We start from the raw sequence: 121097 nt of genomic DNA on the forward strand, positions 1-121097 counted from the left end.
TATGCATACCATTACTTTCACCCCAAATAAGCCTTTACTGATAGGAGAAAAACAGCTGCCCCCTTTAGACACTGTTCAGTGCTAGATTTGCTGCCTGCAGTTGTTTGCAGGAAGAACTTTAGGCTTGTAATCTGATAAATATATTCAGAAAAATCTTGGAACTGCTTCAGAATTTGAGGTAAAACAACAAAATCGTGTGTTAAGTGTGAATACTCCCTGAATACTAATCTCCTGCAGAATCATACTTGCAAGAATTAAAAGGTATCAGATGCCTACCTTGTAACAAATTACTCCTATTTCTCTGTCTCCAGAAATCTCTTCCTGAAAGTTTTGGGTGTTGATACAGATTTCAGAAGCCTGTCTTTCTTACATGCATAATCCCCAGGACACGCAGTCCACATGCTCTGCACCTTTTGTTTTTTTGGCTTCATCAACAGGAAGGACAATAACATATTTCACAGTCAATTACTCATTCAAAGCTTCTGGTTTTCATCAGTATTTATGCACCCCTTCTACCACTTCTTAAACTGAAGAAGCAATTATATGCTTCTATCTCCATTGTTGTTTCCTGCTTTGCTTCTCTGAATTACTGCTTGCCCTTTTCCAGTATCTTGATTCTCTGGCTGCAAAAACCTGTTCTTTCATGTTACAAGTCCAGACAGAGTACACACAATTCTCATGGAATTACAGTTGCAGGCTGTGTATCCATACTGGGCAAAATTAACTCACACTTGTTCTTCCCACTAAGCATTCTCTATTGGAAGTCTATTCTCTCTCTCTGGTAAGAAAAAATATCTAGTCCAAGGCGCAGCTCATACAAGGTCTGACTGCTGTACCAGGGGTATCACTTGAATTCTATGTGCCAAAGTAAGAAACTCACTTTCAAATACATACTGGTTTTCAACAAAAGGTTATGTTTTTGCATCAGTTTCTTAGGCTACGAAAGGAAGAAAATACCTTAGGACAGGCCTCCCCCACCTTGTGTGTTTGTCTATTAAAGGTTCTTCTAAGATCACCTTGTGGAAAAGCACTCTACAGGCAACAACAAGTAGAATATTGGCCAGGAAAACCTCAAACTATTGTAATTTTAGTATTGGCATATTGCTAACATGATTTGGCAAGGGCTAAAAAAAGGTAAACAATTCCTCCCGCCTGGTAGTTAAAATTTAACATAATGCTAAAATACCTGCTTTTTATACTGTAAAAACTGATTCCATCAAAACTCCACACTTTCCTTATTATTACCAACACATACTGTGATTACATAGTAATAACCTAACCACTAATCCTTCTTTGATATTCTGTTTTATTAATAGAAAATGGAGTGAGGAATGATTCTACAAATACCAGCACGTTATGTGTACAGATTTCAGTGTATACGCTGGAACTAGGTGTCCATGACCTACAGATAACCAAAACAGACTGATCTTGTACTTTAACATTTACTAAAAGGAATCAATATGAACATATGTTGTCTTCTTTTTATGACATCAACATTGACAAGTCCTGAAACCTGAAGACAATCACAAAAATCCCTTATAAGTGGTTCCTATCCTGTTTTCCTGTGCTATTTTTGTAAATGCCGTCGGTGTCACTCACATTCTTGAAAACAATTAAATTTTCTAATGATTTTTTTTTGTTTGTAAAAGCAAAAATAGGGGGAAATAAAGCAGTAATCCAGTTGTCTAACCTTTAATTATGGATGGGATGCTTTAGTTATTGGAGTCAGGGGACCAAGGATCCTGTTCCCAGTTCTCTTGTGTTGCACAAGAACTCTGTACTTCACTGTATGTATCTGCAAATGGTGAAAAATCATATTTATGTACATTTTAATACTCTTTGTAGATAATTTAAAGAAATATTATATACAATTAATTATATTTTATTTACTGTGCTTTTGCATACCATTTCCATGAGCTCAGACTAAAATAAAAGATATTCTAAGAACATCAACCCTCTGCAAAACTTCTGGACCAATCATACCTGGAATGATGAATTATCCTGGTTTCCAAGTTTATGACAGATACCCAGGTATTGATCAGCAAATTCAGTATACTGAGAAAAGAAGACATGTTTATCGAGATCTTAAAGTATGTACTGTAGTTTAAAGGAAAATATTTTTAAAGGAAGGTAATCTGTGTCACATTTGCAGAAGTGGCCTCTTCAACAACTCAAACATTTTTATTCATGTGCCAATGTGTATAAAATGATCATGCACTCAATATAGACTTAAGCTTGTATCCTATGGGCAGAAATGAGAGCTAAAAAGCCCCACCATTACAACTGTTTGTCCTTCTATATTTTCAAGAGAGCTAAAACAAACAACAGAGAGAAGAGTACCAAACTTGTACCAGTTTCAGTAATCTGGTTTAAAGACGAAGGGACAAGGGCTAATGGGTGTGAGCTGGAGCATAGAAGGCTCCATTTGAACACAAGGAAAAACTTTCGCACTGTGAGGGTGACAAAACACTGGAACAGGCTGCCCAGAGAGGTTGTGGAGTCTCTTTCTCTGGAGATATTCCAAATCCACCTGGACATGTTCCTGTGTGACCTGCACTAAGTGATTCTGCTGTGCCCGTGGGGTTGGACTCAATGATCTTTTGAGACCCTTTCCAACCCCTAATGTTCTTGTGATTCTGTGATTCTTTACAGCCATGCTACTTGGAAAGGCTTAAAGGATGAACTGGATGTGATACTGCTGGGTATTTGGTTTACAGTTGATATTTCTACCAAAAAAAAGTTAGCGCAAGACAAAATAATGCTCAGGAAACCCACCCTAAAAACTAAAATAATTGAGAAAAATCATCCTCACGCTGGTGAATTGATTTGTAATACTTCTAGAACATGCACTACTCCGATCCCACATCTCAAGGCAATAATAAAACTGAAAAAAAGTACACATAGCAATGACAGTAACTGATTACTTCCATATTAGAAATAATCGGTATTGGCTGTGTCTTTGTTCCTGAAAAGAGACAACCAATATGGCCACATAGAAAAGTTAATGAAGTGCAAAGGCTTATTGTATCTTACAATATAATTATTATTTGCATCAAATAAAACTAGCAGATGCCAGGTTCAGAAACAGATAGATTTATTTATACATCGTGAAAAAACTCATCACCACAGATTGCTGTCAATGGTAACAGTGTACATGTGGTCAAGAAGAATTCTAGATAATAGTAGTGGATTTCATCAATACACTGAGGACTATTAAGTTGGGGAAAAAAGAATTCCAGCTGTCTGAGGAAGATTATGGCTCACAGACTAGTGGATAGCAAAAGACTATTCACACCTGTCATTATGCTCTTATTAGACTGCTACTGTTGACTACTCCAAGAGACATAATGCTAGGACAGATGGACCTCTAGTCTGATACATTACTAAAGTTGATTCAGTAAACTCACTTCAGGTGCAGCTTACAGGAAACAGGTTAACTGAACTTAAGTCTTTTGTGAGCACCTTCTGCTGTTCTTTTTAAACAGACTCATCATAAGACACATGCACAGTTTAATAAAAACATTAATTTACTTCAGTCTCAGTTTGGCCTACTAAAATTCTGCACTATCACAAAACATAAGGGAAACCACTTATGAAGCAAACTCTGTGATAAGGCTACAGACTCCTGTCAGATGTCCACTTTAGCAATTTTCTGACCTACTCAGATGAAACAAATTTCTATTCATTTTTGTTTCACTTTTCACATTGTACTTTTTTCTGTATCACACAGTGAAACTAGAGTGGGTTTTAATGACTTGACAGTAGCACACAGTAACGCACTTGGTTTGTACAGGTACTTCCACAACTAACACTTGTGAAAATGTGCAAGATTTTTAGTTCCATCCAGGCCACTTGCGAAAACAGAAACTAGTCTTAAGCTTTACAAACAATGTAGATATTCACTCTACAACAAACAAAAAAGGAAAACCAGCCATTGTGTAAGAGGTGAAAAATCCAAGAAAGTCAGACCCAAGATCCCACCAATGAAATGGAAATAAATGTGTTGTTGGTATATGTGCCTTTGGAGTGCCTGGAGAAACTGCCATTCCCTGCCATCATCCTCTGTTGGAAAAGTTACCTGCAGTGTTCAGCTGCAGAATGCACTCAAATCTGTAAAGCTTTAATACTGTAAACTCTGGCAGGTAGACACCACTTACCACTAGGTGTCTTCAAAACCTACTACATAACACATTTAAGGAAAAGTAGGAAAAGTGTACCAGGTAGCTTTTCCTAAAAAAAGAAACAAACCAAATCTTACCCTAAAATGGACAGCTTCCATCTTTCCTGGCCCTGAGTTAAGACAATGATTGCTGATCCAGAAAGTGGCATTTCCTGATTCAGATTATTTAGTCAGTTCAGGAAGGGGGAGCACTGAGCCTTTCTATGCCCCTAGCTTTCTGAGAAATCTGGTTAGCTAGTTACCAAATTACTTTTCAAAACAATGTGAAGGGCAGCCAACACAGATAAATAAAGGTATGTAAGATTTTATCCCTCTTTGAAGCCATAGCCATTAAAAAGGCAACTAACATTCATGAGTTGTTCTGAAATCTTACCTTCTAGTTTCCCCCTCAAAACAACCAACCCACAAAAAAACCCCAAAATTCCCAAACAAGATGTTCAGCTTAAGAATAGATTTTCCAACTAACTGAGACTATCACTTCACAGACACAAAGAAGAGCAGAAAAGGTTGAAGTAATTTCATACTGTTATATTCCAAAACCTGAGATGCATCTGCATTAAGTAGGAATATATATATGTATATATATATATGTATATATATATACACACACATATATATATATATATATTCTGCCATGGTGTTACAGATAGAGGGTTGTAAACTATAGCCAACACAAAGCAGTACAGTAACTTGGTTTATTATATACAGATTCTTCTGCATTGCTGCTGAACAGTACACTGGTCCAAAGTTACTAAAATACTTAAAAAACTATACATTATGTAATCAAAACATAAATAAGACAGCATAGTTCTTTGTACATACAGTTTAGTATAGATTGTTAGGAATCCATGAATATGTACAATTCTATAGCAAAGTCTGCATTTTTGCAATGCGTAAGTTGTTTTTTTTTTCAGAAACAAATAAAAAATAAGTCTGACAAATAAAAAAGAGATATATACTGTCATAAACACACTGGAAAACAGTCCAGATGGAACATATGCAAGAGACGATTTCTCCAAACTAAAATGTTCAGTGAACTCATTGGTCATTTTTGACCTTTTTACTGAAGAAATCTCTGAAATTTTTTGATGAATATCTTTTTCTTCCTCATGAGCCCCCAAAAAAGAAATGCAACTTTAAGTGACTTATAGTAAGTCAACTATTTGAAACAATGTAATAAATTATTCAATAGTAAAAGCTTCCAAAATCAGAAGAATGCCCCAGAATTTCAAAGTGGCTCTATTGCAGTAAATTTAGGATGCAGTTTTGTCAGTCTTATCAAGGCGAGATGACTGAGATGCAGAGAAGACAGTGGTAGAATTTCTGCTTGTGGACACGACAGGAGGCAGCAATGAAGACAGAGAAGAAACTTTTGACGGAGTATTTATAGCATTCAAAATGGCTCCCTCTGGACTGACCAACAGTTTTTTGATTGAAGTGTCTAAGCAAACCATTGAAGTGTTGCTTGGTAAATGAGAGTTTGGAGGATGAATAGTAGAAACTACAGAAGATGTAGCTACATTAACAGGAGACTTTATCACTGAAGACACAGATGGTGTTGCTGCAGACTGTGGAGTACAAGAGCTAGCTGGAGTACTAAATATATGAGGTGTTGCATGCATGATGGGGAAAGCATCTGCAGTACCAAAAGAGTTCACAATCTTTGTAGAGCTTTTTAAAGGATGTTTTGGTATATGCCAACTTAATGAACTACTTGGTGCTAGCATGATTTTTGAGGTTATTGGGTTAACAATTGGTACACCTGGAACCTCTTGACTATGGTTAACTGTTAAAGGAGGAATCTGTCTTGTATTGCTAGAGAGAAGAACGTGGCTGCCAGATTCAAGGCCTTGTGGTGGAACAACAAAACGAGTGCCATTAATCATTATCTGAGTTCCAGGTGCCAAAGGCATACAGGTGTTAATGACTATTTTCTGCTGAATGCAAGGTTCATTCAATTGACCTCCTGCCATGCTTGTTAGAGTTGGTGAAGCTTCAGTCATCTGAATGGTAGAAGCACAAGAATAAACATGACTTTGATTCTCTGCATTGGGAAGTACCTGCTGGCATGGTAGGGAATTAAAATTGGGAAAACTACTGATTGTACCTTTATTTGGTGATGGAGGGGACCACACACTCTGAGGTCTATGAATGTCTGGATTAGTTGGCTTAGCAGCTGAAATTACTGATGACTGAAACTGAAGCAATGTGGGCAACTGGCTTTTTGGTACTGGAGGAGGAGCTGGTACTGCTGCCAACTGAGTAACATTATGTAGCACTTTGTGAGGTGTGGCTACAGATACAGGCAAGCTAATGACTGGAAACTGCAAAGCAGGTGATAAATTTTGAGATGCTGTTGGTTGTGTTGTTGAAATCAGCACAGATGAAGCAAGATGTCCTGTTTTCACAGTTGATATACCCATAGTATTGCCAATATTTGATGTAGAAAGTCGATTACCCAGAATTTGCCTTATTCTTGAGGGATCATTTCCACCAATCAAGACAGCAGGCCATGTCCCAGAAGTCCCGCTTGATGCCACTGAAACAGATTCTACACATGTGTTTGCTGTTGTTACTGTAAAGGAATTTTCATCTTTTGATGCAACACATACAGATTCATTAACAGATGCATCACTGTGACTTCCAAAACTTGGAACAGGAACCAAAGCAGTAGTACTTGTCAGAGATAAAGCCAAGCCCGTAGCCTTTTTGTCTTTTCCCTTAGAAATGAGAGAGTGCATTTTATTAACTGGCAGAGCCTGATGTGCATTGCCTTTACCATTTACAATGGTTTGACCTATATTTAGTCCAATTTTTACATCTTTCACTTGAGCAACAGCTGGGGATGTATTTATTCTTACTGGTGCTACCACTGAAGATGGGATCAGAACCAACTGTGGTTGGTCTGTGGTACTAACGAAAGTTTTGCTTAAGGAAGAAGGAAGGTTACATTTTAGTGACTCTGCAACTAGCCTGGTGGTTGATAGGTCACTGGCGATTTGTGTATTAATGAAAACCAATCTCTGAGCATCAAGACCAGTGGATACTGGACAGGGTATAACACTGACTCCTGATGCACCACAGGGTGATAAAATAGGTGGATTCGTCACTAGTGTGAGTTTCTGGACTGGTGTACCACTGATTACACCTCCATCAGTTACTGAATGAGACTCGGATGGTATAAGCGGACATGTTTGAATTTTACTATCACCTTGTTGCTGCACGGAGGAATTTGGAGTTGTGACAGTGCTATTTTGTTCAGCGCTAGTCACACTAACAGGACTGTCTGAAGTTGTGGATATCAGATTGCCAGCTAATGAAATGGAGGATAATGAACCAGACGACACACAGCAAGAGTTCTCTATTACTTGACCCAAAGTGACCCCAACAGCAGAGTGCTGTAATGTGAATTTTGTATTTTTCCCCATCGCCTGGGTAAAATCAGCTGGCAAGGCTGGAATGTTAACAGAAGAAGCTGTGGAGAGGGAAAATCCAGAAAGAGATGATTGTTCAGTATTTGGGTGATCAGACTTGCCTGTTGCGACAGAGGGAAGAGCAGAGCATGACAATGCTGTGGCATTTGGCACAAGAAAGGCCTGAAGCTGAGGTGTGTAAGTGAAAACCGAACTAGTAGGTAAACTACTAGGTGAAAACTGGTCTGAGTTTGTTCGCACTTTAACAATTCCTGTGTTGCCACCTCGTGTTGTGACCAAAATAGACTGTGATTCTCTGACACACACAGTCTTCAGCTCCTGCCTAGTTTCAAAGGAGTCAGTTTGCTGTGATGCAAGACTATGACAGGTAGCAGCAGTGTGTGTAGATCCACTTAATGCTGTTGCTGATATCAAAGACTGGCTAGCTGTGGAAAGAGTAGGTGAAGTCAAAGATGTGGGGAATGTGGCAGTTGAAAGTGTAGTCTTGATTTTGTTAGTTTCAGTTTGGCTCACCTTAATTGTTGATGATGGTATGGTAGCTGCTGAAGTTACAGTAGGCAATTGTTGTGTAGTGTTTGTGGGACCAATCACTTGTGACGAGTGAGTAATATTCTTGTTAAAAATTTTGCTAGGTGACTGACTGGTGGTATTTGCACAGCTTGTTATCAAAATGGGTGTTAAGGAAACACTGGCATTTGGCATTTCTGGTAAAGTTGTACAGTGCAGCTCAGATGAATTTTGTTGTAATGACTGAACATCCTTGGACACAATTTTACTTTCTTTCTGCTGAGTAAGAAAACTCTTAGGTAAAATAAGAACTTGTTGCATTACTTTTTCTCCAGTTTTAGGGTCAGTCACAGGTTGCACATGAATCTGCACAGGGTTGTTGTGAAGGTCTATTGGTATACAGTGGCCATTTGGCATTTTGTATACCATTTGTAAAGGAGTCTTAGATCTGTTCTGGCAGGGCAAAGCTGGTTTTACAAGTGATGATTCTGAAGCTGATGTAACTGGCTTTTCAGAAGTAGGTACATTAATGCCATGGGGAGGCGACAGTTGATTTGTTAAGGTCACTTTGTTCCCAGTATTCTTGGCAAGCAAGGCCTGGATGGGTTTGGTCCCTTTCAGAAAGTTTGATGCTGATGTTGCAGGATCTGTCAAGGAAAATGATTCAAGAGTTGACCCTTCATATTGTTTTAGCTCCATCAAACACCTATCTGGCTGCAGGCTACTTTCTGAACTAAGGACCACAGCCTCATTAGTGCTCAGTTTAGCTTTCTTCCTTGGTGAGAGGTCATCAGTACTTTGATCCAGACAACTATTTTGCTTGAACTGTCGTTTAACACATTTGGACAGTGTCTTCTGTATTTCTTTAGATGTTGATTCTTTTTTCAGAATTCTGTTCCTTCCTGCAGGTAAAGTCATCTCTAGTAGTTTCATTTCATCTGTAATGATATTAAAACAAAAATTGTTTTACATGTTTGCAACTGATACCTCTACATAGCAACTTTATAGTGTCTAGCTAAAGGCAAAAGGATAGTTTGGAAGTGTAAGGACATGTGGAAAGACAATTTCTGCTTCTTTAAGGGCTCTGGTCAAAGAGCTCTCAATGCAAAAAGGAGGTAATAAGGAAGGGAGGAAGTCATAAACAAGAATATACAGTGACAAAAACCTGACAAGTATGTGAGACAGTGAGGAAAACCATACCTGGTCATTCATGCTAATTGGCAAAGGCATGTGAGAGTGTGAATGTTTATTCCAAAAAACCAAAAAAGGATGGGGGGGGGTGTGGCAAAGCCAGAAAGTAACAGACACAGGGTCCTGGACACTGGGCTGGAAGGGGTGAAGGAATCAGTAGAGCTACACAACATTAAGAAGCAATGTGCAGAGGGAGAGAGAGCTGCAAGGACAGAGCAGGTGGTCACAGCCTGTGTGCCTGGTGCCAGCTGCAGGGTGACTGTAACCTCCCCACATCCATGCTGCATGGGGGCAGTGTGTCTGTATTCATCAGGAAACTTCAAGCCAGAGTAGCTGGTGAGCTGGGCAGCTTGTTTGTGCTGGTGTACTAGGCAGACTTGTGAGTGTGGAGTGCCTGTGCGATGAGGGTACAAGTGCGGCACATTTCACATTGAGCATCAAGCTGGACCAGCCAGCAAGCAGGGAGTGAGTACATGATGTGAATATGAAGAGCCCAAAAGCAAGTAGGGGTGGTGGGTGGACAGAGGGGCCATGCACTGAGGTTTTGGCAAGGTTTTGGCAGTGTGAGGATACAGTGGGGGGAGCTCTGTGAGTAGAGACCAGGAACTGCCCTGTGCCAGACACGTCTGGCTCCAAAACAGATCCACTGCAGGACATGGCTGAGCCCATCAGCCAGGCTGCCTGATGGAAAATGCTGCACAGAAAAGCATGGTAGAGTGGAGTGAGTTAAAAATGTAAGAGAAAAGCCTTCAGACACCAAGGTCAGTGAAAGAGGATGGGAAAGGGGTGCTTCAAGCACTAGAATCAATTCCCCTGCAACCCACAAAGACTATGGTGAAGCAGGTTGATTCTCTTCCATGGAGGACAATGCTGGAGCTCCTATCTACATTGCAGCCTGTTGAGGAACCTACTACACAGGAGGTGAGGGAGTCCACACTGGAGAGGGTCAAAAGTGTGAGCAGGGACAAAGTTTTATGAACTAAACCCAAAGCCCTATCCCCACTATTGTAAGGGGAAAGTTAACTGCAGTTTGATTAGAAGTACGCAGCTGTCTGGGGCTGACTGAGAATAATTGGTGTTTGTACCCAGCTGCCTGGGTGCCTGGGAGTGCTTGGTGTTTGATCAGAAGCTCCCAGGTGTACAATAAGCATAACGACTAACATGTATCTGTAGGTTCCTCTGCTTATAAAACTAAGCAGGGATGGGAATGTATTGAATGTGTTGACATCCTGAGCTGACCACAAAAGTCCTTCAAACCCTTGTTTGACTGCTAATGGACAGGAGGAAAATGAAGGTGAGGAAGGCTATTACTGGGCAAGGGGCAGGCAACTCCCTGAATGGGCTGTGAGGAGTTACATAACACAGTGCAAAATCTGGGTGGGGCTTTGGCTCCAAGACCCAGCCTCCTGTGATGTCCTGGCCCAACATCACAGAATGCAGGACCCTTAAAAAAACCTTAAGATTGCTACTGGTGAGGTTCTGATCTGACAAGATTTGGTCTCGCAGGGACACCTGCCAGGTGGGAGACGGACAGCCCTGCTATTTCGGTACCGCCGTGTTTCTTATAGGGTGTTCAGGGTAAGTTAGCTGTGCTCTGCTTGGGATTGGGCTCTGCTCTTGGGTTTCATGGGTAGCTTGCAGGGTAGCTTGTTTTTGGGTTTCATGCTTTACAGAGCTCCAGAGCAGCCTCATCACCTTTATAATAAATAAAGATATACCTATCAGCACCTGTGGTGTGTGTAATTAATTAATTCTCCATCAAAAAGAGCTCACTAATACAACTATGCCACTTGGCAGGGGATGAGATAGAAGAATTGGGAATGAAGTTGAGTCTAGGAAAAAGGTGCAGATGGGACAGGGAAGGGAAGATGGTTTAGTTCTTGTCTTCGTTTCTCATCATCCTGCTCTATTTTTAATTTGCAATAAATCAAATTAATTTTCCCTGAGTTAGTCTGTTTTGCCTGTGACTGTAACTGGTAAGGTATTTCCTTATCTGTATACTGGCTCACGAGCTTTCCTATCTTGTTTTCTCTCCCTCTCCAAAACTTGTATTAATCAGAATTTTCATCCCAGTCATGTATGCCCTCTTCCAGTCTACATCTCTCAGACATGCACCACAAGCTATTTCAATCTTATCACTATATTAGTTAAGGTATAAAGTATGACAGTGTGATGGTTTGAAACTTTTTAATTTTTCTTTGCAAAGTTCAAGCAGAGAAAGCAAAAGAGTGTAAATAAGTCACTACTGGGTGTAAGAAAGCAAAATAATGATTGTTCTAAACACTTCCATTGGATAGATAGAAATGTTTAAGACCTACTACTCAAAAAAAAGTGGGGCAGTCTGCAGTCAGGGCACCTTGCTGGGCTGTCTGGCTGCTGCTTCTTCTTCTCTTCTGGCTGAAGATAACACACTGACCTTGGCGAGCTAAGTTAACAGCCTCTTTTGCTTTTAGCTAACTTTACTTTCTGCCAGGGGAGTCTGGGGGGAGGAGGCCCCTGGGAGAGAGGCCCTCTGGGAAAGGTCCCCTTTGGGGGGGAGCAAAGGGAGCTTGGTTGTGGTTTTCTGTTGATTGTATATATTTATAAATGTTGTGAATTTTGTATATTTGTACATATTCATTGCATTTCATCACAGATTGTAGATCTGCTTGTAAATACATCTTTCATTCGCTTCCAGACTGGGCTAGCCTGGTTATTGTTGGTGGGGGGGGGAATTACAGCTCACACTGACACATTTTTTATTTTTGTCGCCCAACGTGGGGCGATTGCTTGTACAATTTATTTCTGCTCAGATTAGGAAGCAAAATGAAGCTGTTTTGGACTCTGAGTCATTGTATTTCCTCTGTTAACAGTGCGATTAGCCACAGATGGGCCATTTCCTCCATGATAGAAAAGATTGTGAGATATGTGGCATATAAGTTGTTTCTTTGGGTTAAGAACAAGTTACTAAATGTTGCTGATTTCTGTTGTGGCCTTATCGGGCTAGGGAGATATGGTAACTCAACTATAAATCTGCCAACAAAAGCATTTGAGTTTGCTATTCCTCTTGCAGAGGATTATGTGAACAAATGGAACCGTAAATCGATTTTTATGCTAATCTTGATTCTGGTGCTTGTTGTAGTAAACATGTGGCTACTGGTAGCACTGTATCAAGAAAGCCATAGGGCTACTTGCTCTTGCAACCTGCGTAGACGTAAGAGGAAGCATAGAAAAGCTCAGAGAGATTCAGAATTAGGTTCTGATTCTCACTACAGTGTCCAGGAGATCACAGTTAAGTGCGGGGAAGAAAAGGCTTGTGAGAAAGCTACCGATAGCCTTGACTCAGAGACAGCAGCAGCAGCTGCAGGACCACTGCCAGAAGGTCCGGGAACTATGCCAGAATCTGAGATAACAGCCGTGACTGCTCAGGCAGGCGCCATTAACAAGGCACAGGCAGACATGGCTGCGCAGGCAGGCGCCATTAACGAGGCACAGTCTCCTTCTCCGTCTGCTGCTGAGATGGACGCAGCAGCAGCTGCAGGGTCTCAAAGTGTACCTGCTGACTCTGCACAGGATCCTTCTATTCCTGCGGATTCTGTACAGAATCTGCACCTGCTAACCCTGCACAGAATTCCTCTGCTCCTGCTAAATCTACTGTGAATGTGAAAGCTAACCCAGTAAATTTGGTTGCTACTATCACCAGAAAGCGCAAAGGAGCTGCAGGAGATGGTGCAGAAGGAGGTGAGGGTCCTTCTACTTAGGGTCCCTCTGTTAAGAAAGATCCTTCTGGTGAGGAAGAGAAGGTTAGCCTTAAAACTCTGGCAGACCTCTTGAGACCCCACATGGATGATGGAGGTGTAGGTCAGGATGTAGACCCTGGTAAATTAGCAACTGCTGGAAGTGCTTCTGAACTCCAGGAAACTGCACGGAGGATTACAGTAGGAATATGGGGACAGCAAGCTCAAGATGATGATGATGATGAGGATGACATACAGTCAGCTAATGCACCCAGACAGGAATTTAGACATGTGAGGAAGGATTACATCAGAGGAGATAATGAGCCAGTCCTGTCTTGGCTAGCCAGGTGTTTTGATATGGGAGCCCCAGCATTGGTGGTAGGCAACAAGTCGGCATCCCAGTTGGGGACGCTCTCAAAAGATACAGGCATAGACAGGCATCCAGGCAAGTGCATTGGTAAAGCTTCTCTGTGGGCACACCTCCTACTGGCAGTCCTTCTGAGGTACCCTAGCAGAGATGATTTACATGGAACCCTAAGCCTTGGACCACAATAGATGAGGGAATCAAGCGTCTGAGAGAGTTTGCTGTGAGAGAAGTAATGTATGGAGATCATAAGACGCTGAATCCTGATGAAATTCCTGTTGGAACAGGCCTTGCCAAAAAGCTCATTAAGCTTGCTCCTCCTAATTATGCTACTATTCTGGCAAGCAGAATCGTGGCAAGAAAATTATGGTGAAGTGCCTCCTACTGTTGGCCATTTCACTGACCAAATGAGGCAATTGGAGGATAGTCTTGTGTGCACTTCTTTGGTTTCAGCCATTGAAACTCTGTCTGGAGAGATAAAGAACTGCATGAAAGAGGTGAAGGAGGAACTTAAAACCTCCACATCCAACTTGATGAAGTGGGATGATTCTGATTCCTCTTCCTCCAGGTGGATACAAATTTCAGCTGTCAGGAACAGACACCCTTCAAGAGACAGAAGCTCATGTGGAAAAACCAAGCTCCTGAATCATGTTCAAGCTATTAAATTCCATTGTCTTACCATTGTCTGAGTGATCTTTCTGGGGAACTTCCACATGTTCTGCAGACTCTGAAGATTTACCACATGCTACTGTAAAAGAATCTTTGCCAGAATCAACTTCACTTTCATCATTGTTCCACAAGTCTCTGGTAAATTTATCATGGTCTGGATGTCTTTTAAAGTCATCGTAGTCCTTCTTCAATCTAGACCTTAAAAATAACAAAACTAACTTTACAAAGGAATGACAGGTTTTCATCTATTTTAAAATTTGTATTTGCTGCCACAAAAAAGTTGATGTATAACTTTCTGTGCCCTTCAGGGTAGCTAGTTCTGTCTGCAAGTCACTAAAACCCCAAAAATACAAAGTGACAGTAATGTCTCTTCCTGCAACAACAATGAATTCTATGTCCTTAAGTCATCTAGCTATAAGCAAAAAACTCAGTCAAATATGACCATCACTGTTTCCATCTTCCCTTTCCTCCTTCATCTGACATTGTAACAAATGTACCTGTGTGGACTTGAGTATTATCTGTATCAAGTCTACCCTTTCCTTTAAAGGCAAACCCAATTAGTGAATTAAGTACATCTTGCTTCTCTTAAATGCCTCCTTTTTTTGGCCTAGTTATGGGACCATAATGTAACTTTCTTTACTAAGAAAACATCCTGGGCCATTAGAGCATCTGTCACTGTCAATTCCATAGGCTCACAGTCCCACAGGATGCAAACACGTATCTACTTTACTTATTTGCACACCAGTCAGAAACAGAATCGCAGAATCAGAGAAACATTCAGATTGGAAAAGACCCTCAGGAACACCAAGTCCAACCGATAACCCTACTCTACAAGACTCACTCCCAAGCCATATCCCCAAGCAGCACATCCAAGTAACCTTTAAACACATTCACTTACTTCTAAACTGTTATGTATTTCCATTCTCCCTTCTTCCAGACCATTATTTAGGATGATATCTAGGAACTACAGGATTCAAAGGGTGATAACTAACACAGTATCCAGGAGGATTATTTGGCAATTACAGCAATTAGCACCTTGTGTGGAATAGCATCTACACTGTGTGGTGGAAAAGGACCTGGGGACAGACAGGAGAAAGAACATGAGCCAGCAGTGTGCCCAGGTGGCCAAGAGGACCAACGACATCCTGGCCTGTATTAGAAATAGTGCAGCCAGCATGACTAGGGAGGTGATTGTCCCTCTGTACTCAGCATTGGTGAGGCCACACCTTGAGTACTGTGTCCAGTTTTGAGCACTGCAGTACAGTAAGGACATCAAGATACTGGTATGGGTACAGAGAAGGGCTACTAAGCTGGTGAAGGGCCTGGAGAACAAGTCCTCTGAGGAGCAGCTGAGGTAGCTGGGGCTGTTGAGTCTACCAAAAAAGGAGGCTGAGGGGAGACCTTACTGCTCTCTACAATTACCTGAAAGAAGGTTGTGGAGAGGTAGGCACTGGTCTCTTCTCACAAGTAACTAATAGAACAAGAGGGAATGGCCTCAAGCTGTGCCAGGGCAGCTTTATACAGGGTATTAGGAAAGAGTTTTCATGGAAAGGGTTGTCAGGCACTGGAACAGGCTACCCAGGGTGGTTCAGTCGCCATCCCTGGATGTGCTTGAAAACCTGGTGCTTGGGGGCATGGTGTAGTGACAGGCTTGGTGGATTGGGGGAAAAGGCTGGATTTGATCTCAGAGGTCCTTACCGTCCTGGATGATTACATGATTTTATGAAATGTTATAGCTGACTGAGACGCTCTATAGACACTGCAATCACAGCTAGACTGCTGTTTATGCTAGCATAAGCAATTTCTACTCAGCTATGTTTTGTGATTGGTGCCTAGCAGCTGCACAATGAACCAGATGCAGACATTGATCTAGCCTCCTTCCACTCCTCTTTTCTCCTCCATGACTTGTAAAGATTGTTTATCAGCTGGAGCTGTTCCCCAGTATACTGCGTATCTGTCCAAACAGCTCTCTTAAGGGGTAGCAGTGGCAGGGGGCACCCAGCCTAAACTGCCACAGGAACTAAGATAGCACTGCTGAATAAACTAGGATTGCAGCCTAAAACACATATCCTGAGAAATACAAGTTATGCTCATCTCAGAAATCATTATCCACTCCTAAGTGCGTGCTTGTCTAGCTACCAGCACACATACATACAAGACCTCAGCCACTCAGTTTCAAGAAACCTCATATATAGTACTTCTACCCGCTTTACATGACAGTGCTACTTCTGTATGTTATAGCCACACTTAACAAACAAGAATACTGGACACCAAACCATCCCACAGCAGCACTGGAAACCCCATATATGGAAAGCTCAAATTCTTTCTAATAGTATCACTATCTGCCACATTCCCACAAGGAATCTGAACTTCTACAGACAGGAAGAAATGAACAGCTAATAAAAATGGACAGAAACTTGAAAAGATAAAAGAAAAGCAAAACTTGTACTTTAATCCATTATTTAAAGCAAAAGGTTAAATATTATTCTAAATTTCAAAATAGGATTTTAATTTATGCATGGTATTCATAAAATGAGCTACTAACAAACCAACTCTTAGTAGTTCTGTTTGCTCTCTTCAGTGCTGTATTGTTGGGATTTTAAAAACATAATACCTTTCACACTTTTCAAAAGTAGTTCTGCAGCACATACTAAGTTGCTTCCTTCACACACAACACATTTAAGCAGTTGCCTAATTTTATGTATGATTTGTGACAAGAGTTCAAGCTTCTAATCATTACTTGCTTTTTCAATATCTGTGTGGCAAAATAAAGGTATGATTGTAGGAACAGCTGTACGGGCTACAGACAACAACGGAAACAACCTTCAAGACACAATGATGACACCAAGCCAACACCCAGTCTCTCCAGAATTTATAATCTGGGTAATCATCTTCACTGCTACTTGTACTTGCTCTTAAAAGATTTAAATCAGTCATGATTTCACTGACACTTATGCAACACACCCTATCCCAGATGCATCTCAAATTTACGAGGTTCAAATTTACAAGACCTCAAAACAATGTTTTAGAAGTTACTTTGTGGAACAACAAATTTAGGCAGCTTTAGACAGCAAGTAGTATGACAAGCTATTTTAGGAAATCCTGGTCTAATCTTCTTTACATAAAGGACTTCAGAACTTCTTAATCAAATAGATACCAGTACATATTCTATCAGAATTGTGACACAACTATTAAGCACTTAAGATGTGCTTAAGGATTCTAGAGCATTTTAGAGGGGAAACACCAGTAGTGGTTTAAACTCAGCTTTATTTAGAGACAGAAGTCTGGAACAGAACTCTCACAAATAAAGCACTTCCAGTTCCTTATTCCTCACTTTGAGGTGTTTTAATTTATTTGAGAAGCTAACTTATTTAGTTTTTAAAAGGTGAATTTTGTCTATTTTTAAACATGCACTACTGTTTAAAAAAGGGAAGCTAATTACCTGTTTCTTTGAAATGCTTTCATTAATTTTGGTTCCCATGGTAACAGTTCATTAAGCAATCGTGTCAGCGTACCATGCAATTCCTTTACCGCTTGCTTCCGGTGGTACCATCTTCCCTGCAAGCAAAGAAGCCATTTATTTATCATTGCATTAGACCTGGCTCTTGTAATATAATACCAGTACTACAATAATCTTGGTTCTCTAGGGCAGCATACATGGAAAAATAACTAAAAGAATGTATTAGTAAAGTTTCCCATGTTGTAACACAATACTTCTACTGTTTTTTAATACTAAGTAGAGATAATATCCTACTTAAAAAAAGCAATACTGCAACAATACTCACTTTTTACAGGAAAAACTTAAAACTGAAGCAGAATTCTATGAAGGAACACACCATGTGTTTAAAATTACTTTAATGGCTAACATAGACCTTTGAAGGAAATGAACTATGTATGCACACTTTTAATAGTTAGAGATACATTTTTATGGAAAATTTTAATGTGATTTAATTTGTATTATTCCCAAAACAAATTCACTACTATCCCAGTGTTCATGGGAAAAAACAGATAGATTTTGCAATACATTTTTGTGTTTTAGTCAAAGTTCTAGATAAGTATTTTTTTAAAAGAAAAGTTTTTCAAATTGGTCTTTTATGAAATAAGACTCTGTAGTAGAGACCAGTTTTCCAACATAAAAGCTTTTTATACCTTTAACTCATATCTGTAATTAAAAATAATTTATTTTCCCAAACTGATATATGTAATCTTATGTTTGTGTTTTAATAGATCTGAAAAGGCTGAATGAGGAAAAAAGACACTGAGAAATGACAACTAGAGTGTATATACATATATACAGCACAACCAGTGGCCATAATGGAGCAGAACACATCTCTCAACACTCTTTGATATCCCTTTTAAGTATTTCTTCCCCAAACTTTATTCTCTAGTTTATTACATAAAAGACTGAATAAGGTAATATATATGTAACAGCTACAAAAAGAGATCATAGACTCATAGAATCAACCAGGTTGGAAGAGACCTCCAAGATCATCCAGTCCAACCTATCACCCAGCCCTATCCAATTAACCAGACCATGGCACCAAGTGCCTCATCCAGTCTTCTCTTGAACATCTCCAGGGTCAGCGACTCCACCACCTCCCTGGGCAGCCCATTCCAATGGGCATTCACTCTCTCTGTGAAGAACTTCCTCCTAATATCCTCCCCTGGCACAACTGGAGACTGTGTCCCCTCATTCTGCTGCTGGTTGCCTGGGAGAAGAGACAAACTCCCACCTGGCTACAACCTCCCCTCAGGTAGTTGTAGACAGCAATGAGGTCTCCCCTGAGCCTCCTCTTCTCCAGGCTAAACAACCCCAGCTCCCTCAGCCTCTCCTCACAGGGCTTGTGTTCCAGGCCCCTCACCAGCTTTGCTGCCCTTTTCTGGACACGTTCCAGTACCTCAACATCTCTCTTGAACTGAGGAGCCCAGAACCAGACACAGTTGTAGTACACCCATACACAGATGCAGTATAACCCCCCGTTACTTCTGCCACTTCACTATTTCTGTGTATTTTATGTAAATGAAGATTTTATCTCTTGACTTGTCAGAGAGGGTATATGACAGTAAAGAGACTCAGGAACTTACTTACTTCATATACATATCTAGCTTTGGATAGAGCTCATATCCTTCACAGCATCCTGTGGCCTAGCACACCCAGAAATGTAGGATAGGATGAGATCGTTAAAGCTTGAAACAGCTGCCTTTCAGCAGTCTACAATAATGTTTTTCCTATGGACTTTGGAATATTTCCTTTGTACACATTTCAGCAGATGTCTCCAATGTACAATATACAGAAGTCAGGTTGAATGCTTGTTTGAAAACCAAGTTACCTTTCATTTACATTTTACATGACAGAAGTAATAGCTATGCCTTCATTCCTCAATTAATATTACAAAAGCAAAGATTTTAGGGATGAAATTATGCTACATTACCATATAATGGCTAGTGGTAAGCACACAGACAGGTTAGTGAACTGAATTCTCATTTCTTTCATTTGTGGCCAGTGGCATTTGCACATGCAGTGCACTGCAGCATAAAACCTGCCACTGACACGCTGCAACAGAACTTGTGTATACTATAGCCTACCAAGGCGTTAGCATCACCTCCCAATGTTAACATATGAAAGAATATTATGTGCACAGATGTATCTTCTTTGGCAAGACATAAAAAGCATTTCAGACAGTTTAAAACTATGGATTTATATACTACGCAGCATTAGTGGATTATAACAAAAATTTAAATGGCAAAATCCACAATGCCACTACTACCAGGACACAGAAATGCTGTACATGCATTTGGTACAGAAAAGAACAGGATGTGCAAAAACGTAGTACTAGAAAAAATACAAAAAACAGAGTAAAAGCATCAAGAAATAACTAATTTCTGAGACATATCTTTAAATAAGGCTAAGTTACTGTATTAAGAAGAAAAAAGGAATATTTATTTACTAGATAAAGATCAGTCAACCAGCAAACTCTGAAATGATACGGGTATCACACATTGAATCACCAGACCTAAGTAGAAAGCTTTGTAGAAGGAGACTTCAAGCCTTTACTGCTTCTATTAACACATTGAAGAAGAACAAATACAAGTCACTTTGCTCCTTGCTCAGAATAATTAGCAGAAAAATAATCAATGCCATGCCCCCTGATTTTTTTTTTTTTTAAACAGCATCCTCTGGATATAGGATCTGAAAAACTCCACATTTGCTGCAAAATCATTTTAACGCAAATACTATAGCAACTTCTTTTTTTTTAAATATAAAGTAATTATTTCCCCGTATCCGAATTACTAATTTTTCTTACTGGGTTTTAAGAATTGGCAATAAACATGTTAGTGTGATCATACATAAATTTAAATTATGAGAAGAATTTTGTTTTCTCAGAAACAGGACAGAACAAATCTGGGCCAAAAAAGACTGGGGGGGGGGGAGGGGAAATCATTATCTTTTACATAATTTTGGTTCATTTGTTGTTTGTTTTTTTTTTTAATTGTGCAAACACATAAGGTTTTTGCAAAGCACAGATGGCAGACAAATGAGCTATTATTCCTTAAATATTAAAATAGTAAAAAGCAAGGGACATTTAAAAAAATGTTTATAACCTTAAGACACAAGACTACAAAATCTAACATTATCTTCCCTAAGCAGTTTCATTCTCTGAGTCTTGCGTTTTTGACAGAAAAAAAAAAGAGTTGCTGATAAAGCTACAACTTTATCTAACATCATTACAACACTGCCTGCTAATTTCTACATATAACAAATTTGCCTTGACAAATGTCTGTGCTGCAAACTCTTCTCAGTAATACCAAATGATACAATGCAAGAGAACATCTAGAAAGTGAAAATTAGGTGGTCAGGCTGGACCTTAAGATGCTGTATTTTCACCAGAAACACATGGCATTGGGAAAGGTTGTACACAGAAGCTGTTGAATCAACACTCTCTCTTGTATTCAGAACTCTGCTAGTTGGGTCATGCAGCACTGACAACAGTGCTTCAAGGTGAGGAGACCTCCAAATGCCCCTTTCATGCACTGACTGCAGGGTTCCTTACGCTGAAAGACAAAAGCTTCTATGACCTGATGTGTTCTGAGATTCACAAATAAATGGAATGGAACAATCTGGCACTGAAGGAACTGACCACAGCAGAGAAGCCATGAGTGTTCCACTCAAAGTAATCAAAATATAGATGTCCAGGAAATTCCATGAGGAGTGGTTTAGTGGAAAGACAATGTTAGTACAAAGGAATAGCAATTGCAGGCCTGTATTTCAGTCCTCTTGTCAATAATAGGTCTGTAGAAAAGGAGATCTGGATGTGTTTATGCCTTATGGTGTTTATAAAATCCAGCAGAATTTTAGTAGTAGATATGTACTAGAATTATCCAACTATATCAACCCAAGACAGTACCTCAGAGGCAAAACCATTCTCTGTCACTGAAGAGCTTGCTTGTAATAAATGTGTGAAAAATACATTTGTTCCCCTCTGCTTTTATTGAGCTAATTCTAAGTTTGATTAGAGCCTGCATTCCTAACTCATTATTTAAACACAAATGTCCAGTACCTTGCTGTGGTTGGGGTTGGAAGTTATGTTCTTATGTGGTCTGTAATTCACATTCCCAGTACTACTGCTTCTGTACCTCTGACTTCTAGAGCTGCAGAATCATTTAGGTTGGAAAAGTCTCTTAGTATCATAAGGTCTAACCATTAACCTAACACTGCCAAGTCCATCACTAAATCATGTTCTTAAGCACTATGACTACATGTCTGTTAAATACCTCTAGGGATGATGATGCAACCACTTCCCTGGGCAGCCTGTTCCAATGCTTGAGAATCATTTTGGAGAAAAAGTGTTTCCTAGTGTCCAAACTGTGCCTTCTCTGGTACAACTTGAGGCCATGTCTATAACTTGCTACATGGCAAGAAACTGACATTTCACTACAACATTCTTTCAGGGAATTGGAGAGAGTGATGACATCCTCTCTCAGCCTACTCTTCTCCAGGGTAAACAGTGACAGTCCACTCTCCCACTCCTCCCAAGACTTATACTCTAGATCCTTTGCTAGCTTTGCTGTCCTTTGGATGTGCTCTGGCACCTCAGTGTCTTTGTTGCAGTGAGAGACCCAAAACTGACACAGTACTCAAGGTGCAGCCTCACCTGCTCTGAGTACAGGGGGATAATCTCTTCCCTAGTCTTCCTGGCCACACTATTCCTGATCCAGGCCAGGATGCTGTTGGCCTTCTTGGCAACTAGGCACACACATTCACATTCAAGCAGCTATTGGCCAATCCCCTAGATCACATTCTTCTGTGCAGCTTTCCATCCACTTTTCTCCAAGCTTGTAGCATTGCATGGGGTTGAGATCAAAGTGAAGGACCTGGCACGTAGGCTTGCTGAACCTAAAACAAATGGCCTTGGCCCATCTATCCAGCCTGTCCAGATCTCTCTGTAGGGCCTTCCTGCCCTCAAGCAGATGAACACTCCCACCCAGGTCTGTGTCATCTGCAAACCTACTGAGGGTGCACTTGATCCTCTCACCCAAATTATTGTTAAGATACTAAACAGAAGTAGGTTACAATCTTGTTCTAGGCAGTGACACACAAAATGCTATTTAATTTTGGGAACAAAGTAAGGTAATAACAGAACAAAAGATAAAAATACCTAGAGAGAGGACAAGTATAAAATGTGACTTTCAGTTGTGTTAAGCGATAAGTAAATTTTCATAAAGCAAACACAATAAAAATACATTTTAGACATATGCTGAAGGTTTCTATATAGACACAGAGAGACATTCAGCATATTCTCAGCAAAAAAACTTACCTTTTAAATTAAGGTTTCTGACATCCAGAGCAGCCAGGAAATGCTGACTCCACTCTCCATGATGCCCCAACATTCACTATTCTGGCATACTCATGATGGAACCCCAAAGCAGACTGGAGCCAGGATATGGATATATGGGGTAAGGATTGAACTTTACAGGGGAGTTTTGTTTTGTTTTTAAATAAAAACACACACACAACCACAATATTATGCAGTTTTATAAAATTTTCTTTAATCTTTACTTTATATCTCAGGGACATAAAATAAAGAAAATCAGAAATCTTATAAAACGATGCAATATTGTTGAAAACAGGTGGTGCTGGAGGGAGAAAACTTACCTTACCCTTAATAGGCCTGCTCCATTCTGCAGCGGGGTTCTGTGGTTTGTGTGACATCACCAGGGTAGTGTTTTCTAGTGATGTCACACAGAGAGGGAGTTGGTGATCTGCAGCTGCTTTGGACATCAGATACCTAAAAGAAAAATCAACACTTTTTCAATTCAGAATGGTTTGGTATCAAATGTTCTTATTAACAATTCATGGGCCCAATACCTGTATTTCAGATACTTACTTCAATAGCAGTTTTGACTGAATAAGAATGCATGATAACATTATGTACTCATACTATACAAACTCATCAATAATTGAAAGTGGTTTTATTTTGAAAATGCTTTGAGTTATCTAAGTAAAAGTTCCTGAAACTCAGTACCTTGTAATTTACCTTCAGCAACATCATTCAACAGCTCCCCACTGATGTTTTTTGAAGACCGTGACTGAATATGTTCAGGAAGAATGACTTGTAGCAAATGACATATTTAATCCGTTTTACCTTTGAGCATTTAACAGCAACTATTGAAAAGATATCTTGTATGAGCTTTAAAACTTTATTTTTTTAAAGCCTACAGCTTGCATGTCCATGACCTAGGTATTTGATCATATCAAGCTATATCCTAAAATGGCATCCCATGCCGTTTATTAAACATTGCAAACAAATGAAGTAAAATAGAAAAGGAATACATGTTTGCTGCCAAATGTCTTTATCTAATGATTTATTTCATTGTTATGAAATTATTTTTCATTCAGACACTTAGTCATATGTTCTAATTTTCTTTAGGCAAAATTACTACATGATCATCATTGTATTGATTAATCTATACATTTATCCTAAGTATAAAAATAACCCACAAAAACATAGGAGAAAGTTTATCATCAGCATGATCTTGGAACCTAACTTGGAACAGTTGAATATCCAGTATGACTGAACAGTCATACTTCTTTTTAGATGAACTCCGGACATTAACTAACTTATTCTTCTGTAATGCATTAAGAAACTACTTCTGTGGAAAAAAAAAAAAAAAAGAAAAGGTTATATCCTTTAAGCTATTGTGAATTTAACTCCCTTTTATATACTGAATTTTGCATCTTCTTAACTCTGGGTATACAAGGATTTCTCTATTCTTCAGCTAAATATCTTAAAAGCAGCCAGTTTGTTGTAACTGTGCTGATAGAAATCCCTTCAATATTTTTTCCAAAATGAAACACTAACTAAGGTCTGTAAAATATTCTGAATATATAGTAGTATCTCTCTGACAAAAAGTTCCAGGTTAAATGTATGAGTACACATTCGTATCGCTGATGCATAATACACACTTTCACATTTGGAACTATAGAAATGTATATGATAAAAAGTGGCTTAAGGAAAGCTTCAATCACTCCTCAGAAAACTGCATGGATGTAAACATGTAAATTTCCAACTCAAAATTCAACATTTAGGCTCATCTCAGTGTTTTTAAAAGGTGCAGGGAAGTGACTAAACTAAAAGTTTTGGGGACAACGAATGGAAAAAGATTATGCTAAAACAGATTACAAAGATGTTTAGTAACACAGAATCTAAGCTGAAATTGTTTCAGCTGCAAGATTTCAAGCAGGTATATTGTAGTTCTTTTGTCCTATGTATTTATTGGAATAAGAACCTCTTAACTGCAGTTTAAACCTGTGAATGTGTGTGCAAACACACATTTTTAAGACTGTAACAGGGTTTTTTTGCACATTGATCTATGTTAATATAGTAATACAGATTAAAACACATATAACCAAAACCTCCTTACATATCCTAATTAATCATGAACTTGGATAGTATCCTTTAACTAAGTAACTTCCCTTCATATGCTTGACTTTTCCTGTAAGGAGAGTCTAGTCTCCTTTGGAGGAAGGTACTGCCCCTTATCCATTTTAACCTTCTCAACTCAGCTGTGGCAACCCTGGGCTCCAGTGTCCTTTTACATTTCCCAGACAGCTACGCACTTACCAATCAGACTTACAGAAAATTATTCAAATCCTATGGTGCTACCAAAATAAAATCTTGCATTTCAGTAAATAATGTTTGTCTTCTCTCCAAGACATGTATGCTTTAACACCAGGACATATTTTAGAATTAACTGCCCTTGTCAAAACCCAGTTAATTTTACAATAAACATGCTTACTGCAAAGTCAGCTCAGAAAACAGTACCTGCAAAAAGAGCCAGAGGTTCACTATATGGAGTCAGTTTTACATTACACAAAAAATAATTTAAAAAATAGTTATGTTCTGCTATGCTATGCAATGGTCAAATACATAAAACTGATCTTCTTCAGAATAGCTTAACAGTTTCATAAAAACAAAATCAGGCTGCAAACTAAAAACTACTGCAAACAAAAATTAATGAAGTTACAATGAAGTAGTAATGCCATCATCTTCAGGTCAAAAAAAAAAAAGTAGTCTATGAACAGAATCAAAATAAACGCCGTCATTAAAACAGTCTTTCATATTAGGTCAAATTTCTATCATCAAATTAGAACAGTTTTTAACTTAATAGATTAGGCACTTCAGAAGGGCTGACTTCTGAAAATTCCACTGCCATTTGTATCAGAGCTGAAGAATGAAAATCTGCACTTCCTCTAATGACTTCTAATGATTTCCTTTGTAAAAGCAAACGTCATTTTGGAAAGTCAAGTTACTGACTATTCATCTAATTTAACACTTTTCTATTTGCAATTTTTTCAGTCAATATGAACTTTGCCTGGTAATAATTTTTTAAAAATAAATATTCACTGTACTGTTTCCTTATCATCACTTCTTCAGCTATTAACCCTAGCCTTATTTCTCTGAATGAAATATCTAACCACAAGTGTTCAGAGACCCAGAACCATGATCTGATAATTCTAAACAAGCATACAGAAAGATTGCCCTTACCTCACAGCTTCTGAGAGCTGAATGAGTTGTATCTTAACTCCCCTGTACATAAACGTTTGGGTTTTTTTAAGACACTGTGACTAGAACTAAACATAGTATTCCTGCTGAAGTCATGCAACTTAATTACTTAATGACATTATCAGATTTCAGTTCAAAGAGCAATTATGACATATTAAGCATTTGTCTACCCTTGAAGTCTTGTTGATATGGTTTTACTAGCAGAATAAAAATCTCACCCATACTAAGATCATTGATATGCTGACGTGTACTCTGATTTTTTTCCTTTTTCTTCCATTGTTCACATAGCCTTTATGGTAACTTCTTGACAATCTTATAATAAAACCCATTTGCAATTTAGCAGCCACAAAATAATTCAGTTATGTCTGTTTTTATTCCTTTGGTTATTTTAACTATTATGCTGTGTCTGCACCAAAATTTCTCTATCACATTCATATTAATATTATCTCTCATCTACCATGTGTCTCACTCCTATTTAAATAATGTGTTTCTGCATGAGGCTAAAGACATTTGCAGATATCAGCAGCCTAACTTACAAGGTACACAAAAAGCCATGTTTTAGAATAGTATTGCTTACAGAAATGCAAACCAAAGGTCTAATAAATGAAACTGTAATGAGAAAGAGCTGGCTACAGGGGGTCATTTAAATGCATGCTATTCATGTATTTAAAGCCAGCACTAACTTGATGAGAACCACTCTCTCCTACAATACTCCAACATGTTGGATTCTCTTGTCTTTTGAGATTTTCAGCTGCACAGACTGAATGATCCATTGTACATCTGTAAAATTTGTATCTCCATCTGGCATCACAATCCAGATAGCATGTTTTCCTGTATGACTTATTTGAATAAAAATTAAACAAACCCAATTTTAATAGCTTACTTGCAAACAAAAGGAGACAGGAATCCTAATTAGCAATGTTAAGAGGCAGTTTACAAGATGTGATCAGCAATGCCCAGGCAGATGTGAGAACTCTGTCCTGTAATTGCTTGTTGGGTAAGAGTTTATCCTCAGGAAGAATGGTCACATGTTTAAATAGAAACGAACTACTCTTTCCAAGCTATTACCACTATCCACATTTTATTTTGGCAGTGAAAAGCGTTAATACAGTTACTGAATTTACTTATCACAAAACCATAGTGAACAGAGCACTATATACAGGAAAGATTAAGATTACATTCTCCAGGTTGTAAGGTTTCATGCAATTCCTGAACAGGCATAAAATCTTCAGTTGACAGGCCTCAGTAAATAACTGGCACCGTTTTATACTCAAAGAAGAGAAAGCTTTTAATGTCACATACCGATTTTTTTTTAATGTCCTCCAGATCTTTGAGTTCATTCTCAATCTTTGTGATTAAGTCCCTGAGTTCATCAAGATTAGTGCAAATAAGCTAAAAAACAAACGAACACAAATACTTGGTAATGTGGGACTTGTATAACGTACAATGAAAAGTAAAACCTAAAAAGCACATGTTATTACATAGTGTGATTTTTATTTTCTTACAGTATTTTTAAATATAAAAAAACCGTGACTTTTTAAAAGGAAGAAAATCTAGCAAGAAAATACTTTACTCATCAACCATATCTCTGCCTGTAAGCTTCCATTTCAAAATGCAGGTATTTTCTTAAGAGTTCTGTGGATGGCAGCTACCATAAGTACAGTACTGAGTTGGAACAGGTTTGAGTACCAAACAACTCCTTAGTGAATTGAAGCGTACTAACTTTGGACTATGCTGTGGTTACAACATAACAATGCTTATTACAACTTCTTCCTGAATATTTCATTTACATAGAGTATTCATGAAAGAGAAAATGTCAAATCTATCTATGATATTAAAAAACTACTATATTCTTCCTATTCCTGTCTTTAAAAAATAACTTTCTACCTTTTACCTTTCAGAATATGTATGCTATTAGTTGAAAAAATCATCAAACAAAATTAATCTGTATGTTGAGGCTTACCATCATTCACTGCGATTAAAGAGTTAATGAACTGGAAATTACTAAGCTGTTAGGTTCTTTCAGGTTTTCATATGTTAAGACTTGCTTCTTTCTGAACATCCTTTGGTTGAAAAGTTTTTATTACTACTGAGAACATATTGAACTAATTTAAGAAAAATAAAATCCAAACATAAAAAACCCCAAACAAACAAAAACCCAAACCCCAAAAAACCCCAAAACAACAAACAAAACACAAAAATGCTTTATCATCTAATTGTTATTCTTTTCCCCAAATAAGTAATTCATAACATTTCATTTCAATTATGCATTATTTTATTACACAGCATTTTATTTCAATCACACATTAAATTTTATATTTGCAGCCAAGTTCATACTAAAACCCCATTTGTTTCACTATTAAAATACAGAACTGACATTTTTAGCAAAAATATATACATATCAGAAACCTCTAACACATACATGCCATTATTTTCATAGCATTTGTGTACATCTGAGAGCACTGGGGAACTGGAATGAGTCAAACTGGAGTTCACAGTGTTCATATGTATCAGGTTTTAATAGCAAATTAATAAGGAAATTGGCATTGTTTTGCTGTAAACAATGTATGTAAAATCAATTTGCAAAAGGTTTTCTCTTAACTCAGAAAGTAGCATTACTATGTGTAACTCTGACTAGATTTAATTTGCATGTTTGTCCTGCACTTAAGTTCCAAGTATACATGATGGGAACTGAAAGCCAAATACTGGCTTTTCTTTTCTCAACTGGCCTGCAAAGACGTATTATCTATGTATTACAATGCAAAAATGTCCAAGTTTGTTACATCAAGCCCTTGACAAAAGTCAATAAAGCATTGACAAAGATTTTCCCTATGCAATTATAATCCACTCCTTTGACTATATACCTGACAATTCTGTTTTTAAATGTTACCACTGCATTTTATTTTCTCCTATATGACACATTTAATTCAGCAGACTATGAATCAAAGATTAAGCAGAACTATGAACCAAACACAAATACAGTCTTCATTTGCTAGAAATGGGTGACTTTCTGTCTAGGAACTCACTTCTAAAAAGGCAAGAGTTTGCAAAGAGGGGAATGATTTCACTATTCTTACTTGAATGCTATCCTGGAAATATCAACTCTATCTTTGACTCTGCTATAAAAAGCTTCTACGTATCATCAGACAACCCATGCAACTGAAGTTCTCAATAGGTCTGAGTCCTGTTTCCCACTTTCAGGGCAGTTATTTGAAACACAATAGTCCAGTTTGCAAAACTGTTAACATGCATCAGTCCAAATTACACCAACGGGAAAACCTGTAAACTTGCAACTTTTAATTGTCTTGGAGCTGGAGGTGAAAGTGAAAAGTAATCAAATCTCTTAAGTCACAATTTTCATCAGAAGAGGTGTACATTTGATGCTCATATCTGTGTGTCAGTTACCCATTGGTAAAACAAGGAAGGCAACAGCAGCTCAGTATAGAGGATTTACTGTCAAAATGAATTTAATATTTCAAATATTCCAATACTTCATTGAAAATAACTTTAAAAAGGTTCATGAATAATTTAATATTTCTTCATTCACTGTATGGAATCTAGCTATTTCTCATAATGAGACCAGTGTATGTTTTGGTTTTCTGTGCTCATGGTTGTTAATTGCCTGAACTTAGTAATTCCGTTTTCTGCAAACACTGTCTTTCTATATCATTTTGTGTATTTTAACAGGTAAATTAACATGAAGGGGAAAAAAATAACAAAGTGTTAATACTACAACCTAATTACTGTCTCATTTTGATAGCTCACTGGTAGTTTCAGATACTGCTCTTAAAAACATGCCTTATCATCGTCTATCATGAGAATAAGAATCTGAAGAGAAAAAGTGTTTCCTTTATGTCTTATCAAAGGCAGTTAAAAATTAGTCGCTGTTCTCTAGAACACTACATGGTGTTTTAAACATTCATGGTGTAAATATTTCCATTAATGTTCAAGTCATGTAATTAGTTAAGTACATGCTAACAACACAGATACTTTCACACCACGCACAGTGCTTGCTACATATGGGCTTAAGTTTCACAGGCAATAAGCATACTATTATTCAACTGAATACAATGGAAGCTTCAGATACTCAGTATCCCAGCAAAGCTCACAAATACATTGTGTTACACTTTCCTGTCAGGACACAGTCTTGAATCTCAGTAATCTCTCACTGACTTCTAAAAATTTAAGGACAAAAGACAGGAAATCTCCCCTTATTTTTGTAAGGAAAGATAGGATGACCAAGATCTATTCTTACTTGGGACTCTCTTGTGATCTGTTTTCCAGAACTTACAGATAAACTATTTGTCATTATAAAAACAAATCTGATCTGTGGATCCATTCATAAATACAGATCTAGTGTACTCCCCCAGATCACTGATGCTCTCTCCTTGCCCCCTTAACTTCAGCCATTGCTTTAGCATAACAATAGGGGCTCGTGCTTAACTTCAGGTTATGTATAATGATTGTAAGTTATACTTTCATTTCCTGTGAACCTGCTCCTTCATTGCTGATAGACCCTAGCTTAAAAAATGAAACTATTAAGAAAAGGTTAAACAGAAAAGGCAAAGTTAGCCCAGTTCCTTAAAATGGGCTGCTTTTTACCTTACACAGTACATGTAGGTCTATATAGCTACATGCATATATATGAGGGGAAAGGAGGAAAACCAGAGACAAAGTACTTGTTTTCAAAACTAAATGTATTTTGTAACTGGAAAAGAAACCCCCCCAAAAACACATTAGTGTCCCTTCTATAGAGCTATATAATTACTATAATTTCTTTAAAACATTAATGAGCAACAGTAATGGTAAGTTTAGAAAACAGAATTTCTTTTAGAAGGAAATACTCAACGGTCAATTAACACATGGTCTATGAAGCTGTAAACACAATAATAAATTCTGACGTATTACAAACAGGACATAGTTTTTGTGTCTTTTTACTTGGTTTGGGGGTTTGGGGTTTTTTTGTTTGGTTGGCTGGTTATACTCTGCTTGGTTTCCTTAAAGCAATTTTCAGATAAGACATTAATACAAGGTCTGAAATCGCATACACAACAAAGGGGCGATGTTCACTGACCTACACCTTCACTGCTTTGTCCATGATATTCAAGCTATGATAGTGAGTAGAAAAATGTGTGCAGTATGTTTTGTGATTCTGTGCTTTGCTCAAAAGGTGATTTATGGTTTATTTATATGGTGTTACAAATGTTAGGATTAAGAAGTAGAATTACCTCCAATTTTTTTTAATGGTTTATTTTAATGTGTGATTTGGGTCACCAGACACATTAAAATATTTATTATTACTAATGTTCTCTTCTTTAATATCAAGTTATGATTTTTAGCTAAAAGAATTGTAATTCTGTACAGGATCTAATGAAAATAAAGTGCCTTATGGCATTTACTTTCTTTCAAAAAAAATTGGTATTTATATATGAATAGCAATATTCTTATGGTTGTGCCCTCCCTGGCATATCTCACAGGGTCTGTATACACTCAAGATCTCTGGCTATCTGTGAACGTGGAGCATTGAAGTATACATTAATAGGCTCTAAAAATCCTAGTAATACTCCAAATATAAATGTTTTAATATTTTCAAATACTTCTACAATCTTACCAGTTCTGCCTGTCCTCTTGAAAAAGGAAGATTAAATTGTTTAGAAGTTTCTTAATAAGATTAAACTATTCATATTAATTCACAGATTCAAATATTGCATTGGATTGGAAGGGGCCCCTAAATGTCATCTTCTCCAAACCCCTTGCAATAAGCAGGGACACCTCCAACTGTATCAGGCTGCCTAGGGCCACATCAACTCTGTCTCCAGAGGCCTCAACCACATCCCTTTACAACCTGCTTACAGTATTTCACCACTCTCATTGTACAGAACTTCTTCCTTATCTCCAATGTAAATCTACCCTGCTCCAGCTTAGAGCCACTGCTCTCATCCTACCACTACAGGCCCTTCTAAACAGTCTTTCCCCAGCCTTCCTGCAGGTCCCTTTCAGACACTTAAATATAGTTAAAAGATCTCCCCCAGGCTGAACAGCCCCAATTCTGTCAGCCTGTCTTCAAAGGACAGGTGCTCCAGCACAAGATCATCTTTCTGGCCCTTAGGCTTTATATGTGTTCTAGGTGAAACTATCTTTGATCAAAAGAGCCAGAATCATTTTATCACATTTCAATTAACACTTCACATAGGTAAACTTAATAATGTTAATTTTATACTTAGATATGTAGATAAAATGTATAAAAAATATACTTTATATTAGTCAGGTAAATGTTATTTTAGATAGTCTGCTAAACAGAATACCAAAATGCAGTAGCTTAATACTGTAAAAATTTCTAATCTAAGTGTGCAGCATGCAGGTAGTGTGCTGAGAAAGCAAAATTCTTAAGACACTGTACATAATTCTTGAAACTGCTAAGAAACATTTTAGCCACTATCACTGGAATACAGGCAAAAGTCAATGTATATATAATATCAATATTTTCTAAATATTGACTGTTAGTAACCAACTTTATCACCAGAAATTCTACTCAGTTCACCTGAAACACACCATCATTAGGGAATAAATTGATTCACTGTAAGGATTTTACAAAACAGATACAGCATGTCTGTTGCTCAGAACAGCACATTTGCTTTCTGAGGAGGAAAAGGAAAAAAAATGGAGCAAGCATGCACACACACATTTTGACTTAGAACTGAAGTACTTCTGTGACACTGCCATAAACCAACATTATCATAACTAGTACTCTTTTCTTAGGGCTCTTGGATCTAAAGGCCATATGCTGATAAGGGGTAACAGTTGCAAATAAGATGAGCACAGAGGCTACACATGCTTTGCAAGTTCTTCAGTAAATCAAGCTAGATTTCAATTCAATGACAACAGTGCATACCTTGTACTTTTATACCAGAAAATTTTATCTACCTTAACAGTTCCATGAATAACCCTTAGTTTTTACAGGTACTGTCCTGAAGCAGAATTATCTGGCATGTTAAAATATAGTGCGAAACAGTGTACAAGCTGCACATCATAAAAAAACCGTTAAAACATTCTCTATGAAGAAAACGTGAAATGTGCTTTTAAAAAATCCTATCAGATTAAATCTTTTGAACTAGAAGAAGAAGATTAATCTTCGAACAGGATTTCCAAAGTCTCTATCGGAAACTAAAGAGTTTACTTTACAGACATGCAGACTTCAAGTGCTTAAAATAAACATTAAAATAATTTACCTGAAATTCTGGTATGGTAGACTTTGTGACACTTTTCCTCTTCTTTGTGATTGCTTTTTTAGATACAGATTTTTTTCCTTAGAGTAAAAGAGAAAAACTTCATAATGATATTTGTTGTACTTCATTAATAAACCCAAATTACATACAGACTTGAAAGTCAAGTTGTAACTAATAGATGGCTGACAGTAAGTCATGTAAACACATTGAATCAGAATGAGACTCAGCAGAAGCAATCATTAAACACATACCTGTATAGGGCAGTCTTTTTGGAGGTAAGAAAAACAACCAACCAAATAAACAAACAAATAAATAAATAGAAAGAAAGAACAACCCCATGATGATACACCATATAAAAACTTAAGTTGTAAAAGAGACACTCAGATCATTGTTCTAAAAGGAGGAAAACCCAAAACTTATGCAGCAAACTGAAGAAATACAGCATCTTACCTGTAAGATGTGTTCTCTGACACTGTAAAATGAACCACGTTAGGGCCTGAGATCTCTGTATCTTATAGTAAAAACCACCCTCAAAGTACAAGCAATATCTAGAAATCCTTGAATTAACATATTGAAGTTACCAAAGTCAGATTAGTGATCGTTTTTTCTATCTGTAGCAAAACGTAACATTTTAGAAGAAAGCAAACACCTTTCTATAACGGCTTTCTCATCCAACTGCACTAGAGGAGAACATGGAAGTAATAAAAAACTTCCTTGAAGGTAAGCCAAGTGTTTTACTGCCTATAGTGTCAGGGTTCACACGTCATGTATACTTCTCAAAATAAGCAATAATATTAGTAATCCATATATGCAACATAATGAAGTTTCCTATATGACTATTTCTACATTCACATGGCAAATTTAGACAAGCTCACTTCTGACGTGTTCATTCAGACCAAACCCAACACTTTTAAGATAACCTCTTTGCTCACATTTGGGAGTCCTAAACAGTAAGAATTTTTTTTAATATATAATTAAAAACTTTAAAAGATCTTATACAATATGAGGAATTGGTATTTGTTGTTACAGGCACTTGGTAATAACAAACACAGATAGATTTTATATTAGTTAAAATATTGGCAGGAAGTGCATGTATTTTTTTCATAATAGATGCTTGCCTGTGTGTGCAAATGCATACATATTATGTGTGTGTGTATATATATAAATATACTCCTACTAATAGATGCCTAAGCATTTATATTTTCAGTTGATTACACAATCCTAATTTCACTTTATTACTCTGTGAGTTTCCTGAGTATTTTACCTGAATCTGAAACAAAACACACTTAAGAAAGAGGGTTTGAAGGATCTGCATTTGAAACTCCACATACACTCAAACCACATAAAAATCAATAAATCAATCAATACTTGAAATTTTGCAAACTATCTACATAACCAAATTCAAAGAGTTCTCAATTATCAAAAATAAGCACTCAGACTTCAGGTTACAGAAGCAGCAATTAAACAGAGAAGCATGTTTATTATACAGTAACACAAACATGTTGACAACAGACAAAAAAATATATATTTTTTTAAATATGTTTTATGAATCCAGGTAGAGCAAAAACCTGATTGCTACTTCTGAGAACAGTGCTGTCAATTTAAAGAAATAAAGCAGACGTCTAGTATAAGTTTTCTTGACTCAAAACCAAGTCTGGTCATATGGTGGTTCCTTGATACAGCCCTGTAAAAGAATGTTATCTGGCAAGAACATGAAAGGATAAAAAAAATGAGGCAGCGAGTTGCCCTGACTGCAGAAAGGATAAAAAAATGAGGCCTTGCTTCTTTATAAAAACAAAGATCTGAATATGATTAAAACTAAAATTTTAATTTTATTTAAATATTTGCAATATATTTTCCAGCAAACATTTTCTAGAGTATTTTAAGCATCAGGTACCATATGATGCAGTGTACTTGAAAAATTAAGAGTTAACAGAAATATATTCTCTTTTCTCCATTACTTCCATCAGAAAAAGAGGGAAAAAATATTAGGAACAAAGTAAGCATTTCTTCCTTTGCAGCAACATCTGAAATGCATGCAGTTGGGAAGATACAGGACAACACACAGAACAAGAATAATAAAACAAAAATTAATAGAGCACAAGAGTATGACATAAGGGTTATCATAAAGCATGCCTACTAAAATATATGTACCGTAAGACTTACACAATTCCCAGGCTGACATCTGCCATGAACTAAGAATATATCAGTACAGAACACTACCACAGTCTCTTTCCCAGTTTGTAACTATTCACACCAAATACCCCATGGTGCAGGCACATATCACATACCAAACATAAAAAAACACTACAAATGTGATACACAATGGGTAAGAATTAATATATGCATCAAACTAACTTTGGCCAACTCATTTTCTACCTTAGTAACAAGCTTATGAAATATCAAATTGAAATTCAGTAGCAGTTACAACAATAGTACTGACAATCTCTCTCTTAAAAATATTATCTACGGTTTTCTAAAAATAGTATTTCTTATTTCCCAAGTTTAGAAAAAAAGAAAATTTCTCTAATAACTTCTCAAGGGAAAAAAACCCCACAACAATTATGATTAAGGAAAACCTCTATTTAGTACTTCTCAGCCAATATAGCTGCACCTGTGATCAGTTCCCACATTGACTTATTACCTAAGAATATCCCAATTCACATACGTGGAAAAATCTTTGGATAAAAATAACCAAGGATTGTATTTTCACAGCAAAAATCTATTGAAATCTGCTAGTTTACATTCTCAGATCACAAGCTGACACATTCAGCAAAAACAACAGCAATGTTAGGGGATGTCAGCCTCTACCAGCTAACTGCTAGTGGCCTGGTCGCATGCAACATAACTACACAAACATTTCAGCTATGCCATCACAGTGTGCTCACCCAGCTTCAACTGCCAGGCTGAGGTGCGGAGAGATTCTGTCTGGAGGGTAAAATCACCAAAAGCTTGAACAAGCAATCAGATGTGAGTGGCAACTTCTCAAACCACTCCACTAAGGTCTGCTAGAACTCCTTTGCCCATAATCCTAGGCAAAGAGACTATTTAAAATGTCTTGATTTACTTCAGCAGATGCAGTAATGTTTCTGACAGCAGTCAGACACATTTTGAATCACAGTATGCTGTACCTCTCCGAGCACACTCAATGTACAAATGTACAATGTACAATCAGAGTCAGAAAAACACATCTAAGAAATAATGAAAAAAAAGTTTCTAATAAAATGCTCATAAGCATTGTATCTTCAGGTCACTTACTCCAATTTAACACATTCTGCTGGCTTCCCATTGCTGAATGCCCACACCTTCTACTAGAAATAACACATAAACCACTTAAAAAGAGTTCTACACACAGACAAAAGTGATTTCAGTAGAGAAAAAAATCTCAGGGCCTGCAACACTAGTTATGACCATTTAAAAAACTCCAAAACACTAGGGAGATTAGATGCAACTGAAACAGAACCTATCTCAGGTTAACCTTGCTATTTGAGGGTGAAGAAGGGGGATAAATAAATAAAATTTCAAATCTCTTCTAGTCCTATTTTTACAGAACAATGTAACTAAACACAATAGCACCTCAGTGGTGTTTTTGAAGATACTAACAGTGTGCATTGAGTACATTATTATGACTTTGTAAAATACCTCATTTAATGCTTTGAAAGGGGCTGTTCCAGATCCAGAGTCCATACAACACCACAAAAAGTTTTTACAGCTTGGAAGACAAAGATGAAGATTATACTTTCAAGGACGGACACTATGAAACTGCTGCCAGGTTGTTAAATCAATTTCTTCACATTCAAGCAATGCTGGATTTCATATACAAAATATAATGATACTCTATGACCATATGCAGGTACACTTCTATGCATCTTTCAGAGCACAAGCATCGTGTATAGAATTTACATCAAAGCTCTTCTAAAGATTTGTGCTATATTGGTGTCTTCTATACCAACAGAACTAGATTTAACTTGCACTTATTTCAACCTCTACTTCCAGCATGCAACAGTTATTTTAAGCAGCTTCTGGATCTTCCTATTTTCTCAACACTGTGGATGATTGGAATTTCATCCAATCCCTGTTTCAAGCAAGAAGTCACAGAACTTCCATGCTTTTGCACTGTCTTGCATTGCAATCTTTGCTGTAACCTAGGATTTACTTCAGCATAGCTGAGTCCAGATCCAACAAGCCTACATACCCATTTTACAGACTAATTCAAGGACAGTTTCTATGCTATAGCCTAACTTACCTAGCTCCATGTTGGAAGCATAAAATAATGGAAAAAATACCAAGCCCAGTAGTGCTTATAAGCTCATGATGACCAGAGTAGGCACATGGGCTTGGTAGAGACCTGGTGTTCTGCCTCACCATGGCACTGGGCAGAATGTTAGGGGCAAGACAGAGAGTACTAAAAGAAACAGGATCTTTCATACCATGCCTAGGACAATGCCCATCACCTGCAGATGAAAAAGACCGGTTTATTCCCTCCACCTGAATGGAAACAAATAGGCCATCTTAGGGTAAGTTACATTATCAGATGCAGCAGATCAAGTAGTTAAGAGACATGAAAAGCAAAAGCAGAGAAGAGGAATTTACATGTCTCACTGAACAGACATACGCCTTCTTGTCTCCAGTTAGGGTTGCAAAACTGTGCCAACACCAGTACAATGTGAGGCAGAAAACCCTGTTACTGTTCTCTGGATTTCTACCTGCACTGATGCATCTTCCTGAGTAATACTACCCATTAAAGGGAGTAATGCTATACTTGCAGTGTTCTCTTATGTTTGAAACATGTATTATCAAAACTTGCATTCAGATGATTAATGGTATCTGATACTGCTCTACAGTTACATATTCTTAATGAAATTATACAATAACTATTTTCTGTATTAAACGTTAAAATTCTTAAGATGTAATATGGAATTGGAATAACAGGTATGTGGCATTCTAGAGATGAATTTACTATTCAGTCATGTAAACCCACAAACTAAAACTGAAAAAGCAACTGCTTTAACTCCATGATTTTCGTGCTATGGAACATTAGCTTGTTTTATAGCATGCTTTTGAAACACATTTGGGTCCTAAAACACATTCTGATACCGCTCAGCACAAAGGACTATAATCCTGTATCAGATCACCATTAGATTAGCCTTGGTATCAAGATATTTTAAGTGCTTTTTAGCACTTCAGAAATCAAAGTTATTGCAAGAAATAGAGATCACAGAACAGCTGTACAGGTCAGTATATGTAAGGTAAGTGAACAAGTGAAAAGCCATCCATGCATCATATGCAAGATAGAAAACGGAAACTGAGAGAAGGAAAGTTATGTACTGATCCCAGTTTTATGAATAATCTTAATTTCCACTATGTTAATTAAAAGACAGGAATTTCAAACTGAAAGCATTGCCTGTGTTTACACATTCCATTAGCGTATTACAGTTTGCACTCATAGTGCAGGATTTAGTCTGGGATGTACTCAAGACATTGCAGACCAAGAACTAGGAAAAAAAAAAAAACCACAAGATTTTTCACTGAGGGTTACAATGAAGATGGCAACCTATTTTAAATACTTCTACAGAAAAGTAAAGAAAACTTGGTCCTCGTTTTTTTATCAATAGTTCTCTAGTCTTGGAAAGGTAATGGAGCAACTTATCCCCAGCGCTATCCTTAAGCATATCAAGGACAAGAGGGTCATTATGAGCTGTCAGCATGGTTTTACCAAAGGGAAGTCATGTTTGACCAACCTGATAGCCTTTTATGAGGACATAACCCCCTTCCAACCTCTGATACACTGTGATAACCAGGTGGATAGATGATGGTAGAGCAGTGGATGTGGTTTACCTTGATTTCAGTAAAGCATTTGACACTGTCTCCCACAGCATCCTTGCAGCTAAATTGAGGAAGTGTGGTCTGGATTATCAGGCAGATTGGGAAGTGGTTGAAGGAATGAAGTCACAGAGCAGAGGTCAATGGGACAGAGTCTAGTTGGAAGACTGTATCTAGTGGAGTACCTCAGGGGTCAGTACTGGGACCAGTACTATTCAATACATTCATCAACAACCTGTACGAGGGCACAGAGTGCACTGTCAGCCAAGTTTGCTGATGACACAAAACTGGGTGGAGTGGCTGACACCATAAGAGCAAGTGGAGAGTCTTGCTCCTGGGAAAGAACAACCCCATATATGAGTATAGGTTGGAGACTGACCTGTTGAAGTGAAGGGGAAAAGGACTTGGGTGTCAAAGCGGATGGAAGGTTGACCATGAGCATCAATGTGCTCTTGTGGCCAAGAAGGCCAGTTACATTCAGGGGTGTATTAGAAGGGGTGTGGTTAGTAGGTCGAAAGAGGTTCTCCTCCCTCTCTACTCTGCCCTGGTGAGGCCACATTCAGAATTAGGTGCCCTGTTCTGGGCCCCTCAGTTCAAGAAGGACAGGGAACTGCTTGAAAGAGTCCAGAGCAGAGCCACAAAAATGATTAAGGGAGTGGAAATATCTTTCTTATGAGGACAGACTGAGGGAGTTTGGGCTCTTTAGCTTGGAGAGGAGGAGAATAAGGGGTGACCACATTAATGTTTATAGATACGTAAAGGGTGAGTGCCAAGAGGATGGAGCCAGGCTCTTCTCAGTGATGCCCAATGACAGGACAAGGGGCAATGGGTGGAAGTCGAGGCACAGGAAGTTCCATGGAAACATGAGGAAAAATTTTGTCGCTGTGAGGGTGACAGAACACTGGAAGAGGTTTGCCCAGGGGGGTTGCAGAGCCTCCCTCTCTGGAGATACTCAAAACCTGCCTGGATGTACTCCTGTGTGACCTGCTCTAAGTGACTAAATGATCTTTTGAGGTCACTTCCAACCCCTAACATTCTGTGGTTCTGTGAAATATTTGGAATCTAAATATTACTTGTTTTCTTAGCTTTAAATTTCACTCAACCTCTAGCTAAAATGCATCAAATCTCTTAATGCTCTTACCCTTTAAAAGGCACTTTGCTACACAGGTATTTGGTTTTGGCTCTTTGCTTTTCAGCTTAAATCCAGCATTTACCTGTCAATCTACAATGTTCTGGAAATAAGTCTGTTGCTTCAAAAAATGTAATGTTTGAAGCAATCTGCTACAATCTAGCACTGACAGCTTAGTCCATGACTCAAATGAAACAGAACAAGTGCCTCACACAAAACAAAAAATACTGTAACTACCTGACAGTTTGAACTGACCTAAGGACTTTGTAACTCTGTTTTAAAATAGCTTTAAATTTTTCCAGTGAGCTAACAGAAATGAGCACTGTCCATCACCTATCTGAAACTCTTAACTACATGCTGCTCACATCTGTAATAAAAATGCCATCTACATAAATTCTGTACCTCAATTGTTGGACTAAGTAGAGATGTGATCAGGCCTGCAGTCAAAGCAGGTGACCTGAGACTGTGCAGTTCCAGTAGGAATAATTTAAGACTCATGATGCATAATTACTCCATACTTCTTTGTAATTTGGATAAGGTAACATCAGAAACGGGAGAAAAGTTTCCACAACTAATATGACATAAGAGAGAATAAAAAACTCCAAGCTACACTCTGATGCTAACCAGTTAGATTAATTCTCCTAAATATTTTTGTAACAAACTCTTCCAATGAATTATGTTCTCTGAATACACATTCTGCAAATGGATCACAATTTAATCAGCTGAAAATCCCGTTTTGTATGGGAAACTTTCAGATGAAAATTAACATCAGAAAGTCTAATGCAAAATAAAATGTAGACTAAATTAGCTGTGAAGACAATATTTAAACAAAACAAACAAACAAGCCAACCAAACAAAAAAGAAATCAGTATCCTCTCAATTTGTCTACAGGTGAAAACATCAACTTACCAGACTTGTGCTTTTTGTGTTTGGCTTTCTTTTTAATTATAAACAACTTGTTCTGAATCTCAGATTTGTAAGATTTAAAAGGATGAAGATGCATTTCACGCTTTCTTTGCAAGTCATCAAGTTTTCTCTGTAAATTCTCAGTTAGAATATCCTTCAACTTCTTTCTTTTCTTTTTCTTCTTTTTTGCCTGTAACTTACTTAGTTTCTTCTTAATTTGCAGTGATTTCTCTAGCATTGTTTCTTCAGCAGTTTTGTGGTAATTTATGTTTTGGTTGTCATTATGAGTGCCATTGACATGCATCTTGCAAGCTTTCAGTGTGTTCTCCTTGAATGGACTGACTTCAGCTTTTACTCTGGTCATTTCAACACAACCTTGTCCATTTTCCACAACCCTCATTTCTCCTGAACTAGCATGACCATCCACAATCTCTCCTGAACTAATCAAATTCCTCAAATTCTCTTTGTAGGAACCAGTTTTTCGGATGTCACAGACTCTTGAGGTCTTGGTTTCACAGTTAATCTCCTCTGTAGTGACCCTAAAGATACCTAAATGTGCTTTCTGTTCTGGACAGACAACAAGAGAGTCCATAGTTTTCTCTACTTCTGTCTTGGAATGACATAGCTGCTCTTCTCTACCACCAGAACCAACCTCTCCATTGCTTTTGCTTATGCATTCACGTTTTACTTTCTCCAACCTAATACGTGACACTTTTTTAACTTTGATGGGAGGAGATGGGAATTCAGGAGCCTGAAAAGGTTTTTGTTTGTAAATCCGAACATCTGCACCACAGAACTGTGGAAAATGAACATATGCATTTTCCAAGTAGTCATAACCAAGAATTACTTCTCTGCATTCATGGATAGGCTGACCTAGCACAGCATCCTGAACATCCTTTTGTGTTTCATACACGAAATCACAGAGACCTTTTAGCAGCCATACTTTTTGGTAGAATGGTAGCTCATGAAATGATCTTTCCTCCAAAGGATTAACTTCCCCAAGGACTTTGAAAAACTGTGGACACAATCCAAGTTTTTCTGCAGAGCTATTAGGATTGTCAGTCTGCCCTACAACAGTATACCAGTGTTGTACTTTCTGTCTCAGTGCTGCTTCCCAAGTCCTGTAAGAAAGCGTAGGCCTGCGATGTAACGTAGATCTGCGATGAGGAGGACTTAACAAAGAAGTCATTATTTTAGACAAAAAAGCATTACACTGAGGCATCAGAAGACAACGTTCCAACTCATAGAAAACTATTTCAGGTAAATTTAAAATCTGTTGTGCTAAACAAAGAAAATGACCAATAGCTGGAATCTCCCACATTGTCTCCATTCTTGTAGGTGCTGCTTGAGCTAAAAGTGACTTTTCCCATTCTTCTATTTCTTTCTGACTAGCTTCTTCTGCTTCTTTTCTTTCTTGCTCTCTCAGCCTATTAAAAGAAAGTTCATGAAAATTCAGATATTTATTTTGAAGTAATAATAAAGAAGAGAATACATAAAGTTTTAATTCAGTTTGTCTTAATTTGGATTACACAACACATCAGTGCACCAAAATGGGAAATTATAGTCTTTTATTTCTATCACCATCAGTTTGAAGAAAGGGAAAATGTAAGAAAAAAAAAGGGAGATATCAATAGCGGTGGTTTAAATTTTAATTTTTTTAATGTATTCCCTTCCCCAATCTCTTTTTCTCAGGATTAATTTCCAACTATTCACATAGAAATCTGTGAAAACAAATTCCAGGTAAGTTTTTCTGTCAAATGGTTACCCTGTGCCTTGCGTCACTTACCTGGTAACTCCCTCATCAGATAAGTAGACATGCCTATTTAGTGCTTCATTCACAAACAAATGCCATTCTCCCCCCACCCACATAGGAGTTACTAGTTGGTTTGCAATGATGGTCAAAAAGGAAACAAATATCAGGATGCATGAAGAATGTGATGGAAAATAACATCAGAAATAAAATGTCAGTACATTAGGAAATGGTTTGCCCTCACCTGAAAAACTGTATTCAGTTCTGGTCCCCCTATCTAAAAAAGGATAGAGCAGAAATAGTGGGTATTCAGAGAAAGAGGTTATCAGTAATCAAGAGGCCTGTAAAAACTTCTGAAAAATGTGGGACTCTACACAAAACACCAACAAGAGGAAACATGACAGCAATATACAAAACTAGTATGACAGACTGACCACTTATTTTTACTTTTTGTAAATTCATCATGAAGTTTAGAGGCACAAGTTTCACGGGAAGAAATGGTTCCACTTCAGATAATCATGCACGGCTTACCATTTAACTTACAAGAACACAGGTTATGTTAATTTAGTTCAAAAGTGAAAAATGAGAAATATGCACGAATCAGAAGAATATTAAGGGTTACTGGTAACAGAAGGGACTTTTCTTTGCAATGGAAAACTGGTATTTTTACCCCAAGACATTAAGATACAGCTGTATTTAAACTACTTTTATTCTAGAGCTAATCCAAAGCTTCTTATAACTTTTTTTCCTGAAGCTTCTATCACTGATCACTGCTTGAAATGATCACATGCATGTATTACTAATGTGGCCTGTTACTGGAATTTATGTGCCTTTATTTTCACATTGCTAACCTCCAACTATAGTTCTTCACATACAAGTAGCAAATAAATGCCATGTATCCATTCAAAGCATTGAAGCTTTCCAAATTCAGACAAAAAAGTAATGGTATATAAAAATCTTTTCTTTTGATAACATGAAGCTAAAAGTGGCTTCTAGCACAAAGAGTATGTATTTGAAGCATTACTGACTAGATACCTCATTAATGTAAAAATTCCACAAGTATAGCTGTGGTGGCTTGAAAATTCCACTACCACAATAGCTTAGCCCACATTTCAACATCAATGCTGAACCTCAAATTTAAAATTTACATCTTCTGTGTATGCAAAATGACATTCCACTGAATGCTTTGTCATATATAATTAAATTCCAAGTGACTTGTTACCATGATTTGAACAGAACTTTTTAACACTGTATACATTCATCTTTTTATGTATCAAATGCAAAAAGGCAGATTCATGTAAAACATAAAATTAAAATGTAAAATGAAACAGCTCAGTAAATTCTCAACTGCACTTGCCTGATGCAGCATTAATTTAACCATATAATGAATGCCGTCTAATGACAAAATCCCATTTCCCATTCTAGGTGAACAAACCAAAGAACTCAACATGTACAAAATGGTATAGGTAAAGTGAGCTTTTTTAAAATTATGACTTTTGTTTTATTTCCATGTATTAATATTGAATTAATAAAAATAAAACAAATAAGTTACAAGCACTGCAGAGGAAGAAATGACAGTAAGTAAAAAGTGTTCTAAAAAATAAATTTCAAACCTGAATCTCACTCCCTCCTCCTTGTAAAACATACTTCCAAATAACCTGCCACCTTCAAAAGGTGTGAACTCTATTAAAATAGTATAGAAATAAGCTTAACTATGAATAGAGAGTGAACTAGAGTATTCATAGAAACAATCACATTTCAGTATCATGTAATAAAAACAGGCTGCGGGTGACCTGCAAGCAGCTTAAATTTATCAACTAATAATTAAGGTAGAATGGTCAAAATAGATACAATATCCTACAGTCACTTCATAAAATCATAATTATTATAATATTTTAAAGACTTTTTCAGAATGACAGAGATACGTTGTGTCACTTGCAAAAAGTTTGACTTTTTACTTTTAAGCTGTCATTTTATCACTGTATCTGTAGTCATTCCATTGGCAGTAGGCACTCAAGAAAAAAGTAAGTAATAACACACTTTCATATCTTCATTACTGAGGTCTTATTACTAACTGCCCAACTTTTAGAGGGCACAGATTTTTCCTGGGATTTTTTTTTTGAGAGGAAGGAGAGGAGATAAAGAAGCGAGAGGAAGTAAGGTGAGGGAGCAGGAAGGGAGGGGGGTGGGGTAAGGAGAGAGAGGCAAAGGGAGAAACATTTGATATTTAGCAGGACAAACATGCTTAGACTGAGAAATTCTTTGGACAAACATATTTGGCTTTTATGCTGAGAGCTGCTGTGCAGAAAACCAAACTGTTGTTTCATACTTCTGTTTACATTTATCAGGAACGTGTTTGCAGACACACACTGCGTTTGCAACAACACAAAACTATTCTAAGGTTGAGCTGACATTTCCAGACTAACAAAGGACAAACATAGTCCTAGAATATGTCTGCAGCAGCTGATCTGAAGCTCGAGTGGACAAAACCGTGATACCTGACCTTAAAAATCTGCTAACACACTTCCCAAATAGAGATACCACCTAAAACAGAGTCCAGACGCTTTCTGAGATTTTTCTTACAAAATATTCTCTTGTCAGCAAATATATCTCACCAGATTATTCTGTTTTACTTGCAGTAGGGGCCTTAATTTGGAGAGGAGTCAAAGACTAGATTGTACTTTTTCACTTCCAATTACGACTTCTAACCCAATTAAGTGCTGAGCAGTTTCTTACAGGTAGAAGGTAAGGAATTGGAAGTCTGAAGCCAAGATATGGAGAAATGGTTTGTTTCTACAAACTTCCTTTAACAAGCTAGAAAGCAAACAATATACAAAATTGCAATATTATGCATTATTCTAAATTAATCAAGATTTAATAATCAGAAGAATATTAAATTTGGAGATGCCTGTGTGACAATTCTTCATCTGTAATCATTAAATACTTATCATTAAATACTTTGTATTCTTCCACAGGACTCAGTTCGCTCCATGTCCACATTGTCATAAAAAGCAAAACTGACTGTATAACCATATCTCACTCCACAATTTGCTAATTTAAATGACTGATTTGCAACGAACATGTCTAAAATTTATCTCACAACCATGTTTTCAGAGATGGTAAAGAAACAGACCAGCCTAGCAGAATTTTCAATATAGCAAAATAACACATAATCACAGAATGACAAGGGTTGGAAGGGGCCTCTGGGGGTCAAGCCCAACCTCTCTGCCAGAGCAAGTTCACCTAAAGCAGGCTGCACAGAAAAAGTCCAGGTGAGCACTGAACAGCTCCAGAGATGGAGGAGTCTCTCGGCAGTCTGTTGCAGTGCTCCACTCAATGCTAAGAAGTTCTTCTTCCTGTTTAGATGGGACTTCCTATGTTCAAGTTTGTGCCCATAACCTGGGCACCACTGAAAAAAGACCCATCCTCCTGACACATCCTGTAAGCATTTGTAAACACTGGTAAGATTGCCCTGCAGACTTCTCTCAGATAAAAAGCCCCAAGCCCCTCAGCTTTTCTTAATAAGAGAGATGTTCTAGTCCCTTAATCATCTTCATAGCTCACTGATGTACCCTCTCAATCAGTTCCCTGCCTTTCTCGAACTGGGAGCCCAGAACTAGACATAATACTCATAGAGCAGAGTAGAGGGGGAGGTGAACCTCCCTCAATCTGCTTGCCACACTCTTCTTGATGTATTCCAGGATACCATTGGCCTTCTTGGCCGTATTCCTGGTTCACGGTCATCCTGTTGTCCACCAGCATTCCCAGGTCTTTTTTCACAGAGCTGCTTTCCAGAAGGTCAGTCCCCAACTTGTATTATTGCTCCCTAGGTGCAGTACGCTACACTCACCTTTGTTAAACTCTGTGTGACTTTCCAGCTTCCACCTCCTGGTGTGTAGGCCACCACTTTCAGTGTTGAATCATCAGCAAACTTGCTGAGTGTATACTCTATTCCTTCATCCAAGTCATTAGTATTGAACAGAACCGGATCCAGTACCCCTGGACTCTGTGCCACTGACCACAACCCTCTGAGCTCTATTTCAATCCACGCCACTGTCCACTCATCTAATACACACTTCCTAAGCTTGCCTATGAGCATGCTGTCAGAGATGGTGTCTAAAGCCTTGCTGAAATCAAGTTAGGAAACGTCCACTGCCCTCCCCTCACCTGTTTAACCCATCATGTCCTCATAGAAGGCTGATTAGTCAGATATGACTTCCCTTTGGTGAATCCATGCTGACTACTTCTGACAACTGCTTCTTCCACACAGTTTGAGATGATGCCCAGAACAAGCTGTTCCATCACCTTTCCAGGAATAGAGGTGAGGCTGACTAGCCTGTAGTTTCCTGGGACTTCCTTCTTGCGCTTTCTGAAGACTGGAGTGACATTGGCTTTCCTCCAGTCCTCAAAAACTGAATTCCCATTGAAATCAACCAGTTAATTTCTATCATTCACTGGTGGTTTAAAAAATTTCAGCAGGAATCTACCTCTGTGTTTTGGTATCTAAGTGTCTTTAAATAGGCAAGCATTTCCATTTATATAATAATTCCACAATTATTTATTGTTAACTAATACATAAGATAGCATGCATATTGGACTGCTAATTAATTAGCATGTAATCAATGAGCTAAGTAGAACTGAATGGAAATATAATTTATAATCCAAAGAAGATATTCGATATTCCCATAATTAGAACAACTGGACAAAAGGAAAGCTTATAAACAAGACAAAACAAGTTAAATAGATCTTGTTTCATATACATAAACATACACACACATATATACGTATAGGTGTGTAACAGTGTGAGAGCTGAAATCCCCCTCCCACACTGACAACAACCAGGCTAGCTCAGTCTGGAAGCAAATGAAAGCTGTATTTACAAGCAAAACTACAATCTATGATGAAACGCCAACCAAGCCCCCTCTTTTTCCCACAAGGGGCCTCCCCCTGCCAGCCAGAAGGACAACCCCCACAGGCTCCCCTGGCAGAAGGCAGAGAGTCAAGAAGCAGAAAGGCTGTTAGACTTAGCTTGTCAAGGTCAGTATGTTATCTTCAGCCAGAAAAAAAGCAGCAGGCAGACAGAAGCCAAGAAAGCTGAGACTGAGACACTTTAGTTTTAGCAGTAGTTCTTAAACATTTCTATCTCTCCAATGGAAGTGTTTAGAATAATCATTATTTTGCTTTCTTACACCCAATAGTGACTTATTTACATTATTTCACTTTCTCTGCTTGAACTTCGTGAAGAAAAATTAAAAAGACAGTCTTAAAACCATCACAATGTGTGTGTGTATATATATATATATATATGTATATTTACTTGTGCTTCTACTGCTGTACAAACACTATTAGCTTTTGGAACAATTATATTTTGATAAGCTGGGAAACAACTGGTATAGACAGGTGTAAGTTACTTTGAAAATATTATGGATCCACTAGGAAATAAGAAGAGCTAAGAAAATATCTGAAGCATGATTATTTTGGGGAGATCAACAGAGCTATCCACTGACATTGTTATTGTTTTCTAGTAAGTCACACACTTAAAAATTTTAGAGCATAAAGAGGAAAGCTAGTTGTGATCTCTTTCTGTTATTATACAACGTTCTGCAGAATTAACAACTGTGGAGAATGCTTTGCACAGAATCTGGGACCTTTGAATACATCCAGAGACATGGATGCAACTGTTAATTACTACAGTTTTGAAAGAACACACTTAAAATGGGTGTATGAAAGCAATATTTTTATTTTGTCAGTAAATATGTTCTACTGACTTTATGGATTAATTAAAATTAAAGCAAAAAGCCATTTTTGCAACACAGAGATCTATAACACAGAGTTGAACACGAAGCAAGAGAATTTTACCAGAGAAACAATAACTCTAGTGATATTTGCTTTTTTTCACAAAGCATGATGTGGATTATAAGCAGATTCCCCTGTTTCTACGGGGAAAAAAGTACTGTCTAACACTTAAGTCAGCAAAAGCTCATATAGCTTCAAATCTGCTGAAAATAGAGATTTCCTGCAAAGTAAGTGAACTGGTAAAATCTCCAAGACTGTAAACTTTTGAAAAAAGCTAGAAGTATTTTGTTTCCTAAACTCAATATTGTCTTAGCATCCTGCTCCATGTTCAGAGACAGCCTCTCAAGTTCCTGTTAAAAGTATACAAGCTTCTAAGCTTCATTTTCCTCAGAGTGAAACATACCACAGTGAACACTAAACACTGTCTGGAATAAAATACTTCTTAAATTTATGAAAACCACCAAATACCACAGAGTTAATTACACACACACATTCTAAATTTGCTACCTAACTGACAAGCTGAAATGCCACATCATACATTTAACAGGTTAACAGGAGTGACACTGGTAAGTAATTTGCTTCTGGCCATCAATGATGTTAGTAACAACACCACAGAATTATACTGCAGTTAAGCATTCTGGTAGCTTTTAACCTAATTATTGCATGGGAAACAATCCAAACAAGGGTATAGTAAGCTATGACTGAGCTAACAGGAAAACTACCATGCATGCTTTCAGTTAGTATTACAAGTTTCACAGTTCTAAAAAAACAGCAGCTTGAATTTATTTTAAAGGTTATATAACTACCAATTTTTCAAGAAGATGGTAAACACCCATAATTTTATGCTTTGTAAATGCACTGTATTGATGTCCTAAGTCATTCATTCATTTAAGATAAAGAGTACCACAAAATTCAGTTACCTGATAAAGCCCAAAGGAGCTTGCCCCTATAGAGAACTAGAACGAATAATTATATAAACCCAAAACAAAACAGTTTTTCCTATTACCTCTTTTCCTCTTTTGCTCTCAGCTGTTCTTCTTGTCTTACAACCTGAACCATCACAGACTCAAACATGCCTGTTGACAAGCCCACTAAATTGCAAGGCACAGAACGACGTCTTGTTGAAATGCATGCTTCTCCTTTTTCGTCTTCCAGGCCATAGTATCCTCTAGAAGTTGCAGCTATTGATGTTTTCTCTCTTAAATGTCTAGGAGGAAAAAGCAAGCCAGTTCACAATGATGATTTCATTTATGATCAGTACTTCAACGCCTACACTGTCAACAACAGATCAAGTATATTTACTCAGAAAAAAAGCAATTATTTTTCATCTGCCACTTTTTCTACTTTGAAGGTTCCTTTCTTAAATTTTAAACTCAAACCAAATAGGTTACCGTGAGTTTTCACACCTGGTAAGATTGGTGGATATTTACCTCAAGTAATCAAATATACTATTTTGGGATTGTATTTCCTGTATTTCCTGTATTAATCCATAAATATTTGGAAAGAAAATACTTCCACAGCACTTGACGTAAGAAACTACCATTTTAGAAGACATCTAAATATCTGGAAAAAATCCCAACAAACTTGTTTATATTGATGGGGGGTGAGGGTTGTTAAACAGCAGTTTCATTTTATTAAAAATTGGAAGAGATGAGAAGCAAAACACTACAAATTTGGTTATAAAGATCTGTTTCATCTTACGCTGTTTCCAGTACTCTGGCAAAACTGGTATGAAAAGTAGCACTCTATTATACAAACTCAGTAAATATTTGTGGGAAGGTGGAAAAATTTCTATTTGATGAGAGAGTACATAAGTTGATTTCACTATCTTATGGAGATGCTAATAAAATTAATTGAGCATCCTCAGATTCTACCGAATCCAAACAACAGTCATATTATTCAATAAAGCCTTCAACAAAATGTTGTTCACTTCAATACAGTTGAGATATTAGTAACACAGCATACTGAAATTAACTTGCCACAAACCTTCCAAGCACCGTTTGGTTAGCTATTTATTTGCCTGGCATCACTCTTTTAAGACAGGAATTCTGGTGTTTTTTTTTTTTTAAATCAAGCAAACTACCAACATTCATGCCCCATTAAGTTCATCCCCTTCCCTTCTGCCTCAAACTGTCCCAAAATTACTGTCAGTCAAACACAGTATGGCTGCAACCACACAGAATGCATTAATTCTGGTTTATTCAGTTTAATTCTGCACCATGTTCTTCAAGTGTTCCTAGTAGGCTATATTAGCTGGAGGCTAATGCTCTGTGTCACTAGGAAGTTCAAGGCTGATGGACATACACAGCTTTACACATTTCCTAATACTGTTCCTTCTTCACCTTTACCCCTTGCCAAAAAACGCTCTTGGTTTTTACATATAACATAGAATGCCACTCAGAAGACTGGTGGACTGTTGATTGGAAGGAGCAACCACGGTTTTCTGAATATGATTAAACTAAGCTTATGTCAAACTCATGAGAAAACACGTTATTTCATGCAAGATTTAAGCTCATCTTTTTACCATATAGCTTGACAGATTTCTGTGCTTCTGCTGCTTTGGCTGCTAAGTTCCTGCCAGGATGCTGTATTTAAATATATCACAATTTACATTTTGCCATTTAAAACTATAATACGCAAAGCATGATCTTTATGATTATTTATCATAATCTTTATGATTATTTTAAAATATGCCATTTTAAAGCTGGTGCACTGGCTCAAGATTTTATTCTTATTGGAAAGACAATAAAGTTTTCACAATTTTAAAGAGTCTGGTTTTCATACTGAGTTTAGATTAGCATCACTTGCTATTGCCAGCATAAAATTAAAAATGGTGCATTTGATGTCTTGTCTAAAGAACTATGCCTCCATGTTTATGAAAGACTTCTTTCAGAAAGAAAATCTTAGCCAGGAAATGGTCGGCCCTATTTTGCACTGGAATTTCCAAAGCATTTTGAATTCACATTTGGAAATATTTGCACAAAGAGGAAATGTTCCTTTGTACAAGAATGTAGAATTCAAGTGTTTTATTATGTTTCTGTCATTATTTTTGTGTTGGGGGTTACTTGCCGTTGTTGTTCTAGTTGTTTTGTGGGGGTTTTGTGCTGTTGGGGTTTTTAAATACATGCCAATAGTACAAATCCTTCTGTTCTACTTTATGTAAACAGCATCTAGCGGGGCCCCTAGTTTTCCACACCTACCGGGACAGCAGCGCCAGCTTCTGTTCCAGCATCATCTCCAGCTTCTGGGCCTGCCTGGAAAGCCAGTGATCTACACCGTGCAGCCGGTAACACGTCTCCAGCATCAGCCGGAAGTCACCCACGAAATCTGCTATCCCTGTGTACTGACCACTGGAAAATTTCTCTTCCATTTTCAACAGCCACATTCCAGCTGGCAATTGCTGAAGGGCCTGACTGCTGTTACGACTCGACAAGGAGCCAGCTCCTTCTTCCGCAGGGTATGCCTGATCCGCGAGGGGCTTCAAAAACGGTGCTGTCAGAGGTCGGTACTTCTCTAAGAGAAACTCGCTCAAGATGCGGTATCCCTGCCGTAGCTCGGGATTCAGGCTCTGCTCCCAGGAGCAGCCGCCCCTCTTCCCTTCCCCATCCTCTCCCTCCTTGTTCGGCTCCTCCTCCCCGAACCGAAGGCGGCCAGCCGTGGATCGGTCTGCCGAAAGGTCTCCGCTCGCGGCGGAGGCGGGCTCTGCAGAGTCCATGTCTCCCTCTCCCCGAACGAATAGGGCCTCGCCTGCTCCAGAAGGGATGCCGGCCCCGAGCCGGCTCTTCAGCATCAGCTAGGGACCTCCGCGCCCTGTCTCGCGCAGACAGCGAATCGACATCAGGCTCACCTATGCACAGAGACACAATTCAGGCCCCCGCCGCTCTCCATCGCCACTGCCTCAGCCCCGCCCCCAGCTGCGAAGGGCGGGACGCGACTGTCGAGGTGGAGTCAGCAGCCGGCCACCCCGCCAGCCCGCGTCTCCCCATCTCCAGGCTTCCCCAGGTATCCGGCTGTGGCACCCTGGCCTGCGCAAGGCCCCGCCCGCCCGTGCGCGCGCCGCGGCTGTACGCAACGCCCTCTCCCTGAGAGGCTGCATGCGTCGTCCCGTCGTCCCTAGGCTGACCTCATCCCCTCACTCCTTTCCCCGCCTTCGCCCGTGTCTGTGCGAGGAGCTCTTCCCCTCCTCGCCTCACAGCACGGCGGGGCCGGCGGACGGCAGTATCACTTAACGGCCAGCGATTGCAGGAGGCGGGAAGGGAGAAAGGGAGAAGAGGGAAAGGGAGAAGAGGCAGGAACCCAACAGTCGGGGAGAAGGCCGAGAGAAAAGGACACACCGCCTAACCTAGTGCGCATGCGCCCGAGGCAGCGGCCGCGCGCTGGTGGTGGTGGGCGCCAGGTGAGGCTACGTCATCAGAGGGCGCCTAGTGCGGATGAGTACTCTGCAAGCCGGCGATGTCTTTGTCGCCCGCGGCGGCAGACCCTGCTGCGCACGCGTAGAGGAAGGGCGATGCCGGCGGAAGGAAAACGCCAGTCGCTGTGGTCTGGGGCAGTCCGCGTCGTGTAGCAGGATCGGCGAGGCCGCACTCGTCAGGGTGGGTGAATGCCCTGAGTCTTTCACGCTGGTTTGGTTCGCCGTGGTTATCGATGTTGTTGCGTAGTAACCTCCACCAGCCTCCCCAAAGCATAAATGAATCTCCGTACTTGTGTTAGAGGACACCCAACTAGCGGCTGTCGCAAAGGGCGAAGGTGTTCCGGTAAAGACATTCAGCAGTTAACGTGATGAAGTCTCCAAAAGTTCTGCCTGTTGCAGTACCTACCTGAAAAGTTGATATTTGTGAATGAAGCTACTAACAGTTACATTGAGCTACCCAGTGGTGCACCTGCAGCCCTTCTGGATATGCCGTTAAGCACCTTCCAGTCCTGCTTACCTCTACAACGGCATACTGACAAAAATTGCTTGGCCTTTAGGGAACTCCACAGTAGTGGTATTAAGCACAAGGGAGACAATGACTTGCGTGCATGGTTTTGAATTTATACCTTCCACCATCCATGGCTGAAAAGCTTAGAGAACTGTGCTAGGAGAAAAATAATGAGCCTAAGGGTGGGATGGGGAGAGGCAAGATCAAGTTCTCTTTGATCAAGCCTCTATGTCCTCTGTTTCTATAGAGCATTCTCATCCATTCTGCAAGATAACTGTGGAGATTGCTCCAGAGAACCTGCTTATGACACCATCTCAATGGGAATAAATTAGACTTTGCAATATAAAAAAATGTAGATCCACTCTTCCATACTTTCTCATTCTAAGGACATCAAGATATTTCTGTCTCCTTCATCCTCGTTTGGTCACATCCATGCGTCTGTCAAGCTGTTTTTGCAGAAGAGGCCTAAGTGGACACATTCTGCCTCACTCACAGTACCATGCTTCCCTTGCAGGCCATGCCTACAGGACAGAAATGTGGGCCCCACAAGGTTAGCAAAAGCCCTGCCTCCCACCATTTTCCTATCCCAGTCTACAAAGCCCTGGTACAGCTTATGCACAAATGCTGATGCCTGAAGTCTTGTCATCTCTCCTGATCATTTAATGATACTACAGCTACTTGGTTTTATCCTCCAGAACCTCCCCTTGAAATGCACACTCCAAAGAAATGTGGTCCGACACCCAATGTGCAGAGTGTGGCACTGGAGCAGAGACTGCAGCATGCCTCTGATAATTTATCTCAGGAAAAATGTTCAGCTCTTCTAATTCCCACTCCAAGCTGAAGTTGATGGAGTGTCATCAGTGGGACAGAGGTGGTGGAAGGCTTCCTGCAATATGTGTGGAGATAAATCAACTGCAGAAAAAATACGAATTAATATAAGGGAAAGCAGCCAGCCATGTTACAGTGGGAATTTCTAGTGTAAATTATACAAGTGGATTAGACTGGCAGTGCTTTTAGCAGCATTGTGGCTTTTGGATGTTCCAGGAGTAACACTTGGGTTTTGGTGCTCCTGGGTCAATCAGAAGAGAAAAATTGTCCAAGCAGGACTCTTAGGCCTATTCCCACAGGACACTCAAGCAGTGACTAAACATGTAAAGCCATGATTCTTCACAAATCTTGAGATCAGGGTTGCCCTGGATTAACAAGGATCAGTTCTCCAGCAATCCTCAAAAATACAGCTTTTCTCTATTCAGGACTGTGAATGTCCCTCTCCTGTATTCCGTCTCCATGGAAATGTTTGTTGCTTGCAACCTCCCAGCTGAGGGACTTGCCAGCAGTCAGATACTGTGGCAGTTTAGGCTGGGTGCCCCCTGCCACTGCCACATGAGATACACCTCTGGTGTCCTGGGTGCCCACCCAATGGGGTGGACACAGAAAACGGCGTATTGCTACCCATAAATCCTGCACCCTGTAAATCCATCTGCAAAGTCATTCTCTTTCTCTTTCTTCCCTCTCTGCTCCCATGGGAGATGCTTTCTCTTATTGGGTAATGGTGGGGGAGTATCTCAAGGCCTCTTAGTCCTGACTAGGCCTGATGCCAGGAGGAGAATGGAGGGGGAGGGCAGTCTCAGACCTGGCCAGCCTGAGACTTGCCTAGCAGTGTGAGGGGGGAAGAAAGAGCCCTGGGGGTTTTGGGTAGACCCCCAGGTGGGAGAAGGGAAGGACTGGGAAGCCTCTGGGTACTATGTAAGGGCTCTGTATGCTTTGGGATATTTTTTTTTTTTGCCACTATGCTTTGTAGTTTTCTGTAGTTTCACCAATCACTTTTCCATTTAAACTTTCCATCACTCTCCAATCCATTTGTGTGTGTCATTCTTTTGTCCCTTTCGGGGCAAGAAACGAACTGTCTGGCCTCAAACCAGCACAGATACTTTGCAAGAAATCTGTTAGCCATGGGAAATGGCAGAGAGAAGAAAGCTTAGCAAAACTATAGACAGTCCAGCCATTTCAGTTGAATCAAACATAGATCATTGGAAGAGAGAGGGAATGATAAATCCTATTCCTCTTGCTTGAGTATGGTGGTACTGCAGCTCATGTTAGTGCTCTCCCTTGCACGACTTGCCATGCCTCTTTGCTCCTGAATAACCTTCTGCACCCTGACGCTTAACATTATACCAATGTACACATTCTTGTGCTAGCTGCAAATGTGGGAAGTGTCCTCAAAAGAGCTTCTTTCTTCCTGAAATAAAACTGCACAAAGCCTAGAAATGGCAACGGTAAAGTTGAGTTGATATGTTTCAGCTAACCAGTTACCATCTCTCCAGCTGCTTAAAAGCTTTCAGTTTACAGGTGCTGTGCTAGTTCAGTGCAGTCTTTCCACTACAATGCAAAGTGAGGGAAGAGTAACACGCACAAAACCCCTCTGTGTTAAGATAAAAAGGGTTGAGATAAAAAGTGTACTGAGTAAACAAGATAAGAATGCAATGAACAATTACCTTAACTTAGCCTGTTTGCAGAAAAGGCACAGTCTAAAGCAGAAAAGAATACAACAAACTAGCCAGCTCTCACTCATCTCGTCACCGTTCCTGCAGGAAAGCACAAATGCCCAAAACCCAGAACCCAAAAGCAACAACCAGAATAGGAAGCCACTCATGTTACAAACTTTGCTTCAGCCAGCACTTTCATTTTGAAGTTGGCATGACAACAGCATAGTATTGAATATCAACAGATTCAGCTTAACTCATTGCATTCTCCACTCCTTGTTCCATACCATCTGCATCATGCCCAGCAGCAATTAGCATCAAACGACATACATCATACATCATTCACTGTCCATTCTCACTCAGAATGAGATTGCTTTGCAGTACAAAGGAAACTTCTCACTGCAGATGCCCTGGAGCTCCACCCTGCTCCAGCACAGTCTGGATCAGTCCATGATCAGTACAAATGGTGGGGCTGTGGCACCCTTGTGGCACCCTTGTGGCACTCAGTTCCAGTGATTCCTTCCATTCCTGCAAGTGAAGGAAAACTGTGGCCTGCATTCTGGTGCTCAGATTCCAGCACATCCAGGTGTGGGGATCCCCCTGTCACATATGGGTTCCACCCCTCTTAGTTTGGTGGCATCAGATTACGCTGGGTGCCTGTTGTCCTGGTAGGGCCATGACATGGCCCAGTAGAAATCCAGACAGGCCTTAAGACGTCTAGACAGGGTCCCTTTCTCTCCTCTCCTTCCTGCAGGAAAACAGGGCAACGTGGGAAAAGGAACAAAGGGGACAGGACTCCTGCCTGTCTGGTAAACAAGATATTTATCTGGGGTGAGAGCACGTAAGCTGACCACTGCAACCCCAGATACAAGGTCCTTGCTTCTGCTTTTATGGTTATAGCCTGGCAGAACACCTTTCCATTGGGCAGCTACACGTTAGCTTCAGTGCCCCATTGGACCAATCTATCTCTGGCAATTGGTATATATACAAGAGACTAGGTAGTCACCCTGGCCTTGCCTTGCCTTGCCTTGCTCAAGCCTGCTGAAGCCTTGCCTTGCTTCAAGATAGTCACCCTGCCCTGCCTCGAGTGCCTAGTCTAGAGCCTGGGATAAAGCCACGAGCCATACACGTGCAAGCCAGAGAAGCCACAAGCCTAGAAGCCAGAGTTGTCTTAACCTGATTCCCCTTGCCACCAGAATCGTGCCGTGCCTCAGTTTACCCAGAAACCAAGCAAGCTCCCATCGGAAAGAGCGTTGTTAACTTACTGCCGTCCGCTGAAGCCAGATCAGCCTGGGACCACATGGTAAAGCTTTCTTGCCAGCAATCTGCTGTGCTGTGCCTTACGAGAGCGCCCCAAAGCTAATGCAGCAGCAGCAGCAGCAGCCCTGTGTAGGTGATACTAGCTGTGAGTAACTAATTTACTGCCCTTTGGATTTAAAGGTGCTTATCAAGTCTCTCCCCGCTGTAATCAAGCACTATCTGCTCTTGGGGACTTTCTCTTTCCAAGTTGTTGCCTCCTAATTTGCATAGAATAGTTTATATTTGCCCTAAGACTGCACAATTCCATTGTAAATATATCTTCCAACTGTACAACGATCCTTTTAATGAGTTTTGGCATATTTCATTAATAAAGGGTTACTATTTTTATTAATACCTGTTTGCCATGTCATTTATTATTTATTGTTGTGAGGGTAATTAACAAATATTCCTCCCCTCGACCACAACACCTGTATCTCCTAAAGCTTCATGCTCTCATGGGTTCAACTTGCCAAGCCATCAATTCATCACAGTCCAATAAACCCAGGTGCCCCTCCATCTGGTTGGAGGAAGGATCCCTCTAATTCTGAGCAGAATCGCTTTCATCTTCTGAGATGCTTTGGGACTCTCTTCAGAAGGATCAGAAGCAGTATCAACTTGTCTGCTGTTTTTGCAATATACTATGTATTTTCTCAGTCTTGCCACACGAGTGCACCATTGAATAAAAAGCCACACCCAGCTGCTGCTTTAAGTTAGAGGTAATACTCCATTTTTATATACCCAAGATATAACTGCTGGAGCAAAGGCAAACAAAGTTTAGAAAAATACACAACAGTGATAAAATGGAATTATATTTTGCCACATTCAGTATTAATAATAGGAGCTATGGTACACATATCAGAAAGAAAATACTGCTCAGAAGAAACAGAGCTGGTAAATTTAACATTTCAATGAGGTTTATTCTATTTTCCCTATATCTGAATGTCATAAACAATTTTTCTAAAATGTTCTTATATATATTATATACATTATATATATTCTGTTGTAGCCATAAAAATAAAATCACAGAATCACAGAGTGTTAGGGGCTGGAAGGGATCTCAAAAGATCATCCAGTCCAACCCCCCTGCCAGAGCAGGATCACCTAAAGCAGATCACACAGGAATGCATCCAGGCAAGTTTTGAATATCTTCAGAGAGGAAGACTCCACACCCCTGGGCAGCCTCTTCCAGTGTTCTGAAACCCTCATAGTGACAAAATTTTTCCTCATGTTTCCATGGAACTTCCTATGCCTCAACATCCACCCAATGCCCCTTGTCCTGTCATTGGGTATCACTGAGAAGAGCCTGGCTCCATCCTCTTGGCATTCACCCTTTACATATCTATAAACATGAATGAGGTCACCGCTTAGTCTCCTCCTCTCCAAGCTCATGAGCCCCAGCTCCCTCAGTCTCTCCTCATAAGGAAAATGTTCCACTCCCTTAATCATTTTTGTGGCTCTGCTCTGGACTCTTTCAAGCAGTTCCCTGTCCTTTTTGAACTGAGGGGCTAGGAACTGAATACAATATTCCAAATGAGGCCTCACCAGGGCAAAGTAGAGAGGGAGGAGAACTTCTCTTGACCTACTAACCACACCCCTTCTAATACACCCCTGAATGTCATTGGCCTTCTTGGCCACAAGAGCACATTGCTGGCTCAGGGTCAACCTTCCATCCACTAGGACTCTCAGGTCCTTTTCTCCTTCACTACTCTCCAGCAGGTCAGCTCCCAACCTATACTGCTCCATGGGGTTGCTCTTTCCCAAGTGCAGGACTCTACACTTGTCCTTGTTGAATTTCATTCAGTTGCTCCCTGCCCAGCTCTCCAGCCTGTCCATGTCCCACTGAATGGCAGCACAACCCTCTGGTGTGTCAGCCACTCCACCCAGTTCGGTGTCGTCAGCAAACTTGGCTGACAGTGCACTCTGTGCCCTCGTCCAGGTTGTTGATTAATATATTGGTCCCAGTACTGACCCCAGAGGGACTCCACTAGATACAGGCCTCCAGCTAGACTTAGTCCCATTGACCAGCAACTTCCTTTCTTCAACCAGTTCCCAACCCACCTCACTACCTGATCATCCAGACCACACTGCCTCAGTTTAGCTGCAAGGATGCTGTGGGAGACAGTGTCAAATGCCTCACTGAAATCAAGATAAACCACATCCACTGCTCTACCATCATCTATCCACCTGGTTATGTCCTCATAAAAGGCTATCAGATTGGTCAAACATGACTTCCCTTTGGTAAAACCATGATGGCTGCTCAAAATGACCCTCTTGTCCTTGACATGCCTAAGGACAGCACCAAGGATAAGCTGCTCCATTACCTTTCCAATAATAGAGGTGAGGCTGACTGGTCTATAGTTACCTGGGTCCTCCTTCTTACCCTTTTTTGAAGACTGGAGTGGTATTTGCCCCCCTCCAGTCTCCAGGCACCTCTCCTGTCTGCCATGACTTACCAAAGATGACGGAGAGTGGTCTGGCAATGACCTCCACCAGCTCCCTCAACACCCATGGGTGCATGCCATCATGACCCATGGATTTATGGATATCCAGATGACTTAACTGTTCCCTAACCCAGTCCTCAACAACCAAGGAATATTTCTCCTTTGTCATGTCCTCCTCTGGGGCCTCAGGGGTCTGGGGCTCCTGAGGACAGTCTCCAGCAGCATTTATTAACTCCACCTTGTTTGTGTCCTCTGTCACCAGGGCACCCACCTCATTCAGCAGTGAGCCTACATTGCCTGTAGTGTTAGTTTTTCCTGCAATGTATTTAAAGAAGTCCTCTCTGTTGTCCTTGACCTCCCTTGCAAGCTTGAATTCCAAGGAGGCCTTAGCTTTCCTAGTTGCCTCCCTACATCCTCTGACAACAGTCTTATACTCCTCCCAAGTGGCCAGCCCCTCCTTCCATGATCTGTAGACTCTCTTCTTCCCCTTGAGTTTGCTCAGCAGTTCCCTACTTAACCATGCAGGTTTCCTGTCTCCCTTTCTTGATTTCCTACTTGTTGCAATGCTCTGATCTTGAGCTTGGAAGAAGTGGTCCTTGAATATTAACAAACTATCAGGGGCCCTTTTGAATTCTAGTACCCTGTCCCATGAGTTTTCCCCTAGCAATTGCTTTAAAAGGCCAAAGTTGGTCCTGTTGAAGTCCAAGGTTGTGATACTGCTCCTGCTTGATATTCTGTTCATACCACACAAGATCCTGAACTTCACCATCTCCTGATTGCTAAAGCCAAGGCTGCCCTCAACCTTCACCACTTCAAAAATAATTGCATATGTGGATCTATGTCATTTGTGGATCTATGTGGATCTATGAGGGATGAGCAACTGACATCATTTACCTGGACCTGAGCAAAACCTTTGACACTGTACTGTGCAACATCCCGGTCTCCAAGCTGGTAAAATATGGATTCAGTGGGTGGACAACTCCATGGATAAAAAACTGGCTTGACAGCCACATCCAAAGAGTGGCTGTCAATGGTTCTATGTCCAAGTGGAGGCCAGTGACAAGTGGAGTCTCTCAGGGCTCAGTCCTGGGACCAGTCTTGTTCAACATCTTTGTTGGTGACATGGACAGAGGCATTGAGTGCACCCTCAGCAAGTTTGCTGATGACGCCAAGCTGTGTGGTGCAGCAGACATGCTGGAAGGAAGGGATGGCATCCAGAGGGACCTTGACAGGCTGGAGAGCTGGGCACAAGCCAGCCTCATGAGGTTCAACAAGAACAAATGCAAGTCCCTGCAAGCCCTGCAGTCAGGGCAATCCCAAGAACAAATACAGGCTGGGCAGGGACTGGCTTGAGAACAGCCCTGAGGAGAGGGACTTGGGGTGCTGGTGGATGAGAAGCTCAACATGAGCCAGCAGTGAGCACTTGCAGTCCAGAAAGCCAACCAGATCCTGGGCTGCATCAAGAGAAGCTTAGCCAGCAGGTGAAGGGAGGTGATTCTCCCCCTCTATTCCGCTCTGGTGAGACCTCACCTGGAGTACTGTGTCCAGTTCTGGAGCCCCTGTTACAAGAAGGACATGGGCATGCCAGAATATGTCCAGAGACGGGCCACCAGGATGATCAGAGGGCTGGAGCACCTCTCCTATGAGGACAGACTGAAAGAGTTGGGGCTGTTCAGTCTGGAGAAGAGAAGGCTCCGAAGAGACCTTATTGTGGCCTTCCAGTATTTTAAGGGGGCCTATAAGAAAGCTGGGGAGGGACTTTTTAGGATGTCAGGTAGTGATAGGACTAGGGGGATGGAGCAAAATTAGAAGTGGGTAGATTCAGATTGAATGTTAGGAAAAAGTTTTTCACAGTGAGGGTGGTGAGATGCTGGAACAGGTTGCCCAAGGAGGTGGTGGAAGCCCCATCCCTGCAAGCTTTTAAGGCCAGGTTGGATGTGGCTCTGAGCAACCTGATCCAGTGTGAGGTGTCCCTGCATATGGCACGGGCATTTGGAACTGTATGATCTTTGAGCTTACACTGTGTGAGCTCCTCTGCCTTCATGTCATCACAAAAAATGGCAAGAAATTTGGTAATTATTGTGTTATCCACAATGTCTAAGGTGGTTAGGGAGAAGCGGAAATGTTAAGCAGACAAAGTTATACCATGAGGGAGAAATCTGAGATATGCTTGGGAAAAAATAATCATCCAGACAGAATTCACAAAGGACAGGGTGCTCTTGTAAAGGAATAGAGACAACTATCAGACATGACCATACTCTGATATTATTATTAGATGAGGGAAACTTAGCAGGTTATAGAGATTAAAATCAGGGATCTAAAGTTATTTCTGGCTGGACACCTGTCGACAACTATTGCTAGAGTAAATATTTAGTCTCTTCCTGAAACTTGATTTGGGTACTATCATGAAGTTTTTGTAGTGTGCCCTGACCTGATACATTACCTTTACATTTGTTTGTTTTCAAGATTAAATCAGTGCCATTCGACCATAGCAGAACACCTAGTGGCTACACATATTTTAAGTACAATGATTTAGTAGGCAAACCCCAAAAGTTTTAAATTCCTGAATTACTTGTGGCCATTGTCTGCATTTAGCAACAATTATATGTACATTCTCAGAGATTTATGTAATAATTTTCAGAAAACATGTAAAATATTGGACAAAACTGACTCAAAGCCTCTTAAATCCAAAGGTACTCTAGCGTTTTTGTGAAGGACTATTTCACCATTCCACTACCCTCAAAGAATCATTTAGGCCAGCAGACTTATAATATGCATATTAGGACACCGGAAAGTTCTATCCTGACAGGTCAGAAACTGCCTGTTTCAGAGAGTGGAATGATTTCTGCAGCAGCAATACAGAAGCAGTGTTTAGGAAGAAAAATGGAATTTTGTGTTTCTTTCTGTGAAACCCTAGCTTGAAATAATGTTATCTGTTTGCTTCTGGAGTAGTGAAGGTGTAGGAAAAAATATCTTCAACCTTCAACTTTAGGTTATGCTTCACATATGAGAAAAAAAAGGTTTTGTTCTTTGTGTAACAGTGTATCTTCTCCTTGCAGTGTTGTAGTGACTGATTAGCTTACTATTAATTGCTTCTTCTTCTTTTAGTTCATGCATTAAACCCAGAGGTCCAAAATCCAGTTTTCTGCTACTGATGACCCCCACAGTGACAAACAAGACAGCTCACGTTAAGGATCCTTGGAGCTCTTCTGTGAGGTGACCAAATTAGCACTGCCAGCAGAAACAGTTACACTGTGTATCACGTGGTCCTCTTGCTTACATGATGGCAAATAAAAAAAATACCAAAATCTAGAAGACACTACCAAAGTACTTGTCTCTTGAGGATCTGCCACCTTTTTATCAGCTGCACAAAATTTCTTAGGGTACAGAGTCTCTGGCATGTGAAGAAAACAGTCAATCTCTGAAACATTCCAGATGAGTTATTCTGATCATTTTTTTCATCTTTTCATGTATCCCACTACCACTGCTTCTATCTTCCTCCCATAAGGATCCAGTACTACTTTCAATTGCTAAAACTGTCCTTGTTGCGGATTAGATATACAAGCTGACAGCAAACAGAGAAAACACCTTTGAATTTTACACCTTAGGGACATTTCTCCTTTTTATGAGTTCTAAAAACTGTAACCTGTTTTGTGCCCAAAGTTCTGTAGCAAATAGTGCTGAAAAACAACAATTCTCACTAGAATAAATAACTCTCAGGTACTTAAAGTGTAAGTAAAATTTTACAATGTGTTGCAATGCATCAAAAATTAGTGATCTTCCCATGACCCTAAGTATTTAATTTATATTAATATGTCACACTGTGATTCAAAATTCTGTTATGATTCAAAATTCTGTTATCATGTTTTTTTAGAACTAGGGAAAGAATAAAGCAATCTAACAAATTCAGAATTTTCTTTCTTCATTCCAGATTGCCTTTGAAGTCCACTGCATGTGCTAATTACTTTTGATTAGACTGCTAAACCAGACTTCTCCTGAAAGGCAGTGTAATGGAACTTGCCATGTATCCTTATGCTATTCTAAAAGTTTTAAATTGTGTGTTTGTTCCCATTTCTGTATTTTACAACTCACTGGCTACTCTTCTCCCTACACTGCACTGAAATTGCTATTTATCCCCTAAATATGTGACAGACAGAACAGAGATGTAGCTCCAACATGGGCTTCTGAAGCTCCCTGTAAACTGATGTGGCCTCATATGAAGTTACTCTGCTGCAGTATCTTCACATCCTTAAACCTTCCCTCATTCCCTCCCCTACCTTCAATAGCAAGGCAAGAGTGTTATAGTTCAGCTATATACATGTTCACTGGTGTCAGAGATGGAAAAATAACTTAGACTGTGAATGTGAAAAGGTAGCAGACAATAGCTGCACATTAATGTGATTATGAATGTATGAAACCAATTTTAGAAACTCTGAAGCACAAGCCTGCTATCTGCTGTCTGCAACCAATATGAGCTGGCTGTAAATGTTGGTAAGAATTGGACAAAATAGAAGTTAAATATTGTGGATCCTCCAATTAACGAAGAAAAACCACTAGTTAGGAGGTAGATCATGCATTGTGCTTCTGCACACAGACTGTCTGGTTTTAGTAAAATGAGGGCTTGCAGCCCTGGAAATAAGAGCTGGCTCCCAAACTGGCTCTCTCCAGGCTTTTTATAGGCCCACGTGGGAGGTATATTTTCTTTAACCTTCCTTTTTTTCCATTGACATACCTGTTAGAAGCCCTGCTTGTCAGATACCCTGTCAGCCTCCAGGTTTCTGTCTACATACAGTGAATACACATGGCTTACAACACTGCTGGATATTACAGCATATTACTGGGCAGTGGACCACTTTGCTGAACCCCTTCTGTGGACCTGTGTGTCCCCTAGTGCATGAAGAGGGCACATCTTTTATGATATCATGCTCAAGAAACCATCCTTCTGTTATTTCTGGAAGCACTAAAAAATATGCAACCTGTAATGAGTAAAAAACAACTGCATGAACATTCTCTGCAGTTTGAGAAATGTTAAAAAAACCCAGTAAAATGGCATTGGAGCTTCCGTTTATACAGACATTTTTTGCTTTTGTGTGTGTGTTTTTAAGAACAGAAGTTTCTCAAAAATGTTAGACTTGGCAGCAGTGGTCAGCATAGGCATTACTAAGTCATTAGTCTTCTGCTGTATACAGAAATACATTGAGGTTTAAATAAGTGCTGTTTAGAAAGCATTGCTGTACAATAGAACTGAATTATTGAATGACAGTTTGGAAGTACTGGGAGACACAGATAGGCTACAGCAGACTCAGTTTAGTCCTGTGTATGTCTTTTACATGCCATGTAAACAGAGTGTGGAATAAGATAAAGTTGACTGTTAGATGCTCATGTAAAAATGTTATTAGAATATTTGAAAAGTGCTACAGTTTCCAAGAAAAAGGCCTATACACCCCCATGACAATTAATTTCAGTATGTTGCTAAATATACTCAGTTTGGTGTCTTCATGCCTTTATCAGAGAAAGACCTCCATGTGAAGAAAAATAGGAACTTCTCATACAAATATTAGTATGTGGTCTGCTACAATGAAAATGTAACCTGTATTCCCGAATAGTCCTAATAGACTAGAAACTCTGAGGAGTAGACTAGAAACTCTGTATTCAAAACTAGAGCAACGATTTTTGGCCTCACATCTTCAAAAATCTGAAAATCCTGATTTTCTCATCTGTTTTGATGTTTTCAGACACTTTCACTGAAAATGTTCTAGACAGGCTTTCTTTAAAACGTTAATATTTGTGATCAAATTTGTGATCAAACTTTCCCCAGTGTAAACCTGGCAAAATACAATGGAGTTAGAAGTACAGATTTTATTCCTGATCTTTTTCTTTCAAAGTGCATTGGCTATGTTTCAGGTTTGTTCCAGCTTGAGAGATTTTTTTTCAGTTACGTCTGCAAATTGTTTGCAAAATAACTGGCTGATAAAATGTGGTTGCTGGTATTTAATGTATGCTCAATATTATTCATGTAATAGCATGTGGTAGCAGGAAATTCTTTCCTTCTCTTCTCTCATTGCTGCAAATATTGACTTTTTGCATACACATATCCATTTACCTAAAACCACCTAACAAAATAGTTTTAAGCAGTTTTTGTTGTTACTTTCCAACTTCTTGGCACTCACCTTTTACCCCCTTGGTAAAACCATGTTGACTGCTCAGTGTCCAGTGATGTACAGGACCTAGCACTGAATCTGTAAGGACAGAGTTATTAGCAGGTCTGCAGCTGATGAAATAACATTAACTCTAATGGTGAAAACAAGAAAAATTTTAAAAAATAAAAGCAAACCAGGAAGAAGAGTGAGTGAGAGACAGTGAAAGAAGGGGCAAGGGAGATGTAGGCACCAATGAGAGAGAAAGTGAGAGAGAGAATGAGAGGAAGGAGGGGGAGACAGAGAATGGGAAATGCTTCCCAGTGGCCATCCAGGAAGAGAAATGTTCAGAGACAGCACCGCATATGAGTGTGCCTCCCCCTGTTCCCTGACCACTGCCTGCAGGCAGTCCCTCCTTGTAGTACTTTTCCCACAACAGCTTGATATCTGAACAAATTCCATGTTGTTTGTTCCTGATTTTGATGTTGCTATTACTGATGGTAACATGCTCCTCAGGGAAATGGCTGAACAGCTGGTTTATTGCTGAGTTTTCTGCAAATGCTCAACTAAAACTGTAAAAAAAAATAAACTAAAACTTCTGTTTATTATTGAACACCACTGATCTGGATTTAGAAAGACTCTTTAGATTCAAACATGCTCAAGGACCTAACCAATTCCAGTCTAAACAATAACATTTAAAATAAACTGTAAAAGCTAAGTTGGAAGCTTGACTGCAATGTGAAGGCATTCTCACTGTTTACATGGCTTAATCTACCCAGATTGTATCAATTACAGGTAGTTTAAGATGTTTTTGTGGCTACTGTTGACATAGGTATATGTTGTTACTTAGCTATTCCATGGTAGTGTTGGTGTAGTGTATTATAAGGTTCATACAGTTGGTCATGTAAAATAAAAATATGTGGCTGTAGTGGCCACAAAGACTTCATTTATACCTGTAATATTGCCTTATGACCTCGGAACAGATACAGACTGTGAGGATGGTTCATGTGACACGCAGCCTATATCTTGCAACATGGATCCATCTCTGTCTTACCAAAAATGCAGCTGCTGTAGCATCATCAGACCTTGACCCTGTGTAGCTTCTGAACAAGTGCATTAAAAAGTGTACTTCTGTTGCATCATAATGTTTTAAATTTCATTTGTCCTGCACTGAAATGACATTTAGAATTCTTCCCATATTTTTCAGTCTTCTAGCCAGACTTAAAAGAACTCGAAAGTTCACATTTCTTTACCATTAAATATGTCTTTTAACAAAGTCTTTCTGCTGTCCTGGTAAACTGTCAGTATCCAGTGAGGGCTTAATGAACTAAAAAAGGCTTTTCCTAAATGTGATGTAGGTAAATTACATAACTTTCTTGACATAGTATGCAAATTACAGATAAAAGCTGTGGAGTTTGGTTTGGGTTTTTTTTTGGGGGGAAGGGTAATTTTAAGAAAAAAAAAAGTCACTGTTTTTAGAGGATGTTTGTTATTTCAGTAAATTATATAGAAGTGTGATTCACTCCTCCAAAAATGCAAGGCACACTTATTAAAGTGAATGTGAATGTGTGTCGGTAGGGAAGAGCCATGGGAGGACCAATAAGTGAGTGAAGGGTTAGCAATTTGCTCATGTAGATAAAGCCAAGTGAACATGCCAAATGTGATAAAGAAATGCCCCACATCCGCTTTAAACGAGTTCATTCATGTCACAAGGAGTCCAACTGCTGCTGGTGGTGCAACACCTGCAAAGTCTGTTTAATAGCTGGGTAAATGTTTAAGCAGTTAACTTGTTTCAAGCTTCCTGCAAGGAAGGAACTTTCTACTACTTTTACTATCTTTGTATTACCATAAACCCAGCTTCTGCCCTCAAATCAGACTTGGAAGGAATGACAGATAGCTAGAAGAATATCAGTAATGTAAAATATCAGAATAATTTTTATTAGTATATTCAAATATTACACAGAAATACTGGCTAAAATTTTCCATGCAGTTCCAGGGAAGACAGCTTTGTATCATTGCAGAGAAAAAGATGTTTAAAAGTTTGTTCTTATTATTTCCAGCATTTCTGGAATTCCAGCAGCAAGCAGAGCCATGAGAATGTTGATGTAAATGAGTGAAAGTAGAGATCTAAAAGATTAGGTCCACGTCAGACTTTTCTCTTATTCAGAGGTTTGGCTTCCTGCCATGTGTTCAGGCAATAAATTGGCTGTAACAAAGCTGCTTCTACCATTCTACTGAGTACCAGTATCCCATCAGAGGCAATAGCAGGCAAAATAAGGTAAGCAAGAATGAAAGACTGCAGCAGGTTTTTAAAAAGGCTTAGCTTTAAGATTATTTTATCAGACTACTTGTGTAGATTCTAATAAATAGTGATTTTTTTCTCAGTTCGTTTTGAAGTTTTCTTCTGAAATCTCTTCCTTAGTCTAGTTTATGTTTTTTTATATATTCATGTACAGATTTAATAAAGTCTGTCTGAAAGATATGATAACCTTATTATTTATTAGCTGTAAGATGCCAAGAAGTTCTTTTTAATCCACTGTTAAATTGAAACAAACTCAAAGGAGTTAGTTATGTTCTTTGGAAGCAGGACTGTCAGCTGCAAGCCAATACACTCGAACTTAGAAATATAGTTTTAGAGATGCCATGTTATAAGAGTACCAATGTATCATGAGATAATATTTGGGTCATACCATCATGTGAATGAACTAAAAATAAATTTAAATTCTCTTTTCATGTACTGAATTTGATTTAATTTTATGGTCAGATGTACCTGAAGGTTAAGTGGAAGAGGGAATGATGGCTAAGGACAAATGAGAGTATCAATGGGGCAAGAAAAGCTATACAATAGATATTCTTTGTTCCATTTATGTAAATTAATTGATATAGTCTATGTAGTAGGAAAAAGTTCAAAAGTCCCTGTGCTCTTAGGGTGATCTTGCTGCCACTAGCCACAGATGTGTTCAGTTATGTCAGATTTCATGAGTCAAGTTTTTGGATTCCCTTATACTTAGCATAGATAAAAACCAACACAAAAGAAACCCAAGTTTTCAAAACAAGCAGAAGTTAACTAGATCTGCAGCCAACAAGAGTATCCAGCTCTTCTAGCTGCCTTCAAGCAGCATATACCTTACAGAAGAGAGAAGAGAACTTAACAAATGGGCATGAAAGACATTAAGATAAAGAAACAGATACACACCATTAAAAACTATGAGTAAGAATGAAAGATGTGGAAGTAGGTGATTAAAGAATATGGTGTGAGAGAAAAGGCTTATTGAAATGGCAGTATTTATATGTCAGTCTTAAGGAACTTGTGAGGAAATTGAATGTGTGGAACCTTTTGTTTGTTTCTTGTAGGGAGCTTAGTTTGTTCTGGCTAGTTTAAAAGAGGTGAAGTTCTACCATATACTTTTTAAGTGCAGTCCTTCAGATCTTCCATAAATCCTTCAGGTCTTTCTCCATATAAAGTTTCCTAAGAATTTATCCACTTGCAAAATATGCTTCTGAAATTTTTCTTTTTTAACTGGCCTTCCCTGTTCAGGAATTTTGCAGGATTTTGGCTTGTAATCATCCTTCTTTTGTACAGTAGTGTAAATGGGTGTACATTTGTACTGTACTTCTTTTGTACAGTAGTGTACAGTGGATGTAAATAATGCAGATGCAAAACTGAATCTAAGTGGTTTGCTTGGTATCACATTAATTCTAAAAAAAGAAATTATCTCTTTAAGCATTTAGGACTAACTCTACATAAATTTGCATTAGCAACTGCAGTATATGAAGGGCAAATCCAGCAGAATATGATTCCCTGACTAGTTAACTTGATATAAGAGTCAGGAATTGGGATCTTTAAAGCTTCTGATAAAGTGCTACCAAACTAAAATTGCACTTATGTTTTCAGTAAGAATGTTCAGTAAGAAATGAAATGTCTGATTTTGAACATCTTGGATCTAAAAATGTCTTGATGGTTTGTTGATGATGAACACCTAGCACGGGAACTTCTCTGAAAATCCACAAGCTGGTGTTATTGCCCACATACTTTGCAGAGTCTGATGCAGTTAAATGTTTGCAGAGGTCAGGTTCCACTTAGGAATCAGTGAAAAAACCCAAAAGGCCTTCTTCTGTTTAGCATGCTCAGAGATAACACAATTTCAGCAAGATGAAGAAGACCCAGCGTTAACTTTGTACCTCTGACTACAAGTTACTGGACATTTGAAAAATTAGAGGTCTTTGCTAGGAAGAACACATTAATTCTTTCTAATAAATATTTCACTTTTCAGTGACCTGACAATGTTTAAACTAAAGAGCTAAAGACTGAAAAAGAGCCTTATTTAGGCTTCATAGTCTAGTAACAAGAATTGCCAGGGATAGCAGTATTTAATTTCTATTAGTTTGCTTAAATATTTAACAAGAAACTCTGCATCAGTGAACAAAACTAAACCAGAAAACAGAATTCCCTTTCACTGGTTTAATTAACATATCACTATGCTAGTGTGGGAGCCATGATTTCTCTGGCCTGACTGCTATTTAGTTATTCATCTAGTCTTCAAAGCCTGAAAACATTATTTTTTGTAAATAAAGTCACAAATACAATATAATTTGAAAAATGCAGATTATATTGAAGTGAAATTATTGAGTTGTAAAAGAAACAATCATTTGAAAATGTGAATGGTTGCTAATGGTAGAATTATACTCAAACTTCCAAACTCTGGTCCTCATTCCTGAGGTAATGTTTCCCAAACCTTGATTTAAGATGGCAAGATGGTCATATTTCTTTACTGAAAGTCAGATTGTGCTGTGTAATGTTGTGTTGAAGTTAGCATCACTTATGAATACTTGGAAAATCGCTTGGACTGTACTCAGGACAAAAAAAAAATATTTTTCAATCCAGCTGGCAGAGTATAACTATTCCTATGATTGAGAAGCATAAATAAATTAAACTGATGTCACATAAGCTGCTTTTATTTTATCTAAGTCAAAGTCTTTTAAAATTTATTCCTTCTCCACAACTGCATTTCAGTGGAAGTGCTTATAGATAACTGACTTACCATCACTGAAACAGATAATTTTTCTCTTGTAAGACACAGGTCATGCAGGCATTCAAGCATTTGTTGAGTTTATCCTGCTTCCTTTTACTGTAATTTATAAAAATTATACTCTCTGCAAACTCGTTTCTCAAATGAAATGTGAAGTATTATGACAAATTCTAACTCCGACTTTAGGAATGCAGGTTATCAGAATTTGAGTGCTTCCACGATGCTGCTCCGCTCAGGCTGCAAAAAGCCTTCTGAAGTGTCTCTCCGTCAAAGGCGGTCTGTTAAAAAACGATCCCGGCTAGGAACTGTGAGAACAGCTTCTCGAAAGCCAGGTAACTCTTTTCTTAATGACAGGTATGTTTGTAATCTTCAAAGATTAATCCAGTTCTAGGCAGAATCCAAACAAATTAAGTATGTGGAACAGCTTTTTTATAGTAAGGTAATGGAAAAAAATGAAAGCTTTCTTTAAAACAATCTGTAGTGACATTAGATATTTTACAACACCAATTTCAGATCAGTAATTCCGAAAGTACATCTATATGTCCCTGGAAAAGAGTGAATGACATAATAGGCCTGCCCACCATTTTATTTTGGGCATGGCCTAGTTCTAATAATTCTAGTTAGAAGTAGAATTCTTACACTGTAACTGTTATAATAAAATAAATTTTAAAGGTTTGCTGTATTGATTATTGTAGTTGTTGTCCTATTGCTTTTTTGAACAACACTCTTTTTTTTGAGAAACCTAATTAATTTGAAGATTTTTGCTCATGCATAGATAAGCCACACACGTGACAAAAGGTCCAACACAGGACCTGTCAGACCTTCAACTTCAGGAGGGTGTGACTTAGGTTGCCAGGGTGTACATCTTTTGTCTCTTGTTGACTGCATGCACAGAGTTTTTGCTCAGCGTAAAGAGCATGGAGAGAAAGCTTCTGGGAAACAACTCTAATGTCTGTTTAGATCACAGATGTTTCAGGGGCAGAATTTCAATATAAAATGAGTAACAAAGTGTTTGGTGGAGTCAAGCGTTCCCAGAATGTTATGTCACTGCAAGTGCATTCTGAGTATTGTGTCTAATTGTTTTGGCAAAGAAAGGACTATATATCTTACTGCATGCTCTGTAAGTCTGTTTGGTCGCAGAGATGCCTTAACTGAGTCTGAAAGCAGCAAACCTCTTCCAGTAAAACCTTGTTCAGACTAACATAATCAAAATTTTGCCTTATAGTGTTATTTTATGGGTGTCTGACACCCAGGTAGCTGGCCCTACATCCTTCTAACATCCAGAATGGTACAGTTTTGTTCATTAGTGGTGGGATACAATTTCCCTCCTGAAAGCTTTTAGCTGCAAAGACCTGGAGATTTGTTGGTTGTTTGAGTAAAATATGTTAGATTCCGCATACAAATGTTGCTATATTAGGTAGCCATACACATTCTAGTCTAAAACTCTTGTCTGTACATAGATCTGATTTTCAAAGTGCAAAGCTGGGAAACAGGTAAGTACTTCTCTAAGAAATAAAGGAAACAAGTCTAGGAACAGTATGCTATGGAGATACTGACCTTGCTTCACCACTTCTTCAGAATGAAAACGTAAAACTTTATGTTTCTCACATCTCTTTCTGTTGTGCAGGCTCCTGCGCACGGTTGTGCTCCAACACCGGCTCCCTTCAGCGATCTCTCCCCCTTTGTAAGACTACTAATTTGCCAGGTAACTACTAAGTTAGGCCTTCTCTCCTGTGTTCAAATTCCTTCTGTCCCCATTAGTTTCTTTCAACAAATCAATCTGCAAGTTGTCCCCAGTCCTTCCTACACTATCCTTCAGGCTTTTTGGTGGGAAGCCTTTCAAGCTCAAGTTTTTGCATGTTAACTCTCTGAAAGGTCCAGCATACATCTCTTCTTGTTACTAAGATAATCTTCGAAAGAAAGAAATTTTTGTTTTCCTTCATACTACCATCAAGCCCCCAAAACAGCTTCTTAAGCCCACTGTATAATTTCTGGTTTATGTTGATTATACTGTTCATAGTTCAAATATATGTAGATTACCAAGTAAAGATTGCTACAAAAATACACTTGATTGTTTTATTGTGGAATTTTACCATTTTTTCTTTTATTGGTAAAATTAATTACAACTCATTTTTGATTAGCATTTAGTCTGCGAAAAACAGTGAAATGCTATATACTGACTGAAGATTCAAAAACAGTGCATTTTGACATAGATGAAAATGGTCACCACGAAATATCAACAAGGGATTCACAATCTCATGAAGGTAGCGTGTTTTTTATACAAAACTCTACCAACAATATGTGTGGTATTATAAGACATTTTAAAATGTGTGGTTGTGTGTACTGTGTTCAGTTTTGGAGCCCTCACTAGAAGGAATATGTTGAGGTCCTGGAGTGTGTGCAGAGAAGGGTAATGAAATTGGTGAGGGGTCTAGAGCACAAGACTTGTGAGGAGTGGCTCAGGGAACTGGGGTTGTTTACTATGGAGATAAGGAGGCTCAAGGGAGACATTCTTGAGAATGAGAACAATGAGAACATTCATTACAACTACCTGAAAGGAGGTTGCAGTGAGGTCAGTTTTCTCTCCCAATTAGCAAGCAATGAGACAAGAAGAAATAGCCTCAAGTTGTGCCAGGGGGGGTTTAGATTAGACATTGGGAAAAATTTCTTAACTGAAAGGGTTGTCAAGCACTGCAGCAGGCGTGTAGATGAAGTGCTTAGAGACATGGTTTTGTGACATGCTAAACTTGGCAGTGTTAGGTTTATGATTAAGACTTGATCTTAAAGATCTTTTCTGACCTAAATGATTCTATGATTTTATGTTTTCCATAGACATAACATTGTATTGCCTCTTTATGAGTACAAAAAAAGTTTTATTCTAGCTGACAGTGGGTACATAATGTACTTACATGATAAAATTATTTTGTTCACTCCCATGTAATTTAATGGGAAGTCTAGATGCTTAGCTATTATGAGAGTTAAAGCAAAGGTAATTCTCAGAAACAAGGGCAAAAGAGAGAAAAATAGAGAAGATTTTGGAATTTGCAAGATTATTTTATTTTCAGGGAACTCTTCTTTTATCCCAAATGTGGGCTTTCTGAAACCAGAAATGCTGTTACAACTAACGTAACAGAAGTGGTTGTTAGAGCGTATTCTTTCAGTAGAAAAGAGGCAAGTAACAACAAGTGCAATTACTCTAGAATTACATGTTTTCCAGAAATGTGAAAGAGGAGACCCATTCTTGAACATTCATATTATAAGAAATTATTGGGTAATTTAAAGATATATCAGATTCAAGTATCTAGTAGAGGAGAAATATATTCCGATTTCACCAATAAAGGGCTGATGTAGTAGATGAGAGCAAATATCCATCTGGTCCAGGACTGCGCCTTGAACCATGGCTAAATTAGAGTTTCTAGGTAACCATAAGCAACGCTTCTAACTGAAATACAGGGGAAAAGTTGAAATCTGTAGGATAGCTATGAACTTAATGAAATTTAATTTCTTACAAAAGCCCAGGGTTTACAGGAATGAGAAGTTCATTGTGGAGGCTTTGGATAAAAACATAGAAAAGCTTGTTTAATACATACATATCTATATATATAGATATACAGATATATAGATTATATATCTTATGTAAACGAAATGTTATTTTTATTCTGTTAAATTGTGAATAATGACAGCTTCACTGGTAAGGTATTTAAGTGTGGTTTATGTTCTTTGGAGTATCTTTTACTTGATATTTCATGGAGTAACTCATACTAAATTAGCATTGCTAATTTATGTACAGAACCAAAACCTGCACAGGTATACAATAGAAGTAGTTTGCACTACTATTGTATTGTTTGCACTATTCATAGTGGGACAGTCCTGATGTTCCTGGAAGAAAAAAAAAAAAGAAAAAAAACACACACACACACAAAAAAAGGAAATGCTATGTGATATTCTTGTATATGCAAACAGAATGACCAGAAACATATATCCATGATGGTACAGTTAAGACAACATCATACTAGGAACCTCCTCTAACTTGATGTTTGTGACTCTGACCTGAAAAGAATGATGCCTTCCTCAGACAGCTGGCTACATGATTCAGACTGATGTTAGAAAAGCCAGAACCCTGCTTATATTGATACCTGTTATTAGGGTTCTCACCTCTGCTGCCAAAGACTTGGAGGCTTCTCTTTGATGGCATTTTTTGCCTTACATCTCATTACTGACTTCTATTTTCTCAGATGCATTCTCTTTTGCTAAAGATAAGTAATCGCTCAATACATCTGTTAGACTCAGAGTTCAGACTTCAGTGTACCTCTTCACAAGTTTAACTGTAGTCTTAACTCCATCAGGAGTAGGGAGGTGATAGTCCCCTTGTATTCAGCTCTGGTAAGGCCACATCTCAAGTATTGTGTCCAGCTTTGGGCACCTCAATACAGGAGAGATGTGGAAGTGCTGGAGTGAGTGCAGAGGAGGGCAGTGAAGCTGGTGAAGGGCCTGGAAAATAAATCTTATGAAGAACAACTGAAGGAGCTGGAACTGTTTAGTTTGACAAAGAGGAGGCTGAAGGGAGACCTCATCGCTCTCTACAACTACCTGAAAGGACGTTGTGGAGAGGCTGGTGCTGGTCTCTTCTCCCAGCCAGTTAGTGATAGAACAAGAAGGAGTGGCCTCAAGCTACTGGACATTAGGTTTAAACTGGACATTAAGTTTAAACTGGACATTAGGAAGAAGTCCTTCACAGAAAGAGTGGTCAGGCATTGGAATGGGCTGCTCAGGCAGGTGGTTGAGTCACCAACCCTGGATGTGTTCAAAGGTCATTTAGATGTGGTGCTTGGGGATATGGTTTAGGGGTGAACTTTGTAGAGTAGGGTTATTGATTGGGCTTGGTGATCCTGAGGGTCTTTTCCAACCTGAATATTTCTGTGATTCTGTAGACTCTTCCAGGGTTATATGAATTCAGAGATCTGCAGGAAATGAAGTCTGATGCCTGTTGCTGTTATACACTGTTTTTCAAATAATTTTAATATGGTTCTTTACATAGTTTGTGCTGGTTTTGAATTTGAAGAATGTAATATCTAACTCCACATATTCTGTTTTAGATATTGCATGGTTAAGTGTGTTCACAAGGAATGAACCCACAGTTACTGGTAAGATTTCTGTGGGAATAAAAAATACCATTCTCTTTTCTAGGGTCTGGTTTTGAAGAGATCTTTCAGAGTAGGAAAAGAAGTTATCAATGGTTTATGATCTTTCAGAGTACGAAAAGAAGTTATCAATGGTTTATACATACACTTGGCATTAGAAGTAACATATTATACTAGATTTTCACTTAGGTCAGGTTACTGGACAAAATTTAAAAGATTTTGGTCAAAAAATTAAAAAGCCTTTCTGTGTTCCATAAGAAAAAAATCTTCAAAGTCACAAAATTTGCCTTAACAAGTTATGAGTAATGGCTTGGACTGAAGACAAATGTATATGAAGAATAGAACATACACAGGCCAGAAAATAATATTTATATTTTTTAAAACGAAAAGCGTGTGTGCTCTATTACTGGCATATGGGTCCTAGCTTGCAAAGACTTGTTGTAACAGGAGAGGTGAAACAAAAAGAAAATGGATATAAGGAAAGAGGAGACCCATTTTTGAGCTTTCATATTGTAAGTATAAGAAATTATTGGGTAGTTTAAGTATATATATCAGATTCAAGTATTCTAGTAGAGGAGAAATATACTCCAATTTCAGCAATAAAGGGCTGCTGTAATAGATGAGAGCAAATATCCATCTGGTCCAGGACTGCACCTTGAACAATGGCCAAATCAGAGTTTCTAGGTAATAGCTTGAAATACTGATACCCTCCCAAATTCCAGTGCTTTGTATTTCTGGGACACCTCAGCCAAGAAGTGGTTTCTTGTATTTAGTTAACTTCAAAGTATTTCCTGTGCATGAATGTGTAAACTTGCCCCTTAGACTATGGTAAGGTTTTAGTAAACAGAGAGGCTAGATAATTCTTCCAAAGGCCATCAGAGAGTGAAAGTATCATGGTTGAAATCACGGTAAGGTTCCTTACTTTCCTTGCCATTCACTGTTTGCTTTTTAGACCACTTGTCACATTTTTGAGAGGTGATAGGGAAAGTTAGACGCTTTTGTATTTGCTCACACTAAACAATGTAGAAGCAAGTTGCAATATACTCTACAGACAGAAAGCCAAGGGTAGTTAGAATGTAAGTCATATTGACATATGTCCCTTGTCAACTAGTTGGACTCCTGCATCCTTTTTTCTTGCCACTCTTACCTCTAAGTCAGAATCCTTGTGACTTGGATATGAAATCTCTCTTGGCTGCTGGTGTGCCTCTTAAAAGCTACAGCTGGACAGCTGTGGCTGAGGTAATCCAGACTGATGTCACAAAAAGTAATAAGTGGCAGAATTTTAGACCTTCCACATTCTGCTACATTTATCTGAATATATATTTAAAATGAGGAAAATATGCAAGTCTGGGGTGTGTCTCCATTTTAACAAAGATTTGTGTGCTATTTCCATGCTGTAGCTGGCTCAGACAAAAGTGCTTCAGAAGACTTCTACAAAAGCATTACAGTTAGGGTAAGTTAAGGAACATAAATTCAGGTTCAAGTTTAGAGCAGCTAAAATCAGTCAGGTTAGATCAGTATGTTGTGCTAATTCCAAACATCCTTCAAAGGCCAAACAATACCTTTGGTAGTATGAAAAATAAAATTCCTTAATTGCAATTGTTAATGCATAATTTCCTGACCTCTCTAGAATTTGTATTCAGTTGCTACAGTGATGAACATACAGATCAACTTCTGCTCTCTTTTATGTTTCTAAAGACGCAAGGGGTATTATTTGACTCAAACCTGCAAGGTAGTCAGATAGTTATAGTATCAGTGGATAATCATTAATGTCATGGAATTTGCTAGGTAATGCTCTTGTATGCCATATCAGTTGCAATGGAGTACCTTAAGTTGTTTATTTTTTTGCTGAGGCCTTGAATTACCAAAAGGTAATATTATTAGTTTGTCAGGCTGAGGAATAGCCTGTATTATTGATATATTGCTATTTCCTGCAGCAGAAGAAGCAGTATTATCTCAAAAGGAAGTATATCCAATGCACCCACAATTATGATAATGGAAAGATTTTGAACTAGAAAGCATGAAAAAAAATAAAAGGAAAAAAATCCTACATTTCCATAGTGATGTATACATAGTCAGGTATATTACATAACCTTGAATATTGCTTATGTGTCTTAGCTACTAATATATATGCCTTTGTAGCATATATATTAATGTATAACTGATATTCTATATATTAACTGCAACTATTGAGAAAAAATTATATGACAGCTTTATACTGCCATAAAGCCGTAGACTTTTAATAGTTTACAGAAAATAATGGTATCAAGAGTGATAGTATTTGTTTCTATTTCTGTGCCTATCAATGTAAAGTGAATCTGAATGTTACCCCTTTATAAAACATTTTCAGCTATGCTTTATTTTAAAAAAGTGATACACATTTTATTACAATATTCTCCTCTGTGTTAAACAGAGTCTAATAACTTGGTGATCCTCACGCAGAGGTCAAAGCTTAACAAATTTGTCCTATTGTGCAAGGGTAAGAAGCATCTTTCTCTGAAGGTAAGAAGTTTATTTCTTTTGTGACTTGTGGGTGTTCTTTCTTGCTACAGGACAATTTCCCCCACAGATAATTTCAAGTTAATTTGCCTTTACTTACCACCTTCCGCATTTCACAGCTTCTGGATACCTCCCTCTCTTCTGCTTGGGGAAATATTTAATGTAGGTTATGATGAAAATCATTGGGCTAGGTAGTTAACTGCTGTCATTAGAGGACAACCATGGATGTTAGGTTTGAGTCTCTGTGGAGAGGGTGGAGGCTTCTTAACCAGAAAACTCACAGGAAATAAAAGGAGAGGAAGAAGCAGAAATTCTGCTTTGGAAAGAGATGTGTTAAAGAATGGAATTGGTTTCCCTGATCAACCCAAATTACAACACAAGGAATGTGGTGAAAACAAAATACAGCTGAATGCAGTATCCTGTTTTAAACATTGACCATCTGTTTTCAGGGCATTCTTATTTTCTCCAGTCTTGTGAAGATTTTTTTAATGGTAGAAAGAGCAGTGAGGACACTTTTCTGAGGCTTACAAATGTTATTAAAATCTGTCTGAGGAGGAATGTTATGTTGGAATTTACCCTCTAAACAAGGGCAAAGGTCTAGGACACTCTGTTTACATAGATTATGCCAAGACAAGCAATGACACTTCATATAATGCTGGTCATGCATGATGGCATAAATCACCAAATGAATGCTTCCTCAAATTAAGTCTTTCCTGTTTCTAATTTGGTTTTAATTCACAGATTAATTTGCATGAAATTAGCTGGGGAAATGTATAATGCGAGTTACATTGATTGCATTTATTTTTTATTTTCCCACTGGGATTTTTCATTGTGTCCTTGAAAGAGCAACCATTTTAAAATAATTCTTGTTGTTCAAAGATTATCTTTTCATAAATCAGTTGTTTGAAAGTTGTTCCACCAAATGATGGAAAGAACTGAGTGTAAACCCCCCTAGTGCCCAATCATCTGTTTTAAAATATGAGGTTTCCAAAAACATTGGAAAAATCATGGATCATTTATTTTTTCCATCAGAATACAAATAATTTTCTTAATCTCAACAGGAATTCTGACATGGAACGTGAAAAAGCTTCTTACTTGTCATAAAGTTTTGGTATCCTATTTTAACATGGTTAGGTCTTGGCTGCATTGCAAAATAGAATATGGGCTTTAAAGAGTCTGAAGGACCATCTTTACTATTTGCTTTAGAATTAATGCTACATTTGGTGGAATAAACGAGCAAAATATGAATACAAAATTACCAATCTTAATGGTTGTAAACACAGGTTTTAAAAGCATCCTGTTCAAAGCCAGATTGTCCCTCAGTGGAAAGATGCAACATGAAAACATGCAACCATGAAGATCCTGACTTCAAACAGGTATATAATCATGATAAATAAAAAGGTGTGTGAGAGAGAGTGCAAACATCTTAAACTCTATCATTTTGTGGTCGCTGCAGCCAAGGCTGCTCTTAGTTTCACATTGCTCACCAGACCTTCCTTGTTGGTGAGGACAGGTCCAGCACAGCACATTTTCTTATGGATTCCTTTACCACCTGGAGGAGGAAATTGTCATCAATGCATTCCAGGAACCTCTTAGATTGCTGGTGCCTTGCTGTGTTGAAGTTGAAATCTCCCTTGAGGACTAGGGCTTGTGGACACCAAAGCTGCTTTTATCTGTTTATAGAGGGCCTCATCTGCTTGGTCTTCTTGGTCAGGTGGCCTGTGGCAGACTCCCACTATCATGTCACTTTCCCTTGCCTTCCTTTTAATCCTCACCCATAAACTTTTTGTCACCTCTTCTATCCCCACGTGGAGCTCCATGGACTCATTCATGCAGAGGGCCACACACCCTTCTCCCCTGCCTGTCTTTCTAAAAAGATTATACCCATCTAACCCCATACTCCAGTCATGGAAGCCATGCCACCATGTCTTATTAATGCCAATGACATCATAACCCTGCAGGCATGCACACATCTGTAGCTCCTCTTGCTTGTTCCTCATGCTCCATGTGTAGTGTAAAGGCATTTAACCTAGTGCTTAATTGAAGCTGATTTACTAACTGGGGTACCCTTATCCTGCTCGTTGGGTGCTCTCTTCCCAGACTGTGGTCCAACTCCAGGTCCCAGGTGCCTGTTAGTGTCATTGGCTTTGATGTGGGAGGGACTGAGCATTCCTTTCCCGAGCAGCTTTTTCTGTGGAGCTGTTCATAGGGCAAAAATTAATGCATAAAACTTGCATAGCTGCAAGTTTTGGAGAGCAGCTGGAAAGAAAAGCTGTAAATAGTTGCCTGTAGAGACCTGTTCTTCACTCCATTACACTCCATGTTTCTAAACACATAATCAAAATGAAAAATTCATTCTGAGAATCCATTCATAGCCTAACAAGACAAACAGTGATCTATTTATCATGGTTTCTTGCTGATACCTTCAAGAAGAAGAAAAAACATGTTAATCATTTGTGTGAGGAGAAATCTGCAGCCCTGCAGCCTGCAGTTGGATCACATCCATTTAGGCCAAGAGGCAAAAATCTTAGTCAAGCCTTCATTATAAGATTCTTCATAAACTGTCTAGAACAAGTTCTCTGATAAGGGCATAATTTCTGGTGTGATGAACACAGTCACCACTGTCGTTAGAATGAAAAAACGTGGGAGTAGTTGACTGAGATGGAGAAATACTTCTTATAGCCAATGACAAAACTATGTGGTGCTGCAATGTGATATTTCTGCCAGATCTTAATAGTTAAGTCTTAAAAACAGGCTTTTGGTTTTTTTATTGGAAGACTGCCAGTAGGATTACCAGAAACATGACAATCTGTGGAGCCTGCTGTTACAATAGCAGGAAGAGCTGCGTATAAAGTTGTAAATTTCCATTTCTGTAACCAAAGCTTATGAAGACACACTTCACAATCAATTTTTATTAAAACATCTTTTATGAATCAGGCTGTTATTATCACAGTAAAATAATAACAGCTTCTAACAGCAAATAATAGTTTATAGTAATAACTTATTCTGACAGGGAATTGAGTCAGGGAAGTAACACAGAACACAGGCAATATTTATTGCAATGCTATGCTGGTAAAAGTGGAAAACTGTTTGAACTGGACACACAGTGACTGCTTCATGCAGTGCACACACTTGCTGTCACCCAGCTGGAGCAGCAGTCAAGATTTGTTCAGGAGAGGCTTACATTCGCTTATGGCTGTAATTATTTTAACTCTGTAATAGAGCATGCTTATCATAATTAATAACACCATACAAGCAAATGCAGTTAACCACACAATATGAACTAAGAGATGCAGAACAGTATTTCCCTTCATCTCCACCAGTTTTCCCAGCTATCTCCCCACAACATGTTGACAATAATGGGATGTTTGCCACCCCATATGCATAATTCTCCTGATAGCCATTCTTTTTTTTTTCACACAAATAAGATTACTTTTACAAACTTTGTCACTTGCAGCCCGCTGTCTTGATTTAACCCCAGCCAGCAATTAAGCACCACACAGCTGCTTATTCAGTCCCCCACCAGTGGCATATGTGAGGCATAAGGGGAAAAAAAAAAGGTAAAACTTATGGGTTGGTATAAAGACAATTTAATAGGACAGAAAAGGAGGAGAAACTGCCACTACTAGTACTGCTACTACTGCTACTGCTACTACTACTGCTACTACTGCTACTACTACTAGAATATAAAAAACAGGTGATGGACAATCCAGTTGCTTACCAATGCTGACTGACGCCCAAACAATCTCTGAGCTGTGGTCTCCCCAGGACAACTCCCCCTGTTTATATACCGGACATGACATCATATGGTATGAAATACCCCTTCGGCTCGTCCTTACTGTGTCCCCTCCCACTTTGTGCAGTCCCAGCCTCCAGTGGCAGGCCAGCATGAGAAGCTGAAAATTCCTTAATTTGGTATGAGAACTGCTCAGCAACAACTAAAGCATCAGTGTGTTATCAACATTATTCTTATCTTAAATCCAAACCATAGCACTGTATGAGCTAACAGAAAGAAAATCAACTTTGTTCCAGCAAAACTGGGACACCAATGCACTGTTAATCCAGTAATTTCTTTAAAAAGCCAGCATATAGTGATGATGTTGAAATGAGTGTTATTTAGCATTTACTGTTGACACTAATAGCTTGATATGACACCCAAGTTCTCAACTTCTTGCAGCCATCTCATAAATAATTAGCCATTTCCTTAAAAGTCTAGATTGAAATTAAGCAGCCACTCAATCAATCCTGCCCTCTGACAGTGGGATGGGGGAGAGAACAGCAACATCAAAATTGGGAAAACTTAGAAGTCAAGACAAAGACAATATAATATCTAGAGGTTAGGAAAAGCCTCAAGTAATACAGAAATACTCATCTCTCCCATAAGCAGATCAATGCTGAGCCAGTCTCTGAGTGACAGCCACCTTGGAAGGAAAAAAAAAAAAAACAACAAACCAAAACAATGAACCCTACCATCTTCATCCTCTATGCCATGCTTTATGGGTGACTGTGACATTATATGGCATGGAATATTGCTTTGACCAGTCTGGGGCAGCTGTCCTTGCTGGGTACCCTAGCCTTCTTTTGCCTGCCGTCAGACTACTTTCTGGGGCAGAGTGGGATAAAGAGGCCTTGATGCTGTGCATGCTCTGCTCAGCAGTAGCCAGAACACTGGTGTGTCATCACTCATGTTTTAGCTGCAAACCCAAAATGCGATATAATTAATTTGTAATACTTTTGAAGGTCCATAGCTTCCTTGATGCAGTTGAGGTGTCGTCTCAGTTTTACTAGTTTACTTATCATCATTGTACAACTCATGCAGCTTTTGATCATGTGCTCACTCCTTTGTCTCCTCTGAGACAAAATGCAGATTGCAGTGTGCCCTACATATCTTTGCATGTAACCCACCATGACAATGTAACATAATTTGTTCTGTTCCAGTGGGCCTTCATATGCTTTCCTTTAGAAGCTTCCTGCTTTTAGAGTGCAGCAGTTGAATTAGCAGTTGAATTAGTTTAAGGATATTCTCATTGTGCATTATACAAACTGACTTTACATAATCCTGAGTCCTATTTATTTCAAAACTTGGATGCTACTCTTTCACATCTTTCCCTGTAACTCCTATCAGTGACATTCCACAAGACAATATTTTCTCTAACCTGTGAAGACAAGGTTCTGACATGAGCATATGCTATCACAAGTACATTGTGAATGCCCTGTGCAACATGAGTAAAGGTATGTATTTTGCCACTCTATGAAACCTGACCTGCAAATTTCTTCTCCATTGAAATATCATGGGAAAGAAAGTCAGATCTATAACTGAAAACCAGCTGTGTTTTTTTTTTTGTGGAACTGCCACACGATCTCTTAGGCATGCCTGCTGCCATAGGGGCTGTCCTCAGGGCAAACTTTATCTGGCAGTAGTCCACCATATTCTGTTCAGATTTTCCTATCAGCCTACTTAACAAGCCATAATAGAAAGTCATCTGTTACGACTTCCTGAAAACGCCCTTTTCTCCAATGACCTGCTGCAACTCTCAGTACTAGTAGCTTCAGGATATGCTTCTACTCCCAGCTCCTCTTTCTTCACCTAGTCACACAATATCGTTCCCCCTGTCATCTTCCTGTAATGGCTCACCATCTAATTTTCCATCCTTTTTGCATCTTAATCTGCTTTTGCAACAGACAATTATTTTGGCTTCACATTTACCCTTGCTCCAGGGTGAATTTCTGCATTATACACATTAATCCCTTTTCTTGCTTCTGCAGGTGTTGCACTTATTAGCACTGAGTCCCTACAATGTATTTCTTTCCTAACGACAGATTGTCTTCAACTTCCTTAATAGCATTTTTCAAGCAGAATTTTTGGATTGAAGTTGCACTGGCTTGGTCAGGACAGAACATGTTAAACACTTCCCATTACAGCTTTGCTAGTATAGGAGGTATATCTTCAAATTTCATTCATGTACTCTACAATAACTGCAGGACACTTTCTTTCTGTCCCCTGTTGTTACACGGGCCAAAAGGACATGTTCCTCCTTCCACAAAAAGGAGGCATTGGCAATGCGGAAATCTCCAGCACAGCTGGACTCTGTAATATCCTCTTGATTTTTCCCAAGCATTTGTTTTCATTATAGAGGTCCCCTTAAACATTGTGCACAATGCCTAGTCTGATTTGTAGAACTGTCTTGTGGGTAGAATGAGAGTGTTCAAACAGACCTCCCAAAAGGGCAGATGTACCCAAAAGGTACTATAAATTCCCTGCTTCCTGGCAAGAGACTGAGTTGGAAGAAACTTTTGTTAAATTAGCTCTTACTATTAGCAGCAGCAAACTATTGACACAGTCTTTTCAGTTACTCCCTCACTCAGTGCACACACTTAAGAGCAGGGGCTTGTACCCACGCTTCAGGGGTTTAAGCCAGCTCTATACAGTCACACACTGGGTCTGCTGTTTCAGTAGGTGTGTTTGTATATACTGCCCTGTAGCCTTTGTTGGACATGGTGTGGGTTACATGATCCATCATGGGTCCCAGGGTGTTCTGGAGGCCTTGGGGAGGTTCAGCAGCTCTTGGTACCATGAGTTTACCAGATGTTCCAGATTCACCAAGGCTACTAAGTCTTGAGAACTTATGGTTTCAGAGGCTACATCTCAGCACACATTCTTCCTCTCTATGGCATCTTGTTTTCTGGAAACTCTGAAGTGCCTAGAGAGCCCAACCACATCCACACACACAGAAGGGCTGTAACAGCTATTTAAAAGTAGTGGGTACTGTAGCTTTCTAATTTTACTCCAAAACAGGCAAGCAAAATTGTGGATTGACATTTGGTTGCCAGGTGTAGTGGACAAGGTAGGTTTGTAGTAGGAAAATAACTAGATGACAATCTGAACGTATCCCAGTAATTGGTATACTCTAGAGAAAAATATGCAAAGGAATGTGGCTATGAGTGTGAAAATACTCAGTCATTTGAGGGACATAAGTATTATTTTATTCATAGCTATTACAGAATCTGTCCCACAATGATTAGGTGTTGCCAAAGATTCATCTAGAAGTGGGAAAATATGTGTCAATAGAGAAATAATTCAAAATTTAGCAAGCCAGCAACATAAATTAATTTTTGTCACATGAAACCCTATAGAAAGGCTTGAAAAATTAACACGTGTTCTTCACATTTTGTTTTTTTCATAGCTGAGTGAAGAAAGCCACTTTTTCATCATGCATTACCTAGGAGATTCAGTGCAGTTCCAGTGCTATGAAGATACAAGTTATTACCTGTGTGTGAATGATGACTCACTTGATATTTGCAAAGTGAAAAACGAAGAAACCAACCAGGACAAAAATTTTTACTTCAAGGTATCATATTTACAGGAAAAGTAACTTGCCTGCATTTCAGTGGCCTAAGTTTCCATACAGGTCTTATAATAAGCCAACAGAAGAAAAGGAAGGTTGAGATCAACTTATTTCCATTTTGGCTTAATTTTACTTTATACTTTTTTTTTTTTTTTTTTTTGTAATTTCATTAGTCACCATTTTGCATAAGTAACTTCCTTTAGTGTCTGTGCTTTCACTATGAAAAGAGAAAGGCTAAGTTTGAAAAAAATACTAACTGATTAGTCTTTTTGTGCCTTTCCTGCACAATTATGTTTTTAAGGAGCTGAATTCTTTTGGACAGGATAAAACACAGAGGGGATATTTCAAAGACAGGAAAAAAATAAGGATATGAAATAGGAAGCAGAGTTAGTTCTTCATGGGGTAAACATTTTACTTTTTAAAAAAATATCTCTTATAAGCTCACCTAAACCTGAGAAGAAAACATTTAGAAGTTATTAAATGAATGTGTGCATGTCCTAGTTGATGGACTGACTCTGGGGAAGAAGTGGAAAAAGTGTCTTGGGTCTAACTGAAAATGAAGAGGCTGAAGGTTCGACACATCTCTCTGCCCTGCAGTTTCAGCATCTGTCTAGCATGGCAGCTCTCTAAGAAAATGTACACAGACCATCAGACACAAAATGTGGAGGCAAAGGGAGGTAGGCACAGTGAATTGATGGGACATAACAGATGCCTGTGAACACTAGCAGAAAGTTGTTCTGACTTTGGCTTCCATCTCCGAATCACAGAGGAAAACACAATTATGCTCAGCTGCAAAGCAGAGTGCAGAACAGCACCTGAAAAAAGTCATTAAATGTTCACAATGACTGAATAAAATACATATTAGGTGCTTATGTGGGTACACTGCGGGAGCAGTCAGAATACCTGAGGGTCTGTCAGTGTGAAATGGAAGATGCTGGTATCTAAACACATGTAGACCATAGGCTGCAAGGCACAAAACATTTGAAATACAAGAGGAGACAAACCAAAAGTGCACTTAGGATCACTGGGTGTTAAAGATCTGGTTCTCCACTGCTGTGCATAAGATTCCACCATGACTTAGTGCCAGTTTTCTTTCCTGCAAGTAATTTGGCACTGTGTGTATATAAGTGGTCAGGCACCAATGCCAAAAGGTTGTTACTTAGCTGCAGCGGAACAACCTACAAGTTACACAACACTTGCAGGTATTGTTCTGTGTAAATTCCAAAGGTGTGTGAAAGCTTAGAGGATTTTATTGGGTTTTGCTGGTGGTGGTTTTTTGCATTTTTTTGGCTGTTTTGTTTTTTTTCCCACCCTACTGGCGGTGTGGAGTTTCACTGCTGAGCTTGTTGTATTCTTTAAATAATTAAAATCATTCTACTGCTTCCAATGCTGCTCCCCAAATAATACTTATAACTTCTGGATCTCTTAAGAGTTTAGTGAAGTCAACGGGAATAAAAAAACCCCAAATGCTAAATATTGACTTCAGCACAGATTACTCTAGAATTTTTTTTTTTTTTTAGTACTATTATACTGCATAAGAAATAAATTCTATTATGTATCAGGTGAAATAATTTTACTACCTGACACACTAACATTTCATAGTCATGCATTTATTATTTATAATGTGATCATGATTCTAAATTACAGATGGTAAGCTGATGAAATAATGATGACCCATCAAAAAGATTGTACAATTCATATGAATGGAATCAGCATTGCTGACATCAGCAAAAAACAAACAACCTCAGTGAACTCATATTAAATTATGGTTATATGCAGAAATTCGTCCTTTTACAATCTACTTTAAAAATATATTCTTTAAAAAACAATTTAAGGGACAAAAGCCCGTAAGGAAAGCAACAGTGCTAATTCTGTAAAGTTTCAAATTTGAGATATAAGATGGTAATGTCATCTGACAATTCTTCCTCAGAAAACACAGTAAATTCAGCCAGTTTTGTAACTATGAATATATATAGGAAAGCATGTTAAAAAATTCTGGATAAAAATCCTTCCTACATTACTATTTTGCTCATAAAAACTCTTCAGACTGACATTTTCAAATTACTACTAATCTGAGTATCTCAGGCGTGGCATATAAGTTTTTATTTTATAAGGTGGAAAGCATGTAGAACTTTCATTTAAAATTAGAGAATGAAAGCCAGAAAGTTTATAAAAACACAGCCTCAAACACTTCACAATACAAAATCCATTTATCCATTTTATTTAACTATTGAGTATGAAATGTATAATTCTATTTTGCAGTTTATTTTTGAAACAATACTGATATTCCTTAAATTTAATTTAGCATGTGATAATTGTTAAAATACTAATACAAATATTTAGCTCATATTTTTCTCCTCTTCAGAAGCTGTTCATTACAGAAAACACTGTGTTGTTTGCTGCAGAACAATGTAATGCAAGTATTCCTCATATGTAACTTTCAGTGCTTTGACAATATTTGTTAGAATAAAGCTTGTGAGAAGAACATCAATAACTATAAAGTATGTGATCCTTCCACTAGTTAACATGACAAAAGCTAACCAGAAGAGTGTATGTAAAAGAGGGGACCACATCTTCCTAGGATCTATGTACTAATTTTTCAGGAAACCAGAGTTCTTTCAATCATGGAGAAAGCAATGGTCCTCCTTCCCTCCCTCCCTCCCTCCCTCCCACCCTTCCTCCCTCCCTCTCTTTCTTCCTTCCTTCCTTCCTTCCTTCCTTCCTTCCTTCCTTCCTTCCTTCCTTCCTTCCTTCCTTCCTTCCTTCCTTCCTTCCTTCCTTCCTTCCTTCCTTCCTTCCTTCCTTCCTTCCTTCCTTCCTTCCTTCCTTCCTTCCTTCCTTCCTTCCTTCCTTCCTTCCTTCCTTCCTTCCTTCCTTCCTTCCTTCCTTCCTTCCTTCCTTCCTTCCTTCCTTCCTTCCTTCCTTCCTTCCTTCCTTCCTTCCTTCCTTCCTTCCTTCCTTCCTTCCTTCCTTTCCTTTCCTTTCTTTCTTTCTTTCTTTCTTTCTTTCTTTTCTTTCTTTCTTTCTTTCTTTCTTTCTTTCTTTCTTTCTTTCTTTCTTTCTTTCTTTCTTTCTTTCTTTCTTTCTTTCTTTCTTTCTTTCTTTCTTTCTTTCTTTCTTTCTTTCTTTCTTTCTTTCTTTCTTTCTTTCTTTCTTTCTTTCATAATTAGCATTTACAATTAAAAACACTGAAGACTGGTAAAAGAATGATTGCATTAAATTGTAACTTCAGGGAAAATCGTTGTATGTTAAAGAAAGAGGCTGGCAGTCAGCCTGCTAGTCCTGAGATACATGCTTAGTATACACTGTGTTTCACACAAGGTTCATTATGGATAGCCAAAAGAGCTAAAAATTAGAATTATAGTCTAATAAATACTTTTACAGCCTAAACAAAACTAACTTTTTAGCATTAGTGCAGTTGCAACTACACTAAAACTTGTAAAGTAATCCAGGTCACAAAATTTCTATTAAGGGTCTTCAGTAACACACCACATCATAAACAAAGACTTGTTTATGCCTTTTCCCTGGTCTGAAGTTCTCATCTTTCCAGTCACTCATCATCTGAAGTCAAGGTTCCTTTTTTTTCTTTGATGAGATGATGTGATGATGTTGCTAATACAATAGATGTAATATATATGTATCTTGTAGTTCCACATTGATTCAGACAGAAGTGTCTTGAGTGTTGCTGCATTTAGATAAGGCATGAATTTTGAAGAAGGTGTTGTATAAGCAAAGATTTTTTTCTTTAATGTCACCTTGTTTTAGTTTCTACTTGTCCGTGATTTCTTGAAACAAAGAAATCACAGGTAGGCTTAATTCCTCCAACACTTGTGCTTTAAATGTGACTCCTCATATTCCTTGTACATATAAGCAGTTGTAAAGGACCAGATTCTCTACCAGGTTTTCTCTTCGTTGCTTTTGTCAAAATACACAGGCTAACGAGGTATTGAGGACGAAAGACATTAACATGCAGCTCCAAAATTAACATACATTTATTAAACCCGTCCTTCTATAGCCCCATCTTGTGGACTTCAGGTGCACAGTAGTAACCTTGTATCCAAATTGTATCACATCAGCAAGCCACGAAAAAAACGTTCTCAGGAGCTGAAAACAAAAATATTTCTTTGCTTTCCCAAACACTTCTTTTGCTTTCCCCCCTGATATTTATTACCAGCTGATACAGGGCCTAGATCCCCTGTGTCTAGAATGACCGAAGGGAGCAGCCAAGCAGATCAACTTCCCCCTCTGGCATTTGCAAAGCCATTACCTGCCCTACTGTGCTGTTTGTGACTTTCCAGCCCATAACAGAGCAAGGCTGTGCAGAGACATGAAGATGGTTAGAAGGATGGAGCATTTGAAGATGAAAGTCTAGGACAGCAGAATTTGTGTAGCTTGGAGATGAGAACAGTGACACTTTGTACAGCTGAAGGGTGATTTTAGAGAAGATTGAACCAAACTATTCTTAGAGTTGCACAGCAGAAGGACACTAGACAGTAATCACAAGTTCTAACACGTGAAATTGTGACTGACTTCAAAGAAATAAAAAAACCCTGATTAATGTTTATAAATATGTAAAGGGTGAATGCCAAGAGGATGGAGCCAGGCTCTTCTCGGTGATGCCCAATGACAGGACAAGGGGCAGTGGGTGGAAGTTGAGGCATAGGAAGTTCCGTGTAAAGATGAGGAATAAATTTTTCACTGTGAGGGTGATGGAACACTGGAACAGGCTGCCCAGGGAAGTTGTGAAGTCTTCCTCTCTGGAGATGTTAAAAACCTGCCTGGATGAGTTCCTGTGCTCTACTCTAGGTGGTCCTGTTCTGGCAGAGGGGTTGGACTGGATGATCTTTCAAAGTCCCTTCCAGCTCCTAGCATTCTGTGATTCTGTGAAAGAGTGCACTGGGGTCTTTTAGTAAGATAACAGGTATATGCTCACATGCAAGAGAAATTAATATCTCCTCAGCAGACATCATGTTAACTTTCTGTGTGGCATACAGAATCTTTTTTTCCTGTATAAGAAGAAATGCAGAAAGGAAAGTAGAAAAATTAAACATAGTGATCTGTGCATGTGAAATGATTAAATCTGGGCTATTTAGAAAGTTGTATGGTCTTTGTTATTTGCTGCAGATTTACAACAGAATTTTCAGATTCCAGTTCAACATCCTTTTTTTTTGATAGCTTATTAAGACTGGAAGTAGGTAATTAGTAATTAATTATGAGTTTGCTTTGTTTTCAGTCTGAGTTTCTACATAAAAAGCTGTTATTTAGAAATACGACATACATAATTCAAAGTATAGTTTTAGAAGATGCCTATATTCTGACCTTTGCTGCCTCCTTTACCGGTAGGTCCACATCTTCTGTCTGAAATAAATTTAATATTTTCTTCATAATTATGTACTTAGCTTGAATGAGATCATACAAAATACTATACTGTTCCTCATACTCATACTAGTACTAACCATTACCATGTGCTGATGCTAACCTCATAAACAAATATGTTCTGTATTTACAAAATTAAGCAATCTTTGCTTATAGTTAAACTTCACCACTTAACACTCTTTTATGGATTTGACTCAAGAGTAAAAAAATTAGTATTTCAGCACTGAGGTACCATTGCGCTAACCCTTTTTTTTCCCCCAAAACTGTGCTACTGAGATGGTAGCAAATAACTAAGCTTTTGAAGATCATCTCATAAAGTATGCAGATGCATACTACCACATTATCTATCATTTAAATGAATCTAATATTAACAGAGGTAATTGCTCAATGGTTTTGAAACTGGAGTCTATGTAGTATAACCTGGATGTAGCACAAACCCCAGTTTGTGCAGTAGAGGAAAACAAGAATTTTAAGATTTCTTCCTGACATAGATGGATTTCAAGAGAGCTGTGAGTTAGACAAAAAAAAAAAAAGATGATATCTGTGCATCGTAAGTCCTGAGTAGCATGTTCAGCTTCAGCCTGCTTTGAGCAGCATTTGTGACTACATTATTTCTGGAGGTCTCTCCCAACTTCTTATTTACTCTGTGATAACTGCTGGTGATTCTATCGTGTGAGAGGAATTTATACCAGGAAAAATTACTTCTGGGACAATCATCAAGAACATGGAAATACGACAAAAATACTTTGGGTGAGAATAAAACCTTTGTTTCTGTGAAGGACACTGAGCTAAGTCTTCAAATATGAACCCTAAGTAATGTCTTCTTTGGTAGATTGCTGTAAGAGTTTTTCAATGTCTTCTTAATTCAGTGCCCAGTGTTTCAGTGTTGCATTAGCTACATTTTTTAGGGGTATATGAAAATTTCATTCTGACAACAGTAGCTGTACCATCTGTAGTAAACCCATAAATTTAGCTCCCTAGCTCTCATTGTATTCATATACCTTCCCAAGGTGTTATGTATCATGCTCCAAATGTACTGATTGGGTGGATATCCAGTGTGGTTTTCCCATTTATTCCACATATTATAATGGTAAATAAGTGAATGATTGAGGTTGTTGTGTTATAAACATTGACACAGCCTGCATTTGTATAGCCTGCAATAACACTTCGCAATTCAATAGCACTTTACAAGTCAAAATTTTGTAAAATACTAAGATGAAATAAAAGTGAATATAAATTTTATTGTGCAGATGTGGTGATTTGGCCCTGGCTGAGGGCCAAATGCTCACCAAAGCTGCTCTTTCACTCCCCCTCTTAGACGGATGGGGGAGAGGGGAAAATACAACAAAAGCCAGCAATAAGATAGAAGCAATTTAGTCATAATCATAAGCACAAGCAAAAGGCTGCACATGGAAAGCAAAAGCAAAGAGAGATGTTATTCTCTGCTTCCCATCAGCAGATGGTGGTCACTCTTGGGAAGGAGGGCTCTACAGGTGATGGTTGCTCTGAAGGACAGATGCCATCAATGAATATCCCACATGCTTCCTTCTTTCACTTATATCTGAGCTGACATCATATGGCATGAATACCCCTTTGGCCAGTATGGGTCAGTTGGCTTGGCTGTGTCCCCTCCCAAGATCTCACCCACCTCTCAGTTTACTCTCAGGGTGGGGAAAAACACAGCCTGGGTGCTCATTCAGCAGTAGCTAGCACACTGGTGTGTTATCAACACCCAGCTACAGCACTGCAAAACAGCACTAGAATGATGCTTTAAGGATAATTAATTCCAGCTCAGCCAAACCAAATACATCACATTTTACATAGAGGAAAGTAGAGACAGAAAAAAGACTTATCCAAGACCAGGCAATAGTAAATGCCAAAGCCAGAATTCTAACTCACGCTTCCCAGGCCTACACACATTCCTCCTGTATTGTACTAGCACAGAATTGTAGCTTTGTAGTAAGTCTGTCATGCATGCACATTCTCACAGCTTAACAACACCATTCTAACAGACTTTTGCATAACTACTGGAGTAGTTTAGAGTATGAACTTTAGAATATGAACTTCAAAAGAAAGCAAAGTGAAGTATCTTGCAAACATACTGTTAAGGGTTGATTTTGACATTTTAGTATTGAATTGCTTTTTTTTCAAAACTGAATTGAAAGTAATTTCTTGTGGTTTTTTATTCCAATGAAACATAATAAGTTACTGACAGGAAGCTAGAAGAAAAGACTCTGACCCAAATATTGTTTGGAACTTAGTTTTAACAGACAGAATGACCTACACTGTTTAGATATATGGGTATTATATAATTCTCAATAAATTTATCAGTTTCTAATTGTAGACATACACTTGACAACATTGTGTTACAGAGTTTCATATAGGATTCTAATTATCAGGAATTGCTTAAAAATAGAAACATTACATGCTTTAACTGTAATGCTGGAATTTATATCCATATAGATAGCTATATCTATCTCTCTGTCTTCCTATCCATCTATCTAAACACTCAGACACCAGGGAAATGGCAGGCTTTAGAGAAGATTCAAAGACACTTTTTAGAAGGCAACTGAAAGTTGTCTTAATTATGTTCTGTTTTGGCAAATTCTATTAAAGTAGACCTCCTTTCAGATTTAGAGAGGAAAATACTTTATGGCAAATCTTTATCATGGGTCCTTACTAAGCTCTTACACTGAGAAAGATTTTGATCAATTTATTTGTGTTAATTTGACTGAAAGACATACAAAAGATCTTTCTGGAATTTGCCTTTCCCCCGCCCTATTATTAAAATTTAGGCTCTAGTAACAGTCATTTTGAGAAAGGAATTGCAAATTTCCTCCATGACACTGAGTAGCAAGGGCTAACCTCTCTGCAAAGAGAGGAGAGCTGGCCTTAACTAAAAGCAGCCAAGCACTCAGTGAGGGGAAGAGATTGCAGGCAGGAGATAGAGGGTTACAGGCTTCTCATGGCAGTTACAGCCTGCTGATGCGTTCAAGGCCCTGCCATAATCTTCCTTACAGAGTGTGCTGGGTTACACCCATCCTTGATGGGGACCAAGAAGAACCCAGCCCCCAGGTGGAAAAAGGATCCAGGTGGGCAGAGATGAGAGAGACTTGTTTTTTCCCCTCCCAGGATGAGGGGTGCCCCCGGGTCAGAGGTGGTCTGTTCCATGCCCCCTTCCTGTCCAGCAAGCCTATTTAAGGAGAGACACATATAAACTCTTTTTTTTCCCTTGCACTGCCTGCTTGAGAGGTCATCTACTGCTTCCTGCATCTCCACCATGTGGTCAGGCCTTTCCACTCCACACTGCATCCATGCTTTCTAAAGAACTGAACGGTTTGCATCAAGGGAATCCGATGACAGCTGGGCCTGGTTTTGTATATTTTTCTATTCACCCTTTACCTTTGTAACCTCCCTTGTTACTGCTACATATATATTTTCTTTACTTCCATATACTTTTACTTCCAGACTATTTTTCTTTCATGATTTTTACCTTTCATTCCTCTTGTCTAATGTGCTTTACTTTACTGAGGAAAGGGAGAGGGGGGAGTGAATCTAAATCAGTTTCCATTTGGGCTTTTCTTTTCTTTTGGACTCTGTGTAAAGCTCAAACCAGCACACAGAGGCATAAAATAATATTTGGTTTATAGTAAAACAATTAGCCTATTAAGTCAAAGCATATTTAATGTGCTTTGTCTTACTCTGCATATTTCTATTTATTTAATTATTTTTAAAATGTTATTTCTTTAATGTTTTTAATTATCTTTTTTTTTTTTGCTTTAATGTTAGTTCTTTAATTCCTTTTTTTTTTTTTTTGCTTTAATTTAACTTATATTTGTTTTAAGTCTGTTACAGTCTATTTTTCAGTAGGTGACAAAAATCAGGAAAAATGATCTAACTTACTTAGCTTTCTTCCTGATTACTCAAAACATATTTAAGGCTTTGGTACCTTTGAACTGACAATTTAGAAATACAGACACATCACATCTTCATCATAAGCCATCTGCAGATGTAAGTGGCAGCACATTTAGCTTCACACTGAAGGGAGTATGACCTTGGGCTTCACTCCTGTGGTTTCCATGGCAGGACAGGGTCCTATATTTTTATGGGCAAACAGACAATATGACAACACTCTCTTTTGTTTTTCTGTTGTCTGTCCAATTTTTGATAGCACAACTTTTACTCTAAACCTAGTAATATGACTTGAAGCTGTCTTTGAAATTGAATTTCATAGGACAAGGAATTTACTATGGATCATTGAAAGTTATGAACTAACTATGTAAATACAGAATGACCTTGGAAATGAAAAGGATCAGCTGAAGTGCAAAATCTGGTCGTGGAACTAGGGGAATAATAGACGTTTAATTACTACTAATTTTACATTGAAGGACTTTTACTCCTTTTGCTTCCCCTTGAATCATAAAAAGCATTAAAATCCACAATAAGTATGTTCTACAGAAAACAGCAGGCCAGACACAGAAATATACTATAACCCTTATCCTTTCTTGTCTGTAATCCTATTCTATTAATTGTTATATTCTCTTATTACATCTTACTTTAAACAGAAATCTAACAAGCTGTGCTTGAGCAAAATCTCAGTGAGGTCCCAGTTCTGACTATGGAATCTTAACCACTCTCACACTCCCTTATAATTCTCAGCCTTTATACCTCCTTTTTTCATGTGATTCATCGGCTTACAGTGAACATGGGTGTTGTCTTTGTAGTTTGCCATTACAAGTGAAAGGCCTGGACACATCTCTGTTTCTGTGGGACCGCTGTCTAGGTTGCCACATTTCTTTTGCTAGCAGGTTTTCCTCAAGTTGCAAACACAGCTGCTGCTGCCCACGTGACTGAACCCTCGAACTGCCGCAGGTGGACCCAGATGACTCACCACGCCCCCTGCTGTTTGCACTTGTTCAGTGCACAGGCATCTGTGATCCTTGCTCTCCTGAGGCATTGTGGTAGTTAAAAGCACTGTAGGCATAGTGCTTTTAAATCCTTCACAGATCTTGAGCAGAAAGTAGTAAAAATGTAAATAAATCACTACTGGGTGTAAAAAGGAAAACAATGATTATTCTAAACAATTCCATTGGAGGGATATCTCCCATAAGATTTGGTTCCCTGTATTAGTTTGGGTTAAACTAACAAGGCAGGAATTATAAAATATAATTTTTATTTTCCCCAAAACCCCACCCCAAAACTATGTACAAAACTGACAGAATTATTTACAGGTTCTATTCGGTTGTGAATTCTTCCAGGATGCTTGTGGCAATTTTGACACAATTTAGAGAGTTCAGAGACTGGAAAAAGCTATGACACAAATAGCTTCACCCACTTATAAACCAAAGGCCAACCAATAGTCCTTAGGAAAATATGAGCAGCCCAGGGTTTACTCACGAGGATTAGAGTGGGAATTTGGAGATGGTCCCTAGCTTGCCCTCTCTGCTGTCAGGCTCCAGAAACTGTCGGTTTGTAATCCAGTTCGAGGCTCAGGCTTTATCCCAGGGCTCTGGACCAGGCACTCGAAGGAAGGCAGGACACTTGAGACGACAAGGCTTGAAGTGAGGCGAGGCTTGAGCAAGGTTTGAGCACGGTTTCAGCAAGCAACAGCAAGGCAGATTTGAGCGAGGCAAATCTGAGCAAGGCTTGAGGATTTGAGCAAGGCGGATCTGAGCAAGGCCCCTAGGCTACCTAGCCGCTTGCATACACGCAAAATGCCAGAGGTCACTTGGTTCAATAGGGCACTAAAGCTAACATGTAGCTGCCCCATAGAAAGTGTTCTGCCAGGTTATGACCATAAAAGGCAGAGGCCAGGATCTCCTATCTGGGGAAGCTTAAGTGCTCTGACCCCAGATAGGCATCTTGTTTACCAGACAGGCAAGGTCCTGTCCCCTTTGTTCCTTTTCCCTCATTGCCCTGTTATTGTGGCAGGAAGGAGGGGAGAGAAAGGACCTGTCTAGACATCTTAAGGCCTGTCTGGATTTGTACTGGGCCATATGTCATGGCCTACCACCACATTCCCGAAACAATTTTTCTCTTTTCTCACTTCTTCACTGGGGAGATACTAACAGGCTTTGCTGACTTTGGCTGCATTGTTTTGTCTGGTATTAACTTTCTCTGCTGCTCTCTATTCCCTTTGTGCAGGGGGGTCAGGGGGAGGCAGGGAGGGAGAAGCCATTACAGCTTCTTCCCTCGTCTTTTGTCCAGGGGGGTCCTTGTGCTGTTTGTTAACTGTAAATACCTCTAAATATTGTAAATGTTGTATGTTTGTACATACTCATTGCATTCTGTTGTAGATTGTAGTTTTGCTTGTAAATACAGCTCCATTTGCTTCCAAATGAGGCTGGTCTGGCAAAGTTAATGTTGGGGGGGAATTTCAACCCACCACATTACAAAATTAGTTGGCACCCAATGTGGGGGCACTTAAATAGCCCACTGAGGCTGCGGCTCCATGGGAGGGCTTGGTGAGGAGGGTTGCTCAGCTTGCCATGTGTATCTGAGCTTCGGGAAAAAAAGATCCTGTCTGCTGAGCACTGCAGCTCTGCCAAACTGCTGCAGGGATGGTTCAGCTCCAGATGCTGATCTTGGAGGCTGATCTCTGATGGTTTCTGGGCCAGATTAACCAGGATAGGGTGGGAGGGCTGAGGAGCAGGCATTAAGAAAACAGTGGCTCTGAGGTTTTCATTTGGAACTTGTTAGTATTGGCAGAGGCAGCCTCTAGAAAGGCTTTAGGACTACTGTTAATTATGGTTTCTCACATCTCCTAGTAACTGCTCTGTGTCTTGAACACTTGCCCATTCAGCTACACAATGAAGACTGTATTTTGGTCCTCGTTTGTTTGAATGGGTCTTTAACACAATAACTTTCTTAAAACATGACAAAGCAGTGCTAAAGCCTCCTACATAGCAGAAGTTCAGAGGCAGATGCAAAACTTGAAATTAATTTAAATTAATTTTAATCAATCTGAATGAAAACAATTAACCTTGAAAATATGTCCCTTACTGGAATAGGATTTCATGGGCTCAAAATTCAATCTCAGAAATAAAGTGTCTCTTTCTCAGAGTGCAGTATGAAAACGCTTTGTATTCTGCAGTAACAGCAGAATAAGTTCGGGTAAGTTCAGCAAACAAGTGAATCAAATACAGATCGGTGTTGCCCCATAAAGAATGTCTTGAGAAGATGATCAACAACTTGAGTCCCTAGATGAAAATACAAGACCTTCTTTTCTTTAGATGCTGAAAGGCATCTATAAGGCGGCTTCTTTTACATGCTCATCTAGCAGTTTAATTTCTATAATGGAGCTGCTTCATACAGTACCTATTAATCTTATATATGTTTAACAGTAAATATAACCAAATAAAACATATTCTATAACAGAATAGTAATTTTTGGGGTATTATTACCATTTTAAAAGAGCTTAATATATTTTAAACTCAAACTTCTTCACCACTCCCAGACCTTTACAAACACATGCAAAGATACATTTTTGATTACTTCCTCTCATTGATACTGGAAATCTATACATAAAGTCTATTTATTGATCTTCCCTTCCCAACATACAAACAGCCCAACACTGGAAAGAAAATATATTCTTCGAGCCAGTCCTACCCCAAAGAACAAGTGTAATAAAATGTATATTTTTATGGTTTTTACTACTTAATATCTTGGGTGGTGGTATATTCAAACACTGCTGTAACTTATTTACACAGTATATTTACAGATTCTATTCGGTTGTGTTACATTCCACATATAAAGACAGTTAAATGATTTAAGCACAGATCTTACATTTCCAATACAGTGATTCAAATTAGACATACAGGTGCTGTGATCTGTGATTTTCCCACAAAGGGGATTCTGTAGCAGATTAGCCAGGTACTCACGACTTGCTCCTCTGTCTGGTATCTTCCCAGATGCTGTGGCTATAATTTGAGCAGTCCTTGGCTCGGAGAGGGCTAGGAGGGCCTCTCTCTTGTGTGCTCCGTTGTTGGGCTGTAGTCTTTTCTGGGATTCAGTTCTCTTAGAGCTTTTCCCCTTTCTGCCTTGGTCCAGGTGCAAGGCCTGGGTGTAGTTGTTGCCTGTTATGACAGGTTCTTCAGATGCTACTCAGGCACCATTTGGCTCTTGTCTCTTTGCAGTAAGAACAAGGCCATGGTGTAGTTGGTCTGCTAGAGCAGGCCCTTCAACTGCTACTCTGGCAGCATTCGGCTCTTGTTGCTGTCTGGGAGAGGACAAGGCAATTTGCCTATCTTCTTGGCTGGTTTAAATACTGTCCCAAGACAATTAATGCCCTTTGGTAGCACAGGACCCTGAAAACTGTACCTATAGGACGGGGCATATCCAAACATGGCCAGAGATACACATAGTTCATAGCTGTGTTACAAAGTTAATCACATGTGATAAATGTTTATCTGGACCCCAGGAACTGTCCAGGTTGGCACGTTCACAGATGCTTAGCCCATTGTCTGCACTAGGGCATGTTTTGGGGTTTGACCCTTCAGGACAACAAGAAGCAAGGCCAAGGAATACAATTACCATGAGAAAAGCACCATTTCTATCTGGTTTGAGTTAGCAGGAAATGTAGCGTGCAGTGTATACTATATGAAGTCTGGAAGCCTTGTATCTCACAGCAGCATGAATTGTTTTGCCAGCATTAATTAAATTATCCAATTGCTCCTTTTAACTAAGTACGTGTTATTTATCTTTAATGTTTGCTTTTAGAAGCATTTTTTTCTGAGAAAATGTATTTTTAAACAGCCTAAATGTGATAAATAAAATAAAGTGACATTGTTTTATTCAAAATACATAACTGGATTGCCTGTGAGAAAAGTATATGAAATATGGTCACTTTGCATGACATTTCAAGATATTCTGGACTTAAAATACAGTTAGATAACTATGAGAGCCTGTCCCTGGTGCAGAGGATCCCAATACTTGAATTTCTACCTCAATTTGTTTAAATGACAGAATTCAGTACAGGATTGCATTGTGTACCTTTGAATCAACACATTCACAATTCTCTCCCAATGCAATCCATACCTACTGCAGCAACTATTGTGAAGGTGTTGATCTTTCTGAGCAATGAGATCAGCCTACACCCTGTGCTTTTCTTACAGAAAGGCAGTTTCCACTTCAGATTTATGAATACCAGCAAACCACCTTAGAAAGAATAGGGATCAAGCTGCATTTAAGAAGAGCATCTGCTCAGTTGTCTGATACCAGCCAACCATCTACAAACTATGCAATAGCCAAAAGCTGAAAGAGGAGGAATTTTTAAATGCTTCAAGTTTTCAAGCAAAACAAATTACTAATATTAGTACAAATATAAAAATAACTATACAGTCCATTATTAATCTCTGAAATATAAAATAGCTGCATTTGAATGCAAAAGCAGCAAACACATTTCCATAAACTAGAGGAGTACTCCCAAAATAATCCAAGAATCAACTGGATGGGTGGAAAAATATAACAGTGTAACCCAAGTCTGGGGACAGCTTTCAGCCATGTCTTTGTTTGAAGAGCAGACAGATATAATTTTACTCCCACAGGAAGCAAAATAAAGATGTTCTCCTTGAATTGGAGAAAAATACAGAATTATATTAAAAAATATAGAGGACAATACAGAACTCATGAATCATAGAATCAGTCAGGGTTGGAAGGGACCACAAGGATCATCTAGTTCCAATCCCCCTGCCATCGGCAGGGACACCTCACACTACATCAGGCTGGCCAGAGCCTCATCCAGCCTGGCCTTAAACACCTCCAGGGATGGGGCCTCAATCACCTCCCTGGACAACCCATTCCAGGCTCTCACCACTCTCATGGTGAAGAACTTCTTCCTCACGTCCAGCCTGAATCTCCCCACTTCCAGCTTCATTCCATTCCCCCTAGTCCTGTCACTACCTGGTATCCTTAACACCTGATACATATACAGGATACATGAAAAACTCCAGAAACCTACCCCCAACCAGATGAAACCACAAGCCCCAGAGCTGCTTTTCTCCCCTCCATTGTCTCCTTTCCATTAGGCCTAAACAGGCCAAAATTGCGCAGGAAAAATTAGTCAGACCTCTGCGGGCCACAAACAGGCCTCCTCCCCCTTGTTACCAGATAAGACTCCCTCTGGAGAGCCAGAAGGAGGGAGAAAAAAGACCAAGTTGGCCTTCCTGCCAATGTATAAAGAGATAGCAGAATGATGGGATTGAATAACAAAATTACAATTTCCTGGGTCCACCTCCTGGGCTGTCTAACCCCTGGAGGACTTTCTGTGTCTATGGTGAAGACTTCCAGTGCTTAGCCCCATGACAAGCCAACACAGAAAAGGACAGGCAAATCTGCATAGGCATGTATGACCAAATCCACAGAAGGAAATTGCTGACCAAACTGGCATAAAGCTTTCTAATGCTATATAAGCCACAGCTGTGCATCATATAACACAGCCTTAAGAAATGGTAGCCTGAAATGCTGTGTACATAGTTCTCAACTTTGTGTGTGCATTTATCTTAGACCCATAAGAGACTTATGGACTCCCAGATTGTGAGGTAAAATAAATAACTATGTTCAAAAGAGTGATTAAAACACCCCTGACATTCAATTTTTTTTATGTCATAAAGATGTAATACCACCTACATTTTATGAACATGATAGTGATCCATTTTTTATTATTGTGGAACAAAACTAATTATTTGACATTGTATCCTTGCTAAATTCAGAGTTCTTTCATGTACCTTCCTAGACTACACATGAAGATTATCTAAAATTTGCTTTAAGTAAAAAATGAATAATAAAGAAGATTAAGTATTTGACATTACCTGAGATAAAAAGTTAAGGAAAGGCTTACTTCATAAACTACACTTACTGTTTTACTAGGTGAGCTTCAGGGAGAGATTCTTTTTTATAATGACAATTTTTAATGGTGATCAAAAAAGAAACATACCTCAGAGAAGCATACAATACAAGAAAGAATAAAAATTTGAAAGCCATCTCTAGTGTTGTGCTGAATTCTTCTTACATTTTCAATTAACAGTTGCTCAGTTGAAAATTTTGATGACTTTGTGATTATATCTAACATTATAACTATTTAAGCCATTCTTTGTTAAGAAGCAAAGTTAAATGTTTTTACTGAAGACCAATCCCTTATCAAGTTTTGAACTGTAAGAATTGTAGGAAAAGCCTACTAGTTGCTAGGTGACTGGGAATAAAGACAAATCTTAATTTTCTTTTGAGTTAACGGTTTCTCTGATCTTAGGAAATACTAGCAATTTCTCCTTACTCCTTGAGCTATAGTCTAGAACTATGGATTACAGATCTTGTGCTGCTATGAGCATTAAAAGTTCTACTGCTTTTCAGTAAGTGAACCAATCATAGAATCATAGAATCATAGAATCAACCAGGTTGGAAGAAACCTCCAAGATCATCCAGTCCAACCGATCACCCAGCCCTAAGCAATCAACTAGACCATGGCACGAAGTGCCTCGTCCAGTCTCCTCTTGAATGTCTCCAGCAATGGCAACTCCACCACCTCCCTGGGCAGCCCATTCCAATGGGCAATCACCCTCTATGTGAAGAACTTCCTCCTAACATCCAGCCTAGACCTCCCCTGGCACAACTTGAGACTGTGTCCTCTTGTTCTGATGCTGGTTGCCTGGGAGAAGAGACCAACCCCCACCTGGCTACAACCTCCCCTCAGGTAGTTGTAGACAGCAATGAGGTCTCCCCTGAGCCTCCTCTTCTCCAGGCTAAACAACCCCAGCTCCCTCAGCTTCTCCTCATAGGGTTTGTGTTTCAGACCCCTCACCAGCTTCGTTGCCCTACTCTGGACACATTCCAGTACCTCAACATCTCTCTTAAATTGAGGAGCCCAGAACTGGACACAATGCTCAAGGTGTGGCCTGACCAGGGCTGAGTACAGGGGAAGAATAACCTCCCTTGTCCTGCTGGCTACACTATTCCTGATACAGGCCAGGATGCCATTGGCTCTCCTGGGTACCTGGGCACACTGCTGGCTCATGTTCAGCCTACTATCAACCAGCACTCCTAGGTCCCTTTCTGCCTGGCTGCTCTCCAGCCACTCTGTCCCCAGCCTGTAGCACTGCTTGGGGTTGTTGTGGCCAAAGTGTAGAACCCTGCACTTAGCCTTGTTAAATCTCATCCCCTTGGCCTCTGCCCACCCATCGAGCCTGTCCAGGGCCCTTCTACCCTCCAACAGATCATCACCTGCTACTAACTTGGTGTCATCTGCAAACTTACTGATGATGGACTCAATTCCTTCATCTACATCATCAATAAAGATATTGAACAGGATGGGGCCCAGCACTGATCCCTGGGGGTCACCACTAGTGACTGGCCACCAACTGGATCTGGCACCGTTCACCACCACTCTTTGGGCTCAGCCCTCCAGCCAGTTCTTGACCCATTTCAGAGTGAATCTGTCCAAACCACAAGCTGCCAGCTTTGCCAGGAGCTTCTTGTGGCAGACGGTGTCAAAGGCTTTGCTGAAGTCCAGGTAGACTACATCCACAGCCTGCCCTGCATTCACCAGGCAGGTAACCTGATCATAAAAGCAGATCAGGTTGGTCAGGCAGGACCTGCCCCTCCTGAATCCATGATGGCTGGGCCTGATCCCTTGACCATCTTGCAGGTTCTGTGTGATTGCACTCAGGATGACCTGTTCCGTGACCTTGCCTGGCACCGAGGTCAGGCTGACAGGTCTGTAATTTCCTGGTTCCTCCTTCTGGCCCTTCTTGTGGATGGGCATCACACTGGCCAGTCTCCAGTCATCAGGGACCTCACCTGTGAGCCAGGACTGCTGATAAATGATGGAGAGTGGCTTGGCCAGCTCATCTGCCAGCTCTCTCGGCACCCTAGGATGGATCCCATCAGGTCCCATGGACTTGTGAGGATCCAAGTGGGTCAGCAGGTCCCTTACCACTTCCTCCTGGATTACAGGGGGACTATACTGGTCCCTGGCTCCACCTGCCAGTTCAGGAGGCCAGTTGTCCTGCAGACAGCCTGTCCCACTATTGAAGACTGAGGCAAAGAAGGTGTTAAGTACCTCTGCCTTTTCCTTGTCTTTGGTTACTATATTCCCCTCCACAACCAATAAGGAGTGGAGGTTGTCCTTGCCTCTTCTTTTACCATTAATATATTTATACAAATATTTTTTATTCTCCTTTACAGCCATGGCCAGTCTAAGTTCTAACTGGGCTTTTGCCTCTCTAATTTTTTTCCTACAAGACTTAGCAATGTCCTTAAACTCATCCTGGGATACCTCCCCTTTTTTTCCAAAGGTGATACACCCTCTTTTTTCCCTTAATTCCTTTAGAAGCTCCTTGCTCATCCAGTCCGGTTGTCTCCCTCGTCGGCTCCTCTTCCGGCATATGGGCACAGCCTGTTCCTCTGCCTTCAGGAGTTCTTTCTTGAAGTAAGTCCAGCCTTCCTGGACCCCTTTGTTTTTAAGGGCTGTTTCCCAAGGAACTTTCCAAGTTAGTTCCTTGAATAAGCCAAAGTCTGCGCTTCGGAAGTCCAGGGTGGAGGTTTTGGTGCTGCCCCTCCTGGTTTCACCTTACATTGAAAACTCAATTATTTCATGGTCACTGGATCCCAGGCAGCCTCCCACCACCAAATCTCCCACCAGCCTTTCTCTATTTGTAAACAGCCAATCGAGCAGGGCTGCATCCCTGGTAGGCTCACGTACCAGCTGGGATAAGAAGCTATCCCCCATACGCTCCAGGAACCTTCTAGAGTGCCTCTTCTCTGCAGTGTTCAATTCCCAGCAGATGTCTGTGTGATGGTTTGAAACTGTCTTTTTAATTTTTTCCTTGCAAAGTTCAAAACAGAGAAAAGTGAAAGATTGTAAATAAGTCACTATTGGGTGTAAGAAAGCAAAATACTGATTGTTCTAAACACTTCCATTGGATAGATAGAAGTGTTTAAGAACTATTACCCAAAACAAAGAGGGGCACTCTGCACATTCTGCGTTCTGCGGTGGGGGCAGTTGCTGGGCTGTCTGGCTGCTGTTTCTTCTTCTCTTCTGGCTGAAGATAACACACTGACCTTGGCAGCTAAGTTAACAACTTTCTGCTTAACTAACTCTGCTTCTCTGTCTAAGGGGGGTCTGGGGGGGAAGCTCCTGGGAGAGGGAGGCCCCTTTGGGAGGGTCCCCTTGGGGGGAAGCAAAGGGAGATCGGTTGTGCTTTTTCTGTTAATTGTATATATTTGTAAATGTTGTGAATTTTGTATACTTGTACATATTCATTGCATTTCTCTGCTTATAAATACAGCCTTCATTTGCTTCCAGACTGGGCTAGCCTGGTTATTGTCGGTGGGGGGGGGGGTGGAATTTCAGCTCACACCAACACAGTCTGGCAGGTTAAAGTCACTCACAAGAACAAGGGGAAGCGATCTTGAGGCAGCCTCCGGCTGCTTGAAGAAAATTAAATGAATCTCTTCTTCCTGGTTGGGTGGTCTATAACAGACTCCAACCAGGATGTCAGGCTTGTTGGCCTTCCCCCTAATTCTTACCCATAGGGACTCAACCTGATCATCCTTAGTCTCAACCTCCATGATGTCCAGAGTCTCCCTAATATACAGGGCTACTCCTCCACCCCTTCTCCCTCTCCTGTCTCTCCCGAAGAGTCTGTAGCCCTTGATTACAGCACTCCGGTTGTGAGTATCATCCCACCACATTTCTGTGATGGCAACAACATCATAGTTTTCCTCCTGTACTAAGACTTCCAGCTCCTCTTGTTTGTTACCCATGCTGCATGCATTAGTGTACATACACTTCAGCTGAGCTGCTGGTTTTTCCCCTGTGGCTTACCACTCTCAGCTTCCTTTGGTTCATCTCTAGTACTGTTGTGCTCACTCCCCTTCCCCTTCAAGCCTAGTTTAAAGCCCTTTGTACAAGCCCTGCCAGCTTGTGTGCCAAGATCTTTCTCCCCCTCTGGGACAGGTGTACCCCATCTGTTGCTAGCAGACCTGGGACCATATAGAGTTCCCCAAGATCAAAGAATCCAAAATTTTGTTGGTGACACCAGCCTCTTAGCCACTTATTAATCAGGAATGTTTTCCTGTTCCTTTCAGCATTCATGCCTGCAACTAAGGGTACAGATGAAAAAAATTACCTCTACTACTTTTCCCAGTGCCTTGAAGTCTCTTTTTATTGATTTAAGACTTCTGGTATTGACCTCATCACTTCCCACCTGCATAACTAGCAGGGGATAGTAATCAGAGGTCTGTACTACTTTGGGCAGCTTTCTGGTAACATCCCTGACCCAGGCTCCAGGGAGGCAGCAGGACCTGTGGGTGGGGTCCAGCCAACATATGGGGCCCTCTGTTCCTTTTGGAAGGGAATCACCAATCACAATTACTCTCCTCTTTTTCTTTTCTGTACAAGTTCTGATGCAAGGGGGGGACTGATTTACTTTAGTCGATCCCCCAGATGGTGTTACTTTTGTTTCCAGGATCACCTCACCCTCAACCTCTAGTGCCCCATATCTGTTGTGCAAGGGCACCTGAGGTGGTGAGGGGGGCTGTAAGGGGTTTACCTTGCCTCTTCTGACAGGCACCTGTATCCAATCCCTGCTGGTTCTTGTGTTGCTTCCCTCTGCTAAGGGGGTCTGCAGAGCCTGGTGCCACAGATCTAACTCCCTTTCACACTCCCTTATGATCCTTAGTCTTTCTACTTCTTCCTTCAGCTCAGCCACTAGGTTAAGCAGCTCACACCTAATGCAGGCATTGGCTCTGCCACCCTCGACCTCTCCTGCCAGACTCCAACACTCATTGCAGCTGGTTGCCTGAACACTTGCATGCTTATATGTGGGCTCTGTTTGGGTACCCACAGTTTTACAGACATACAGATACAGATAAATAATCCATAAGTCATCTGTAAGAATCTTTGCAAAGAATCCAAATAAACTGCCAATGCAAATTTGGAAACTCATTAAATGCTGTTAAAATATCACACACTCAGAACTAAAAAGATTGGTATTAAACTGTATTTCAGAATAGAAATCAAAGAGATGAATGACTACCTTCCAACCTCATTCATTTTTATATTTTAACTTCCCTTTCCATTTGATTTTTTGTTTTTTTGTTTTACAATGAACACAAAAAATAATTTTGCATGGAATAGTACAAGCAGGTTTTGAACAAAAGCGCATTTTGCAACCTAAAAGGCAGACAAATATCTTATTTATGTGTCTTGGCTGTGTGTTTCACAACAGGCCACGGGATGGCTCCCTTACCACTCTCTAGTTTTTCATTTGCTTGAGCACGGTATTATCCTGTTGTAAACCCGTGAACTCAGTTCCACGGGCTCGGGAAACTGCTCAGAACAAATGGAACAACATCTTCATTTGCGGTCCACAAGTTTGCAAGTGCAAAACGTTCTCCCAAAACAATGAACTTCAGTTTCCTGCACAAAAAATTCCTGCATGCTTGTAATCTGTGAGTGTGAAACTTGTTGGAACAGCCATCTATAAACAACACAACAACAAAACACCCCCAAACCCACAGAGTATGTTGAGGGGGGGGGGGAATTATGTTAGATACTGGCACTCCCACCCCCTTATAATTCATTATAGCAAGTGCCAAATAGCAAAGATTCCATGTAATTTTTCTGACGTATTAGTTCTATATCATGATGGCAAAATCTGTCATTGTACAACCTCCACAATTTAATGCAAGAGAGTGGGAAATTAATATATATTATATAATTATTGTGGGAAAGTCTAACACAAATCCACATCCTGTGTTGAAAAGTTTAAGCCTTTTTTAGTTATAATTTTTTTTAATTTGGTTGCATTTTTATCAGAGATTTTTATTGTAAAGTCTATTACTTGATAAAATCATCCATACAAGTTATAAAATTCCTGAATATCTCTGATAAAAATCCTAAAATGTATTAGATTTCTAGTCTGTATCTCATAGAGCTTCTTCCCTTTCATAGAGATTATTCCTTTTTGTCTGAGCTAATTCCCTCAAATACCAGACAACTGAACATTTTAAAATAAAGGCATCCCAAAAATAACATTCTAGTGCCAGTCACAGATTCATTCTCTTGGGAAACCACCTTACATCCCTTACTCATAAAAACCTCTACCGACATCCAAGAACTATTTTACCGAATACTGTAATGTCACTATAGCATTCAACCTTTACTCTATTTTTTTCACTCTTGTTTTAATAGATTATAGTTACTATCTGATATGTTGAATGCATCCCTCTGTGTGCATTGAATGTAATGAACATGTAAGTGTGTGTACCATATGGATATTAAAAATGTGCTTATTTTTTTCAGAAACAAAGGATAGCAGCAGGCATAGAGCAGGCTGGTATTTTATACCACGCTGGACATATAAATGCTCAGAATGCCATCAGTGCAAACCAAAAATACAGTCACTCATACCAAGCCAACTAATCATCTGGAAGAACTGTCTTACATTGCCTTAAGGTACTTTGGGGGTTTTGTAAAAGAAAAAGTCAACCTTTATATTGCAAACTGTCATATTCCACAAAAAAATCAGATCTCTTTGAAGACCCAGCTCAACTACAGAGTTAAGCTGAGCCTAGTTCGTAACTCTTTCTTCAACAAAGTAGATTACCTATAGAGTGAAATAATTGAAAATGGAAAGAGAGAATGAGTGTTAGTATATAAAAAGAGGCAGAATCTTGTCTACTTGCTTACAATTGTGTCAGTGCATATTGAATATAAAATTGCAGTGTGGAATAGGCAGTCTTTAGAATAAATTTGGACTCAGTTCCAGAGGTTCCCAGGAAGCAAAAAAGCAGAGGAGGATCAAGAACAGGATGCAAGATATAGGATCAAGAAAGTAGTTTACATATTGCCCTTTCTGTCTGGAAAAATGTGATTGTTCTACTAAGAGGCTTACTGCAAGAGGTTGGTGTGATACTTTGAGCTGAGACATTTTTAACTAGTGTAGGTCACTTAAACTACAATACACCTACTCTTCCATGTTTTTGTAGGACTTGGTCTACTTGGTCTTTGTGGCTCTAGCTATGAGTACTAGTTATGTACAATAATATTACAAAGAGAATAGAACAGAATATTTCAGTTGGAAGGGACCTGCAACAATCATTTAGTTCAACTGTCTGACCATTTCAAGGCCAATCAAAAATTAAGGGCACTGAACAAATGACTCTTGAACAACAACAGGCTTAGGCCATCAACTGTCTTTTTAGGAAGGTTGTTCCAGTGTTTGACCACCTTCTTGGTAAAGAAGGTCTGAACCTCCCCTGATGCAATCTGAACATTTCCCACATGTCATATCACTGGAAGTACTAAGGCAGTTAAATATTTCAGACATGCAGTACAATAATGTTTCTATTTCAGACAAAGATAGAATCATAGAATCACAGAATCAAGACAATGGTAAGGACTGGAAGGGAAGTCTGGAAATCATCTACTCAAACCACTCTGATAAAGCAAGTTTGCCTAGAGCAGCACAGGAAAAAGTTGAGGTGGGTTTTAAAAGTCTCCAGACAAGGAAACTCCACAACCTGACTGTGGAACCTGTTCCAGTGCTCTGGCACCTTCAAGGTAAAGTTTTACACTATGTTTAGGTGCAGCCTCCTCTGTTCCTCCTCTGTTCCTCCTCCCCTACTGTCACTGGAGAAGCCCACTGAAAAGAGCCCAACCTCATCCTCTTGACCCCTGGCCTTTAGATATTTATAAATATTGGTAAGATCCCCTCTCAGTCTTCTCTTTTTTTGGGCAAAAGAGCCCCAGATCTCGCAGCATCTCCTTGTTAAGAGAGATGCTCCACTCCTCTCAACATTTCTGCAGCCCTCTGCTGGACTCTCTCCAGTATTTCCCTGTGGAGCGCAGAATAGGACACAATACCCCAGAGAGGGCCTTGCTAGGGCAGAGTAGAGGGGGAGGAGGTCTTCCTTTGACATGCTTGTCACACTCTTCTTAATGCATGCCACAATACTATTTGCCTTCTTGGCCACAAGAGCATATTGTTGGCTCATGGCAAGCTTGTTATCCATCAGCACTCCCAGGTCCTTCTCCACAGAGCTGCTTTCCAACAGGTCAGCCCCCAGCCGGTACTGGTGCATGGGCTTATTTTTTCCCCAGGTGCAGGACTCTACACTTGCCCTTGCTGAACGTTGTGAGGTTTCTTTCTGTCCAGGGTGGTGTCCTCAAGGGACAAAACCTAAAATATGCCCTGAACCAGACAACTGAGCAGGACCCAGGAGGTCTTTTTTCTCCGGAGATTGCCCATGTTGCCCAGGCTTGTTTGAATACGCCCTGGGGTCCAAGTGGGCCAGGGCATTTGGCCCCATTTGGAGAAAAACTGGTTCCGTAGGTTAAAGTATCAGGTTTCTACCTCTTAATCTTTGCTACCACTGGTCATCATTGTCTCGGGAAATCTATAAATACTAGCCCAAAGGGTGAGCCTTTTGCCTTGTCTAATATCTGGGAGAGAAGCCATGAGCCTTACTTTGCAAGCCTGAGAAGCCAAGACCTGCTTTACCTTGCAACTCAGAGTCCATGCCATGCCTCAGTTTTCCCAGAAAGACACAAGTGCCCTTTGCAGTAACACATTGTAAAAGCTCAGGAGCAGACAGATGTGTTTTGCTGGGCTGAGGGACAAACCCTAGGGAAGCCAAGACCCCTTTGGACCTGTCCCCTTTGCAGCAATCAGTTGCTTTCAGCATAAGTGGCAGGCCTCATTGTGAAGACGTCAAGAGAGACAGGCTATCTGTCTAAGAGCCTGAAACCACAGAACACCCTTGTTTTACTGAAAGAAGCAACAAGAGCTACTCCAGAGGGTGCAGCTAAAAAAAGTCTCCATAGCAGGCAAAGCTACAAAAGCTGTCAAGCCCAGAGCTGCAGGGACAAGAGCTGCTCAAAGCCTGAGCACCAAAGATACCCCAAATCACAGCCCGCCTGGACAGCCACATCATCTGCCTGCCTACACTGTGTCAGGAATGCATCCTTCACAGAGAAGCCTCCCCCCGCAGCACAGCAGTGTCCGTGTGCAGATGTGACTGCTGGTCGGCGTGAATTCAAATGCGCCACATGTTCTTGGGATGATAAACACAGTAACCAAATATACTGGACTGGAGCAATTTACAGTGAGTAACCCAGCAAATCTGATTTTTATAAGCATCTGTTAAAAGGTTCTGTTGCCCTAGCCACTCTCTTGGGCAAGTTCTAGAGTTCCTCTTTGTGGGCAAAGCCGATAGTATTTTTCTTTACAGTTCAATTTACTGTTTGTTGTTTCTGGTTTTTGCTAATATTGTTTAAATTGTTACGTGTTCCTGCTTGTGAGATACCCTTCCACAACCAAATATTTTGAATCAGTAAATAGGTTTTATTAATATTTTCCATGGGATTTTTGATTAATAAAGTGATTAATATTTTTATTAATCAGTCAGCCAGTTATCAAATATTAATAACCATAATGGGTGGTTGATGTCCCCCACAACAACCAGGGCCTGTGACTGTGAAGCTACTTTCAGCTGTCTGTAGGAGGCCTCATGGACTTCCTCCTCCTGATCAGGTGACCTGTAATAAACACCCTGTCAATAGTTAGGGCTTGGCCTGCCACTTGATGAATAACAGATGCTATTAGCCCCTCTTCCGTCCCCAAGAAGAAGAAAAGAAAGAGACATGTGGATTGAAAAATTAAAACTATTTTAATGAAACAATATCAATAAAATTAAATATATACAAATATATACAAACCAAATATTGATCCCACCTCCTTGATGTTAGTTATATTTCCATTACCACTGATGCAATGGGGCAGACACTGGGGAGGTCCCAGACTGGACTCAACAGCAGCTGGGAACCAGATTCAGGAGCTAGATTCTGGAACTGGATTCACGAACACATGGATATCGATCAAATGCAGAATGGAGAGACTCTTCCTTGCACACTGAACTAGAGAGCTTGATCTTCATGATCCCTCAGTTTTACACTGTATATGACATATATGGAATGAAGTATTTTGCTGGTTAGTTTAGCTTAACCATACTGTCTGCTCCATCCCACATATGGGACCTCTTACTGCAGCCTCAATGTGCTACACAAGATTTAGCAGTGACCTTGGTCTCCATAGAAGTAAGTACAAGCAAGAGCCTTTCTGCATACCAATCTTTAGTAGTAACTATAAAAATCAAGTGTTAGAACTTTCAGAAGAGGACACTATCTGCACAAACAGGCTGCTAACTTCCAAAATTATTTAGAAAAGACTGAGCTGAAAAATAAATTAGTGAACAGAATTAGTTCAAACTACAACAAACCCACAACAGTGTCACCCATACTAGCCTGCCCCTTAATCCTTATGCATAAGCTCTCGACTTTTGTTCATTGCCCCTTTCATTCTTGTCAGACTAGTTCACTATGAGCTTACTCAGCTTAAAAGTTTTTGACTCTATTCTTCTGACATCAGATTCAAGAAGGCTGAGGTCAAAACATTGTGCAAGGTTATTTGTACTACCATTCCTGTGTTAGCACCGACAAGCTGAAACCCAAACTCCAAATTTGTGTAAATGGCAGTTTGGTGACATGTTGTGACAGCATCAATAAAGGGAGTTGTGTGCTATTGAAGAGGAAAGGAACAGATCTGATGCAGAATTAAGCCTAAAGTAACTTGATCAAAAGTACAGTGGGAATTCCCAGACCTGAAAATAAAATACAGGAATATTTACTGCCATCTTTGTCATAAAAGCTGTGTTTGTTCAAGTGGGTTCTATAGGTGCCTCTGTGTATGGATAGAGAAATACTTACCAGACAACAGCAGGATCAAGACAAGAAAAGTACATGATGGGAGACAGTGTATGAAAGCCTCCCAAGACCACATTGGATAAAAATTGCTAATTGAACCTGCTAAAGGCCTCCAGCACACACCAGCAACCCTGACACGTAAGGTAACCCACACCACATCTAAGAAGGCAGCAGCTGCTACAGCTGGACAAAGACTGTAGAGTGGTATATATAATCACACCCAATGAAATGAGGGACCCCATGTGTAACTGTACACAGCTAGCTGAAAAGCCCAGAGTGTGAGTATGAGCCCCTACTCCTGAGTGAACTGCTGGGGTTGGTCTCCCCACTCTGCTCCGGGCTCATGACTACAAGTGTGTGCATTGTTTGAGGAACTCACTGCATATACAATGCAAGTTACCTGCAATTAGTAATAAGTCCAGTTAATAATGAGTACCCCGGAGTACTGCACTCGGGGGATACAAGTTCTTCAGGAGAGACAGGCGAGGGAGAAGAGGAGGAAGGGTGACCCTGTACATTAGGGAATCTCTTGATGCCTCAGAACTTGAGGTTGCGGATGAAGGGATTGACTGCCTGTGGGTTAAAATCAGAGGGAGGCCTAACAAAACTGACATCCTGTTTGGAGTCTGTTATAGACCACCCAACCAGGACGAGGAGGCCGATGAAATATTCTATAAGCAACTGGAAGCTGTCTCAAGATCATCAGATCTTGTCCTTGTGGGTGACTTTAACCTACCAGACATCTGCTGGGAACTTAATTCAGCAGAGAGGAGGCAGTCTAGAAGGTTCCTAGAGTGTATGGAGGACAGCTTTCTGATGCAGCTGTTAAGTGAGCCTACCAGGGGTCAGGCTCTGCTTGACCTGCTGTTCTCAAATAGAGAAGGGCTGGTGGGAGATGTGATGGTAAGAGGCTGTCAAGGGTGCAGCAATCACGAGATAGTGGAGTTTTCAATATGCAGAGAAATAGGGAGGAGCAGTAACAAAACCCTTACCTTGGACTTCCGGAGAGCAAACTTCAGCTTATTTAAGCAACTTATTAGGAAAACACCCTGGGTAGCAGCCCTTAAGAACAAAGGGGTCCAGGAGGGTTGGACCTACTTCAAACAGAAGCTCTTGAAGGCACAGCAACTGGCAGTTCCCATGCACCGAAAGACGAGCCGGCAGGGAAGGCGACCTGTCTCGATGAGCAAACAGCTCTTGAAGGAATTAAGGGAAAAAAAGAGGGTGTATCACCTTTGGAAAGGGGGGAGGTAACTCAAGATATGTTTAAGGATGTTGTTAGAACATGTCAGAGAAAAATTAGAGAGGCAAAAGCCCAGTTACAACTTCAACTGGCCACTGCTGTGAAAGATAATATAAAATTTTTTAATAAATATATTAATGCTAAAAAGAGGCTCAAGAAGAACCTCCACTCTTTATTGGACCTGGACGGAAACTTCGTAACTAAAGATGAGGAAAAGGCTGAGGTTCTAAATACCTTCTTTGCAACAGTAAGGCAGGAGGACATCAAGATAACTAGCCTCCTGAATTGGTAGATGGGGTCAAGAAGCAGTGTAGTACCCCTGACTTCCATGAGGAATTAGTTCAGGATTTGCTGAGCCACTTGGATACTCACAAGTCCATGGGACTGGATGGGATCCATCCTAGGGTACTGAGAGAACTGGCAGATGAGCTCACCAACCCACTGGCCATCATTTACTACCAGTCCTGGCTCACTGGAGAGGTCCCAGATGACTGGAAGCTGGCCAGTGTGATGCTCATCCACAAGAAGGGCTGGACAGATGAACCTGGAAACTACAGGCCTGTCAGCCTGACCTCAGTGCCAGGGAAAATTATGGAGCAGATCATCTTGGGGGCAATCACTATCCACCTGAAGGATGGCCAAGGGATCAGGTCCAGCCAACACAGATTTAGGAAGGGCAGGTCTTGCCTGACCAACCTGATCTCCTTCTATGATCAGGGGATCTGCCTGGTGGATGTGGGGAAGGCTGTTGATGTCTACCTGGACTTCAGCAAGGCCTTTGACACCACCCCTGATAGCAAACTCCTGGCCAAGCTGGCAGCCTATGGCTTGGACAGGAGCACTCTGCGCTGGGTTAGGAATTGGCTGGAGGGTGGAGCCCAGAGAGTGGTAGTGAATGGTGCCACTGCCAGCTGGCAGCCTGTCACTAGTGGTGTCCCCCAGGGATCAGTGTTGGGCCTAATCCTGTTCAATATCTTTATTGATGACCTGGAGGAGGGGATTGAGTCAGTCATACACAAATTTGCAGATGACACCAAGCTGGGGGCAGGTGTTGATCAGTTAGAGGGTAGGAGGGCTCTGCAGAGGGACCTTGACCAGCTGGACAGATGAGCAGAGTCCAGCATGATGGCATTCAACAAGTCCAAGTGCCAGGTGCTGCACTTCGGCCACAACAACCCCATGCAGAGCTACAGGCTGGGGTCGGAGCGGCTGGAGAGCAGCCAGACAGAAAGGGACCTGGGGGTACTGGTTGACAGCCACCTGAACATGAGCCAGCAGTGTGCCCAGGTGGCCAAGAAGGCCAATGGCATCCTGGCCTGCATCAGGAATAGTGTGGCCAGCAGGAGCAGGGAAGTCATTGTGCCCTGTACTCAGCACTGGTTAGGCTGCACTTTAAGTACTGTGTCCAGTTCTGGGCCCCTGAATTTAAGAAGGATATTGAGATACTTGAACGTGTCCAGAGAAGGGCAACGAGGCTGATAAGAGGCCTTGAGCACAAACCCTATGAGGAGAGGTTGAGGTGGGATTGTTTAGCCTGGAGAAGAGGAGGCTCAGGGGAGACCTCATTGCAGTCTACAACTGCCTGAAGGGAGGTTGTAGCCAGGAGGGGGTTGGTCTCTTCTCCCAGGCAGCCAGCACCAGAACAAGAGGACAGAGTCTCAAGCTGAGCCAGGGGAGGTTTAGGCTCGAGGTGAGAAGAAAGTTCTTCACGGAGAGAGTTGTTAGACATTGGAATGTGCTGCCCAGGGAGGTGGTGGAGTCACCATTCCTGGAGGTGTTCGAGAGGGGATTGGACGTGGCACTTGGTGACATGGTTTAGTGGTCACGAAGTCTTGGGTGACAGGTTGGACTTTGATGATCCTTGAGGTCTTTCCCAACCTTATTGATTATGTAATAAACAGTGTCATAATAAGTGTTGTTTATGATCTGTTTCTTCTCCTGACTCAAAATGCTACCAGTAATATTTTAAACACCTGGTACAAAAAACCAAACCAAAACCAAACCACAAAAGTACACCAGTGTCATCCGGATATTGTAAATCTGCATTTTAATCCAGCTACCAACGTCTTAGACCACAAAGTTCTTCAAAATTCACAGAATCACACAGAATGGTAGGGACTGGAAGGGACCTCTGAAGATCATCTACTCCAACCTCCCTGCTAGAGCAGGATAACCTAGAGTAGGTCACACAGGAACACATCTAGGCAGGTTTTGAATGCCTCTAGACATGGAGACTCCACAACCTCTCTGGGCAGTCTGTGCCAGTGCTCTGCGACCCTGAAAGTGAAGATTTTTTCCTTATGTTGGTGTGGAACCTGCTGTATTCCAGATTGTGTCCATTGTCCCTTGTCCAGTCATGGGCCACCACTGAGACAAGTCTCTTGTGTCACACTTTAGGAATTTCACTGATGTCATTTACCTGGACCTGAGCAAAGCCTTCGACACTGTCCCGTACCACATCCTGGTCTCCAAACTGGTGAAACATGGGTTTGATGGGTGGACCATGAGATGGATAAAGAACTGCATTGATGGCCGCACCCAAAGAGTGGCTGTCAATGGCTCTGTGTCCAAGTGGAGGCCAGTGACAAGTGGAGTCCCTCAGGGATCAGTTCTGGGACCAGTTTTGTTCAGCATCTCTGTTGGTGACATGGACAGTGGCATTGAGTGCACCCTCAGCAAGTTTGCTGATGACACCAAGCTGTGTGGTGCAGCAGACACGCTGGAGGGAAGGGATGGCATCCAGAGGGACCTTGACAGGCTGGAGAGGTGGGCACAAGCCAACCTCATGAGGTTCAACAAGACCAAGTGCAGGGTCCTGCATCTGGGTCAAAAGCAATCCCAAGCACAAATACAGGCTGGGCAAGGACTGGCTGGAAAGCAGCCCTGAGGAGAGGGACTTGAGGGTGCTGGTGGACGAGAAACTCAACATGAGTTCTCAATGTGCACTTGCAGCCCAGAAAGCCAACCAGATCTTGGACTGCATCAAGAGAAGTGTGGCCAGCAGGTCAAGAGAGGTGATTCTCTCCCTCTGCTCAGCTCTGGTGAGACCCCACCTGGAGTACTGCGTCCAGTTCTTGAGCCCCTATTACAAGACAGATATGGACATGCTGTAACATGTCCAGAGAAGGGCCACCAGGAGGATCAGAGGGCTGCAACACCTCTCCTATGAGGACAGACTGAAAGAGTTGGGGCTGTTCAGTCTGGAGAAGAGAAGGCTCCGAGGAGACCTTATTGTGGCCTTCCAGTATCTGAAGGCGGCATACAAGAAAGCTGGAGAGGGACTTCTTAGGCTATCAGGTAGTGACAGGACTAGGGGGAATGGAATAAAGCTGTAAGTGGGGAAATTCAGGCTGGACGTGAGGAAGAAGTTCTTCACCATGAGAGTGGTGAGAGCCTGGGATGGGTTGTCCAGGGAGGTGGCTGAGGCCCCATCCCTGGAGGTGTTTAAGGCCAGGCTGGATGAGGCTCTGGCCAGCCTCATCTAGCGTGAGGTGTCCCTGCCTATTGCAGGGGGATTGGAACTAGATGATCCTTGAGGTCCCTTCCAACCCTGACTGATTCTATGATTCTAGGAATTTATATGCATTCATGAGATCTCCGTTCAGACCACTCTTCTCCAGGCTAAACAGGCTGTGCTGGTTTGAGCTTTGACTGGAGTATACGAGATCAAATGATAACAGATTCAGATTTCTCCTCCCTCCCTTTTCCCAGTAAGGTAGGAAGGAAAAAAAAGGGTAGGGGAGAGGAGAGGTAAATTCACAAAAGAAATAGTCTGGAATCGGTTTGGAAGTAAAAGTAGTAAATTTTTTAACAAAACATATAGATACCAGTAACAGCGAGGGTTCACAAAGGTAAGGGATAAGGGTAAACAGGAAAATATACAAAACCAAGCCTGGATGGCCTTGTATTTCCCTGGATGAGAGTGGATTCAGTTTGGAAGAAATAGGCCCTGATCATGTGGTCAGTGCAGGAGGCAGCAGCCAGTCTTCTTTTGAGCAGGTGAGGCAAGAAAAAGAACCAGCAGTAAAAGATGTCTGCCCTTTTATAGGCTTGCTGGACAAGAAGGGGGAGTGGAATACACCACCTTTGACCCAGGGGACCCCTCCTCCTGGGAGGGGGAAAACCAAGTCTTTCTCTGCCCACCTGGATCAAGTTTCTTTTGTCTACCTGGAGGGCTGGGGTCCTTCAGCCCCCATCCAGGATGGGTGTAACCCAGCACACAGGCCCAGCTGTCTCAGCTTTTCCTCATTAAGTAGATAGATGTTTCAGTCCCCTAATCATCTTAGTGGCTCTTCATTGGACTTTTACTCTCCTTGAACTGGCAGAGCCCAGAACTGGATGCAGTATTCCAGATAAGGCCTCACCAGGGCAGAATAGAGGGGGAGGAGAACCTTCTTTGACATGTGGTCAACAGTTTTCTTAACGCATCCTAGAATGCCATTCATTTTCTTGGCCTTGAGAGCACATTGTTGGCTGCTCCCATAGGCATTCATAGTGTCATCTCCTGTTTTCTAGTAAGCCCCTTACCAACCACATTTTTTTGGTACTTTACAAGTATTCATGTTTACTGATTTTGGCAAGGAGGGAGCAACTTTTCATCATCATAGCTAGTATGGTGATTTGTTTTCAGTTTGTGTCCCAAATAGTATTTGATAACAAAAGAGTGTTTTACCTGTTGCTGAATGGTGCTTACATAGGATCAAAGATGCTTCAGATTTTCACACTGCCTCACAGCAAGTAGGCCAGGGATGTGCAAGAGAAGGGAAGGGACCCAGCTGTGACAGCTGAGCTCAGTGATATCCCAGATCATATTCATGTGATACCATGCTCAGGTATGAAAGTGGAGTGTGGGAAAGAAGGAGGAAGGGTGGGACATTATAAATTATGGTGCAAATGAATACAAATTTTTATCAAGAAGGCAGCCCCGTCTTGGGTGGAGGAAATGGGCTGTCCTTGTCTCTGCTAAATCCAGCATTTAGAGAGTTGCTCCCTTTGTGGTTTTTTTTGCGGGTTCTTGTTTGTTTGCTTGTTTGTTTTTAATACCCTGAACCTGCCTATCTCTGCCTTATAGATGACTGCGGTAGTTTTAGGCTGTACCTTTAAAATTTTCCACAGGTCTTGAACAGGAAGCAGTAGAATGTAAATAAATCATTATTGGGTGTAAAAAGGAAAATAATGATAAATTCTAAACAATCCCATTGGACAGGTATCTTCCATGAAACTTAGATAGGTACACTATCTTTCTCTTTTGGCTTCTTCGCTCTAGACACTAACTTGCTTGTGGCTGGATTTGCTGACCTTGGCTGTGTTCTTTGTTTTGGTTAAGTACTAAAAACCAATTCTCTGCTCTTTCTCTTGTCCCTTTTTGTCCAGGGGGGTAAGGAGAGGAGCAGGGATGAGAAAGTTATTAGGTCCCCTGCTTTTTGGCCAGAGGGGTTCTTGTGCTGTTTATAAATTGTAAATACCTGTAAATATTGTAAATACTATATATCTTGTACATATTAATTGCATTTCATTGTAGATTTTAGTTTTGCTTGTCAATACAGCTTCATTTGCTTCCAGCTGGGCTGGTCTGGCAATTTAATGTTGGGGAGAATTTTCAACTCACCACAATGACATTTAGCGTGATTTGAGTGAAGAGTTGAGTAAGACAGTGTAGCATGTACTCTGGCTTATTATGCTGAGTGACGTCAGTGTTAGTATTAAAATTGCAGTTAATTAGGCAAAGGTTTTTACTTGGACACTCAAATCATGCACTAAATTAATCTGTATTCCTGTCCCATGGTATACTAGACAGTTATCCCATACTTGGAAACGTGTAAACATCTGCCTGCTGGTGCAAAGTACTGAATTAGGTCCTTATTTTCTTTTGCCAGTGTGCAGAGGTTTTCCTTTACCTACCAAACCATCTTTATCTTGACACGTTATCTCACTTTTGATCTTGATTCTCTTCCCCATCCTGTTCTAAGAGAGTGACTGAGTGGCAGATGTCTGCAATGGCTAGCCCACAACAGCGTACTGAATTCAAATTTGAAGAATTACCCAATTCATGAAAATAAGTCAAATCCATGCTGGATTTCAAGTATAGGTGAGGCTTGCCTTTTCCTGTGTTGCCCCGTGTTTTCACTTGTGCAACATAATAGGTGCAGCCAGACAATCTTTGTCTTTCAGATAGGGCTAAGTGTGGATGACTGGAGATTTTGTGACTTCGGAAACTCGGGGACCTGGGTTTCACTAGCGGACGCAGTTCTTCTAGCTGTCTGTGAACACTTATCCATTCTAACGCCTGCCAGTCCCCAGGAGGGGTAGGCCACAAGCCCTGAGGGCCTCAGAGCCCCGGGTAGCCTGCGGGGCAGGGATGGGGCACGCAGTCCTCCTCGGCCGCCATGGAGACGCCAACGGTCGCTACCCCAGCGCGCGCAACCCCGCCCCAGCGAGGTCGCCCGTCGGGCGGGGACCGAGAGGAAGGCGGGGGCAGCGCAGGGGGCGGGCTTCGCGGGCGGAGGGGGCGGGTCCGCGCGCCGTGCCGAATGCGGAGCCAGAGCTGCCGGCTCTAGCGTAGTGGGAGGGGGCGTGGTGCGGCCCTCTCGCCCTCCGCCCCCGTGTTGTTTTCTCTTTACGGCCGAGGCGGCGGGCTCTCGCGAGAACAGCGTTGGCGCCGTGACCT

At 40.0% G+C, this 121097-nt stretch overlaps 1 protein-coding gene across 1 annotated transcript; it reads right to left on the bottom strand.

Moving 5' to 3' along the window:
* Positions 1-5408: 5408 nt before the first annotated feature.
* KIAA2026 (KIAA2026 ortholog) lies at positions 5409-52471 on the bottom strand. The gene is made up of 8 exons (XM_054397573.1): positions 51957-52471; positions 49763-49963; positions 41214-42637; positions 33356-33432; positions 27429-27518; positions 17504-17619; positions 14072-14259; positions 5409-9059 (listed from the first exon to the last, which is right to left on the bottom strand). Exons 1-8 carry the CDS (start codon positions 52469-52471, stop codon positions 5434-5436), a joined length of 6237 nt encoding a protein of 2078 aa, XP_054253548.1. The 3' UTR covers positions 5409-5433.
* Between the last annotated feature and the right edge of the window lie 68626 nt (positions 52472-121097).

Source organism: Indicator indicator, chromosome Z (genome assembly GCF_027791375.1).
Source record: "Indicator indicator isolate 239-I01 chromosome Z, UM_Iind_1.1, whole genome shotgun sequence".
Classification (NCBI taxonomy): domain Eukaryota; kingdom Metazoa; phylum Chordata; class Aves; order Piciformes; family Indicatoridae; genus Indicator; species Indicator indicator.

Excerpts from the sequence above, each read along its gene's own strand:
- KIAA2026 (XM_054397573.1), bottom strand. The coding sequence starts at position 52,471 with ATGGACTCTGCAGAGCCCGCCTCCGCCGCGAGCGGAGACCTTTCGGCA. Across the intron at positions 42,638-49,762 it reads AGAGCAAAAGAGGAAAAGAG|GCTGAGAGAGCAAGAAAGAA; the intron begins GTAATAGGAAAA and ends TTCTTTTAATAG. Across the intron at positions 9,060-14,071 it reads GAAAGATCACTCAGACAATG|ATGAAATGAAACTACTAGAG; the intron begins GTAAGACAATGG and ends ATATCATTACAG.